Below are 144,179 nucleotides of genomic sequence, written 5' to 3'. Positions count from 1 at the left end.
AAGCCAAAATACCAACAAAAGTGCATGCAATTAATTATATAAATGATGGGAGTTTTACAAAACGAAAAAAAAAAAAAAAAAAAATCAAAATCGTTAGTATTATGATTTACAATGATAAGAAAAGCACTCCTGATTTGTTGGGAACCCAAATCAATATAAAAGTTTTCCTTGGCTCATAGTCCATTTTGGGATCCAGATTGCAACTGCTTGGTATTATGCCTAGAACAAGTCCAATGCCAAACAATTATTCCGTTTTATGACAATATAGATCTTTAAGGGCCTTCAGCTCCTCAATCAGAGTCTTGTTTTGGTTCTCAAGCACAGCCACACGATTTTCAAGACATTTCACATATTCTTTCTTCTTTTTCCGACATTCCCGAGCGGCTTCCCTGGAACCAACACAAGATATGTAACTAAGGAAACGGACACAACGCTGCAGACGGAGAGAACACAACAACCGCTACCTTCACATCAGCAGCAGGTCATAGATATTAGTTGTGCCATGTAAACACAGCAATGCAGCAAGGACACAGAAGCAACAATCACAATACACAGCATGATGGAGTATGACTGAATTCAACACATAGCGATGACAAATAGTAGCTCATTTCCTATAAGCAGGAACAAAACTCAGCAGCAATAATAACAGACATAATAATACAATATAGAGTGCCTATCCATAATCACAAATTTCTGCATAAATGATGATACTCAAGTCAGTACATATAGCAAATACACTGAAATAATGACGCAATACAACAGGAGTGACAATGCAACACACAAATTACATGCAGAATTCTAAAAAGCAACAAGCATGTATAAAAGTCACGTGTAACAAAACACATAAAAAAAACTACACAAAGCCAGTTTACGAAATAATAATAAATAAGCCTACAATTTTTGTTGTCTGGAAATATATTCATCCTGAGCTACACAATCAACACAGATATAAACTTTCATGACCAGACTAATTTCTTTTTAACAAGTCAGTAATATAACAACATATTAAGAAACAATGCATTTTCACAGCAGTCTTGTTAGGGGTCAGTCACATCACTGGACCCCAGTGAACCCAAGTATATATTTAATTCCATTAATCTACATACGGATGGTTTCTCTCATTTTCTGTTCCCTATTCTCCCAGTTGAAAACTGAACAGCAATCCTTCTAAAGCAGTTTAGTTTATAAAGGAAAGGAAGGAACAACAGAGGAGAAGCTGGATCTGGTGATTACTGAGTTAGATTACTTACATTGGCTTCTCTCTAAGATGCCCTTATTCACTACACAAACTTATTATTAGCACCTGTACTCATGTGAGCAAAGTACAAGTAAACTCATTTCGGGGTAAACGTCTCAAGCTGCGAGTTTCCAGTGGGTATGAAAAAGTGGAGATGTTGCCTATACCAACCAATCAGATTGTAGCTGTCATTTTGTAGAATGTACTAAAATAAATAACTAAAATCTGATTGGCTGCTATAGGCAACTTTTCAAACCGAAACTCACAGCTTGATACATTTAACCCCTGGAGATAATTGCCAGCACATTTCAAATTATCAATAACCCATAGCAACCAATCAGTAATTAGCTTTGACCAGACTAATGAAAGTTAGACCAATGAAAGACTGGTTCCCATGGGTTACACATTAGAAGTATTAGGCATCAATCTGTAAATTAATAATAGAAGTGTATAAATGTAGCTTGTCTAATCTTAGCAGACTCACTTTTACTCAGTTCAATTTCTATTTTTCTTTCTAAATGACACAAAAAGGAGAATAATAATTATCACTTCTTACATGCAATCATCATATTGGCCTTTGTAAAGACTGGTCAGATTGCTGACTAAGCAAATATTAGTAGGAGGATTGTTTCTTTCTGAAAACCATATTTCACAACTCAGACAGCGAGAACAATAAGAGGATTCCCAGTGTTTGTGGATCTGTCATTGAAATGTTATTACTTTGGAAGCCTTTGGAGAAGAGTTATACTTTACAGTGGATCTCTCAGGTCCACAACTGTAATATATATGTATTATTCATATTACTAAACAAACCCTAACTAACCATATCTGCTCTACAAAAAGGCAGCGTCTACACCACCTATCCAGCAATCCAGCCTCTGCTAGCCGGAGAGAAACACCATTATCTTGGTAATCATACAGAGCCAGCATGACATTTCAAACTGTAAGCAGCATAGGTCCCCATTCTGTAAGGAGTTGCTTTCTGTACAGAGACACGAGATACCATAGAAGAATGGTAGATGGGACTGTCACAATTGATTTTCTCCCTCTAAGGGGGAATTCAATTGGCAGCGTTACTGTAAAAAGTAACGCTTGCTGCGCACTATTACCATTATTACGGTAATAGTGCGCTTAAATACCATTATTATGGTAATTTCAACGCCGGCTTATTGCTCGGAAAGACGGGTTATATTTACCGTAATAACGGTAGTAGGATTAACGCTGTGCTAATCTGGGGGGAATTGAATTCCCCCCCTAAGAGTGCAGTTAGAACGCAGCATGATAGCTTTGAACAAACACAAAAAGCAATTTCTCCCTACATTCTTACACTACTCCATATGGACTTGTGATTGTTATTACAGTACTAGCTCTTTTATGCAAAGCAACTTGTAATTTAGGTTTGATGATGCTTTAACCACTTATTCCTGAATAAGGTTTGCACTGTCATTATAGACCCAAGCAAACAGAATCTATTAACTAGCCGGCTTGCACCTCACTTGTGGTTACAATACAGGTACAACATGAAATGTGTTTCTCTCTAATGTAAATACATGAAATATTTTAGAATGGTGCACACATCTGCTCTGGAGAGAGCGAATTAAAGTTTGGGGTAAAATTAATGGGGTTTGTCTACTTTTGTGAATCTTTAAAAATGTTTTTTCCCCTGTATTTGCATAGGATTTCCTGCAAATTACAAATTAATGGCAAAATATATTTATGCCAACATGTGAAAGCTCTATTGGTCTTCTAAGAACACATATTAATTCCAGTTATTCAGAGGGGGGAAAAAATCCCTGAAAGTTTAGAGAGAAGTGTTCGCAGTACTGACAGTCCAACATTTATAGAGACGCGTTTCGCATGCACCCGCTTCTTACCGATTTTTCATTAACCGCACCTCCCTTTTTCGTGTTGCTTCTTCTGCCATCTGCTGAGGACTGTGCAAGTTTACTGGTGACGCTGCCACGACTACTCCTTGTGGCATAGCAGAGCTTGGTGTACGTATCTGGTAAGCTGGCATCTCTCCAGAGGCAGCTGCAATGTAAACAGATGACAAAAATGGTACTGTTACAGGCTGATTAGAGATGCTTTGACTAATTGTATGTGTGTCAAAGAATACCTCTGTATATTGCAATAGCTAGAAATGATAAATGAACCCGTCGTTAATTCTTAGTTTATAAGGCATTGTGCTTTTTGCAGATACTACTGGAAACATGTGCATTTACACTACAGGAATAAGAACTGAAAGATGAGCAACACCCATTCCCCAATTATGACTTTCTGCAGGGCGTGTGTCCTACAGGTCATGCGATGAGCATGGTCTTACATTCTGGTACAAAAACAAACACACACAAACCAGCATGTCAAACCTGTAACACATGAGAATATATTCATATTTACATCCTGGTCATTATGAGAAACCTATAAACAATGCTGCACCACTACAACCTAACACATCCACTTAAACCCAGAGATTAAAAGAAAAACAACATTTAAAGAAAATAGGCCGAGTCTCCTTTAAAAGAAAAAACAGTCGTTATGTATGGTTAGAGAAACTGGAAGTGGTAAACGAAACGTGACTTTGCAACATCCGAAAATCACTGCCTATAGCCCTGGTGGGAAGGGGGCCTCCCCCGGATAGCATGTATTAGGATGACCCAATCCTTCAACCCCTTTACATAGCAGAGCTGTATTACAATCACTAGTTCCCCTACATAAAAAAAAAAAAACGTTTTTTTGGTAAATAATTAAAGGAGCTCTACTTTTTTTACGTCACGCGCTCAATATCACCATTGCAACATTTAAACCTTTGGAAAGCCAACAATGACACCGTTATAGAAACTGAGAGAAGGCTGCTCTAACATCCTGTGTGCCATCCAAATAAATACAGGCTTCACTTCTGTACAGATCCTGCTCTGTCCGTCAGCGTCATACTCCTGCCCATACATTATGTGACTGGGGTTCCCAATACACACTACCCCTTCATCAAATCCCCCCTTCAGCTCTATGCTGCCTTGTGGGCAGAGTAACACAGAACACATTTAGAAATGCAGTTGCATTACCAGTATATTGACAACTGCTAAGTTCCCCAGTATGGTTACCCACAATTATAATAGTTGGGGGAAGAGATGAAAACATAATGCATTTATAATAATACATTTTTAGCTGGAGTTCTTCTTTATGAAATATTATATAAGTATATATAAGTAATACTGCTACTGCTTTAAATTAATTGCACACAGTGGGCTTTATTCAACTTCGGACATAAGTGCTGTATCGTACGTGAAATTGCTCTGCACATGAAACGCAAGGGCACGTAATTCATCTCTGAACGCAAGCCTACAACATGAAGGCAGGGAAGGGGGCGTATGCAGGAAGACAATGTACAGTAAGGGCGTGCTGAGGTTCAGTGCACACGTGTCCGCAACAAGCTCTGGTCATCTCTGAGGTACATGATTGTTTAGCAGCATCACTTACACCTGCGCTGTAGCTGGTGCAAGTGCTGACTGATAGTGATGATGGACCTGTATGCATGCTAGAACATGTGTTTGAAAGGAAGACAAACTAAAAATGCATTTTATGTAGTGTAGGCATATAACATCCTGATATATGCATCTCATGTAAAAAAAAAAAAAGATACATAATTAATAATAATTATAGTAGTATGATTTACTGATGTATTTAATTTCTTTTCCCCATGCGTTCTTATGGGACTTTGTATTGCACATATATACATTTTCTGCAGTGTGTTCTGTCTGCATATGACAAGTACCCTATAGCCAGATCGTACTTATACACATGTTCAAATGGAAACGTTTCTTGAGTTCCGCTAGTGCTTGAATACAAGCGTGCATGTGTGCAATTTCCGTCCGATTTTAAAAAACTATAACTAGAACACTATGGGCTAGATTTACTAAGCTGCGGGTTTGAAAAAGTGGGGATGTTGCCTATAGCAACCAATCAGATTCTAGCTTTCATTTATTTAGTACCTTCTACAAAATGACAGCTAGAATCTGATTGGTTGCTATAGGCAACATCCCCACTTTTTCAAACAGGCAGCTTAGTAAATCTAGCCCTATGTGTTCCAAGATGAAGTTACTGTATCAGCTAGTTTACAACAATGTGAGGTTATCCAAAGATGTCAATAACTGACAGATTGCAGATATTTGTGAAAGAAGTACTGGTGCAGATAAGGTACACTAGACCACATAGAACTAATATGTGCTGCAGGTAGAAGGAGGTCTATTACCAACAAAGATTTTATACTCCATTATTTTAGTTCCCCATTCTAGTTATACAATCATAATCTGATTTTTCCTTTTTGACATGATGTAGCTCCACCTTTCATCTGTAGTTAGCAGAGTGACACTAATTGATGAAGAAAGGCTGTGACCAATTCACTAGACAGCGCTGCTATACAAATCCTCCCCCACACCAGCTGATGACGTCACTAATAACATGCAGCTTTCAAAGTGCTCGCTGACTAAAACCAACAGTAAATATGTGATGTAATCAGAAGCTAATGGGACACACATGAATGCTGAATGCACAACAGGAAGAAAGATGTATTTTACAGTAGAAGTGTTTTTCCCCCAGTGTAAAAGTCTATCCTGTAGCAATATGATGGGATATGTGTAAAACATAAATAAATAAATTATGTAACATTGGTTTGTTGACTTTCAGTAACCATGGGCCTGATTCATTAAGGATCTTAACTTGAGAAACTTCTTATTTCAGTCTCCTGGACAAAACCATGTTATAATGCAAGGGGTGCAAATTAGTATTCTGTTTTGCACATAAGTTAAATACTGACTGTTTTTTTCATGTAACACACAAATACTTGATAGCTTATTTGTACACTGAAATTTAAAGTTGATATTTGTGTGCTACATGAAAAAACAGGCAGTATTTAACTTATGTGCAAAACAGAATACTAATTTGCACCCCTTGCATTGTAACATGGTTTTGTCCAGGAGACTGAAATAAGAAGTTTCTCAAGTTAAGCTCCTTAATGAATAAGGCCCCATATCTTTAAATCAAAGCTGCTATTAAACTGGTGTGTGTGTGTGTGTGTGTGTGTGTGTTAGGGAATTTAGACTGTTAGCTCCAATGGGGCAGGGACTGATGTGAGTGAGTTCTCTGTGCAGCGCTGCGGAATTAGTGGCGCTATATAAATAGATGATGATAATGATGATGAAGAGCATGCATATTATAGAGTGCACATGAAAGATCTGTGGAATAATGGAAATTGTATGCGAATGAAGTTAAAGCCTTGCTAGATGATACAATCTAGTAAAGTCTATAAAAGTGGAACCGTCCCAAACTCACACTGGAGTCAGCCATTTTTTATTGAGAATTCATGAGAATGTAGCTATCAATTCACTAGTAGCTACAGTGTGGCTAAGACAGGACACAGTGTCTCATGACAACACTAGTTCCTTATGAAATGATAGGCTGAATATTGGTTTGGCCTGCTAAATGGCTACATATACAATGCGGATAGCCGCCCAGCCATCACTGACAGTGTCAAACAACCTGCCAGATCACTGAAATAAGGGCAAAGTGTTTACATTTATGTTTAACTTATTAAACTTAATTTTCAAAATTTTGGAAATAGCATTTAAAGCATGTCGGAATGTTTAGCTGGACAAATATTTTCTACTAAAACAAATGAAATCTTATAATTTGATGCTAGTGCTATTAATCCAGGAACATAGTTTAATGTTGTGACTTGTTATGGTCCAGCTGTAATCATATCTATGGTGCTAACTTTAGCAGCTGCGATTAGAGGTTTGTTATTATTGTCCATTGCCCACAAACAGGAAGTGTGTGTAGATTTCATGTGTAACTTTGCTTGAGTTCCACAAGCTGTAGTGTATGTTACAGGTGTATGCACTTCCTGTGTGAGGGACACAGCAAATTCTGGAAGGACTGACAATACAGTTCATGGGCTTTAATATTCACTGAGAATGATCACTGTTGTGACCATTTAAAAAAATATCTTGTAAAGAGCCTCAGTACTTGTTTACGATGGAACACAGAGGATTTCTAAAACAGATTTGTTAAACAGCATTCCTCAAAGGCATAAACACAGTACTTACACGTTACCTAAAAACATAGTTTAGATTACAAGTGAAAAAGATTATTTTGTACAATGGCAAATTATATATAAACAAATATATGCAAAACAAACAAAATGTCACACAATTCCACACTTTTCAATAACATTGTGCAAATATTCTGATTTCCTTTCATTTGCAATAAGGCATCTGGTAGAGTTTTTAAAACTTTATTAAAATAACCTAAGGATATAAAATTCTACCAAGTTAAATACTATTAAGTGTGTAAAACAGAACAGGCTGCAGAATCTGGACATAGTAAACAGAGCATGAAGTATATAGAAAGCCTAAGAACTGAGGCATTCAACAAAGTAGCAAAAAGTGCGGCTACAAAACCATATCTGTTAGAGATGGATTGCACTCACCCCACATTTTCCCCCAGCTCAGTGCAAGCTTGTGTCAGGCAGTGCACATGGAAAGTTCCCTGTGTGCTGGATGAATTGGACACACAGCCAGGCTACCAGCAGCATGATGAATCAGAAAGCAGCTCACTGAGTCACAGTGTGAGGCTGTGCTGACGTCAATCTGCATCTTGTTTAGAGTGTAACATTTCCATTTTCCCCGGCTGTAACCCGATTCCAGGAAATCACATGACGTCAGTCTTGTCAGCCCAATTAGGTGAAGAATCAACCATGTTCAGGCGAGGTGGAGGAGGGCACAACAAGTTGCTGACAGGGGCACTCCTCTCTGCTGACATTTACTATGCTAGTACACTTCATCTTCTCGCCCCAACTAATATGAGTACTTCTCATACTTTATCATACACAGGCTGACAATGTACTCTGCACAACTATATAAACTAGTAACATGGAACTCAATCATCTACAAAACATCAGACTGTATGCAGTGGCTATCAAGCTGTAGAACTACAACACCCAGCATTGCCATATGTTACAATGTACTCTGCACAACTATATAAACTAGTAACATGGAACTCAATCATCTACAAAACATCAGACTGTATGCAGTGGCTATCAAGCTGTAGAACTACAACACCCAGCATTGCCATATGTTACAACTTCACCAACAAGTGGGAAGCGACTGTCTACCTCTGACTTAGATCTCACATACACCTACCGTATTCATCTCCCGTTACAGCCATGGCCGGAGTGACAGTACAGCCGCACTCTGTGTTATGTCCTACTGAGCGCGTCTAGCGCAGACGCTGACATCATCGTGACGCCACTGTCCATGCACGGTCATAACAGAAGCAGCCGGACGGCTGGGCTGCTGCATCGTGCAACCACGTACATCAACGCAACAACTGCTATCCTAACCAACGCAAACATATAATAGAGTGTATACAGCCTGACAGTATCAGGAGGTGCCATGTTTGGATCTAAGTTATAGCTTTAATGACAGCTCGAAAAGTGCATAATCCAATTATTTTTCACACATTGATGAACTAACAGGACTGATTTTGCTGAATCATTATGAGACTTGTCACCGGACATTTTCTTAGACACAGCTATAATTAATATTATTATGCTGCAATAGCTTTCTCTTAACTATTTTTAAGCAAAAAAAAAAAAAAAGGTACATAAAAGTTTAAAATTGTCTAAAAATTAGGCCTATTAAGATAAAATGGCAAAACATGTCTTATTGCAGACACACAGGGGGGTATTCAATTGTTGCTCCGGGCGCCGCCGGAACGAGCGCGTTAAAACTATTACCGTTTATACGGTAATTACTCGCTCAATTTCAGCTCGCAGCTCCCTGAGCAGCGAGCTGAAATTGAGCAAATAATTTACCGTATGAACGGTAATTACGCGCAATATTACCGTATAAACGGTAATAGTTTTAACGTGCTCGTTCCGGCGGCGCCCGGAGCAACAATTGAATACCCCCCACAGAATGTCAGACATCTGTATCTTTGGGGGGTATTCAATTGTTGCTCCGGGCGCCGCCGGAACGAGCTCGTTAAAACTATTACCGTTTATACGGTAATATTGCGCGCAATTACCGTTCATATGGTAATTTACTCGCTCAATTTCAGCTCGCTGCTCAGGGAGCTGCGAGCTGAAATTGAGCGAGTAATTACCGTATAAACGGTAATAGTTTTAACGCGCTCGTTCCGGCGGCGCCCGGAGCAACAATTGAATACCCCCCTTTGTGTTTCTGCGCGTGTGTCTCCCACGCTCCAAAAAAACACTGGAATGTAAATTGACACCTGAGGAATCTACCCTACTGTGTGGGTGATAGGAAATATAGATAGTAAACTGCACTGGGGCTGGAAGTTATGTGAATGATTATTCTCTCCATAAAGCGCTGTGTATGCTTGAACTATAGAAATAAAAGTTAATAAATAATGCAACAATTACCTCCAAGTATTAGAAGCACATCCCTACAACATGGCCACAACATTTTTTTAAGGCTAAATATTTCTGTGTGCAGTGTGATGGTCACTACTATGCTCTTGCATGCCTATGATTTTACAATTTAAACACTTGTTGCAGGGGGCAGTTCAGGGATTACACTGGGACAGTGGTAAATATGGTGCAAAAATACAAAATAGAACATTTTCACTCTAAAAACCCTTTTTTTTCTAAATAAATGTACCTATATGGTTGCAATTTTCAGTATTCTAAAACAGAATATCACACGCAATAGATAGTCCATATTTCAACACTGTGCCATGACTGGGATACAGACATAGACCATTGCATACAGTCATGGCCAAAAGTTTTGAGAACGACACAAGTATTGGTTTTCACAAAGTTTGGTGCTTCAGTGTTTTTATACCTTTTTGTCAGATGTTGCTATGGTATAGTGAAAAATACAGAAGTGGAAGCTGCTCAAATCAATTTATAGGCCATAACAGGTGCTTTAAAGGGTGGGGTTATCCTGCAAGGAACATACACACAACATTTTTTCCCCCAGCACACTGCTATAGCCAGCAACAGATCTGCCATTTCTACTGTAGATAAAAATGCAAAAGTCTTTGTTGCACACATTTGCAATGGTATACTGAAGTAACATTACAAGTCATAAGTGTCAAAGGCTTTTATTGACAATTACATTAAGTTTATGCAAAGAGTCAATATTTGCAGTGTTGACCCTTCTGTTTGAAGACCTCTGCAATTCGCCCTGGCATGCTGTCAATGAACTCCTGGGCCACATACTGACTGATGGCCGCCCATTCTTGTCTAATCAATGCTTGGAGTTTGTCAGAATTTGTGGGTTTTTGTTTAGCCACCGGCCTCTTGAGGATTGACCACAAGTTCTCAATGAGATTAAGGTCTGGGGAGTTTCCTGGCCATGGACCCAAAATGTCGATGTTTTGATCCCCAAGCCACTTAGTTATCATTTTTGCCTTATGGTAAGGTGCTCCATCATGCTGGAAAATACATTATTTGTCACCAAACTGTTCTTGGATGGTTGGGAGAAGTTGCTCTTGGAGGATGTTTTAGCACCATTCTTTATTCATGGCTGTGATGTTAGGTAAAATTGTGAGTGAGCCCACTCACTTGGCTGAGAAGCAACCCCACACATGAATGGTCTCAGGATACTTTACTGCTGGCATGACACAGGACTGATGGTGGCGCTCACCTTTCCTTCTCCGGACAAGCGTTTTTCCAGATGCCCCAAACTGAAAGGGGATTCATCAGAGAAAATGACTTTACCCCAATCCTCAACAGTCCAATCCCTGTACCTTTTGCAGAATATCAGTCTGTCCCTGATGTTTTTCCTGGAGAGAAGTGGCTTCTTTGCTGGCTTACTTGACACCAGGCCATCCTCCAAAAGTCTTCGCCTCACTGTGCGTGCAGATGCACTCACACCTGCCCTGAAGCCTTCTTCACAATTATTTAACCTCTCCTTGAAGTTCTAGATGATCCAATAAATGGTTGATTTAGGTGCAATCTTACTAGCAGCAATATCCTTGCCTGTGAAGCCCTTTTTATGCAAAGCAAAGATGACTGCACTTGTTTCCTTGCAGATAACCATGGTTAACAGAGGAAGGACCATGATTTCAAGCACCACCTTCCTTTTCCAGTCTGATATTCTAACTCAATCAGCATGACAGAGTGATCTCCAGCCTTGTCCTCGTCAACACTCACCTCTGTATTAACGAGAGAATCACTGACCTGATGTCAGCTGGTGCTTTTGTGGCAGGGCTGAAATGCAGTGGAAATGTGGTTTTTGAGATAAAGTTCATTGTCCTCGCAAAGAGGGACTTTCAAATTAATTGCAATTCATCTGATCACTCTTCATGACATTCTGGAGTATATGCAAATTGCCATCATAAAGGCAGCAGACTTTGTGAAAAATAATATTTGTGTCATTCTCAAAACTTTTGGCCATGACTGTACACTATACATTTTTCACAGGTTTATAATACTGTTAACAATGGCTGTAGTCATCATTGTCTAAGAAGTTCTACCTTATAAGCTATAAAAAGAAACTAGTATTAGGCAAAAAAACGATACTACCTATGTAATATTCAAAACCTTTTATATACCAAGAACTTTATCCAGTGGTAGCCTTCAATGTACTGTCAAGAATCCCAAGGGTTCTGGAATACACTATGTTTATCCAATATTAAGGAGCTCCAGGAGTGCTGTGTCCTTTAGTCCTTTCCTGTATAATATATACCCATTCCCATGTGTCACGTTTACATCTTCGTCCTCCTTTAAACACCCCCTTCTTCATCACTCTGTGCCCCCCCCCTTTATTCATCATTCTGTGCCTTCCTCCCCCCCTTCTTCATAACTCTGTGCCCCCCCTTTCTTCATCATTCTGTACCTTCATGCCCCCCCTTCTTCATCACTATGTGCCCCCCCCTTTCTTCATCATTCTGTGCCTTCATGCCCCCCCTTCATCACTCTGTGGCCCTCTGCCCCCCCTTCTTCATCACTCTGTGCCTTTCTGCCCCCCCTTCTTCATCACTCTGTGCCTTCCTCCCCCCCTTCTTCATCACTCTGTGCCCCCCCTTTCTTTATCATTCTGTACCTTTCTGAACCCCCTTCTTCATCAGTCTGTGCCCCCCCTTCATCATTCTGTGTCCCCCCTTCTTCATCACTCTGTGCCTTTCTGCCCCCCCTTCTTCATCACACTCTGCCCGAGATTCAGTGCAAAAGGAACAGGGGGAGGAAGGAGAGGCACCGATGCCGCAATGAGGTATTTATTTTTAAAGTACCTGCTCCCCCACCAACAAAGAGGGCGGAGTTATCAGGCGTCAGGGCCTACCATGGAATACCCCGGCTCCCCGGAGGCCCAGTCCGACCCTGTATATAAGGGCTGACACCACAACATATTATAAGGGTCTGGCAGGTCCGCCAAGAGGAAACTTGGGCTTCAGCCAGCAGTTTCTTGGGTACCCAACTCCCGGGGCTGCGTGATGTAAATACGGTCACCCGGCATTTTTCCCCCCACCACCTACAATCCAGATGGGAACAAGGTAGATGGGGCTGGAAGCAGGGACCCAGGTGGTAACACAATCTGCCCCCACAATATAAGGCACCCAAGGAAAGCCCAGGCCCTGGCACTTTCTAAGTTGTACTTTATATACAGGACATATTTTTATTTTGAAGTCTAAACCAAAATGAAAGTGCTCACGGGAGCTGTGAGGATTATATAGGAAGGAGGAGTGAATGACATTTTGAAATGAAAATATTAGTTTATTGTCATTATACAAACAAATACGAAACTAATAACATACCAAGCGGACTAAGTGTAATCCCTTAGCTACCTGGGGTACTTTGTAGTTTCACGATCAGCATTATTGCTTGTGTGCAGATTAAATGTGAATAAATCTATTATTTGTTAGGGTATCAGAGTAAATTTTACACGTTTGTATTTTTCCATGACCAATAAAGCTTTCTTTTGATAGCACCCTATCTCTCTATAATATCAAACACTGCTTCACACAGGGTTTGGTGAGAGGAATTTTAAAAACAAAGAGGGTTCATTGACAGTAACGACTGGTTGTCAGTGCCACCAATATACAACCACTTTACAGAAAGTCTATTTTGTTAGGGCAAAATCAGAAAAATAATACACTCTTCATGACAGATTTCATACAGATATGTTGAACCCAAAAATATAGCCTTAAATGTGTTGATCTATTTCTCCTGATTATTTAAATACCTAATATATGCAGCTAAGAGAAAGTTATAAAAATAGTTGAAAAAATGGCCCCTCACATCTAAGACATATAAGGGGTAAATGTATTATGGTCCGATTTTTGCAACTCGCCGGAAATCGGCGAGCTTACAGCTAAGGTTTAAAGCGGCGCTGGCTTGTAAAGGCAAACTTGCCTTTCTTTTTATAGGCAAACTTGCCTTTACAAGCCAGCGCCGCTTTAAACCTTAGCTGTAAGCTCGCCGATTTCCGGGCGAGTTGCAAAAATCGGACCATAATACATTTACCCCATAAGTGTGACTGCAGGAAGAGCGCTAGAGACATGTGTAAGCATTAATGGGTTAAAGAAGATCTTCATGCAAATTAACCATTCTATCAATAAACCCTAATTCAGAGACACTCACATAATTTGAAAATATGAATTTTCTATGCAAATACATACCCTAAAAATACTACATACAGTATATAAAGTTAGCGCTGTATATATCCTGCTCTGGAAAATAAATAAATAAATCACACGGCCCTGCAACAAGGAGTCGGTGTAAGTGCATGTGCAATGATAGAAATGGCTGTATACTATGTATGACTGTTCTACTTCAAAGTTTAAACAGTAAGAGGTAAATTTATCAAATCTTCTAAAAAGGAAAAAAAGTGAAGGTGTTGCCCATATCAACCAATCAGATTCTAGCTATTACTGATCTAGTACATTCTAGAAAATGATAGCTAGAATCTGATTGGTTGCTATAGGCAGCCAATCTGCCTGGTCTAGGCAGGAATTCCCCATGACATTCTGATGTAAAGGAGTACTCTGGTTCAGTGACTACACACCCCACTGGAGCCGCTGACAGTTGCTAGCTCTATATTACACAGCATATGTTGACCAGTTGTCAAGGCAGATGATTAAACAGGTGTACAGCTTGTTCAATCAGATGCACTGACAACCTGTCAACACACACTGTGTACTTTACAACATCAAGTTTTCATGGCCGGATAAGCAAGTCTTACTGGAATCATGGGGTTTACAAGATGTCAAACATAGTACTAGTTAGAGAAGAAGGGGTTTTATTGATTTAATGTTTAATGGAATTCTCTATTATTCATGGAAGCAAAACATCAAGAGCCATCACACTTTTGAAACCACCATGGCTAGAAAGAAACAACAAAATAGCAGGCTGTGGCAGTCTTGGTGTTTTTACTTGTGCACGTTTTCACTTTCAGTTTGCACATATGTATAAGAACAAATAATTTTTTATGCAACCCTTAGGGGCAAATTTTGTGCTGCAGGGAAAGGGGGGCATGCACAATACAGATTTAGGGGTTTAAGGGTCATATGGCCAACTCTAAAATGCACTGTGGAAAGAGAGCTTGACCGTATGTGTGCAACAAGTAAGAGCATGCAGCATTTGCCCATCCCCAAAAAAATGCTGCAGCTGCACCCATGCACTGCAACATGCTTGGCTCACGCTGTAAATTGTGCAACAAGCTACATTTTCACATTATTCTAAATCAATAATCGTATAAAACAAAGCTCCCAACATATACAAAATAAACTCCTCCCTTAAATGGTTGATTTGTGGTAAACTCCACCAACGTTTGGTTAAGCACCACCCCCTTTATGAGCCGCGAATTGGCATGTCCCACAGTTGGGAGGTATGGTATAGAAGAGAAGTACGCAACCTGCAGTTCTCCAACTATTGAGTAATTACAAGTCCCAGCATACTGGAACAAAGTTATATAACTAATGGAAAGTCACAGTTTGATTACCTCCAGTATGAAACGTACATTGGCAGAATCGGGGTGGAGCAGGCCAGAAACATGAACCTGTAAGTAAATGTTAGTGGGTATAAAAACAAAATACCTTCATGCCACATTACCTTGAACAACAACCCGACTGCCTGGTACGAAGAACTGCTGTGTGCCATCTGCTGCCGAGGCTGCATACTGCAGGATTGTAGCTCCCTGCTGGGCGTTTCCTGAATTGGCCACAGATAAAGTCTGTAATCCCTGCACTCCATCCAATCCTGGACTAGCAAACTGAATGGCTCCTCCTTGTGATATGGCAACTTGAAACAAAATAGAAAAAATCATATTTAAAAAGGGAAGCCAGGTATGAATGGACGTGAGTGCTGGCACAAGTGCATCCTGGGTAGGCCTGAGCATCTGCTAGCTTCACTTCAATGATCTATTTGTAGGTTATAGAACTCCCAGCCGTCAGACTCAGTAACAGGACAGATTTTATTTAATTCCTTCAGCGCTGTTGAGTCCATTAATAGACCACTTATTTTGTCTGTCTACCAGAGCTGTCATAAGGGAAAATGTATTATTGGTCTCCAAGGCCTGTAATAGTGGTGTTTTGATTCATTTACCAGATACCGACTCTATCTTCTCTCTGCATACTCCACCAATGACAAATAAGACAATGTAACTCATAGTAACTGCAGCATTACCATTACAAATGATCAAGTCTTTAATGGGTAAGAACAGTAAAAGGTTATTACCGGTTTACAAATCCGAGAATTTTAATATAAAATAAAAGTGTACCCAATGCCTGAACACAACAGCATCTATTCTGCATGGAGGCAAGGGCTGCCTACTTTTGCATGTAACACACAAATCCCGGGCAGCTTTATTTTAACACTGCCATTTAGATCTGAGCTAGGACCCGTTCATCTCCCAACTCAAAATCAGTCTGCACATATTAATGAATCGCAACATGATTTTTCCAAGGTGCTAGACTGCACCTTCTACCTGGATTTACTACTTACTGCAAACAAGGCCCTATATATCTATTTGATCTATTAATGCTGTTAGCAATGCACTGTTATTTTAGCAGTGCAAATCACATACTGTTCACATATGCCTAGACTTCAAAACTGAATAGGTGTGGATGATATCAGGATCATTATTAGCACATGCATGTTGTTACTCATGGACAACTTTGTGGACTCATACAACCAACAGTCTTACCCCTGAACTGCTTTTCGTGGTGGGTAATATATGTGCAGGCCGCTAATTTTACAATCTGTCCATTATAGATACTATGAGCATTAGTAACTAGTGTTCTACCTCTAGGGGGCGAGAAGTTAAGAGAGCACATCTTTACTCCTGCGTTTCACTACACCTTAATGTACTATTTCTCCAATGGATCTTCACTGTCACACCGTGAGAAAGACACACAAGAAGCAAGTGTTATTTCACCTCCTCTCTCTACACTGCACCCGACGAGATTGTAACCATAAAGGACTGGATAAAGCCCCCTCTGGTTCAGTCTAAGGTAACGTTAGTGGCCAAAGTCACAGTCATCATCATCATCACCATTTATTTATATAGCGCCATTAATTCCACAGCGCTGTACATCAGTCCCTGCTCCATTAGAGCTTACAGTCTAAATTCACACACACGGGTCAATTTGATAGCAGCCAATTAACCTACTAGTATGTTTTTGGCGTGTGGGAGGAAACCGGAGCACCCAGAGGAAACCCACGCAAACACGGGGAGAACATACAAACTCCACACAGATAAGGCCATGGTCGGGAATTGAACTCATGACCTCAGTGCTGTGAGGCAGAAGTGCTAACCACTTAGCTACTGTGCTGCCCACAGTCTGTTATTACAGCCTTCCAACAAGTCCCCCAACTTGAAGTTATTTTACAAAAAGAGGCTTTTCAACCCTCACTATTAATACTCTGATGGGAAAATCTATCAAACTGTCTTTGCTTCCTGTGATCTTCAGGATAGTCCTTAACAGTACTATACTCTGAAACAATGGAGCACAAAACCCTAAACACCTTGCAGGTGTACATTTTTTTTCTTCCAGAATTAACAGACATTTAAGTGGTCAAACGATCCTGTAGGCCATAGATTTGTTAAAGTTGTGACTCATCTTAATCCAGAATATATCATTTACACCACCATGGGGTTTTCTTCTGGTCCTTTTGGCATTAATGAAAGAACTAATTCTCTCTCTAATAAACGGACATGTTACATGAACAGAAATATGGCTACTACGTACTGTATTGTCCTGTGCTCATTTGATATATTGGTCCGGAGCACGCTATTGTAGAGATGGTAGATTCAGTCTCGTCTTCTTCTACATTTTCTTCATCAATCTTTGAGACCGTAGAAACCTCAGAAGACAGCTCATTCAATATTCTTCTAAATGACGGACAAGATAAGATGGTATGTCAATAACAATGCACAGCATGTAAGCAAACAGTTTCTATTGGTCATTAACATTACTGGCATGTGCAATAATGATGCATTCAGGAATGACCGTGACCTACACTCAGAATACTCCATTCCACTAACGTCATTGGCTACTCATGAGTTCTAGAACACTATATGCATTCTGAATTCATTATTTGATTCCATGGACAGGTAATGACTGCAAGTTATATATACAGAGAAGTACCATACATTACTTCTACAGTCAACAGCATGCAAAACTCCCTACAGCTGTCCTTCAATGCCACTCCTTATGACTTTATATTTAATCAGCGGATACCTTCTGTCAAGGTAGTAATGATTATATGAAAAACAAACAAACATATGCACACCCCAAGACAGACGTTCATAAAAGGCAAGAATAATAAAAATCCACAACCCAAAAAAATAAGGGGACCTAACCCAACCCCTCCAAATAAAAAGGCTTTGTTTCTTTGGCTAATGGAATATGAAAAAGTAACTTGTTTCTGGAAGTTGCAGTCACAAAATTGACAGCATCACTAATGATTTCTGACATCTAAAAACATAACCACATTACACATCACCTAGGACATTATTCATTACATAACCAATCACCCTCATGAAATACTGGTCAGTGTAGGATACCACACGTACCATGATACATAATACAATATCGGTTTACTATAAAGAAAGTTGTCTGAAAGTTAAAGCAGTAAAACATATTCTCCCACAACCTGCTATAATCCTTAGCTCTTCCTATGTAGAATGCATCAACGGCTATATATTTCCTTACATTTCCTTCCTCTGATTGGTTGACACACATGCAACATACTGTATGATTTGACATAGCTTAGTATAAAATACATAAATTATTTGTGATCTATATTGTGATGTCATAATCTTTGTGAGTGCTGATCAAAATTGTTGATGTCATAGGGGATGGTGAAAATGCTGAGGAAAATCAATAGAAGTGTAACATTTCTTGTTGTAACTTTTTAATCAATTGATTTCCCTTTTTTCCTTATTTAAAACTATGTTCAAAATATAAACTGCAATATTTAAAATTAATCTTTTCAAATGATAAACAAGTTTAACAAGGTTCATCACTCTCTGCACCCTCTATAAAATATAAATAAATAACATATTGTGTTTTCACCTCTGTGTAGTGGTGGAACTACTGGTTACGGGGCCACCCTCAACCCCGGGCCACTGTACAGATGTGACATCGATGACACCCACGTAAAGAAAGAAAAGACCTCAGCCCATTACACAATGGCACAGAGGGTCAGTCTGGCCCTCTAGAAGCAGCACATTACAGTAGACAGCCTGGGATGGCTAACATGATTTTGGGGAGACCTGCAGCCATGGGCGAACAGGCTAGAGTCCTCAGAAATAATTTGGAAATATAACCAGTGGTGGAAGTGGGGGTATATAATGCCTTCATTGTAAAACTATTCAATTCCATTCACTTACATTCCCATTATATTTACTGCCACTTCTAAATTTCCACTTCGACCACTGAATATAACGAACATTGTCCTATTTTTATTTAATTATTTGATCATTTAAGTGTCAAGTGTATTTGCAGCACCAATGAAGTATAGGATGTGTATTATTTTGTGTATTTAAATATGTTCATTGTTTGTTGCACCAACTACGGTCAACGGAAGCCTGCTGGTTAGTCTTTATGATGTAAGTATGTATGTATTATGGGTTGGTGGGTGAGTCGGTGGTTTGAGGGAGAACACATAAAGCCAACACAACAATAGGCGTTTGGGAAAAGATAGTTATACAGAGAGGGGGCAGCATGCTCACGGTTTCCACTTTGTCCCACGCCTGCATGAGAAGTATTTTAATGTATCCAAACCATACACATAATACTGAACAATGGTAAGGGTTTCTAGCGTTCCTGGTCATTACATTTTTAAGGTGTAAACAAGAGGTCTAATTATATTACTATAAGATGAATACATCTTCTCCAATGAAACCAAATAAGCTGTAGGAATGGTGGCTAAGTGGTACAAGTACAGTATACTGCCTCAGAGTAAGGTCAGCACAATAATAAATTATATAAGGGGTTAGTTAAGAGGGATAAAGTGCACTTGCATACATGAGATAATGCCTGGGTCTAGTTGAATAAAGAATTCTTATTTCCATTACTCAAGTCCTGTGAGAGCTTCTATGACACCTTCAGTCTAGGTCTTACTTAGACATGCAAACAGAGTAGTTCACACAAAATATATATATATTTTGATAATAGTATTTCTGTTAATATTGAGAGAAATTTGAGTGGACCATAAATAAACAGACCGAAGAATGTTATGTAATTTGACCACAATGGCAGTCTAGCTTGAGCTGCAACCTTCTGTTACTCACACAGAGCAAGTTGTGTTCATATTTTTCCAGGCTGTCATGCCTTGAGAATTATCTGTTACCAGCAGGGGTCAATATCTCCTAAACAGCAGGGGTCCGGGACTTCTGCCTAGAATTCCACTAATGTAACCCAATGACACTAAGTATTTCAGGTAGCATAAATTACTATAAGTAGTATTAATACTAAAGATGTTTACTAACTTGCAACGGGATGCATTTCATTGTATGCTTACCCTTCAACATGTTCAAGAAAAAGCAATTATAATAGTTTTTCTTCCATTATTTTTTTTAAATGCATTAAGTAATCATAGCTGTACTTCCATGAAAGGTCCCAGTTTTTGAACCCCCTACTAGGCTGCAGTACGCTACTGAAAGCTATGAAAGAGACACATTTAAATAATATGTACTTCTTACTGACACTGTGAATGTTTTATATTTCTTACTTATATGATGGTCTCCGTACAAGAAGTTCCCTCTGTTTCTGACTGTGATCCACCACAGAGGATTCGGAATCGTCACTGGCCTCCATTTTTGTTACCTGTAACAAAGAGAAGACATTAAACTCCTAAAAAGTACAATATTCTATCCAAAGCTCCTCTTCCCACGTGCCCAGCAGTAACTTCAGCCTAGTGTAGCACAATTATAGGGCCTTTCATCTATGGGATGAATAACTTGTCTCTTTAAGGATCTGTTGAAAAGTGAATTTAAAATAGAACAAATTAGTTTCAGTGGTGTAGTTCAAACCATGTGTCCTGTAAATGTGCTTCTGGTTTCATCCTATTGTTCAACCACTAATGCACACTACCTGTACAAGAGTGTCAAATATGAAAACTGTAAGTTAATGAATAAATGCAAATGTAGCCTAAAACTCACATGCAGTAATGTACTGTAGTTAAACTGGATTACTTAAAATGAAGCACGTTTCTATACAGCTCTGCACAAACACATGATTCTGCTGTATTACACTTGTTATATCCTACAACATGCAATGTATCTTTTGCTTTTTAATTACAAACACAAATGGAAAGACATCTTGTTTTGGCACTCTTAAAAGGACTGAAAGGATTTTTTTTTTTAGGACCACAGATTCTGGTGCCCCAAGCATGGTGCCCATGTTCGTGGCTCTGATAGTTGGGGCAATAATGGTTTATTAGCAAATAAATTTTTTGCCCTTGATGTTAAAATCCTATTTTCAGTAAATGGCTCATGTATACACAAATAAAACATATTTCATAAATTATTTGGGTTGAAAGGTTATAAAATGCACTCCAGAATTGAATCACAATAGTTTTCTTATAGTTCAGTAGAATAATAAAAAAAGGAATTTTTCAAAGAGAATTCTCAAATGAAGAAAGACAAATAACAAAGTAACCTTAATCTGTTTGTCTGTCTGGTTATGCATTCGGACACTCCTGCACCAATTATGATGAAACCAACACGAGGTGGTTCCGTTGAATGCTGGCCAGGTTTAAGGGGTTTAGGGTCCCGATCGGACCTCCCGTTGGTGTACGCTGGGGAGAACTTTGACCCGGGGAGCCTGTTCTGAGCCTGCATTCGGACACCTCTGCACCGATTGGGTTGAAACTAACGCAAGGTGGTCCAGCTGGATCCTGGGCAGGTTTTAGGGGAGTTAGGGTCCTGGTCAGATCTCCCATTGGTGTACGCTGACCAGAACTTTGAACCAGGGAGCCTGTTTTGGGCCTTCCACTGGATGAATTTGTATGATATTTAATATAAAAACAAAAAAGAACCATGGACAGCCACTTCATGGGTGTGTTGGAAGAACTGCTAAACTGCTAATAATTTTTAAAAGGTTGACAGTTACATCCAACTCATTGATAATAACTTATTAATTTGAAGATTTAAACCCAGGCAATGCAGAGTAGTTCAGCTAGTATTTGATATACATGAAAATAATTATTTTTTTGAGAGCAAAACAAAACAAACTGACTATATTTATTTTACAATTGGAGGAAAACCAACCACAATGAAATTAACTTTGTTAGCTGTAAGGAAATAGTACAGACCATAACACATATATAGACTTTAGGTCAGCTCTAAGGCATGCATTTCCAATCAGTGGGCAAGCCATAATGTTTTAGCAGCGGTGAGAGCTCTAAAATAAGCAACATTCAATAAAGTTATTTATGGAGTCCCAGTTATTTATAATAGTCTTATTTTATCTATTTAATTTTTCCTGCTGGAAAGAATCATTATTCCATTTAACAGCCAATCAATCCAATTTGATATAATGAAACAGACCCCACCCACAGGTGTGGCTTATAGCTGCCACTAAATCTTAATCTTACTGGCCAGGAGGTAAGTCTAGTGTGACACTATTCATTTTACAAATACTCCCACCTTCTAGGTAGTCTTCTCTCAGCAAAATAAATAATCAGAATAAATAAATAAAATTATTAAAATAAATCAGGAGGGGGGCAGGAAAAGATGTTTCACAATGTCCTGGAATGAGATGTAAGCTGTCTTTTCAAATCTACAACAATGCTAGGTACAAGTCTAAGGGGCGTATTCAATTGTTGCTCCGGCCGCCGGAAGAACGAGCGCGTTAAAACTATTACCGTTTATACGGTAATTACTCGCTGAATTTCTCAGGGAGCTGCGAGATGAAATTCAGCGAGTAAACTACCGTATTAACGCTTTTTACTCATAAACGGTAATAGTTTTAACGCGCTCGTTTTTTTGCGGTCCGGAGCAACAATTGAATACAATTGAATACTCCCTATAGTTGTGTAAAGAGAAACTTAAATATACCATTACTTATTATTTCTGCTTTAGACTGTTTATAAATGTTCATTAAAATATAATATAGCAGTTAATCTACACAGAAAACGTCACCCAAATTTTAAATGGGTGCATACAGCACTCCTGCTTGACTAAAATAAAATTAAAGGCTTTATTTAGTTTAAAAGTTATTACCTAGATAGTCCAAGAATTATACCACAATAAGTTTGTCACCTTTGAAAGGGTAAGAACAGAATGAAATGCTGTCAATGAGAGCTTGAGATATTAGGAAACAGGGGACCCCAGGCTATCTGCTTATTGGTCATACTTTCCTGCACCCCCACTGTTACTCACTGACACCCATGCCCCTGCCAGGTAGGTCAGTGGGGCCCAGTATTCAGAGTCCCAGTATAGTGGTTCCTTCATTTCCACCCACAAACTCCACACGGCTTTTTGGAGGTTTAGGGCCCATTCAGGGATAAGAGTTCCTCTGATCCTACAGATGCTCCTAGCGTTATGAACGTCTTGGGCTGAAACAGAATGTACCGATGTGCTGTAGTATTAAGGTAATTGGGGGGGGGGGGTCTCTGTGTAATGAGTAAGTAATGGGGTATCACTGGTTATTAGGGTCTCTGTGACATGCAGAGTCCATTGCACAATATATATTACATCCTTAGGCTGAGGTTTCATTATACACAAGATAAAAAAGGAAGTGTAACTATTGCTTCCCTTGAAAAATTGGGTCAACATCCTTATTAATGCTTTCTTCTAATAAGACGCTGTATGTTTTATTGCATATGTATTCTTAAGATGTTTATAACACAGTGCTGTACAGAATGTTACTTTTGGTTGACCCTTGCAAAAAATAAAATCTTTAAAAAAAAAAAAGGGAGTGTAGCTTTGTTCAGGGGCCCGAGGCCTTGAGTTATCCTAAAAGGATGAATAGCAAAGTATTTGTGCTTGTGAGTCATGTTGGCTTTCATTCAATTATTTAACATTCTCTTTGCTATTCATTTCTTTTGTTTTTTCAACATCAATAATTTCTATTGAATTTTTAACAAACATGTGGGGTACAGAAAGCAAAAAAGGAGGAAGTGGGGGTGTAGTGGAAAAAAAGAGGAAGGGTGGAGAGGGCACAGAGTGGGATAAGAACACAACAATATATTCATAGTTGCAAACACGAAACATAAAAAGACAAACGATAATAGCAAGATACTAATGGTGTCACTGTACAATTATAGAGGTCGAAGCATGAGTGGGTTGGGGGGATTCTATGAGATGTAGAGATGACTGTATTATAGCAGGGCTATGTCGGACTTGAGGGGATCCATCACCTTCAGTAACAGAGACATGCCAGTTGAACGAGGACGATGTTGTTATAGAGTAGGGTACTCCAAGAGTTTCCATCTCAAAACTAAATTGAACCTTGGAGATAACCTTATGAATAGGGAGTGGTGTCGATTATTTCCAGAATTGAGCTATGATAGCCCTAGCGGGAATTAAAATATGTCCAATCGTGTATCTGGCGATGCGTGGGACTTTCGAGGGGTAATGGCGTAGGAGCACCAATTCATGTGAGGGCGGAAATATTTGATTAGTAACTTTGCTGGCGAGGTCAATGGCCTGCGTCCATGGAGTTTGGATAACAAGGCAGCTCCAGAAAATATCAATAATGTCTCCCACTGAATTACAATAACATCAACAAAATTTTGACTGGGAGGGCCATGTTTACTGGAGTCTAACAGGGATGAAGTATAACCTATTATTTTATTAACTAACATTTCTGTGTGATTAAAGCACTTGGACATGTGGTAAGAATCAGGGGTGGATCTAGACATTTGTCCTACCCAGGGCGATTTTAGGGGGGGGGGCGATTTAGGCCCACCCCCTTTCTGATGTCTAAGGCTGCCGGCGGCTGCACAGTATGTGTAGGTTCGTTCAGCAGTGGCAGTGTGCTGTCCCGCTGCTCTGATTGTGTTTAAAACACAATCAGAGCAGCCGGGCAGCATACTGTCACTGCTGAACGGACCTGCACAGTGTGCAGCTGTCGGCAGCAAGCCCCTGGATCCGCCACTGGTAAGAATAAAAACAAAATGGTTTCCCATTGCTCTGTAAGTCTAAGTGGAGATCTACTTCGCCATGTCGACTAGAAATAGACTTACACCAGAAGGTGGTACCTGCTTTAGTCATAATATGGCGGAGGGTTGATGTAAATAAAAACTCTGTTTATGTAGGGAGGAGATCCAGTGCTGCCATTTATTTCTTATTACTCAATTTCCCCTCCTTGAGTTGTTCAATTTGAGTATCTGTATGCAGTAATTTACTGTGATTCAAGACCTCATCAATTTAATTAACCCGGTTTTCAAAAGCATTCTAACGTGAACTGTATTCTGAAAACCACACAATAGGAATCGTGCTAGGTTTTCAAAAGACCCTGGAATTAGCTCTCCACTTTCATAGTCGCTCCTACTGTGCATATCCTATGAACACAGAGCCCCCTCCACAGCACTATTGGCTGATTGACAGGTCCAGCACTAAAAATGACAGTACTTACCTGGCTATAACTGTTTGCTAGTTACACCGAATATTGGCATATGTTTCTATTTTTAATTGGTTACTAGGCACAATCATAGGCAGTGCCCACTCCACTTGTATACATTCTATTTAGTATTCAGTTTTAACTTATCATGATAACTCATTTAGAATCAGGAATAAATGTAGGTAAAGGGTGCAATTTTGCTCCTGGACAAACCAAGATGTAACGCAAGAGGTGCAAACACAAGCATTTATATTGCACGCAGGGAAAATACAACCTGCTTGGCAAATAGTGGTAAACTTTATCTTTATATTGTGATTTAGAGATGAGCTCTTCCTTCCCCCTCCTAACTGCAAATGTGTGTTCACATTTTAAATTTGCTCCCCTCCCCACACAGCAGAACATGTTTTGTCACCATCTATCTGGATTCATTTCTAACTTGTGGATTAGGAATGCACCAACTTTAGGATTCATTCCTAAAATTTGGCTTTGCGTACTTCTCACCATTTAGGCTTGCAAAATTGGGGGGGGGGGGAAAAAAATCAGGCCCATATTATCCGCCCCAGCCACGCCGAACACCCACATTTGAATGAAACACTGCCCACTATTGTGTAAGCCGTGCCCCTTTTGCTGTACGCTAAACGGGACTGACCGGCTAAAATGGGCTCAGTTGGGAGGTATGGGTTTTGTCAACCTAATCCAAGTCAAAGCTATGCTTTTACTATTTAGGCCTTCCTGCTTAATTACAATATATAAACTAAGGGGTATTCTTTGGTTCAGCATACTTGTTAAAATGATTAAGTATTTGTCCAAATTCTAATATTTGGCGTTCTGTTTATCCCTAATATACACAATATATACACACCTTAAATGGCTGAAACATGTATTCTCAATCTCTGATATTGCTATCTGCTGGTCACGCTATGGCATTTCCTCGTGATGTTATATTGCACATACGCTTGTGTGTATACTGCACTCTAACGTTTAGGCAGCGCGTACTTACTCCCAGATTGAAATGAAAACATATATCAGATCGGATTGTAAGTAAAAACCATCATAACTGCTCTCAAGTTCCGTGGGTTTTTTTGCACGCAATATGCGTGCAGGTGGTGTCTGAAGATTAATCAGGCCCACTGTATGCATGGAATACGCTGTGAGCTCGGTGCTGTCTTTTAGCATGAGATTATGCTAAAAGCCGTAATGCCTCACATCCAAAGGTCACCCAACATGAATAGCAAGAGATACAGAATGGCTGTTAGCAAAAGGATTCAATGAACCCTAATTTTCTGTGTCAAAATCATCCTCAGCTCAACACTCCGCACACCCCTTGCCAGCACTTTAATGGCACCTGTGTGTATGAAGTCTTATAGTTATGACATTAGAACTCCTTTGAATTATACCTTGGCTTTGTGAAATTATTAAATGTGCAAAATCAGAAAATGTTTTTCAACTGAAACATTAGTTTTATACTTTTTCACCTGATACATTTGAAGTGCTCTTCTAAGCATTTAATAGTACTTGCGCTGCTACAAGGGTATCTCCTATGAAATAGTCAATAAATACGTATTATTCTTATTGTTGATCTTAGAGCTAATCCTGTGTAATAAAGCCAGAGACACTGGTGAAACGTGCTTAGGACATCTGAACACACGTGATTACCTTATTTCAGTCGCTAGCACATCTTTCCATTAATCTATGTTTCTGTTTTCACTTTTCCTGGAACTCAGTTTCTGGAGAACACTCACCAGCCAACACTGATAGGATCATCATGCAGGATTAGTGATCCAAGATCAAAAACCATAACACTAATTTTAAAGATGTTTTATAAATACATTATATGCAGAATTACCTGGGCCATGCTGGATATTTGAGTCTGACTAGCTACATTAATATAAGCACTTCCTGCCACAGTATCAACTACCCATCCATCTTGTGACTTCGAGGTTTCCATTGTCATTTGTCTGCTACAAAAGGAAATAATGCAATCAAAACAGGCAGCGGTGGATTAATATAACCCCCAACCACTCACGCCCATGACAAGAGACTATAGCTTCACTTTGCTGGAGCAGATTCCCTATTTGTCGAAAACAACATTAGCTTAATAAAATGCCACTTATACTAGTTCCAAGATGCCCATGCATTAAGCAACCTGCATGGACAATTTTGTCACTGTACACTAGATGGGCTCTAAATCACTGCATGTGGGGGTCCAAAACAATTACTTCACAGAAAGTGTAGTGGATAAGTGGAATAGCCTCCCATCAGAGGTGGTAGAGGCTAATACAGTAGAGCAATTTAAACATGTTTGGGATAGACATAAATATATCCTTACAAAGACCTAAGGATCACATAGGGTTGGAGGTTACCATAGGTCAAAAAATGGGCAGACTAGATGGGCCAAGTGGTTCATATCTGCCGTCAAGTTCTATGTTTTTATGTCAATTCCGACCAACATCTGATCATTATCAAGCAGATGTTGACCTGCACTGGCAGAAAATCTGTGAAGTTGTTCACTGTGATCAGCCACTGGTAGGTCTCTAACTGTAGGCGAGGGGCAACGTGTTACATTTAGGGTAAGGATTTAGGGTTAGGCCCATGAGTATGTACCCTTGACACTCCCATCATAAAATGGAAGAATGTTTTATTGGTACCCCATGCATATATATATAATATATATATATATATATATATATATATATATATATATATATATATATATATATATATATATATATATAAAATGGAGTATAATAAGTGTCATAAACACTAGAAAGGAAACAGGCATTAGGCCTATGCTGCTTTTAGCAAGGTTTATGCTGCCTGAATAGCTGTTATCACAGACATCACTGACCTTTACAGTATACACTTCAGTGCTAGATACACCAAAAATAGAACAAGTTGTGTTACATATCCATCTAGTGCCAGGCTCGGTGCCGAAGGCACGTCTACCAGAGAGATCAATAAATCCCTATAACAGCCGTTCCATGGCTTGTACACCGTGTTACAGATCCATCCAGTGCCAGGCTCGGTGCCGAGGGAACGTCTACCAGAGAGATCAATAAATCCCTATAACAGCCGTTCCATGGCCTGTACACCGTGCAATGCAGAAATCTACAACTAAAACAGGGAAACGGCTTGTTTTTCCCCCAATGTACATGGTTTACAACCATGATCCAGCATTCAATCTCCTGATAAACAGATTTACTATCACTTGGAAAGGAGATTATAAATGGAGAGATACACTCAACATTCAATGTGAACACTGGATGGACCATGACTGCCAAAAGATATGACAAGTAACCATCATGATCCATCCAGTGATTAACATGAATATCATGTTTAAATTTCGAAAAGGGAGACTTATGGGAAGTATAGAGGGGAGAAAAAGAAAATAATAGCCTAATTTTGTGCATTGGTGGAAATGTATTAAATAACAAGAAGCCAAAGCGGAAGTAGCACGGTGGCTAAGTGGTTAGCACTTCTGCCTCACAGCACTGGGGTTATGAGTTCAATTCCCAACCATGGCCTTATCTGTGTGGAGTTTGTATGTTCTTCCCGTGTTTGCGTGGGTTTCCTCCGGGTGCTCCGGTTTCCTCCCACACTCCAAAAACATAGTAGAAGGTTAATTGGCTGCCATTAAAATTTACCCTAGTCTCTCTCTCTGTGTCTGTGTGTGTGTGTGTGTGTGTGTTAGAGAATTTAGACTGTAAGCTCCAATGGGGTAGGGACTGATGTGAGTGAGTTCTCTGTACAGCGCTGCGGAATCAGTGGCGCTATATAAATAGATGATGATGATGAAGTAACTTTTAGTTTATGTAAAATTAGCAATGAAAAATGTTACCTATTTTATTAATCTGTACAATATTATGCAAACCTTTCCCAGTGACACAACCGTCGCCAGCAACACAACCTCCCCCAGAGACACAACCTCTCCCAGAGACACAACCTTTCCCAGAGACACAACCTCTCCCAGAGACACAACCTTTCCTAGAGACACAACCTTTCCCAGAGACACAACCTTTCCCAGAGACACAACCTCTCCCAGAGACACAACCTTTCTTAGAGACACAACCTCTCCCAGAGACACAACCTCTCCCAGAGACACAACCTCTCCCAGAGACACAACCTCTCCCAGAGACACAACCTTTCCCAGAGACACAACCTCTCCCAGAGACACAACCTCTCCCAGAGACACAACCTCTCCCAGAGACACAACCTTTCCCAGAGACACAACCTTTCCCAGAGACACAACCTTTGCCAGCGACGCAGACACAGCCGTTACGTTCAAACAGTAAGTTATTAACTTTAAAATGTAACAATTAAATGAAATAAATATATGAAAGTTTAACATTAAAAAGCTAAACTTAAACACATATGAACACATGACCACGTATATGTTGCAGCGTGAAGCTAGTGTACAGGAGGGAGGAGACCTCCAGCACATATTAACTTACAACACTGATATTTTATTTTGCAGCAATATTCATTCTTCCTTGGTAGCCCTAATGTGTTTTGTTTGTTTTTCCCATTTCCAGTTTACAAAGTTCCTCAAAGGAAGAAGTAGCTAAATTAAGCTGGGTACACACTACACAGTTTTCATCCAATAATCGGCTAAATCAGCCGACATACGACCGCTCGTTCAAAAGTCGGGTCAGTGTGTGCAGTGACACGGTGGTCGAAAGTCTTCCCAAATGGACGATTGTCGCCTCATTTGGTTGGTCGTACCGTTTAATATTTTCGTTCCAATCTCGTTTCCGCTGTGTAGTGTGTATAAACTTCCGACCGATCCACAACAGTGAGTACGAAATTACAGTCATTGCTCATGACAACATGGCTGTAAAAAGTCACTAAAGGGACGTCCGCTCTTCCCTTTATCGTCCTAAACAAGGCTAGTGTGTATGCAGTCCATGGACCGAGCGATCGGACCATCGATCGCATGTAAAATCGCTCGGCATAAAAAGTTGGTTGAAATTTCTGTAGTGTGTACCCAGCTTAAGATGGAACAAGCAACAAAAGCCATGACCAGAGTAATGGTTGAACAGCTCAAGGAAATGGATATGGCTATGCAGATCCAAGAAGACGCACGTCTCCAAAGCTTCATGGATAAGGAGCGTGAGCTGCAGGACTCTTTCATTACGCAAGTAATGGGTATGCAGGAGTGGATTCTTAGGGAAAATAGAGAATTTATGATGGCTTTCTCTGATCGCCTGGTGCCAAGATTGTAAGGGCCTGCACAATCTCAAACACACTCTCCGCACCACCTTGATGGGCCTTACTCCTTATATAACAGAGGGCAACAATTTTTTCCCCCAAACTCAGGCAGGTCACTAAAAACGCCACATCATCCTCCACGAATTCCTCCTCATAACTCTGAGTATCCGGCTACTCCACATAACCCTGTGTACCCACATTACAGTCAGTTATAGTTAATGGAAATATATATATTAGAAAGTTCTAATGTTACTTATATGTACAATGTTTGTATTATAAGTACTGGGAAAACGTTTAACCTTGCACTACTGTTATTGGCACATTTGTCAAAGCTGTAAGCTTTTGATCACCACCCACTTTGACCTTATCTTTGTGTAAAAAAAAAAAAAATATTCCGCTTTAAATGACCTCACCTTTGTCAGCCAATCATAGCTCCTCTTGTGATCACTTACACTTATTGCCAGGACAGACCCGGGTTCAGTATGAACGGGGTCGACCGGGAATTTCCCACATCCGAAGTGCAGTGTGAACGGGGTCTGATGAGCTGGGATGCTCGGGCAAAAACCTGGCTTTAAAAACCCGGGATATTGCAGGGGCGGCAATGTGAAAGTGGTATTTGAAGTATTTTTAAAGAAATTTAACAAAAAGTGCACTACAAAAATAAGCTATTGTGCAAACTGCAGCAACACAATTTTGAAACTAAAAGGGGAACATTGCACTTACAATATATTTAAAAGGTATAGGACAAACCTTAAAAAAAAAAAAAAAAAAAAAAAAGTTGTGTGTACATTTAACCATAATGCAGTTCTAGTTAATTTGCTAAATAATTTAAGAATTTTACAATATTGACAAAAATATTCATATTACTGAATAAAAAGAGAGCCATAATTAGCCATATAATGCTCTGTCTCTAACAGTAATGAATCAGCAGAACCCAATTGCATGTTTTAGCTAAGTCTTCCCAGAGCAGTCTTTCTTTCAAAGATCTTTAACTGGTAAAGCTTATTTCTTCATAAATCATAGTATGGTCCACAACAATGTCAGGATAAGAATTAATAGGTTTACAGTTTCCCTTATTTGGGACATAAAACTATCTTTATGATCAAACCAAACTTCATATCAAGTCCTGGTTTTCCAGTTCAGATTACTGGAATCCCAGCTGTAGCAGGGACATCATCTCATCCCATGTCACACCCAAGGTTATTAGTTCTTCTTTGCTTCTGGGATGTCTTTCTTTTTTTTTTTTTAACCCTACAGCAGTTCTGCACTGGTGACACAATGCACTATTCATAAAAGGAAACCCTGTCCAAAATGCAGTCATTATAGAAACCTGTCTCTGTTAGACAAATGTCTAAAGTTTGAATCTGATACATTAAACATTTGTGTTAAAAAGATCTAACTCTATTGTGGACATAAGGGTTATTTATTGGAATAAGGACATAGAACAAAAATATTACCATATAAATATCTCACTTGTGGCTTTGGGTGAATTTTGTCAACTATTAAACTACTTGCTATATACATTTTGCATCCATAACAAAATGTAAAAAAATAGAAGTTTAACTAGAATTAAACGTTTTCCTTTCCATGAGTTACAAGTGCTTATTCCAGCAGTTCCATCCTACTATAAATAGCTCTATACACAGCTCCCAGCTCCTAGCGATTCCTGGTTGGCTAGAAGATGACAGTTTGAAACTCACCTTGGCATTGGCTGCTAATCAATGAGCTAGATTTAAAGGGACTGGCAGGATATATAACACAAAAAGGACAAAGCAGGGCATATGATAAGCATTTTGGGGAAAAAAAACAATTGTAAAGCGCTACGGAATTTGCAGGTGCTATATAAATAAAAGTTAATGATGATGATGATGATGATGAAAATTGCAAAGACTTAATCTAAACCTGGTGACCTAATAAGACTGTCATTCTCACTGTTTACCATGATGTTACACCCTATTAAACACAAACACAGGATTATATCATTAGCTTGGGGTTCACTGTCAGTGACACAGTGCTGAGGATTCATTACCTGCAGCTGTTGAAGGACTACAACTCCCAGCCTACTCCTGCATTTTACATGGTTTGCAGATAAGCGTATTAATTCAGAGTAACATAGATTACCATTGCCACACATATGTAAAATAAGATATGCATGTACACAGGTGACTACCTATATGCATGATGCAGTGTGTATGTATCAGTGTGCATGTGAAGGAGTACAGGTATTACTGTGCACACAGTGTATAATACAGAAGGAGTGGAGGTATTACTGTGCACACAGTGTATAATACAGAAGGAGTGGAGGTATTACTGTGCACACAGTGTATAATACAGAAGGAGTGGATGTATTACTGTGCACACTGTGTATAACACAGAAGTGGAGGTATTACAGTGTATAATACAGAAGGAGTGGAGGTATTACTGTGCACAGTGTATAATACAGAAGTGGAGGTATTACTGTGCACACAGTGTATAATACAGAAGGAGTGAATGTATTACTGTGCACACTGTGTATAACACAGAAGTGGAGGTATTACAGTGTATAATACAGAAGGAGTGGAGGTATTACTGTGCACACTGTGTATAACACAGAAGTGGAGGTATTACAGTATATAACACAGAAGGAGTGGAGGTATTACTGTGCACATAATCAGTGTATAATACAGAAGTGGAGGTATTACTGTGCACACAGTGTATAATACAGAAGGAGTGGAGGTATTACTGTGCACACAGTGTATAATACAGAAGGAGTGGATGTATTACTGTGCACACTGTGTATAACACAGAAGTGGAGGTATTACAGTGTATAATACAGAAGGAGTGGAGGTATTACTGTGCACACTGTGTATAATACAGAAGTGGAGGTATTACTGTGCACACAGTGTATAATACAGAAGGAGTGAATGTATTACTTTGCACACTGTGTATAACACAGAAGTGGAGGTATTACTGTGTATAATCCAGAAGGAGTGGATGTATTACTGTGCACACTGTGTTATACACAGTAGTGAAGGTATTACTGTGCACATAATCAGTGTATCACACAGAAGTGGATGTATTACTGTGCACACAGTGTATAATACAGAAGGAGTGGAGGTATTACTGTGCACATAATCAGTGTATAACACAGAAGGATTGGAGGTATTACTGTGCACATAATCAGTGTATAACACATAAGTGGAGGTATTAATGTGCACACAGTGTATAATACAGAAGGAGTGGAGGTATTACCGTGCACATAATCAGTGTATCACACAGAAGGAGTGGAGGTATTACTGTGCACACAGTGTATAACACAGAAGTGGAGGTATTACTGTGTATAACACAGAAGTGGAGGTATTATTGTGCACATTATCACTGTACCACACAGAAGGACTGGAGGTATTATGGTGCACATTATCAGTGTACCACACAGAAGGACTGGAGGTATTACTATGTATAACACAGAAGTGGAGGCATTACTGTGCACACAGTGTATAATAGAAGGATTGGAGGTATTACTGTGCACACAATGAGTGAACCACACAGGAGGACTGGAGGTATTACTGTGTACCACACAGAAGTAGAGGTATTAATGTGTATAACACACAAGGACTGGAGGTATTACTGTGCACACAATCAGTGTACCACACAGGAGGACTGGAGGTATTACTGTGTATCACACAGAAGTGGAGGTATTACTGTGTGTCACACACAAGGACTGGAGGTATTACTGTGCACATAATCAGTGTATCACACAGAAGGAGTGGAGGTATTACTGTGTATAACACAGAAGTAGAGGTATTACTGTGCACACAATCACTCTACCACACAGGAGGCTGCTGGTAGATGGAGCAGCTCCCCCTGGCGGAGCAGGGGTTAAATGATGGCGGCCCTGGTCCGCCTCTTCTGCGTGTGTGAGGGACTTACCAAAGCTGTCAGAAGCGGTGCAGACGTAGCCGGCTCGTCACAGGCAACGGGCGGAGAAGACAGGCCTGGTCCCAGGCTGTGGAGTACACACGTAACCGGACGCGTCACCCGGAGGGAGGGAAGGAAGGCTCCGCCTGAGGTGACCTGTGCCCACACCCACTGACGGAGGAGGAGGAGGGGAGAGAGGGCGAGGCCGGGCTATAGACCCAGCCAGCAGTGGCCCCACTCACCTAGAGCCCGGAGAGGTGACTTGTTCTCCTTCGACTGCAGCTACCGGTTGTCTGTGCGGTGCCCGGTCTAGGCCGCGGCTGCACTGTCCGCCGGCTCCTAACGGCCCCTGCTCGGTCCTGGTTTGAATGACGCATCATGGCGTCATCTATAGGCTCGGTCCCCCTCACTAGCTGCATAGTGGTATGTGCACTACTACATGGTGGTATGTGCACTGTATGTGTGAGGTCATACATTATACTATGTGTGAGGTCATAGTACATTATACTATGTGTGAGGTCATACATTATGCTATGTGTGAGGTCATGCATTATGTATGCTATGTGTGAGGTCATACATTATACTATGTGTGATGTCATACATTATACTATGTGAGGTCATACATTATGCTATGTGTGAGGTCATACATTATGCTATGTGTGAGGTCATACATTATACTATGTGTGAGGTCATGCATTATGCTATGTGTGAGGTTATTCCTTATGTAGTATGGATGAGGCACACAGGTAGCTATGGAGCTTCTGTCAGCATATGGGTCCATGGACAGTTCTGGGTGCTGGACCCTCAGTGCACATTCAGCCCAATTACTGTGGCCAGACAGTGATCACATAGATACATCATGGTTTGTCAAATGTCCATAGATTCCATGGACTTTTCCATTGTTTCAAGGTTTTGTCCCAAAAAATATCTACTTAAAAAAGAATGGTGAACTACTGCCTAGTACAGTGTTGGCTAACCTGTGACACTCCAGGTGTTGTGAAACTACAAGTCCCAGCATGCTTTGCAAATATATAGCAGCTTATTGCTGGAAGGGTATGCTGAGATTTGTAGTTTCACAACACCTGGAGTGTCACAGGTAGTACAATGTCTGTTATTCAGTATAGCAGCTGCACTGCTCAGGAGTCCTGGAACTTTATGGGGCAGAATCAATTAGAACAACATGGACAGTGCACTATTACCTTTAGTGCGGTAATGGATGTGCATTATTACTGTTAGTACAGTAATTTCACGCTGAATTTTGCTTTAAGCACTGTGAGCTGTAAGCAAAAATCCACATTAAAATTACCGTAATAATGCGTGCCCCACATTGTTCTGAAGAACAGTGTGGGGAATTGATTTCCCCCCTATGGAAATATTTAAGATGTGCACTTAAAAGTACAAATTCTTAGATCTTGGTGTTATACCTTATCTGTGTGGAGTTTGTATGTTCTCCCCGTGTTTGTGTGGGTTTCCACCGGGTGCTCCATTTTCCTCCCACACTCCAAAAACATACTGGTAGGTTAATTGTCTGCTAGCAAATCGACCTTAGTTTCTCTCGGTCTGTGTGCGTATTTTAGGGAATTTAGACTGTAAGCTCCAATGGGGCAGGGACTGTTGGCACTATGTACTATGCTGTGGAATTAGTGGTTTTATATAAATAGATGATGATGATGATGATGGGTGCTTTAGTGCACACTATGTATGTTATGCTTTACATGCAACTACCCAGCTACAAAGTGTCCTTGGAAGTTATTTTGGTAGTGTGAAGTGATTAACCTCCTATGCCACCCTGTCCGTGCTGTTGGACTTGCCTTGCTGTTGCCCATTTCTTTAACCCAAATTGTGCCACTCTAAATGCAATATGAGGTGCTTGCTGCTGCCACCACTAGGCTCCTTCATTGGTACCTAGAACCGATTCCTTCTGCGTAACTCTCGCTGCTAGTGTACTCCCTTGCTGGGCACCTGGGTTGGCACACCTGACATTGGCTAGAGTTGCAGTCAAAGCATTGGTACTGGATGCAGGGTCCCAACCTCAGAACAGCCTGATAACTGATTAGATTGATCTAATCTGTAGGTCACAGGAATTTACAGCAGGTAAGTAGGCTTCAAAGCAGGATCTTGAAGCAGTGATGTTTTATCAGCCCATGTAGTCCTAATAAGGACAGTTACACCTCTGTTTGTGGTACCAACAACCTTTCCAGAAGTTACAAATGGAATAATACATTACATGGTAAAACATAGCTCTTTATATAGAGTTTTGCACGCATACCCTGGCAGGATGTAATCCAGCCTCCTGCCCCTGTTAATCCGGGATGCTTCATTCAGCCTGCACGTAAATCAGCCAGGAGGGGGTTAACACCTGTTTTACACTGAATGTTTATCATTCAGGATGTAATATATTCTCTAATCTTGCATTTAATACAATTTAACTTACAAAGTTCACAGCTATCTGTGAAATCCTAAATTACTTGTTTCCTGAGTCTACATTGTTCAGACAGATTCTAAGATACAGGAAGAAAACCTACACAGGACCGAGAGGTAACGACCACCTGCTGTGCCTTCAGACTGAAATGAGTGTTGGTCACTTCACATGAAAAGTATCAATTCATTTAGTATTTCCTCTTGAAGTTACAAAATGGATTTACTCCATCAAATGGCTACTGACAGAGAAATCAATACATTTCTAATACACAGTATCAAAAATTGGTATATTTGCAATGATCTAAATTGGCGCCTGTGCCACTAATTGAAATAAATTTCTACTATAAATTATTTCTACGTGATCCAGCCTAAGGTAGCTATGACATACAGACCGTGATCATCACCGTGGATTTTAGGGCATAGCTTATGGGAAAACTAGTTGATTTTAGTCCTGTTATTGTGACTTTTGATCGTTTTGTGCACACACAAACTGATATCATGGTCATTTGATCTAAAATGACCAAAGAGAATGATATTATCACTCCATGTCGGCGGTGACTGACACCAAGAGGCCATTGAAATCATATTCTTTTATAGGTTTGCCTCATTTTGCACAGGCAATCTGATGAGGATGTAAACCGTGAGATCCAATTGGTGTCATCGATTTACTGCTGTCAAACAGTTACAAAAGTTCAGACACTGTATAAATAATCACTTTTCTTTCTACTGTGTATCTCGCTGTACCTGTCTATGCTTTGTAAAATAAAAAGTTATGAAAAAAAATCTGGTGATATCTTAAGTATAATACTGTATATTTATTATTTTGAAGTCTGTAGTGCATGTTAAATTAGGATCCTTTGTCCTGGTTCTAGTTTAACCCTTGTGCAATTGCAGGCAAAGATCTAATTTAATTTCAGGACTCTGTCACTTTAAAGTTTTGTAAGTTCACTGAAAACTGGACAGGAAATCCCTGAATCCGATAGATGACAAACCTACTTCCATCTAGCAAATAAAAGATACAATTGATTAATTTCCTGCTTAAATGATAAAATTTGTTGTAATTTAACCACTTGCTTGATCGGCCACAGTAGATTCATTGCAGGCCAGAGGCTCTAATACTGTTACTTATTTGTAACTTTGCTTCTAAGAATAGCTGCACGGGTTTTTATTATTATTATTATTATTATTATTATTATTAAAAGCCAGGGACAGTGCTTTCTTCACATTAGTACCGAAAAGTGAAACCACAAAAAGTGCACAGTGGTGCTGCGAAATCGTGCTCTCTAAAGAGGAAGCTTCCCTCTATCTCTGGAACCATAGGATCCTTTATGGGGGCAAGACTAGTAGGGGTCCTTTCTGCACTGTGTCCTGCCAAAAACCTCCCTCAGAGCACAATAATTTTTCCAATCAGGAGATAAGAAGGGGGGGGGGGGGGTGGTCCTCATGGACCCTGCTCTTCTACTTTATCTTGGGGATCGGAGCCCATAAATAAGTGAAGTGGCAAAAATGGAGAAAAAGAAGTAGCTGCTGATGTGGCAGCCCCAGCCTTTCGGCTGGCAATATGAAAATTGTCCCCACTGGGGCATGGGAATGGTGTTCTCCGTGCTTTAATCTATCACAGTGTGGATGACCAGTCCTCGTGATCTGCAGGCACCTCGGATTTGCTACTCTGGGGTCACTTCAACCCAGGTTTCCTTGCTACCAGCCTTTTGGCCAGGGGACCAAGGTAGGCTGTCCATTATGGGAGGACTTCACTATACCCTCGTAAGACTTTTCTACACTTGATCTTTGCAAAAAGGCAGAGAAGCGATCACACTCTTTTAGTGTCTACTTCTGGTGCTTCCTTCCCTCCACTCTCTAGCTGGGGGGGTCCCTCAGTTGCTCTTAGTTCTTGACTTTCTGCTTTCTCATGGTACAATTTTTCTATTGTGGAACTAATTTTCTCATTCAACCTCCAGTACCACTTATACACTGGCGTAAATTGATCTACCCTCCCCTGACATCTGCCCTTCTGTTCTACCTTGACATAGACGTTCCAACGCTACCTAAACTGAACATGTCCAAAACAGAGCTCATCTGTCACGATCCGCCTGGCAGCTCCTACCTTTTGGACTTTATTATTTGTATTTGTTCTTTTTATGTGTTTGCAGCAGTACCTCTGATGTCCAGAGGTGCTGCTATTGTGCTTTAGGGGTTAACCTTTTTGTTCACTAATTATCCCATGCACCTGGGTGTGGTCTCATTTTCCTTATTTATACCTGTCACTTCCAGCACACATTGCTGGTTATTGATGTCATATCCTGTTGTTGCACCCTGTGGATTCTTCCTCCTGCCTTGCTCCTCTGGTTACATGCTGCTTGGAATCTGTTCATACCTCCTGCTTCCCTGCATTAGCTGTGTACCTGCTGGTTTCTGAACATTCATATTACTTCCTGCATCAGCTTGCACCTGGTATTAACTACTACTCTTGATTACCTGCTATTTATACTTTTCTGCAAATAAACAGTGTTTTCACCATATTCGTGGCTCCTAGCTGTACTCCTGTATGTAACCGTGACAGTATAACCAGCCCAAAAAACAGCTTAGGAGTCAGGTGAAAGTTTTTTATTCTGGGACCTTTTTGTTCTGCAATTCATTTTTCGTTTACTTTTGGAATATGTCTGCTTTACCAGCTTTTGAATTGCCACAGCTACAGGCTTTACAAATGGACATAATCCTGTTACGCTCCCAGCTGGCTAAATTTTCCACTTTGCTTATGGACCCAGGAGACTGTCAGATTCTGTCTCTCCTAATTCAGAAGCTGCTGATCTGTCTCAATCCACCTTCTCTGCTGATGAACCTGTGCAAATAGCACCTTTTAAAAGTGCTTCTACAAATTTGCTATTTTCTAAGAACTATGGGGTAACTAATTCCCAGTTCACAGGTGGTCCACGCCCCCATCTGACCGAAGAGGAGCGACAACGCAGAATAACAATGCACATTTCTTGCAGGACTTTCCTATCCGTAGACCACGTTAGCTTACTGAACCATCTCCTGTTGTTTCCTCTCTGCATTCCAAATCTGTTTATGCTCTACCATTCCTGTTCTTTGGGAAGAGACCCAATCTGCCAGCTCCAGCCACCTGTCCTGAGGCGCCAGCTCCAGCCGCCTGTCCTGAGGCGCCAGCTCCAGCCGCCTGTCCTGAGGCGCCAGCTCCAGCCGCCTGTCCTGAGGCGCCAACTCCCTCTTGTCTCCTGTTGCGAGGTGCCAGCCTCTGTCTCATGTTGCGAGGTGCCAGCCTCTGTCTCATGTTGCGAGGTGCCAGCCTCTGTCTCTCTGTCTCATGTTGCGAGGTGCCAGCCTCTGTCTCTCTGTCTCCTGTTGCGAGGTGCCAGCCTCTGTCTCCTGTTGCGAGGTGCCAGCCTCTGTCTCCTGTTGCGAGGTGCCAGCCTCTGTCTCCTGTTGCGAGGTGCCAGCCTCTGTCTCCTGTTGTGAGGTGCCAGCCTCTGTCTCCTGTTGCGAGGTGCCAGCCTCTGTCTCCTGTTGCGAGGTGCCAGCCTCTGTCTCCTGTTGCGAGGTGCCAGCCTCTGTCTCCTGTTGCGAGGTGCCAGCCTCTGTCTTCTGTGCTGAGGTGCCATCATCTGCCTCTTGCTCCAAGGTGCCATCATCTGCCTCTTGCTCCAAGGTGCCATCATCTGCCTCTTGCTCCAAGGTGCCATCATCTGCCTCTTGCTCAGAGTCTCCTGCCGCTGTGTCCGGCCCTGAGTCTCCTGCCGCTGTGTCCGGCCCTGAGTCTCCTGCCGCTGTGTCCGGCCCTGAGTCTCCTGCCGCTGTGTCCGGCCCTGAGTCTCCTGCCGCTGTGTCCGGCCCTGAGTCTCCTGCCGCTGTGTCCGGCCCTGAGCTACAGTCTTCTCCAGAGGGGGCGCTGCCCTTACAGTCTTCTCCAGAGGGGGCGCTGCCCTTACAGTCTTCTCCAGAGGGGGTCCTGTCCCTCCAGTCTTCTCCAGAAGAGTTGCCTGTCCATGCGGTTCAGCCCGAGTTGCCTGTCCATGCGGTTCAGCCCGAGTTGCCTGTCCATGCGGTTCAGCCCGAGTTGCCTGTCCATGCGGTTCAGCCCGAGTTGCCTGTCCATGCGGTTCAGCCCAAGTTACCACTTGGTGCTGTCTGCCCCGAGGCTTCTCGCAGCGCTGTCTGCCCCGAGGCTTCTCGCAGCGCTGTCCTTGCCAAGCCTGCCGCCCAGTCCGGGCCTGCTGCCAAGTCTGAGTCATCCTGTGCTGAGGGTACCAAGTCTGACCCGTTGCCTTTATTTGAGGGGCACATTTCCCAACTTAGTGCCCTTCTGAGATTTGCTGTTTCTTATGTTCCCTTTATACCAGAGCTTGTTAACAGCCCTAAGAGACAGGTACTGTTCCTTATTTCACATTTTAGAGGAGAAGCTTTGGAATGGGTAAACCCTTTGATTGAGTCTGATCACCCCATCCTGTCTGACTTACAACTATTTGTTGAGGCTGTGATCAACAAGTTTTCACCAACACCTCCCGCTATGCCATCTTGCGGGGCCTCTACATTATCAGCAGTACCACCCATCTCACCTGGCCAAGTGATACCTTTTGTGCTCCTCCCAGTTTGCGCAGATCCCAACTCCAAGGAAGTCCCGTAAGAGAGGAGGACGTAAGAAGAGAGGTGGTTCTGCAGTGCTTGAACTGGCAGCTGGCATGGTCCCCTTTGCCTTTCCGCGCATGGACGAGGACTTTTCTGCCAGGGCCCCTATTGTGGACTATGATTCTGATGAATTCAGACATTGGTGGTAATTTGGGCATCTGGAATCCGCCCTTAAGGGAGGGGGTACTGTCACGATCCGCCTGGCAGCTCCTACCTTTTGGACTTTATTATTTGTATTTGTTCTTTTTATGTGTTTGCAGCAGTACCTCGGATGTCCAGAGGTGCTGCTATTATGCATTTCTTGTGCTTTAGGGGTTAACCTTTCTGTTCACTAATTATCCCATGCACCTGGGTGTGGTCTCATTTTCCTTATTTATACCTGTCACTCCCAGCACACATTGCTGGTTATTGATGTCATATCCTGTTGTTGCACCCTGTGGATTCTTCCTCCTGCCTTGCTCCTCTGGTTACATGCTGCTTGGAATCTGTTCATACCTCCTGCTTCCCTGCATTAGCTGTGTACCTGCTGGTTTCTGAACATTCATATTACTTCCTGCATCAGCTTGCACCTGGTATTAACTACTACTCTTGATTACCTGCTATTTATACTTTTCTGCAAATAAACAGTGTTTTCACCATATTTGTGGCTCCTAGCTGTACTCCTGTATGTAACCGTGACATCATCATCTTCCCTCCTCACAGGGTCATCACCTCCCTTACTGTCAATAACTCCACAATTTTCTTCAACCTCCTAAGCCTGCTGCCTTGGTGTCACAGTTTACTCCACCCTATGGTTTATTCCTCATATGCAGTCTCTGGAAGTCATGTCACCTCCACCTTGGAAAGATTGCCAGAATATGCCCTTTTTTGCCCAATATGCTACAAAAACTCTTATCCACTCTCATCATCTCCTGCCTTGACTACTGCAATCACCATCTATCTGGCTTTTCCCTGACTCATCTATCCCAGCTTAAAGCACGGTGGCATTGTGGTTAGCACTTCTGCCTTAAAGCACTGGTGTCGTGAGTTCAATTCCCGACCATGGCCTTATCTGTGTGGAGTTTGCAAGTTCTCCCCATGTTTGCGTGGGTTTCCTCCGGGTGCTCCGGTTTCCTCCCACACTCCAAAAACATACTAGTAGGTTAATTGGCTGCTATTAAATTGACCCCAGTCTGTGTGTGTTAGGGAATTTAGACTGTAAGCCCCAATGAGGCAGGGACTGATGTGAATGAGTTCCCTGTACAGCGCTGCGGGATTAGTGGCGCTATATAAATAAATATGATGTTGATCTTAAGTGAAGACTGATTTTCCTCTCTTGCCCCTCCACATATGCTGCATAACTTTGCAAAGCCCTACACTGGCCTCCGTTTTCTATAGTATCCAATTCAAATTGCACTTTCATCTACCTTTGACAAGCAACTCTCATTGTCTCCAGTAACAGTCTCTCACTCCAATGTACAAGACATTTCATATGCTGTCACTCATTTATGGAATTTCCTATATTGCCCAATCAGACTCTCCCACTGCTTTCAAATCTTTTATACACTCTGAAAACCCTTCTCTTTATTAGAGCTTGCAAAACCCCCACCAATACTACCCACACCAAAGCACCCTCAAACTGTCCCAATCTCCACTCAAACACTCATTTCAGCTATGCCCTCTTCCAATCCAAATATAAGTTCTCTTATGATCAGGGCCCTTCTTATAATTTTTTTTGTTTTTTCTTCTTTATGTCTACTTTTTATTTTATCTACCTTTAATGTCCTTGTTTTCTGTATGTCCTGTTTTCCTCACTATCCACTGCTGCGGAGCACTGTGGTGCCTTACACTGATAATAAGAATTATCAAAGGACCACTGCCTTGATCTCCATTCCCATAGACTATGCTCAGTTTTTCTGATTTCTTTAAAACTCATTTCGCTCTCAGATCATCTGCTGCAAGCTGTTTTTTATTATTTTATCCTCCCTACTATCCAACTGGACCAAGCCTCCTCATAACCTCCAAGTTCTCGGCTCTATTAATTAACAATTTTCCCTCTCTGCAACCACTTCTCTAACCAATTTCTAAAATGTCCTTTCCTAATCCTACCACATCTTAACCAAACCATAGAATCAGCCCTTAATCAAGTGGCTCCAGGTGCACTTTACACTCCACATCTGGTTCAATCCCACTGAAGAGCTACTTTAGCAAAAAATGCTGAAAAAGTTAATGCTGGCTATGATAGAAAGGTGATGGAACACACAGTGGAGGCTGAGTAGCCACAGACCAAGTTGATGGAACACACAGTGGAGGCCGAGTAGCCGCAGACCAAGTTGATGAAACACACAGTGGAGGCTGAGTAGGCACAGACCAAGTTGATGGAACACACAGTGGAGGCTCAGTAGCCACAGACCAAGTTGATGGAACACACAGTGGAGGCTGAGTAGCCACAGATCAAGGTGATGGAACACACAGTGGAGGCTGAGTATCCCCAGACTGGTCAGAATACCCCTGATGACCCCTGTCCAGCACTGAAAGCTCCTACAATGGACACGTGAGTGCTACAACTGAACCATGGAGCAATTGAAGGAGACCTGCTCTGATTAATTACATTTTCTTTTACATCATGTGGACAGCCGGGTGCGTGTCCATAATTTACATGGGGAAGATATGGCACCAGGATGCACTATGGGAAGAAGGCAAAAAGGTCTGCGTAATGTTCTGCTGGAAATCCTTGGGTCCTGACATCCATGTGGATGTTACTTTGACACGTACCACCTACCTAAAAATTGTTGCAGACCATGTACACCCCTTTGCGGCATCAGTATACCATGAGGCTAGTGGCCTCTTTCAGCAGAATAATGTACCCTGCCAAACTGCAAACATTGCTCAGGAATGGTTTGAAAAACATAAACAGCTCAAGGTGTTGACTTGGCCTCCAAATCCCCCAGATCTCAGTTTGATCGAGCATCTGTGGGATTGTCACACACCTGCCCCGTGGATGGGTACCGGCATTATTACCTCTCTCCCATAAGTGGTGACCACGGTATCCTGAAACACAATTTTGCATTACAGTCTCCATTTGGTCTCCTGTTCGTTCTGCGCATGTGTCATCTATCACTCTCTCTTATGACCTCTTACCTGTTCCCATTGGTCCTGGCACTTTGGAGCGCTATTTAAACCTCTCATTTCCTGCTCTCGGATGCCTGTTCTTCGAGTTACTCGCTCTCATTAGGATTGGGCTTCCTCCGGTTGTCTTACCTGTTGTTGCTTTGCATCACCACTCCGTGTTCAGCTGTAGTTTCTCTCCGTTGCCTCTACTGGAACTTCCGTTGTACCTGTACTCAGCCGTGTCCTGTGTTCCATGTTCAGGTCTACCGCTCCGGCTTCGTTGCCTCATTATTGGAACTCCAGCCTCATTAGGAACTCTTTACACCTGTTGCTCTGAGTTACCATCTACGAATCAGCTAAGTTCCTCAACATTACTGTTTCTAACTGAACTGCCGCTGTACCAGTAATTCACCTGCTGTTGCTCTGAGTAACCATCTATGGATCAGCTAAGTTCCTCACCATTACTGTTTCTAACTGAACTGCCGCTGTACCAGAAATTCACCTGCTGTTGCTCTGAGTTACCATCTATGGATCAGCAAGTTCCACATCGCTATTACTCACGGATGACGTCCTGAGTTTCCATTGTTATCTTTGCCTATATCATCTCTGAGCAGCTCCGTTACTCGCCTTTGCTTGGACTTTGGGGTATTTTCCCTGTTACAATGTACATGCTGTATTTATTTTGCCTTGAGGTACGCTCCTAGAAGCAGACCAGCTCTGTGGATTTTTTAGACATTTCACTGTCATTTAAATAAATGGTATTATGCTATGATTTTATTTTTTTGCACATGTTTTATTGTTGGAGCATACGGTGAAGTCAGCGGCTAACATCCCTATCGAGCTTTGATTGATGTGCTGTATTCAAAGAAATTAGCTTGTAAGCACACAACTAAGGGGGGCCCCTTCACGTGGTTATCCTTTATTTGACTATCTGGAACACACCTGGAAGCGGGTCTATCTGCCTTAATATTGTGGATACCCCATTCAACTGTTGGGACTGTTCTGCCCTATGTCTATTTCATTTTATGTTACAGCTTTCTGTTTGATGCTGGCATTCCTGTATGTGTGATCCTTTCAGCGCTGTAAGTGATCATTTTGTTATGCTTGTCTATACTCGACTAACACACTTTCTTTCCTCACACAGCCTTTCATTCCCAATACTCCACTGTTATGAGTGTCAGGTGTAGACGCGCAATGCCACAATCCCCAGCTGCCTCTCATGCTGCTGATAGTTGCAGACACTCTGTGAGTACTTGAACCTGTGTTCCTGTCTTCTTTCATTCTCTGGTGTGACCTTGCCTGGATACTGAAGCTCCTGTTGCTAATTCCATGAACTCTGCTTGAATCCTAACCTAGTCTTCTAGTTGCCCGCTCTGACCTCTGTCTGAATACTGACCATAACTGTTAGCTGCAACGTCAGAACTAGCATAAGCCCCTATTACTATGTATTAGGTGGATCGGCATTGTTGAGCACATCTCACTTTATGGGAAACAGGGCTCCTAAAGTTTAAAGCCATGAATAGTACATTCTGGAGGGCTTATTCTAGTTTTTGGTATCATATCCACAGAGTCTGCACTGACTGTGGTATTCAATGATTTGATCACTATGAAAATCTAAAGGCGATTACTCTCTTCTATTTCTTCTGGACCTAGGTTTATAAGACGCAGTTCAATCATGTTTCTCATCCAACTTATCAAATCATTTCTGTGGATCCACCTCGTCTTTGCTTCCTCTATCAGTTTGAGTAGTCTTGGACCTAAGACCTCTGGTCTTCTCTTTACCACATCTCTGGGAAAACTAATGAGCTTGTTTGGATTTCAGTAATAACTTGTTAAGTACGTCTAGTTGCTATCCAACAACGATTGTTCACTTCCAGTGTTGTGGTACCAAATCACAATGCGATTTAATAGCAAAAAGTAGCAGAGTAACAAGTCAAAATAAAATAAGTACAGCCGTTACTTTTAGCAGGCGCTTTGGAGCCAGTGTACAGTCATTCAGGTCTGAAGGCTGTGTTCAATGTGACTGAATACTGGTCCCAGAGCCCCTGCTTATATACAGTCAGTGATACAGTGAAAACAATACAGATGATGTGGCTTGTTTCCATAGGTCCAGGCTTCAGGAAGGTCCAGTGTAATGCAGGTCATTGGCCAGTTCAAACGATGCCATCCAGGGGTGGGCTCGCCTTTCCAGAAGATGCATACTTAATTTTCCCGCCAAGAACTGGTTCAAACTGGTCTATTAACATTACACAGACAATACCATTATAATCATTTATTCCCTATTATCCATAACTTGCATATGCAATGTGCGATCCTTTCAGCGAATGAACCGGACTTCTGCGGATAACTAGGGATTAGAATGATACCAAACATGACATTTTTCCTGTGACCTGAACCTTTGATCTCACTAACGTGTATATAACATTATAATATTTCACCATAAACTCTACTACATTTCAGTACAAATAACTATGTGTTGGAACTATTTTTAAAATGAGCTAATTACAAGTGTGTGTGTTCGTGTAAATGTGTGTAGAAGTGTTTGCCACGTGTTGCGGTTGATTACGCTCCTCCACGCCGTAGCGTCCTATTCGCATAATTTCAGACAAAGACAATCAAGTTGTTAGATATTAATTGAGATGACCATATCCAATTATTTGACTTCGACAACTCCATATCTATCTTTTCCGCATTTCTCGCCATCTGTCTTGGCCTGTGTCTTTATGCCATTTCATCTGGAATTTCCTCTTGCCACCTCAAATTCGATCTTGTAAAAACAGAGCTAATAATATTCAACAGTCAACATTTATTTCACCGACTATTGAATTTCTCTCATTACTGGTCTTCTCCTAAAAAGCCTGTAACCTCTACACTCTATTGTTAATACAGCGTCTAGTCTTAACTTTCCCTGTAAAAGGTTTATCTGCTGCTCTGTTCTGTCGGTATCTACATTGGTCGCCTATATTTTACCAAATCCAAAATTAAATACTTGTATTATCATACAAGGCCATAAACAACACTGCACCAACATGCAACTCTTCACCTGTATTAAAATAATTCCCAGCTTGACCCCTCCGCTCTACAAAGATCTATGTCTTTCATCTACACTCATTACCTACTCCCACTCTTGGTTACAGGACCTTTTTTTTTGGCTGCATCCAATCTATGGAATGCCCTTTTTGCACAACAAGACTTTCCTTTAGCCTCCAAAACTTAAAATGTTCAGTGAAAACTCACATTTTCCCAAACTACCCTCCTTAACCTATAGGCTGCTGTACACTATTTACATTCCTCTTCATCAGGGTTTCCCAAATCCATCCTCAGGGAGCCCGAACAGTGCATGTTTTACATATCTCTTTGCTGAAGCACAGGTGGATCCATTACAAACTGACACATTTTAAAAGATCACAGGAGGTACTAATTATTACAGATGTGATCTAGAAAACATGCACTGTTGGGGCTTCCTGTGCAATGGTTTTGGGAAACCCTGATCTTCTCAGTTTCACACAAAGCTTACATGTGTTCTCGTTCTATGGTCATACAACCGTCTGACCCCTAGACTAGTATTGCTGTGTGAATGGATCACTAAGCCAAAATAATTTCCTGCCCAGCTTTAACGCCAGGGAAAAGATACACAAGTGTGCACAGGAAAGGTGCATAGTGTGAAGTATCCTACTAAGTGTATGTGTTGTCCTTCCTGCACCCATGCCCATGTTTCGGCATCTCTGGCTTAGGGGGCACGCTGAACCTCAGGCTTGTAGCAACAGGCCTTCTTGCCACAGAACTAAGTGACCATGCTGTACTTAGCATGGGTGCCTTTAAGCCACACAGCGTACATGAACATCTATACTTGATCTTGGTCAAAATGCTGAGTAGCACAAGAATGTGTAAATGTTACACTTGACAATCATGCCAATGCTTACCAAATTGACTCAAGTCCAAATGTTGCCTTAATTTGTCAGGTATAAATAAAACAAACATGGTCAACTCATGGAAACATAAAAATGTTCTAGTCATGGGGTGAAAACCATCTGGATCTGAAAGGGGTAACTATGACTAACATGATTAAATATAGGTGCTGAAAAAAAGATAAATTTTTTGCTGCTTATATTTAAAGCATGAATCAATGGTGTTTTACAATGGTAATGATACTGAAAATATATTTTTATATGATGTAGAGTAGTGTGAACTATATTGCCTTTCCTTGAAGGTGAGAACACATCTGTTTACACAGCTAATGATTCAGAAGTTGCTTGATTATTATTTAAAAGTCAATTCCACATCCCTAGTTACGGACTTTATTGCTATCAGTAGAAGAACCTGCTTACACCCATAACTCCTCATATATAAAATATATATAGTGTGTGGATGAAGGGTGTGTTAACATTTCTTACTTTCTGCAGCAGTCCATCTTTTCAGTTGTGAACTATAATAGACAAGTAAAACTTTTTGAAACCACTTCATGACTGGAATTAATTTGTACCCTAATAACTAGAACAATATATGTACACTCAGTAGCCACTTATACTGGGTAGGACCGCCTTTGCCCCCAGAACAGCCTGAATTTTTTGTGGCATGCATTCAACAATGTGCTGGACCTATTCCTTAGAGATTCTGGTCCACGTTAACATAATAGCATCATGTAGTTGCTGCAGATTTGTCAGCTGCCAATCTCCCATTCCACCACATCCCAATGGTGCTCTATTGGATTGAGATCTGGTTAATGTGGAGACCATTGCAGGACACTGAATTCATTGTCATGTTCGGTAAACCAGCTTGAGACGATATCAGCATTGTAGCATGTTACATTATCCTGCTGGAAGTGGCCATTAGACGATGGGTAGGCTGTGGCCATAATAGGATATAGATGGCCAGCAACAATACTTAGGTAGGCTGTGACACTGAAACAATGATCAATTGTTATTAAGGGGCCTTTTGTGTGCCAAGAAAACATTCCACTACACCACCACCACCAGCCTATACCCTGGACACAAGCAAGGATGGGTTCATGTTGACTATGCCATATTCTGACTCTATCACCGGCATTTTGCAGCAGAAATTGAGATTCGTCAGAACAGGCAACGTCTTTGCGGTCTTCAGCTATCCAGTTTGTGCCTGCTGTAGCCTCCGTTTCCTGTTGCTAGCTGACAGGAGTGGAACCCGTTGGGGTCTTCTGCTAATGTAGCCCATCCACTTCAAGGTCCGATGTGATGTTGTCAGAGCTGCCCTGAGAGACAACGAGCCACACCCCTGATGAATTCCAAATTATTAATTGTGTTGGTGCGTCACTCGTTACCTTCTTCCGACGTCCCGGCCGTCGCCATGACGACCGGGGCGTCACTTCCGGATCCTGGCCGCGTCGGAAGCTCTGTGCCCTGTGTCGCGTCCCGGCAACGGAGGAAGCCGGGCGCGCATGCGCAGTAGGTAAAATTTCCTGTGGCTTGATTTAACAAGCCTGTGGGCTGATTAATGCCTGATACATTAATCAGGCAGGGGGCTGTGTGTGATTCAGAGCTAGGCTCTGATTGGTGGCCACTAGTATTTAAGGCAGTGAGGTCTGCAGCCTCACTGCCGGTTATAGTTTCTGTTCCAGTCTTCTGACCTGCTCTGTGTCTTGTTCCTGTCTCTTGGAAATCCTATTTGACTACCCGTGTATGACCCCTTGCCTGGATTTGGACCCTGCCTGTGTTTCTCGTGACCTTGACCTCTGGCTTGTATACCGACCATCCTGTCTGCTCGTGACCCCTGACCCCGGCTTGTTTATCGGATCTGCTATCTGTTGCCGGCCCTTGACCTCTGCTTGGACTCCACTCCGCTTGCCTGGGTTCTCCCCAGCCGGTACACACTTCACGACCCTCTGTCAGTCTGCGGCCCAGTCTGTCCCCACCATCAGGGGCTCCAGTGAACACCTGATTGGCAGAGTAGATTCGGGGTTGTGTTGTGCCGGCTGGAGGGGTTCCTAACAGGTGTACATTTATTTTTACTATGCTAATAAAATTTACTTCCACTAAGACGTGCCCCCTCTCCTTTGTACTGTAGATTTGCTACAGAGTCTTGTTTTGTGCACAGTTTAAGTATTTTGTGAGTATTTGGCAAGGACACCATTATTTGGCTATAAATAGCTTGGGAGTGACTGCCGTAATGGGATATATTGTATGATGGTTTCACAAATCCTTTCCTCTGTAGTATCTACCCGCCATCCACTTTGAAGTTTAGAGACAACTCCGGGTGAATCCAGATGGATACATTGTATCGATATGTCCAGACCATCGGCTTGATCTGGTAGGCGACCACTACTTCTATTGTGGAGGCTTTATATTGTTGTTTTATATATGTATAAATATATCTTTTGTATAGTGTAATAAACCAGATTCTATTTTAATGGTAATACACTATGAGATGTCCTTTCTTCTCTCCCTTATGTTATGAATATGGAATTCTATACATCCTCCAAATGTGAATGAAATTGGACTATTTACTTGTGGAAGAATTTAACGTTCAAGGAGTATTATTTTGTCTACATCTGACTAATTATGAACTATTACTGATTTGTCACTGTGTCCAAATATTTGTGAATATTATTACAATAATTTACAGCACTATTGGTTAGTCTGTCAAATTGAAATGCTTCACATGTTATAATAGGACTGTTGGATGACAGTCCTGACACCTATCTTAGGCTGCAGTATATAGGAGCGCTCCGAAGCGACTCATTTCAAGTTTTCATCAGTTTTGGATATGTTGAGCTTGAGGTAGCATCCAGCCACCCAGATGGAGATGGCAGACAGGTAGAGGAACCTACCTGGCACCTGTTAATGTTGTGGCCCCTCTGGAGCACTGTCCTGTAGAGCTATGGCCTGCTCCCTGCAAAGATGCCTGTCCTCCGCTAACAGTGTGCAGTTCATCCACTAGATCATCCGGATCCCATCAAGGAAACTTGATTCCTCCGATCTCCATCTGCCTGCAACTACTGGTATGGAACCCTGGTCTCAGTGGCGGGCTACAATATGCACTTCTAGCTAATTTCTCACAGAACTCCGCTGCCCCCAAGTGGCTGTTCCTGATACTGCACCTGCCTTTTCAGCTCCTTTCTGAACATCATTATACCCTCCACTTGCTTGCTGACTGTTCTCATCCTGGTTTCTGTACCCCTGATATCTCCCCAGTGAACCCTTGGGACGCCCACAAAGCTGTCCTTCAGGGTCACTTCATTGCCCTAACATCTAAATCAAATCTAAATGGTTCCAACTGGCCAAAACCTTCCAACTAACTTATGGTTTGCGAGCATTAGAATTCTGACATAAATCTAACCCAGACCTTGGTTTCCTCCAAGAGATTAGCTCTGTTAGGGAAGAACTTAACCTTCTCCTCTCATACCATGCCACTAATAAGCTGGAGTGGCTGAAGCAGCGGTATTATGAAAATGTTGATAAAGCCAACAGACTCCTGGCTACTAAACTCGGTGCTAAAATAACTGCACAAAATCTGCTTGCTATCAGAGACTCGAGTGGAGTCCCCAAATGATCTGCTGTGTTTTCCATTCCTAATATTCAAAACTTTATAACTTCCCTCAACCTTCTGGTTCTTCGGCCAAGCAAAGGCACTCTCTGAAGATCGATGCAATTTTTGATTCCGCTAATCTCCCCAAACCCCTCGTGCTGGGACTCAACTGGATGCTGAGATCTCTCTGGAGGAAATTGAGCAGGTTATAAAGTCCCAGAAATAGGGGAAAGCCTGGAGTCTGACGGCTTTACAGCTGTTAATTACAAAAAAATTGCTAAAATCTTTGTTCCCGGCCTGCACATTCTTTTCAATTCCATTCTTGCTGAAAAGTCTTGGTTCAGGGAATCCATAGAGCAGGTTTGGCTAACCTGTGGCAATCCAGGTGTTGTGAAACTACAAGTCCCAGCATACCTTTCCAGCAAAAAGCTGCTATATATTGGCAAAGCATGCTGGGGCTTGTAGTTTCACAACACCTGGAGTGCCACTGGTTAGCAAAGCCTGCCATAGAGGCTCGGATTTTTGTGATTCAAAAAAAAGGCAAGGATATGTAAGATTGGGCTAGTTACCGACTCATTTCCCTGCTCAATAATAATGTCAAATTATACTCCAAAATTCTGGCAAATAGACTTAATTCGGTACTCTCATCCCTTGTTCATTATGATCAGGCATGATTTATCTCGGGCCACCAGGCGAAGGATAATACAAAAAGGACTATTGGTCTGATCCATATCCTTAATAATAGGAAAACCCCTGCCAATATTCCCTCTTTAGATGCGGAGATTTTTGGCCTCATCATAGAGCATCTAGCTGCAACCATTAGAGCCTGCCCAGACATAAGGGGTGTGCAGGCGAAAGAGAAAGAAAGGATGGATTGACAGAGCACTCCTATCCAAAACTGGATCAAGGTTAATATCAATACGTATCGGGCAAACTGCCTTTATTAATATTCATAGAAAAAACATATCTATCCAAATATTAATAAAGGCAGTTTGCCCGATACGTATTGATATTAACCTTGATCCAGTTTTGGATAGGAGTGCTCTGTCAATCCATCCTTTCTTTCTCTTTCGTCTGTTCCACATTTCAATATGGAATAGAGCACCCCCTCATTTATATAATAATAATTTATATACTTATGAGGTATATCCTGGCTCTGTGCAGACAATTCATATCTCTGTCTAGCCATAAGGGGTGTGCAGACAGGGGATATTGAAAGCAAGTTATCTCTTTTCACTGATGACATTCCCTTGACCCTCCAACAGCCGAGAACGTCTTTCCCCAACCTCATCCGAATTTTGCATCAGTACAGTGGTCTCTCAAGCAACAAAGATGACATACCATGTCGGAAACTATGCTATTTAATCTCACCAGGTGGGCTGGTCAAGCTCTCACCTCCCAATTTAACTTTCAATGGCAAAAAAAGAAAATTAAATATCTTGGTGTTCCTCTACCAGAAGAACTACCCGGGTCTTTTTGCAGATATCAAGACGGAGATCTTCTCTTGGCGCGCCTTAATTATCTGATGCCTGAGCAGGATCATTGCTGTTAAAATGAATGTACTCCCCAAGCTTCTCTACGACTTTCAGACTCTTCCTGTCAGGATTCCTCTATTTGAACTTACCTCCACTCAAAAATGTTTGTCTTAGTTTGCAGTAGGTCTCCCAGGCGAGGCTTAGCTCTTCTCAAGAAGCCCACTAGGTGTGGTTGCAGGGGTTTCCCAGATCTGAAGATTTACTACTGGGCTGCCCATTTGAGCCAGGTTGTAGCCGCCTTTACTCCTTCGGCATCTTTGTTGTGGGTAGGCATTGAGTCCACTAACCTCGAGCTTCTGTCCCTCTCTTGCCTTTGGGGTCTCTGTAAACATTTTAGACCTCCCCTCCTCAACAACCTGTGCCCTTCTCTCACCTTTTCGGCTAAGATCTGGTAGACCCTCCAGCCCCACCTAGACATACAGCCACCTTCCCCTTCCATTTTACCTCTCTAGGAAAACCCTGACTTTCCTCCAGGTCTTTCCACTGCTTGGCTTGCTTCTGAAATTCGATTTGTAAGTGACCTTCTACACCAAGGCTCTTTTTATGCCTTGGGGGGTTCTGAGATTTGAATTTCCTGACCTCCGAACTAAATTCTTTGAGTACTTCCAATTTAGACACTTTGTGGGGTCTCTCCAGGGGGCTGTCCCCCCTCCCCCTCTACCTCTTTTCCCATTTGAAATACAATGCCTCTCCTCACCTCTTTGAAAAGGCATGATCTCCTGCTTCTACAGTATAAGAGGACTACTGGGAAATTATTAGAGAACAAGTGACTATCTCCACACTGATCAAAGAGAACACCGATAAGGTGTACTTTAGATGGTACTTCACTTGTAATAAGCTCTCCAAGCCATGCCTCCTGCTGGCATGGCTGTGGTCAACAAGGTACATTTTTTTTAAATCTGGTGGTCTTGCCCAAAAATGTCCTCCTTTTGGGTCCGTGTTAGGGCCTTCCTCTCCTCCCTCCTTCAGTGTCCCGTCCAGAAGGACCCATGGTCCATCCTCCTCTGTGCACGAATAAGTGCTCAGTGAAATTGGCTTCCCATATACTTTCTGCAGCACACTGTTTAATTATCAAAGCATGGAAGCAGACTGACCCTCCTCGCATGTCTGCCTTGCACTCCTATATTTGGTTTATTGCCTGGATGGAAAAAATTACCCATCACTTGCATGATAAGGAAGAGAAGTTCCACCAAATCTGGGCTTCGTGGCTCTACCTATACCTATCTCTCTATACAGCTTTTTCCCCCACCTGCGACAACTAAACCCCACCCCCACCTTCCACTCCCATTTACATCCTAGAACTACTGTTTCAATGCATGAACAAACTTTACAATATTGTTGTTTTTGATATCTTTATACTTAGCTGTTTCTCGCACTGTACTCTAAGTGTGACTGTTTCTCTGATATCCCACTTTTTTGTTAATTGTCTATGTTTCTATTTCAATATTCCAAAAAAAATAAAAGTTAAAATAAAAATGAGCTGGGGCGGGGGAAAGGAGGGCGGAGGAGATTTCATGGCAAATGGAGACATTGTTATGTTAATAGGACAGTCACATTTAAAATGTTTTTGTTTCTTTTTATTGTATGTTCATCTCTCTCAGCAGTGAGCACTCACTCCTCCTCTGCAGGGGTAATATCACTCACATGGCTCTGGCACGGTGTCTGGTGCACTCTCAGCCACAAGTCACCACTCTTCTGCTGGGGGGACTTCTTCATTTACTTGTACTCTGACATTTCCTCCAGTTGTAGCTATCAGCCCCTACAATACACACAATGCTGCCTGTCCGTTCCCAGCAGCACTCCGTTTTCTATAGAGACTCTCACTTTTATATGGGCTGTTTGATTTGGGCTCTTCCCCGGGGTTACTTCACTGTGGACTCCAAATCTATCCTATTAGAGTCCTCTGTCACATTTATTTTACTTGACTCTAGCTGACTGCTGCTGTCTCTTCTCTCTCTCTCTCTCTCTCTCTGACAGCTCTTTATTCTATATCATCTATTAATTTCTTCTCAGAACATTTTACACATATCCTATCTGTCCTTCTCTCTACCATAATGTACTTTGTCCCTTGTGTCCACAGAGCTACTCCCCTAAAGCAGGGGATCCCGTGTCCTTCTACCCTCTGCCCCAGGCATCACTGCGCACCCTCTCCTGATTGCTGACCACTTAAATTGCCTCTTATCCCAACTGCCACTCTCAACTGCTTCTGTTCCTTGTGACTCTCCTCTGGGTCCTTGTGCTGGAGCCACGCATGCTGTAACTGAAACGCGTGAATAACCACGTCGGAGGGGGGCGTTACACCGATATTGTGGTTTAATTAAGGTGAGGTTTTAACAAATAAAAGTGAAGCATAATCTGTAGTCCTGTGGGTTCCAATTTCCGAAATAGAGGCAAAGGTCTGGACAATTACAAGAAACAAATAAATTTGTACAGAGGGAGGCTGTTATTTACAGGACTAACCCCTTTATAGAGGACTTTGAAATGACAATTTTTCCAAGGCTATAAGAATTTAAAGCTTTACAAAACACAAAGCAGAGCAGATTTTGTTCAGCCTTGGTGCACACCTCATTCTTAAAGAGAACAAACAACATCAGACTTTAGGACTATGGGGGTTATCACAGGAGAGTGTGTCAATGTAAGCAATGTTTTTTCTACACAATGACTTGATTTCAGGACAAAACCAGAGTAACTGAAGAATGGAATCTTCATCTAAGTCACCCTTGGGACAGAGCTTAGCTCTGTAACCAAACAGCGATAAAGCACATAATGTAAAGAATGTAGAAATGTGAAGTAAGGATTGCAACATCCCTCTGGTCTATATCCAGCTTGGAAATGTCTTATCCCCAAATTCAAAGCATCTACAGGCTGAAAAGCAGTCAATGAGCTCATTTATGATATGCCAGTATGTGAAATATAGGCAGTTCTCTCTTGTTGTTCTCGAACTTTTCAGAACTAGGGGCCTGATTCATTAAGGATCTTAAATGAAAGGATTCTTATTTCAGTCTCTTGGACAAAACCATGTTACATTGTAAGGGGTGCAAATGAGTGTTCTGTTTTGCACATAAGTTAAATACTGCCTGTTTTTTCATGTAGCACACACATATCAACTTTAAATGTCAGTGTACAAATAAGTATTTGTGTGCTACATGAAAAAACAGTCAGTATTTACCTTATGTGCAAAACAGAACACTTATTTGCACCCCTTGCAATGTAACATGGTTTTGTCCAGGAGACTGAAATAAGAATCCTCTTCATTTAAGATACTTAATGAATCAGGCCCTAGAACACAAACCACATCAGAAAAAGGAAATACAAGTAATGAATAATTAGCTGTGGTGTCCTCTCTGGTATCCTCTCTGTGTGTATAATTAGTCTTTCTTGAAACTCAGCATAGTGGATATACATTTCTGTGTATCTTGATTGGTGTTGTTTTGTTCCTTGAGCATTTTTCAAATCTTAAAAAAATATAATAAAGACTCACACAGAGAAAAAGTGGAAGTGCCCAAATCAACACTATGAAGATTCTAGCTATGCTGCACCAAACTATTGGCCAGATGGACACTATTAAGCAGAGAGTTTGTAGCGGAAAAGAGAAACTGCACCAATTTTGCCTGGAGTGACGTCAAAAGCAGCTGCGAGCTGGAACTGTTGAGAAAAAAGCATATGAGAAATGGCTCCTGGGGGTATAGTTACTAAACTGTGGGTTTGAAAAAGTGGATATGTTGCCTATAGCAATCAAACATATTCTAATTATCATTTGTTTAGTACATTCTACAAAATGACAGCTAGAATGTGATTAGTTGCTATAGGCAACATCTCCACTTTTTCAAACCTACAGTTTAGTAAATATACCATCTGGACTCTCAAGTGCTTATAATGACTGGTTTTCTGACCAAGCAATTGCAGACTATTTGATTTTCTCTGGTACTAAAAAGTTGATTACCAGCACCTGCTTCTTACAAATTTAATTACATATAAAGAAACATTTACACATTAAGTCTACCTAGCAGTAATCTAATAAATGTAATATTTAAAAAACATACATCAAAAAATATATGTAAAGAAACTTATTAAACATTCATAAAAATTGGCCAAACACTAACATGCCATGCAATTTTAATGCAATAAAAACTGATTAAATAATCCACATCCACTACTGACGTTATAAATCTAAGAGTAATTCATGCAAAAATATATCTATGGCTATATTATAGACTGGATATTATGCTTTCAGCTTCCAGATAATATATATATATATATATATATATATATATATTATACATTGTTACGGTATACTGGGACAGCTATGATAAAATGTCAAAATAGCTATGATACAATGTTTTATGTATACATTCCACACCTAACTTTATGTGTAGATACGCCCATATTTGGTGGAATTGTTGTTACTTTTTATTGATTTACTCTGATATCTATGTAAACTATATTTCCAGCTAACATCCAGGAGCATATAGAAAAACTATGACAAAATGATCAAGACATACCCCTTAATCTTAAATGGTGGAAATGTTATTGTTCTTAAAAATTGATACCTTCTACTTTTGGGTGCAGGGGTATTAGGGCCCATTAAGAAAATTGCACTGATATCTTGAACTGGCGATGTCTATAACAATATAATTATTACAATATAAATTGTAATTGTTTATCATTCTAACATTCTAAACTGTCAACAAAACTCTCTTATTGCAACCTGTATACTACTGAGCAAAATAACATACCTGAAATAAATGAATTATTTAAAATTTTACTAAGTGTGTTCAGCAAGCTGTTTGGTCTGTCATTTAGATTGACTTTTAAAAAAAGTTGGCATTTAAGAGAGAAAAAAAAACTTCCCATGAGGAGGAAATGAGTGCTTGTATGAATGCATTGCAGTCTCCTAGGTAACAGAGATTCACTGTAGACAGTGAATCTCTGTAGTTATGTTCAGGGGTATTACCAGTGATGTCACAGCAGGAATTTCTGACATGCTATTCTTTATCATTAAGCTTCATGTCCTGTATCAATCTCATGATTAGTAGGGGTGTCTATAGCTGTGGTTATGCGATGGAAGAGGGGGGAAGCTACTTTGCATTTTACGTTAATACATATTTGGGGGGGGGGTGGGATTAAGTATTATTTGCATCCTCAGAAGATTTTAAGAGATTAAATTTACTATATATTTCCATAATCTTATTACAGAGAAGCAAGAATCTCAGTTTTGCCATTTATTCAGCTACTTTGTTGATCCCCTCTATGTAGTTTAGTGTCATTACAGAGTAAAACACCCTGAGATATATATATATATATATATATATATATATATATATATATATATATATATATATATATATATAATTTATTTAGACAATTGTGTTATTTCACTGGGAAGAACTTTTCTCCTCGCTAACAGGAGTTGAGAGTCTTCCCCTTTCCTGCTTGTCATCAGGAGATGGAACTGAGGAAGTGTGAGCCTCGGGGGATCCCGTACTGTGGATCAGTCTATCGCAGAGACGAGGGGAGCCGAGTACGACCTCTACCGTCTGTCCGCGCTCGCCCGCCTCTCATCCCAGACCGCGGCTAATCATTCGCCCAGAAGAGTGATCCGGGAGCGGCCAGTGTGCTGGGCGGGGACGGAGCCGGTCCTCAGGAGCGGCGCACTGCGTGGGGGCCCAGTCTCCCCCCCGTGAGTAGAGCGGATGCTGGATTCCGGCATCACAGGTAATGGCAGCTGAGTGAGCGGTGTCGGTGACAGCTGATGATCTCCCACAGAGAGCTCCCAGCGACGCGTGTGACAGGTACCGGCCTCCCGTTCTCCCTCCACCCCCCGCCCGGGCCCTGGGAGCCGGGGCCTGCAGCGCTCTGTAGCCGGGGACCTGTGTACCCCCCGGGGGAGCCGGCACCTCCTCTCTCTACCCCCAGCACACATGTGTAGGCCTCTATCAGCCCGGCTGGAAGCCTGCACCCTCCCCGGACCTGGGCTTCAGCCCCTGGCACAATGCTGTGTGAGGGGCCCATGTATTGTGCACGCTGCAGCCACTGTCCTCTCCAACCTGGTGTCCTAGTCCTGGACTCCGCTGCCCAGTACACTTAGTTTCTGGCATGTCACCAGCAGGTACTACTGTACACAGGAGGCTACATGGCTGCTGTGAGTGCACGTATGTATTGTACTATGGGCCCATTGCCAGTGTCACCTGATCCTGAGATCAGGTAAAAGTTCTGTCAATGAATGGGGTAGTCTTCATGTGCAAAGAAATAGAAAAACAATTCTAATGTCATGTTGCTGTGAATGAGAATAGTGTTACTTGAAATATATTAATTACTGATGTTGATCAGTCGCCTCCAGAGTCCAAAATAATCTACGCCAATGGCACTCTGTCCGTGTGTTGGGGTGTGTGTGTGTATATATATATATATATATATATATATATATATACACACGCATATACACACAGGCAAAAAGCATATCATACTTCATGGAGTGGATTTACAGTAGAACTCTTGATTAGTCTTTCACAACATTTCTAAACATCCAGAGGCAAATTCTATACATGATTCATCATCACCATTTATTTATATAGCACCACTGATTTTGCAGCACTGTACAGAGAACTCGGTTACATCAGTCCCTGCCCCATTGGAGCTTATAGTCTAAATTCCCTAACATAGACAGACAGACAGAGAGGAGAGAGACTAGGGTAAATTTTGATAGCAGCCAATTAACCTACTAGTATGTTTTTGGAGTGTGGGAGGAAACCCACGTAAACACAGGGAGAATATACAAACTCCACACAGATAAGGCCATGATTGGGAATTGAACTCATGACCCCAGTGCTGTGAGGCAGAAGTGCTAACCACTTAGCCGCCGTGCTGCCCCTGATTCTGTTAACTTATGTCATGAAAGTGCAAGATAAGTCACCATTGCCGTTAATATAGCTAAAAGGATTGTTACTGTTATCTAAAAGTATTATTGAGCTTAATAATATACATATTATATTTTGAGGGTTTTCCTTTTTAATTTAAATTACTACATCTTCGATGCTCTCTGTCCTGCAGCAGGTTGCCCTGTTAGGTGGGAGATGCTTTGCTAACATCACAAAGACACAATGTGACTGACAGCCTGTCAAACTTGCTTTGCAGAAATGCACTGTGTGCTCCATGGCTAGTGATGTCATAGTAGCTCAAGTGGCTGTTGGCAGCTTTTTAAACTACATTTGATTCCATCAGGACACGTCATCTAAAAAATGGGAGTGGACTCTTCTCTCTGTAGTGTAATAGTGAGGTAGTACTGCAGGGCTCATGTTTGAAAACTTAAATTTTGCGGTATTGTTGTACTTTATGTAGTTAATGAGTATGATAGACTTGTATGTTTTTTGTTTTTTTTTTTACAAGTGCAGTCAACATTTTAAAAGTAATTAATGAGAAATGTAGTGACCTATGTGAGTTATTGTCTCAGCTGTAGCTGATTGGGGAGCCGTGTTGATCTTCGTCAAAATCTGTGCTTTTATGCTGTATATATTGAGAAACTTTGTGTAGGGGCATTCTATTAAGATCCTGGTCCTCACATCCACATCACACTACCAGCCACCTATCTGCCCACCCGTTAATTGTACACAGAATAATTTTCCTAGAGATTACAGCAGTTTTTAGTCATGGGTTTACACTTGTTAATTAAATGTGGATGGTGCAGAACCCACATGGAATGTGAAATATTTATTTATTGATCCAAGTAAGTGACAAGGAATGCAAAATGGACTTTAACAAAAACATGTCAACATGGCACCATCATAAAAATTCTGTAAACATTTTGTCGAATGTGAGATAACTGTTCACTTTGCTCTAAAATATATTGATATGTTTATTATACACCCATACCTAGTTTCAGGTTCCCACTTTGGGGTTTTATCACATTGGTTGCGTTGGCAGTATGTGGTCTGGTCTGTGATGGTTCTCTCGTTAGCCATTGTTACGGTTAATGGCAACGGAAACTTAGTATAATATCTTACTAGGTGGTAATGCCACTTTGAGGGGGAGATTCAATTGTTGGCGATGCACTGCACGGACATCACCGGAATGTCCGGCTGCACACATTGCCAGCCGTTACGGTAGGATTTTTCTGCGCACGTCTAAGGGGTGCGAGGGTAAAATGATTGCAGATTCCTGCCATAAAATCAGTGTGTCTCCGTGGACGCTCCAGAGACGCATAGCGCTGAGTTGAATCTCCCCCTAAGATGCCTCACCAGTATGTTGGTGTAAATAAGGTACAACCTTCTCCAGCCGCAGCATCCAAGAGCTTCCTGTTGTAGTTTATTTTATTTTTTTATATATTTTAACTTCACCCTGATTTGTTTTTGTTTGCATAATTTTGTGTTACAGAAGTAGGTGTGTTTTTAATATCTGACATTTCCTGCTTTTCTGCTTCTATAGATTTTCTGTAGACCTTGTTCTAGATTATCTGGGTGATGTTTAGATGCAATGAGATGTGTCCTAATTGCATCATTAAAGGTGTATGAAAGAGCATTAAAATATTTATCAGGATACTTTAATAAAACACTACAACATTAAGTAACTTTCTGGGGCTTTGATGAACTTTTAAAATGATGAGGCTTAAATAAAATTAAATGATGAAGTGACTTAGTGATCTCTATTTGACGATTCTTTGGACTTACATTGAGTGGAAGTACTAGCTTGCATGCCCTCCATGTAATGCAGGATGTTTGGTGAATGTTGCATGCTGGTTGATGTCCATTAGATCATGTCAGGTAACAGAAACCAGCCTCATTAGTGTGAATTGCTTTGGGAGCATTAACAAGAGACACTACTAGTCTGTATTTGAGCTGAGCAACATTTTAAAAATTATTGTGCAAAATATTGAGCACAAAATTAACCCCTCCTTTGCAGGCGGAATTTGACGACGTATTCTCAGATTTGCCCCAATCTCATGATATATGATGATATTGCATTTAATATATTATAAATACGGAAATGAACAGATATGGTAAGGAATTCTACAGAAAGGCAAAGCTAAAGCGTATCTTGACGAGTACATAGCAGTACATCACACCTTTGCGTGAATCAAAACAGTGATTTTGAAAACTTTTGCAGCAACCTCTGTCGTCTCTGGTCTGTGTTATGCACAGTCCAGGACATTGCGTGCAGTGCAAAAAGAGGTCATGTCCTCGTTTTGGTAAACGTTCACAACTAAAATGTAACCACAAATGCAGCAGTATTGGCAAATTTGTGTCCCAAAATTCAGCAAGTTGTTAGAAATCCGTCACATATTGTTGGTCAGTGCCCGTAAATCTTATATGCGGAAGACCTCTATCTGCCTGGTTTCATTTTTCTGATCGCTCTAATTGACACCTGGACCGGGTCACTTAAATGTCATATTTCTGGGTTCTGAATGACCAGTTTGGCTACCCACGAATGTGGCCATATTTTAAATTGGTTCTTTGAAGAACAACAGGGTCAGCGCTGTGGATAGCGTAAGGCAGATGATCAGTTTTATTTGAAGCAGAAATGTAGCACTGTATTTGTAAATATGGCTAAATATCTAGAAAAAATAATGTAATATTTCAGTTTCAGCAAAACTGAAAATATATTGATGTCCTAGCAACAAATTCAAGAGTGTATTCCTTCCTGCCAGCGGTCCCTCTATTTGAAGGCTTTTGTTTCTTTTGGGCCACAAAAGCCTTTAAGGTCAGATATATAGCATAGTTCAGTGTGGAAAACTTCGTCCCTTGGCGTAAGTAAGTGTTTGTCTCTGCACCAAGGCCTCTTGTTAAGTACAGGATTTGATTAGCCTGTTGGGGTGAGGGGACCTCTCCCCTGTTTACTTGGGAGAGAGAGACTCTAGGGCGCAGGCAGTTAACATGCTAATCAATCCGGAAAGCATGCTATATAGGCCAGCAAACTAAACGCAGCCAGTGCTATCACCCTGCTTCACATTGGCACTCCACACCAGTGAGGAGCGTGGGGTCGGAGGCTGGCGGGGAAGAATAGAGTGCTACTCACTATGCTATCTCTTCCAGGGCAGGATTGGGGCATTTTTTTTTTCTGCTACAAGCTTTAAATAGCATGTACTAAATAAAATAGTGACGGGTCCTCTTTTAAGTGTCCCTTTTTGGCCTAGTGGTTATTTATTTAGCCTGACCTTTGGTTCCTCTGGCAGCCACAGTCTAAATACCCAGTCCTTTCCCCTGGTTTATTTTCAGTTTGGATTAAATGTATCCAATTTATGAACCTACACTAGTGCAAAATCTGATGCCGGTACAAAGGAACTATGGAATGTAACTAAATAATACTTAATGCATTTTGGAATCTCATTGATACTGAAGTAGTTTTATTGTGTAGCCTGCTGTAAGTATTGGCAGGACATGGTGTTGGTAAGCTCACTCAGGAATATAAGTTTTCAATTAATTAATTTTGGCATTTAAAAAATAACATAACCAGGTTATTAAATTTTTGATTATACACAGTTTTTATGTAAATCTATATCAATGTTTTTAATTATAAGCCATTTTTTTTTCTATTACCATTGTAAAAAAAAACAAAAATAACAGTTATCTGCTTAAAAACAATTAATTCCGCAGCACTGTTCAGACTCGCTCACATCAGTCCCTGCCCCATTGGAGCTTACAGTCTAAATTCCCTAACACACACACACACACACACACACACACACGTCAATTTAATAGCAGCCAATTAACCTACTAGTATGTTTTTGGAGTGTGGGAGGAAACCGGAGCACTTGGAGGAAACCCACACAGATAAGGCCATGATTGGGAATCAAACTCATGACCTCGGTGCTGTGAGGCAGAAGTGCTAACCACTTAGTCACCGTACTTGGGAAAATACGGTCCATTATAGCTGTCAGTAATAAGAGACTTGAGCTTCATTGTTTCTAAATACTAGTAACTGGGTGTATTTCTGCATAAGTGTGTGGGCACCTCTGTGTATTGATACATGTATATTGTGTTCATGTAAATGCTTTAACCATTGTGTTTCTGTCTTTGTTTCTATGAGTGTTGCACTTTATATGTATATTGATAACTTTTAAAGTTAGCGCTGTCTGATGTGCATGAAGCACAAAGTTTGCTGCAATTGGCATTGGCTCTAGTTTAACAGAGGTTATAATAGGACGGTCCCTCCTCATTTCAAGAGATACCAATATTACTGTATCACAATGATATTATATCCATTGGGAATAAGAAGGACGAAGTCACTGTTCAGTAAGGATGTGCCCAGCTCGAGTGCACACAGCAACGTCCAATTCAAGTTCTTGGCATCTCTCAATGCATGTTTTTTAGTCATATCACTTGCACCAGCTACAGGTCTGGGGCAAGTGCTGATTACTAGTGATGATGGTCACGTATACCTGCTAGAACATGTGTTGCAGTCGAGCAACTGTAAAAATCCATTTTATGTACAATAGACATTAATAATCTCATGATACATGCATTTCACTGCAAAGAAGAATGTTTTCTTCAGTTATTATATTAAAAGGTGACAATAATTGAATACTTTTTTTTTTCCGGTGCGTTTTGCTGGGACTTTATATTCCACATATGTATTATACGTATCCTGCAGTGTATTGTCTGCCCCAGTATAGTAAGTGCCATATAAGCAGAGCCTACATAGCCCCAAAATGCAACTATGCTTTAGATCTAGATCCACTTGCAGATACCATGGGGTAGATGAAGTGCACCAGACTGCGGCCACTTGATGTCCCCCATATGTACAAACCCTTGTGATGTTCTTAAAATACCTGGTAATGTACAGAAACTTTAATAAGGGAGAAAGTTTAAATGGGATATCCACTAATGTGCCCTAAACTAATGCAGGGCCTGTCAGTCATATCGGATCAGCAGGTTGATGCCTGGCTCGGTGTAGGCAAAAAGAGGAAATAGAGTTTACCTGGCCATACAGTGCCTCAAGCAGTAGAGTATTGCTAGAACTCTTACACTTACATAAATATATTTTTGAAAAATAATCATTTGCCCATATTATGCTGATTTTAAATGAGATGAAATGCAGACATTTACTTTTTAAGGAAGAACTTGTGGAAAAACAATATTAACATCAGTAGAGTTGACTAAGTATTTAAAACATTATTCCCAGTGTAACACATTGTAATAACTTGGCAATCACAGATATAACAAGATGTCTAAACTTGGATGTGAAAGTGTTAACTGTACCTTGCACCAATCACATTAGATCGTTAGAAGGACCATTATGCAGCCATTTGAGCTTCTGTGACATCACTGGTCCTGCTATTCTGTGAATCCACAACAGCATTTCTGCATAGCAAGTCTGTCAATGTGTAACTCCCTGCAGACGAGTAAGAGAGACCATGGTGTATATATGTATTTATGTATAATCTCTACATTACTTCATGTACCTTTCTCTGCTCAATAATATGCCTCATTTGGTATATATTATTGTGAAATAGTGGTTTTACCTGCTCTGTAAGACCTAGAATGTGAGCTCACCTGGGCATATTTAAAATGCTGGAATTAGGCCATTGTGGAAATCTAGTATCTGAACACACACGTCTGATTTGTATGTCAGGATTGTATGGATACTCCCTCCTCTACATACTGGGGAAGGAAGTCAAGTAGTATTTAGTCTATTGCAGAAATGTACGGTGAATGTTTTGTGGTGAGCCTGAGATTACCATAAATTAACCCTTGATAGTGGCAGCATAAGGAAGTGTGTGGTCTACTTGGGGTGTATTTTCACTCCTGTAGCCTGGGTCAGGGGAATATTGAGTGCTGATTGGCCATTCCAACATTGGCATATTTGAATAGTCATTCAAATAGCAGAGAGAATCTTGCCTATTCACAGATAGCGTTGTTCACCTTAGTGCCCATTTTCATAATATACTCTGCCAAATGTACCCATGTCATAGGCAGAGAAGGATTGTGCCAAGTCAATGATAATATAATAAGCCTGGTGTACACACATAACATGACTGTGGCTTTTATGTATTGTCATGCATAAAAAGGGGCATAGATGCAAGGGAAGACAGTGTAATTTTGCCACTGTATAAATCGTTGGTAAGACCTCATCTTGAATATGCAGTACAGTTCTGGGCACCACTCTAAAAAAAAAAAGATAATTTGGAACTAGAAAGGGTTCAGAGAAGGGCGACAAAATTGACAAAGGGTATGGAGTCATTAAGTTATGAGGAAAGGTTAGCCAGTTTAGGCATGTTTACTTTAGAAAAGAGGCGTCTAAGGGGAGATATGATTACTATGTACAAATACATTAGGGGTCAATACAGAGAGCTTTCATGGGAACTTTTTACCCCAAGGACCATACACAGGACACGTGGTCATCCCCTAAGGTTAGAGGAGAGGAAATTTCACAACCAGCAAAGGAAGGGGTTCTTTACAGTAAGGGCAGTCAAGATATGGAATTCATTGCCAGGGAAGGTTGTGATGGCAGATTCAATAGATATGTTTAAGAAAGGGTTAGACAAATTTTTAGCGGAAAGGTGTATCCAGGGATACGACCGTTAATTTAAAATAAAGGATAGTAGTGGATATAGGGTAAAAATTGGATTGCAATATTGAGTCTGGGGGGATTTTCAAAATTGAAACAGATGGGCGGTTGCCTACTCTGGATTAATTTCAAATATAAGTGCAGGATCGCAGGAGATCCAAAATAGGTTGAACTTGATGGACTGGTGTCTTTTTTCAACCTCATCAACTATGTTACTATGTTACTATGTTATGTTTGCTGTGCTATTGTGATTGACAGTCCCTGCACTAGTTTAGGGCACATTAGTGGATATCTATTTAAAGCTTCTTTACTTTCCTTGGTGTTTTAGGAGTCCCATCACACCAAGGGTTTGTACACATGTGCACAGTAACCTTTTCTGTCTCAGTAAAATAGAATTGTAGTCGAAAATAGATTTATTTTTTTTTCCAAATAGATTAATTCCTCAATGGAAGATGATTTGGGGAACAGAATCTGGCCTGTTTTACATGATGACATTATTATTTTTTTCATTGTGAAAAACGTTATATTTCTTAGTCTACCATAGTGAATTCTACTTTGCTTTAAAGGACAGATTTTCTTGGTAGCGTAATGAGATGGATTGATTTTAAGTATGCATATTCCATAAGTAATGGCAGACTAACAGAGAACATATACCTGTTTCTATGATGCTTCCCATATTTTTCTTTTACAATTGGTGGAATCCCAGAACCTAACCCACATCTCTTGAACAAGTAAAATAAAATGTATTTTACTTAAAGTCTGGCAGATAAAGTTGTACTATTGTATTATTATTATTATTATTATTATTTGTTAATATATTTCTTTAGCAACTGTCAGTCATGCACGATCCAGGACACTTGCATCCCCCTTTCTTCCACTGACTTGTTGCAGTCTGGGGAATTCCCAGTGATGTCACCAGATTTAACCTTCTCTAATATAAAAATACACAAGTTCCCTTGGAAATGTTGGCTTCATTTCTGATCTTCCCCAAACCACTGTGAGAATAACAACATTCCAGAACGTCCGCTTCTTTGATGTTAATAAAGATCGGTCATATTTCAAAGGACCTCTGAACTTATTACCTAGTATTCCAAACAAAGGACATTACATGGATTACCAATTAATATATTTGTAAGTAAAAATCTCAGCAAGTATAAAAAAAACTGTGACTGTAACTGAAAAACATCTGGAGTATTAGTTACTGACCTCCTTTTGTTATATTTGTGCACAGATGTCTGTTGTGTGGAAAAAAATAAAATATACACAGTACTGTGCAGAAGTCTTAGGCAGGTGTGGAAAAATTCAAAAATAGAAGTATTAATAGTTTATTTTTATCAATTAACAAAATGCAAAGTGAATGAACAGAGAAGAAATCTAAATCAAATCAATATTTGGTGTGACCCCCCTTTGCCTTCAAAACAGCATCAATTCTTCTAGGTACACTTGCACACAATTTTTGAAGGAACTAGGCACAGAGGTTGTTCCAAACATCTTGGAGAACTAACCACAGATATTCAGTGGATGTAGACTTGCTCAAATCCTTTCTGTCTCTTCATGTAATCCCAGACAGACTTGATAATGTTGAGATCATGGCTCTGTGTGGGCCATATCATCACGTCCAGGACAGATTTAAAACAAACTCTCCAAAAAAGAAAATTGAGGGTTTTTCTTTTTCTTTATTAATTAAGATAATGTCTACCGTTATGCTTTTAGCATAATAATGCCAATTTAGTTTTTTACCTTTTGGGATGTTGGGCTTCTCATGTGGCTAACATTTCCTGCTTAAGAAAATCTGTGTAATCTTTCTTAAACTAGCAGGTTGCCTGTTCTTTGTACAGATGTTTCAAATATACTTTAATATGTGTATTACTACCTCATTTATATGGTGTTTGCTTGTATGATATCAATGCTATCTCCCATACAACGGGTTCTTCCAATGTGGGTCAGGATATGGAGGTTCTACTTGTTGTTGGATCTCGAGCAGGTTACATACAATTATCCATGTGAGAAACACAAATGTCTTTATTTAGTTCTGGCTACTTTGAAGACGGTGCCCTGAGTTTTGTTGATGGGATCTGCAGGAGTGTGATCACCTGAGTGGTGTGCATGGTATGAAGACACACTGCTCCTTGTCCCAACCTATTTGTATGAATGCCTCTATGACCCGAGTTACAAGCCACATGTTTGCAGACAGGTGCCATTGCAGAGTTGTTGAGCGTTGAGGTTCTTCAGCAATATATAGGGTTTGTGATTTCTGGAGGCTTGAGAGCATTGAGGAATCCCACGGGGTAGTTACCAAAGTTAACTTCTTAACTTATCTCCAGCCAGCAGAACATTTGTTGCATTAACTTCATTGGTCCTTGTCCCTGTTTTTTTTTAATTGGTAGCATAACCAGTGTAGCTCCTGCCATAAATTTGTCGTGTAGTGATGTATGCAGAGCTTCGAAGCCTCTTTTTTGTGACATGGCACATTGGTCCCGTATGATGTTGGTGCAGTCATATAGAACTGCTTCCAGGGGGTAAATGTATTAAGCTCCGGGTTCTTCAACACCCGCGAGTTCGGCGTCTTCGGCGTTTAAATTTAAAGCGGCGCTGCCTTGTAAAGGAACACTTCCTTTTACAAGGCAGCGCCGCTTTAAATTTAAACGACGAACTCGCGGGTGGCGGGTGTTGAAGAACCCGGAGCTTAATACATTTACACCCAGATCTGTATCTCTCTTTATGTTGAGAACTTGGGGTCTCGCTGTATCTTGGGTTCATTGTCAATTTGAAAGCCGAGTGAGCAGTTTGTCCTCCTTGAAGCAGTGGTGGTGAAAATCCTGAAGATGCCACCGAGATTATTGTTGCTTCTCTGGTCTTTATTTTTGTGACAAAAAGATTGAATAACAATGTTTTACCAGACACTCATGGAGCATCTCGGAGGCTGTCATTATTAATTACATTTTTTAAACTTGCCTGTATCCTTACATAGAAACAATTAATGCTCTGTAGAGTCGAACATAGGCACCAATCGAGGTGTTTGAGATTTGTCATGTCATTTGTGACCTAAAAACTACTGGTATGCTAAATTTCTACATACTAGGTCTTCCGGAAGTGAAATATTTTGGACTTTCATAGATATTTTATGTATCAAGGTTACGCAAGTTCTTTTGATGACAGTGAGTTTGTAAACTTATAATGCACAGGGGATGTTAATATATGTATAGACAGTTATGTTATCACTTCAGTGTTCATTAGAAAAACTTGTGTATTATTAAAAAAATAATGCTACTTCTAAATTATTATTGATTTCTGTGACCTTTTATAAAAGTAGTCCGCCTATATGGTCTGGTTTTATATGGTCACAGAAGTCCTCATTGACTTTTATTATCCCTATAGTTTATACTTGAAAGGGCATTGGCTTATGTATAACAAGCCACCTCTCACTTGCCCGGCCTAGCTGTAAGTTACAGGAACTTTTACAGCATCTGCTGCGATATTTCAAAGGCTGTGAGATTATTCATCCGCTTGCAGTGGTCACGAGAGGTAGACAGACATGGCATTGTTTCATGTGGCATATTTTCATAAGTATATAGTATCTATAGTAATTGCTGTTAAGCTTTTTAACTATCCATTAATCAGCAATCCCACATAGAAGATTTTTTTTTTTCTTTAAATGGCAAGTTAAGTACTTTTTTGTAAGTCCTTTTTCTTAGCTCTTCATCTCCTTTTCGAAATCCCTCTAGAAGTAACAAAATATGACTGTGCAGCATCAGCGGTCGTTAGGCTCCGCCCTCCAATGATGCGAGTGCCGCATCATTGGTTGGGGTCGTGGCCACGGACGCCGCACATTGGGTTGTGGCCACGGATGCTGCACGTCGGGAGAAGGACGTGGTCAGGTGGGAGCCAGGGTCTATAAAGACTCTGGATTCCCGCCATTCAGTGAGTCATCTGGCAGCTGGGACCCAGGAGGGAGGTAGTGGTTCCAAGTCCCCGAAAAATGAGGAGGGGGGCGCAGCAGGTGCTGCGAGCTGCCAAATAAAGAGAGTGCCTGGAGTGATGAAAAACATGTATGACAGTGGGCAAGAGGGGGAAAGTCCCCCCACTACAAAGGCCAGCAGAAAGGTAGAGCCTTTGGAGAAGAAGCTGCTAAAAAAGTGTGCCCGAGAGAGAGAGGCCTGGGTGGATGGCAGCCAGAGACCCTGGATAGTAAATGAGTGGCAGCTGCCACGGAAGTACCTCTGTACGACAGCAGGGGGGAAAGAGAGCCCCTGAATAGTCCCGATGAGTGTTAGCACTCTGGGAGAGTTCATGGTGAGATGCCCTGTTAGTCATATTTAAGTGACCAAACAGGAGGGAAAGTACCACGTGTAACAGTACGGTTGGACCCTGCAGCCAGGGGAGTCCTGTGAGTCGGCAAGACAGAATATGTCTAAAAGAAAGTGATGCAGAGATCTCTGACAACTGGGATGTGCAGCAGCTATAAAATGTTCTGAAAGTGTTTCCCCAAATAGTTACTGCAGCTTCAGCAGAGAGATGAGGGGAGGTCCCTGGATATGGGGAAACACTCTGTACAGCACTAGTAGGACCCCCTTGGAAAGAGCCCCCATACTTAAGAGGGGGTCACTGCATGAAGGCAGTGTGGCTACAAGTTGAGAAGGAGGGTCCCTGACGTAGGGGATGGTGCACACGAGCGTAGTGTGAGAACCTCTGGACCATGCCTACCATCTGCCTTTGTATATGATTGGATCTGCTGATGACAGTAATGACTGTTCCTACAATATTGAATGTGTGAACTGTCAGAAATACTTTACTGCTGCAAAGTGTGTGCTGGAGGAGAAGAGGAGTTTAATAAAGTGTTTTCCTGTTTTGAATTGAGATGGTCTGGCGCCCAATATTTCATTGCACTGCACCACACCACTGCACTAGAGTTTGTCTACAGGTGACTGTTAAACACCCGTGTATTCAGGAGGGTCCTCTGGTATGGGGTGCCCGTACCAACCAGCTAGCCGGGGTAAAACATACTGACTGATTATTGTATTATTGCCTGCAGAGCGACTCTTCACAACTGCCAGACACCGATAATCAGTCATACACAGACATAGGCACACACCTCTCATGTCATGTAATGGCAGACAGAGCTGTAGTGTTCCAAAGCCCCTCTGCATACTAAATCATGCGTCATGTGACTGTGGTCACCATTGAAGTCCATGACACTGTGCAGATTTTTGTTTGTTTTTTAAATGGCAGATACCAACACCTCATTTTTTTCATGTGATTTATGCTGCTTTACTTGATTTCTAACCATTATAATTATGAGGAGAGGGGTATCGTAACAAAAATAAATAGTACTTGTGCAACTGTGCCTATTTTGTTTCTGAACTTTGTAACTAGCAGATTACCAGCATTGTCCAGGGTGTTGGTAAATTTACACTGAGTGAGTCACCAGGGTTCTGCTCAGTGACAGGTCAGGTGGCAATGTGCCTCAAGGTGTACTTTAATTTTGTGTAATGTGACTTCTTTTCTTTTTCTGTGTTTTGGAAACTGGCAGCTGCAGTATATTTAACTTTTACCTAGGCCTTTGGGGTCTCATCTAGACAAATCCCTGGAGCCAGGTAGTCGGTGTGTCTGCTGGCACCTAACGACCTTTCTATTGATGTCCATGAACATACATCTTCCCTGGCTCCGAGCTTTGCCAGATTGGCTTCTGAATTCTTTGTTATTTTGCCCACCCTGCACATTTTCTCCTTTCAGCAGTGCCCGTAAATAACACTCACAGGGTCATATTTTATTTTTTCCTTATGAAAGCAGACATTGGGGTTATCCTTTCAATATGTACAGTGATAAATGTCTTTTTATTGAATCATTTACATTGAAGTGGTATATATAATGTTTTTATAGAAAGGGTGATACAGATCATATTTAATATATTTGTTGACATTTTACAATACTTCCTGAAAGTGCATATGTATTATTTTTCAAGTCTAGGCAAAGAGTAATTTATAGAAGATAATTACTTGCCTGACAGTAATTGTGATTTGGTGCATTCGGCTAGGTACTGTTTTTATGATCGTTCAATGTGTCCACCTATATAGTGATACAATTGTTTGTTAACCACCTGGGCATATTTCTGAAATATCTTTTAGTCTTCTCCTATTTTGCTTAATCTTTGTGCGCCGTACACATAGTAAACATAGTTAGATCACATTTAGTATGATTACATGGTGACAGAGAAATCAATGCTTGTAGACACTTTAGGAGATGTGACCATCGACCATGTCATGCAAGTCTTTATCTATAATATAAAAGCCTAGCGGCGTGTGTTGGTCTGTGTGTGGGAAAAGCTACCGGGTGACAGAGTGCTCAAGCTGCAGCGCCACCTGCTTGGCGAAGTTATATACTACACTGACCTACTAAATTCTTAGCATTATCTAATATATAAAAGTAAAAGCCTAGCGGCGTCTGTTTGTGTGTGTGTGGAAAAAACTATTTTCTCAGAAAGGGCTCATCCAATTGACATGAAATTTGGTATACTGACATTATTTGATAAAAAAATTAGAATAGTGAAGTCGGTTAACTTCCATCATCCCCCCTTCCCCCCGTGGGAGGGGTTGTAAAGGCTAAATTTACGAGTTGAGGGCTCAAACTCATTTTCGTGAGGTAATTTTACCTCATGAACACACATTAAAAAGGGCGCTTGCTTCGGGAAGTAACGCTCTTCCCCTGAGGAGGCCTGGGCTAGGCCCAAATGCATGACAAGAACCTTTTTAAGACCTTAAGTAGCTTGCTTTGACTAGAATGCATGAGTATCATGCACGGGTTAACTTGTAGAATATATTTATGGTAATATTTTCCCACCGTTTAGCCTGTAATTGTGGTTTCTTTTAAAAGCTAGATTGTGGTCCCTTGGCTTGAATCAATAACTTAACCGTTCTCTGTATACATTTATTTTCAATGTTATCTATATTTTTTTCATTGTGGCTTTGTGATCAAATGCTGTTGTGAAGATCTTGACCTTGAGTGCACCTTCTTCCTTATAGTATGCAAGTATATATAGCGTGATCTATATCCAACTACTGCTATTTTTCTGGTACACATAGAACAGAAGTCCTGCCAAGGTTAAGCATAGCTGTTTGGGTTAAGTGCATTTCTAACTTTTAATATGTCAGAATGTTTTATTTATCAGACTATAGTCTAATTGTTGATATCTTCTGATCATTGTTACAGGTTTTAACATTGAAACCCCACCATGTCATTGAAGCCACGAGTCGTGGATTTTGATGAAACATGGAACAAACTTTTAACGACAATCAACGCTGTTGTCAAGTTGGATTACGTTGAGAGAGCAACTTGGAATGACCGCTTCTCGTATCCTTTCTAAAACATTTATTATAAATTAGGATACATGAAATAATACAAAATGAATGATTTCAAAATTCCACAGGTAGCGTTGTCTGGAGAATACACATTTTATGTCCCCTGAAATGGTTTTGTTGCCAGAGGTTAAAGTCCTTTGTTCTGCTTTTCAAGGGGATTGAACATTCGGGTTAAACATATTGTTGTGTATGGACATCCTTGTATATGTAATAAGCTAATTTGACACCAAAGGTGGTTTTCGTTTTATTTCTTGTAAATAAATTTCCATGCACTTATAGAATGAGAAGACTAACCTTTCTGCAGTTCCTTAAGAAATCATTAATTTGTTATTTATTTGACTACTCTCTTTATCATCTTTTTATTTATTTATTAACAGTTATTTATATGGTGCCCTCAAATTCCCCAGTGCTGTATTCCCTGCACGTGTTTAAGGAAAACAATCATATAATCAATTACTTAAAATGTCAGGTAAATATGGATATAACTGTAGCATTGTATTTCATTATAACGTTTTACTTCATTTGAGTTCTATTTAATTTTATACCTGTTTGTTTTTAAATGTTTCATTCTTATTCCCATATTCTCTTGTTTCCAGTAAAAGACTTGCAGCATAAAGTCGACTCGTTAGTGGTAAAAATAAATGATCTTCTTTTCTGTCATTGTAAAATATTGAGGGTTCCCTGAGGCCGACCTTTACTAGAACAGTACTGTTTTCTTCCTGTGGAAGTCTTCCACTGAGGGTTCATTTTCCCAGACTTTAGACGTCAGATGCATTAAGATTAAAATAATTGTCAGAAATTGGTATATGTAGTAAGTACTGCATTTGGCATCCAAAGAGAGCAAATGGTGACATATGGGCATATGATATGAGTTAGATGTCACAGTTGTCTGTATTCTATATTACGCATGTGACTGCATTCCAGCTTCTCCATAGAAGGCAGTGTTATACCTTATTCCAGGCAAATCGCCAGCAGCTGCCAAGCAGCGTGAATGATATATCGACAAGCTTATTATTTTTGCAAATAAGAATAACAAAGTTCTTGTTATTTTAAATATAAAAAGTGTTTTGTTTTTTTTGTTTTGACCCCTTGCGTTTCTTTTAGCGTTACCATTAAATGATTTCCTGTAGTATTCTGATTAACAAGAGAGTTAATGCTCTCAGGGTGGCAACATTTTGCAGTTCAGAGTGGCAACAAGTGTTATATTTTGTGTTACTCTAATTCCTTCCCTTGTGGAGATAGCAGACTTTATAAATACTAAATGACCAGACACATATGTGTGCACATAACCAAGTACGTGATTGGATAGACATCCCAAAAACGTCCCTGGCTGTGCTCCAAGGTAAGACTTACACAGGCTTAGGCAGACTTTTCAATGTAACATTAGTCCCTATCACTGCACAGTCTTGCCTGCCTCTTGCTGGTCGGCTCACCTCCTAGGACTCGTCACAAATGTTACCACTGGTATTTCAGCTCTGATTGCTATTGCCAGTCTGTTGCCAGCACCTGTTACCAGTACGCTATCTCTTTGCCTGCAGTATTTTTACTCTGGTTTTAAGGCTTGTCTGAAGATTATAATGGTGTGTGATAAATGGATGTGTCTTCTCCAGTGGCAGTGCTGAGTTACCATGTGTCTTCAGTGTTTGAAATAGATGAACATAATTGTATGCGGGTATTAAGAATTGGGTACCAGTCTGACACTGAACTTGTTGGGGTACTCTGTGTATTAGTGTCAGGTGCAAAATGTTTTCTCCACACACAACAAGCTAGTGTATTTAGCCTTCAGTGGGAATGCCTGCAGGGAAACGTGCATTCATCATCGTATAAATGTAAACATTTCTTGGTTGCATTATCTAAAAAGCACTTTTGGAAATATAATCTCCGACTTAATTGAGGATAACTCCACCCAAACTAAACCATTACGTCAATAAAATAACAACATCTTACTTGCACTTTCCCCGATCCACCGAATCCCTTAAAGCCTGTCTCCTGATCTGGACAGGCTTTTCTCTAACTCCTGCTTCACTGATAAAGTCCTCGCAGATTCTACCACAGATGATCTCCTGATTGAACCGTCTTTGTGGGATGTACTGGTTTGGAGGATCAGGAGAGAGCGGGTAAGACCTTGTCGTTTTATTGATCTCTCCAAACTCAATCCAAGAATATATTTGTGAGCGTCCTATATAGCAAGTCAGCGGAGTGCAACTGTTAGCTGAATGTGATATTGATTTTTATTTTTCCTGGTTCCCTAAAGAAATGGTCAACGGTAACCCAGCCATTGTGAGTCCAATTCTGTTTAGATTGACAGCGCCATACTGCAGTGTCATTCTCTACTAACAGTACTGGAACTGTTAAATAGCAAGTGAAAGCAGAGTCTGCTCAGGATATATGCTTTACTTGGATGACTGGCAGTTAGTTAGTTGGTAATTTTCATAGAACGTCTCACTGTAAGGTTGAACTTTATCTCATTTATCCTGTGTGAGTTCTCCTCATTGTCAGGCACTCAGGCGTTTGAGGTTTCGTAACACTTGATGGTTTGCAAATCATTTCAGTATAAACCGTGCTTACAAAAGGGAAAGTATTCTGCTGCTCCATACAGAGGTAATTCAACATAATATGCATGTTAATATGCTTGTTCCAAGGTACAACTATGATGCTGCAATGTTGTGAATTGTTTTAAAAAAATGCAGGGAAAGGTACTTGTAGCAGAAAGAAAGTACTCATGTTTGCTAACCTTAATCTACATTAAAACAGCCTATTATAAAATTTCTTGTTGGCCAAAATCCTATTTCAAAATAATGTTGGGTATATTTCTTGCAATCATTTTAAATAATATGCACAAATATGGAAATGATGCATTTATTGAAGTGTAGTGCCGCCTTATAACCAACAGGTGTCGCTGCTCATCCTTTAGTCAGTTGGCTAAATATCTTGCTATATTTTAACAATGGCACATACTTCTTGTACTCTCCACTCAACATTTCTTCATTTGCCACATTTGTCTTTTCATTGCCGACAAGATTTTTTTTTATTTTTTTTTTAGTAAGCTGCAGTCACCCAACAACTTACAGCTTGCCTGTTTTGAAGGACCTATCTTATCCCACCCCTTGTACCACTATGTATAGTCTCTGCACAACAGTTCATTAAAACATACTAATTACATTATATGTTGCTGACTGTGTTCTATGCTGACAGTATATATAGGGAACACTACTAAATACTGATTTTAGAATAGTGTTTATTTAACATCCTATTGCTTTAGCTGTTTATGATGTCACTTTACACCACATGCAGCTGTATATTTTTTTAAATATGCTGTAAAATTGAGTTTTCTACTAACTTATTTGTTGTGTTAAACTGTCTAGGTAGATCGACATAAACAGAATATATACTGTATCCTATTTTGTACGTCTAGACATGCCTGTTTATCTTGCTAATCTTTTTAGTTAGTTTTCTTGATCACTTTCTTCCCTGCTGTTCCTCCACCATAATGATAGGGAAGTCGTAGTGTCAACAGGTCTGTCAGTAGGTAAAAACACTGCTATGGTGGCTTTGGGATGAGGAATACCACGGTTACTCAGAGGATCCTGTTATTTTTCAATTCATGTTCACTGATAAATCTTTATTTGATGTTTTACTTGAAATATCAGAACCTCTTCTCTGAATGCTTTCTTTAACACGCGTATCCAGAGATATTTATGCATTGTGTGTTGCCTATCCAGAACCACTTGGAGAGAGATTGTATACAGAAACAAAAACCTTTCTGGAAAATCATGTCCTGCAGTTGCATGCGGTAAGAAGTCTTTGTGTTCACCATATTTATCTCCATATCTTTCTATTCTCCCATATTAGCGGAGACCCTGCATTAGAGAGCTGCGTGATCACCGAATGATCCAACACACTGGTGGACATGACAGTCGGCTTCATATTAGATGGGCTCGGAGCTGGTTATCATTGCAGTCAGTTCTTCCTTTATGTAGGTCTTGTGTATATACGCTGGCATCTGTGCTCCATGTTCCCTCTCTAATACTGTGACTATGTTTGTTACATAATCTGAATGGATATGACCATTGAGATTCATTGATCTCTATAGTAAACTGTGTATGTGCAAGTGTTGCCTTGTTCTGTTTGTTGTGGTCATTTTTCGCACAAGTCTCAGCCTGTACCGACACTGTTTATTATAGACATCGATGAACCTCAATGGTTATATCCGTTCAAACAGCATCCACGGCACGGTGAATGCAGCTGCACTTGGACACATGGGAACCAGCACACAGATAGGCAGCGTGTATATACCATAACCGGGGTGCGGCAGCTCTTGAGTACAGATCCCCAGTACCAGCATGTATGGTCCCCTGTAATGTGTTAAAGGGGAGAGCGTTTGGGGGTTGTCTAAAACTTATCCTTACATGTAGAAGTATGGTTTCTTAGACTATGATCCATTTCTGGCTTTTCTTCATCAGCTGTTTATCAATGTTGTATTTCTCAGAAAGTTTTGGAATCAGCAGAACAAGTCCTAGTAGTGTATCACAGGTCCTGGGAGGAGTACAGCCGAGGAGCCGACTACATGGACTGTTTATATAGGTAAATAAACAATGCCCCTAGGATGAACTTGGTTGTCTATATTGTGTAGTTTATTGACCTATAATACGCAAGTGATGCTAATATGTGTTTTGTGTGTATATATATATATATTATAATTTTATTTTATTTTTATTTATTTTTTTCGTTTACCCACCCTGTCACAATAAATAAGCCCCTGCCCTTCCCACTGTGTTGGCCAAGGCTTCAGTGAGAAGCTCTACTGGGGTTAAGATTGTAACCACACAGTATTTGACGACCTATCTTCTGCTCTATAGCTCACATGCTGGGCTGTCCAGGTTAGAATACCCTTCTATCTTATGGTCTTTAGACCATAAGGGTGGCTGGGGCACTGTGATTGCTACCTTGCAGGATACCTCACTCAGACAGAAGGAGATTCTGCCCTCTTTACTGGCAGGTGTACATCAAACACTCTGTGAGAACAATGGCATAACATGATGGGTAGAAAACTGTTATCCATGCTTTGACGTAAACAAGTAAAAAAAAAAACAAGAAAAAAAAAACCTTACATACCTCTCGTGAAGTATGGAAGAGACTGATCACAAAGCATTTATCTTCTTTTAGTTAATTGGTTTTATCAAAGCCCCCATAATGCTGTGGAGGAGGGTAAGCAACATCTTGACATAGTAATTCTCAAACAGCAGTGGGATCCGGACATCTAGATATATAACTACGTTAATATACTACATATTGTTTATATGAGGAAACATTGTATAATCCGCAGTGAGATCTGTGTTTACCAGAAATGTATGTTTGTGCAATACTTTCCTTTTAAACTATGTATTATTCACTTGTGCCGGTTGAGCCATAATAATTAATATCATAATTTAGTAGACTCAAGAAAAATAACAATTGTGTTAACAGGGACGTGTATGAAAACATGCACACAGGAAGGAAATAGATTCTGTAACCCCTAGCAACCAATCTTATTGTCGTTTTTATATTTACAGCTTTGATTTGTTTTTATTATTTTTCGAGAATACAAATAGATATGTCTATCTTGTTGAAATTTAAGTGTAGGATTTTAGTTTGGGTTCTTTAGCCAGGAGCCACAAGGCTTTAGGAATATGGATATGTTTGTCCGATGCTGTCACGATGGACTCTATGGGGCATATTCAGTTAGCCGCAGAGTACCTTTGGAATGGTCATGAAGGCAGTCAATAGCAATGTAACATAATGGATTTCTCTCTGTCCCCCCTCTTAAAAAAAAAATAAAAAAAAAATAAAAAGGGGTGCAAGGAGAAATCTGCTATGTTGAGATACCGGAAAACGTGCGCAGCCACTAATTTTGGCTAATTGAATATACACCTATGTATTTGTTATGCCCCTATGTATTTGTCACATTGCTATGTTTACTGGTCAAGTCTATAAAGGTTGTAGGGGGCACACAAAGCCTTAGAGGCCCGCATGTATCCTGCAGGCCACCTGTTGTACATCTCTGCTCTACAACAGACCCCAGACAGCAGTGTGATCTAGCAGTGTTTATCTAGGTACCAAGATCACACTGCTATTGTAGCAGCTTCTTGTACACCTGTTCTATTCCCCCCAGCACTTATTATGTATTATTTGTATTAACATTTATTTCTAAATCGCCAGCATATTCTGCAGAGCTTTACAATTGGAAATAAGTACAGTAATAACACAGGACTAAATATTGTCAGACAGACAAAGCATTGAGAGGGCTCCCAATCTATTGGAAAATAGATGTTTCATACATGGGGTTAAGTGCCACAGATTGCAGTGTGATCAGCGCTTAGTGGGGCTATATGATCCTGTGTCACAGGAATGTCAGTTTGGGGTTCAGTTGTTTGATTATAGAAGGAGAATAAAACTAAGTTTTGAATGAACTGTGTAGAGGAGTGGTAATTGGGTAGAATTGCCTTGAAAGGTTAAGAAGGTGATTGGGGAACCTGATAAGCTTGCCTAACAAGCTGTGTTTTCAGAGAGCACTTGACTGTTTCGGGGAAAGTCTTGTACGAAAGACAAGGGAAGAAATCTATGTTGTTGCAGTTTTGTTAATGGTTTTGTTTTTGTGTAGAAGTATTTTGGATTGGATTTGGTAAAACTAGGGCAGCCGGTATACAATAGAATTGCTGCTTTCAAAATTGATAGCATGTACTGCTTATGTTTCTTAGATGTAGGTAACAGGATCTGGCTACAAATTGAATGTGGGGAACAAAGAGCAGTTCTGAGTCATGGATGACGCCTACGCAGCAAGTTTTGGGGAGGGGGTGTAAGGTTTATTGTTGTGTTGTCAACAGAAATAGAGATTAGCAACATTTTGTTGAAGGGTTGAGTTTGAGGTAGCAAAAGGGCATCAAAGATGAAATGGCAGAAAGACCATCAGTAACGTGGACCAACACAGATGGGGGGAAGATCCATAGAGGAAAAAGAACATTTCACTCTCCTCTCCATAAAGGTGATGCTGAAATCCAAAGGGGCTTATTATTTTTCCAAGCTAAGTATTGATAGAAAATAGCAAAAAGCTTAGGGCTAAGTTGTGTAGTATACCAACTGATCAAGAAGGCAGAATCAAAATCATTAAAGTAAACATTGATGGAGTGGTCTGAAAAGCCAGTTAGGACAGTGTCCGGATGACCTAGAGAATGCAGCAGAGAGGTCAAGAGGGTCCAACTAGTTGTGTGAGGTGATTGTGGAGAAGCCCCTAAATAAAAGCTCGGAGGGGCACAAGACTTGATAGACGGAATGGTAATCTTAGTCTGGGTCAGAATTTATCAGAATAGGAGTAATAACTACATGCTTGAATAGGGTGGTGGAAAAAATACCAGTGCAGAGAGAATCATTTCTAATGAATGTTGGTTAGACTGGGATGAGCACAGGATATTGTGATCGACTGACTTTAGAGGGATTAGGGTTGAGTGAACGGGTACTAGAGTGGGAGGAGATGAAAGTAGAGAATTATTCTTCGTTTGTAGGATCAAACGAGGAAAAGGTGGAAGGTTATAGGAAAGGAGTTGAGCAGAAGAAAAGGATAGAATTTAAAATCTGATCTTATCCATTTTGACCTTGAAGTAAGAACTTGGGAAGTGATGTTGGTTTGGTGGCTTTGTGTGGAGACTTTAGAAGAGATTTCAATGTATTAAAGAGGCATTTGAGGTCAAAACCTGAGTAGAGTTTATAAGTGTATTGGTTGGCAGTGTCCAGAGCATTCCGTAGGAGTGGTGGATAGCGGTATATTTGAGAAAGTCATGAGAAGTACAAGATTTCGCTACTGATGTTCTACTTTGCTTTGTCTATCAAGGCAGCACATTTCTTTGGTGTACCACAGCTGAGATTCTGATAGACAGAGAATAAAGACTTGCTGCAGCCACTTGATCAAGGGCTGTTGTAAAGGTGTGAATAAATAGCAGGACTGCCAGATCAGGATAGGTGAATGCAACACATTCTCTCCTAAATTTCAACAAAGAGATGTAAAGCACCTAAAAAATAATAGAACTGAAGTGTCGGAGAGTATAATAAGGTGGCTTGATTGAGTTTGAGTTAGAATGGAGGAGAGCTTACAATGGTGTGAGAGGGAAAAAGAGGTGTTAAAGAAATCAGAAACTGAATAAAGTTGGGAAAGAAACAGATCTTGGTAGTGTCCAACACAATGAGCAAATGAGTCGGTCCACTGAGAGCTGCTAAAAGTAGAGGTTAGAAAGAGTAGTTTGGAGCAGAAGGAGAATGTGAATAATTAATAAGGATGTTGAAATCACCCCAGATGACTGTGGGTATGTCAGAGAATAGGCTCTGTTGTAGTATTATCTATTATTATTAACAACATAATTTTTTGTATTGCTTCATACTCTACGGCATTGTGACCGTCTGTGATAATAATTAATAGTAGGTGCTCAGGGATTGCAGTGAGACTTAGCCTCAATGATGATTATAATTCTTCCTCCTCAGGTATCTCAACACACAGTTCATAAAAAAGAACAAGCTGACAGAAGCGGACCTGCAGTACGGTTACGGTGGTGTAGATATGAATGAGCCGCTGATGGAGATAGGAGAAGTGAGTATTGTAATAGATAATGAACGTTTCATACATAGTCTACTGTGTGCCGCTGTTCTAGAACCCCTTAAATAAATGGCTCCCAATAGAATAGATTGACCCACAAAGAAAGTTTCTAGTACCCCAGTTTTGTTCAAGACTCACACATTGTGTACTCTTGTTTAACATTTGATTTCAAGTTCGAACTGTCACAATAACGTGGTTGCCGGTGACTTTTTCCCATGCTACTCGGTGAGGAATGGTCTTGGACTACAGCGAGCACGGTCCCAACACCAAACCCGCACCGCTGGGCTTATTTTATCAGTTACCGTTCCCTGTACTAGTGGGTACAGATGATCACCTAGCCAAATGTCATTGAAAATAAGTCTGTGTTTATTATTACTCAATCATCGGAAATGGCTATAGCCCTATTAATGAAATGCATTAGATTGTTTACTCTACAAATGCCATATTACACAAAACAAGAGTAAAACAATACAACATACAGTGTCAACTTGATAAGCCAACCCTGGACCTATTCATCCAATCCGCTGACAGCCTGCTTTTGCTGACACTGCAATGGTCAAGCATGATATCTTGTTTTGGGCAGATTTACACCACTACGAGATCAGGTGGAGAGAGAGATTCTGTGCAGTTCCATAAAGGAGATTGGTTTGAATTATTTATATTCTTGAATTGACTGATGACTTTCTTAGATACAAATGTTAAATTGCCTCTGAAAACAAACACACTTTGGAGATGCAGGCTTAAAAGATTCAGAATCTTTTAAACCTGCAATTTGGCGTTTCCATCCGTTCATATTGTTCTACTGTAATGATCCATTTTATTGTTCTTTCCCAAGCTTCTTACCACTAGTAAAGGCTTGGTTTTGACTCTAATAACTAATGTTAATAATAATGAATATAATCACTGATTTTAATAAATGCCACCTCATTTTGATTAAAATAATTTTTTTTGCATGTTATTTAATGATTGCCTAGTGCTAAAATAAGGTAACTCTAAAACTGTATTTCTGCTACTGACTCCAGACCAGGTGAACTCCTAGTCCTCAGGAGAGAATTGCCGGACACTGAGACGTATTGTGTTAACCCTTTGTTTCTTACATTGCAGTTAGCACTTGATATGTGGCGGAAGCTGATGATTGAACCACTGCAGGGAACCCTCCTTAGAATGCTCCTCAGGGAGATTAAAAGGTAAGTGAATGTCTACAATATAGTTTATTTAATATGGGTAACCCAACAATCCAAAACCTATTTGAACTTGCAGCTAAATATAGTATATATTATCCGCTTGGACCGTTACAACCGACCAGCTCAATGATACTTGTGACCTACATAAATGTAAGTTTTGCATATTAACAGATTTCAGTAAAGACTGGTCATGTTACATAATATTTACTTGTTGGAACCTTTAGGTATGTAAAAGTTCACAGAGACTTAAGCTGGAGTATAAGTATCCATGTCTAAGGGAATCGGTTGTGATTTTAGTAAAAAGAAAAAAATTGTTGTTTTTATTTTGTTTTTCTCCAGTATTTTCCGCAAAATAATATAACAGACTATACAGTTTTTCTGGGTGATTCCATTGCAAGTCCCTAAGTGTGTTGCGTGCTTTTGTTTATTGGAGGGGTGTGTTACATCCTTCCAGCTGCTTGGTATAATCACATGCAAGTGTAGGGTAGCAGGACACCGTGTGAACACAGAGGATTAGCGCCACCCATAAGACACAGAAGCGGCCTGGCTGAACGGTCTGCAGGCTTGGGTGAAGGAGATAATCGGCATGAGCTTATATAAAATAATACAGTAGGATAATAGAAGGGAAATAAACTATGTTTTACGGTTTCTTTTCAATTACTCCTGGAATACTAGTTTATTAGTGTATTGTCTGATTTCTGTTGAACATCAATGACATCTAATTGTGTGATTCATTAGTTAAATCTGCAAAAGACCACACTGTTACTGCAGGGTTTTTGCATAATTCCTCAGCCTGTGTATTTTTTTTTTTATTATTATTTTTTTTTCATTTCCTTTTTAACGTGAGAAATCAATTTACAAAACTTAATGTCATTAATGAGCTGGGAACTGTTTTTGGCCTGTTATGCCGACATCTGTACTAGGCTATTTTTAAAGTAAACTTCTCTTGTCCCCAGAAAAAAAGGATGTAAGCAAAACTTGGAGGGAGCAAATGAATAGTGTCCGTAATCTCAGGGACTTTACAGAGTGTGATAAAATCTGATGTAAATGTGTTTCAGGACCCTTACCAAGATTGGTCTCTCTTATATACACTTTATATGCCATGTTTAACTGGGGAATGAGGGCAGTGTACACTGCATTGTAATGACCATTCAAGCGTTAGAACATTCAGAGCTAGACCAATCTACCAATCAGAGCATTAGAATATACTGAGGAGTATAACCAAACTGTAGCCAATCTGAATATCATTTACAGAGCTAGAACCAACCTGTAGGCATTTAAACCATTACATACGAGTTAACAGAACAAACTACAGTAGAAACTGTAGCAGAATGTGTTCACTATGGTATTCATAAGATAACCTGTTCATACAGCCAGCTTGTTTCCTGACCCCTCCAGACCTCTGTGTCTGGGACTTCTTTTGACAGAATTACATTTTTATTGGGGTATTTAAATGGTAAGGGAAGAGATACAGAAAAAAGGAAGGGAATGGGGACATAGTGGGGAGCAGACAAAACACAAGATACATACAATCAAAATGAGAAAAGGCATCGGTGTATACGAATTAATATACCAGGCAAACTTCCAGCAGATAAATATGCTAGGACCAGACTGTTGCATGCTGCAGGGGGGACTTGAGGAGGCTGTACACCAGGGTCATGAGTAGCAGTGGTATGTCTGTGGGATGTCTAACCATTCACTGTTCCTGTGTGACTGCTTACTTATCACACTCATTAATACACAGATAATGGGGGGAGGGGGGCCTTGTAACCTTCTTCGCCCCCCTTCCAGGGCCACATACTGGTGTACTGCATGTGCTAGTGCTGGCCCTGACTGAGACTGAATCTGTCGTCATAATTACACATTGTGTTCATCGTTGTCAAGAAAACCCGTACAGGACATGCAAAGGATCAGCCTTAACCTAATGCTGTATCTGTAAACATCCCAGTAACCTCTCATAGGGAGCCGGGTATGATACAAAAATAGTGTCTATGAAAACTGTATTTTTAACAAGCGGTTTAGCCGCAGTTTGGGGTATTTTTTGTGACTGACACAAAACATTAGGAAACACCATTATAAAGCAATAAGAAAAGAACATGGGTCCAGATGTATATCTGGATCCGTTGTATATCTTTTGTCACGTCTTCACAATGATATCATTGGCTGTCACGAGCGTGCCTCCTCCCTGTCCTGATCTCTGTACCCTTCTACACAACATTGTACAAGTTTCTCTGTGTAGATTCAGTCACCAACATTTGGCGCTACAGTTCGGTGGAGGTTTGCCAATTAGCGATTTTGTTCAGAAGTTAAAATCGCTCATTACTGCAATCTTCTCAATTTTTAAAATATATATAATGTGAAGAAGGAGGGGCAGGGGGGGGTATAAAGGTTTAGACAGGTAAAGAAAGTATGATGAGTAAAAAGTAAAACAAACAAGAAAACTAGTAATACTCTTAACAGCATCTATTGAGGAAAGGTTTGGTTCAACCGGGAATCCAAGAAAGATGTACAGGTCAAGCAAAAAGTTTTATTGTTTATTGAGTTAATGCCTTTGGAGATTTGAACTCAAATTAAGTCAATATTGGGTTTGATAGTTTGTTTTTTTTTTCTCCTGATGACTTGTTGCCAAACCACCAGTTTGTATGTCCATGCTGGGCAGCCTGAAGTATACATCAGAAAACCTTTGTCTTCGTGTCTATTTGGCAGCAAAGTAGGTTCTCTTCTAGTTGACGTGGAAAGTATAACATTCATGCTGCTTTATATCCATTCTTATCAGACCAATTAATTGTTAGTGAAAATAGCCTTCTAATTTCTTGCTTTCCGTTCGCTATAAGTTCCATTCTCCTGAGTTTTCTCTGTATGCTCCATCAGACTTCACTCACATTCCCTTGTTCATTCAACTCATGCTCCATGTGTGCTGTGATTGGAGCACTAGAAGCCAGTCCTTTCATCTGTAAATGGAGCTAAAGTGGCCCAGTTTGGTTTTACATTATAGATAAGCTAATAATGGAAGGGCAAAAATTCAACTAAATACCGCGGTACTAGGTACTATACAGCTTCATCTGATGTGCACCATCCGGTTCTATATATTATGAGAACTGTTTCAGCTATATACTTTTTTGTTATCATTTGAGCTTTTGAATTAATCAACTGCTTGATTCTCCATAAGAACCCCAGATTATGTTTTATACTTTTTAATTAAATGTTTTGAATTATTATTATTGTGTTTGTGGTATACATTTACTGAGGAGAATTTTTTTGCGCTTTCATTATTAGCTTTTCTGTTTTGTATCAAGAATTTGTTACACAACAATTCTTAAAGGGAGCAGCATATTTTCTTCCCCTTGGTAATAGAGTAGTGGCTATGAATCTATGTGATTATATAGAATAATACAAAATTGTTTTAGTAATAAAGAATTTCTGGAATGGGCACCCAGAAATATCCTGTTTTTGCATATAGTGTTGTTTTGGTTTTACATAAAGAGCTGGTCCCATCCTACTAATAAGATTATAGTGAGTTGAAGTGTTGTGTTGCGCTCCCCAAATAGTCTTTGGGCATCCTCAAGTGTTTAAAGAGCGCCCCTAAAAGATTAGCTCTCTCCACCCCTTTATCATATGTCTATAATCCTTAAAACTAGATTTGGGTTGCAAGATGCAGAGCTTTCAGTATGCCCACTCACCATCATCCTCCTTGCTGTGTGCTCTCCACAAATATTGTCATTTAACTCTATAAAACTATATGCCTTAGAGAAGATCTAAGCGCACATGCGGGACCAAAGCCGGTTTTGCAGTGCACAGCAGACATTGTTAGTAAATTACCTCCTGTTTGTCCACACATCTAATTATATGGTTCTGCCCCAAACAGGTTATTTATTAGCTATTGTAAAAGTGGCGGGTATTGTAAAGATGCTAGTGAGAAAAAAAATCCCTTTTTATGTTTTTCACTTTTTCCTTGCAAATACGTGACTTAGCAATAAAGAATAGTGTTCATTTTTTTGCTTATTTTAACTGTGTCCTATATGTTTGTCCAGTTTTATGTTCATTGAGTACAGTCGCTAACTTGCACAGTCACTTGGGGATCAGTCATTTCTAGATGTTGTGTGTAGACTCGATATAGAACTCAGGAAGTGCTGACCATTCAAATGTATTTATTTATAACTATTTTCATTTACTGTAAACCTGCATGAAGCAGAATGAATTTTCCCCCATTATACTTTATACATTTGTGCGCTCACTGTGTTTTTTACTTTTCAGTGATCGATGTGGGGAAGACCCAAATCAAAAAGTAATCCACGGGGTTATGGACTCCTTTGTTCATGTTGAACAGTATAAGAAGAAATTTCCCTTAAAGGTAGGTAATCCCTGGCTCAGGTTTGGTTACATATTCTATTTACTGTTTTTTGTACTTAGTACTAACACTACATTATCTGCCTTTCAGTTTTATCAAGAAATATTTGAGTGGCCTTTTCTGGCTGAAACAGGGGAGTATTACAAGCAAGAGGCTTCAAATTTATTACAAGAGTCTAACTGCTCACAATATATGGAAAAAGTAAGTAGTGTATTAATAGTAAACTCCTAAAAAAGCATTGCTAATACTTGTATGTTTATTCTTATTTCTATTATAGTTTTATTTGCTTGCTTTGTACCAATATAATTTGTTGTTTGGATATTCTCATTGTACATATATATTCACACCAGTGGCACATTTCCCACCTTCAGTCAGGTTTATTTATGCCATTCTGCATTCTTTTACTAACTGGATTGCTTTAGCTCTCTTTTATATTTTCTCCACCAAGGTCTTTATATCTGTCTTGTGTCATTTCTTTGCTCCTTACATACAAGAAAAAACTGCTTTGTATGTATTGTATCAAGCAGTGTTGTATCCAAAGTTAACAAAGGTTCGCAACTGTGCCTGATAGATGGAGGGGCCTTGGTGGAAGAGTCAATTAAAAGCCATGAAGAAGAAACAAACACTGTGGGGCATATTCAATTGTCGGCGGAAACGCCAAAAATTTTGCGCTCCGCGCACTATTACCGTTATTACGGTAACAGTGCGCATAAATACCGCTATTGCGGTAGTTTTCTCGCTGGATTTCAGCTCGCAGCTCCCTGAGCCGCGAGCTGCAATCCAGCTTACTATTACCATAATAACGGTAATAGTTTTAACGCCGCGGGGATTCGGAACAATTGAATATGCCCCTGTGTATTTAATAAAAGTTGCAGAGAGGCATGTGAAAGCTGGAAAACCCTCCGGTAAGAGGTTGATTTCTTTTCTTTTTTTCGGTTAAATGTTTGTGTCTCAGGTGTATATTTATAGACGTGTTCATACAGTGGCTAAAGCCAATGGTCCATTTTACATTTCCAGTTTACATAATAAAGACATTGGTTGTAGTGTGAATTGTATTGTTAAAGTAGCTGCGACACCATCCACTGATTGTGTTGTATTAAGGCTTCCATGTGTTCCAGTTTTAGGTCTTTAAATCAGAATGTTGTTTTTCCCAGAATTCAGACTATTCATCAAGTGTCAGATGTTATATTGTACCAAATGAAGCAAGTTTAAGCAGCGGTAGACTGAAACAACAAGATACAGGGCGTCCTAGTTCTTTGTTTCAAAATGAAGTCCTGAATTATGAAGTATTGCTATAAACTAGTTTGTTTGCTTTTTGTTTTCCTTTTTATAGTTTGATGTAATAAATTGACGTCTACTTCATAGTGGCATATTGTGACAGCCTTTTTGTGATGCCTAATTGACCTGCTTCTATAATTCTCCAATTCATTTGTTTTCAATATTTCTGTCTAGATTTTAGGTAGATTAAAAGATGAAGAGATTCGATGTAGGAAGTATTTAAACCCCAGTTCATATAGTAAAGTGATTCATGAATGCCAACAGAGAATGGTCGCCGACCACTTGCAGTTCCTACACGCAGAATGTCACAATATCATTAGGCAAGAAAGGAGAAGTGGTAAGTGGAGCACAGTGGAGATTCTTCTTGCACTATTAAACAACAAGCTGTTAATGTGGACTGCAGGTTTTCCCTCTCCTGACTTACGGAATTGTGTGGAACATAGGACACAGATCCAGGAACGCTCGCTGTCCCTGACCCCGGGAACTTGGCAATTTCCATGCACTGCGCTGTTGAGTATTATATTCTCTAAACAGAATTCTTTAAGATGCTATAGGAATCACTTAGATATACTCTGACTTTTTGACAGTCGTACGTATTTGATTTGAGATGGAGGAGACACATTATCCGAGATGTTGATGTATTCAGCACTGAGCAGTATCATTCACACTGAGCGGTATCATGCTCCGTAATGTAGGAATTCCCAGTTCTGTTGATTGATGGGGACGTTCTCTGCAGATAGAGGAACTGTTACGCTCTGTAAAGCTGTACTATTGCAGTGCCCATAAAGCAATGGGGGATATCTTTACTTTTACCTCCTTAGATGAACAAAAATGGTGCTGACCGGTCTTTCTTTGTAATTTCAGACATGGCCAATATGTACACCCTTCTTCGTGCTGTATCCAATGGTTTACCTCATATGATTCAGGAATTACAAAACCATATTCACGATGAGGGCCTTAGAGCTATCAGTAATCTTTCTCAGGAAAATGTGAGTATTCCCTGACTGCTTCTTGGTAATAATTTTGACATTTTTTTCCCAATGTTTTATGTTAATCACTTACATGACTGCACCTACTATTTCTTGTGTCCGGTGTTCACGTATCCTCGGGGAGCGTTTACTCTCTGCCTAAATAGTGGCAACATCAACTTTATGAGCTTAACCGATATTCATTAAACTACACTCTAATGAATATCTTCTCACTAGAAAGTAGGGATGCCGTAGAAGCGCAAAGTGAGTTGATAGGCTGCTTTCTGGCCAATAGTGGTTCAGACTGCAAGATGGCTACCTCCAGTGTGCGAAAGTGACATTTACACTTCCAACTTCTAGAGGTCTTAGCTGCATAATCAAGGACCTTTTTAGATTAAGCAAAAGGTACAAATGTATAACACATTAAAACAATAACAATATTTTATCATAAATATACTAGACTGACAAAGAAACCTAAAAAATATCAGCTGACCGAATTATTTAAAATGCAATAAATCAAAATTGGACCCCTTGTCAGTCAGCCAGTGAAGTGTAACTCAGCCTTTTCCCTGGTGCCGTTTAATAAACCGCACCAGAGGGTAGCAGTGCATCGCTGCTGCAGAGGGTAGCAGTGCATCGCTGCTGCAGAGGGTAGCAGTGCATCGCTGCTGCAGAGGGTAGCAGTGCATCGCTGCTTGTAAGCCCAGTGGTAGCCATGTTTACCAGTGGTCGGTCCATGAGCTGTACTGTTTGGTCCCTGGCCCCCAATCATTATCTATAGTAAATAAAGTGCTATGGATTTACGTATTTCTAAGGGAATGATCCCGGTCATGTCACAGGGATTTCTTTGTAGGATAGAAATGTGCTGTTCATTTTTAGGTTGATATGGGAATTCTGTATGAGTCATAGTTGGCTTTTTTTTTTTTTTTATATATATTTAAAAATAAGTATTAAAAACATTGGGAGTTTAAATTGAAAGATAAATATTTATTTTAAAGCTATAACTACCTTAAATCTTGAGAATAGTACATTTATTTGGTGTCTGCAAAATGTACAAAATATATCCTATATTAAAAGTTCAAGGATTTTAAATGTCCAGGTGCTCCTATCCTTAAACTTTTAATGTAGGATATATTTAGTCCTTATGTGATTGCATTTCAGTGTATCTTATTGTCTTTTATGTGTGTTTTATAAATTGAGATCGTTATTTTATGTATAGGTTATAATAAATTAGTCCTTTGAACGTTTATACTATTGAAACCAATATCCTCATTTATATATTTTTATTTTGTTGTTATAATAAGTGTTGCTCCACTATTTTTTGCTGCTGTTCTTTAGAATTATTATACAGTAGTTTACAGAGTCCCTAGATGTCCTTTCTACCAGTTTTTTAGTTATTTTATCATTCTGATATTGGCACCCCATATATATTTTTGTTTCACAATTTAGTGATGCATAGATATATCGTTGGCTTTTAATATTTTATGGAAGCTTTTACGATACATCAGATAAACCCGTTACGTTACACAAAATAATACTTTGTTCGGGAAGACCCATTATTTGGATTAGATCCTACAGCAAGCAATCCGATTCTGGCTCACAATGTCCTTGTGCAGTTTGGAAAATGAAAGCTCACATCTGATTGCTATGGGAGACAGGACATGGCCTCATTATATTAAACAAACCACACTGAGGTTGATACTTGGAATAGAATATTGACCACCTATTTAAATGTCAAAATTTGAATGTTACATTTTATATTGTTTGTTGCTGTAAGAATTATTGCAGTTTACAAACTGGCAAGTGTTGCGTACAAGGTGTAAAATTTTGAGGTTTAAATAAAATCATACTTCTCAACTCTCCGGGAAGAGCAGACCCCGCGGGGGCAGGGCTTAATGTCATCAATCGCATCATCGGGTGCCCCCCGCTGCGCGATGCGGTGAATTGCACATCAGAGGGTAGAGCCATGGTGACCTATTCATGTTACCATGCCTCCTCTCTCACTTCCCACCTGATACTAAAAGTCGGCAAGTATAAATAAAATAAATATATATACATAATTTGTGTGAGTGTCTCAGAGATGCAACGGTTACAGTGATAGATGCATGTGGTGTTTTGCTATGGAACTTGATTCATTCGCTTCTTATAAAGCAATTAAGTGGCTTTTAATTTCTCTTGTCCTGTTGTTTTACTTGCAGATGCCAACACAATTTGTGGAGTCTGTCTTAGAAGTCCACAGTAAATTTGTTCAGCTTGTCAACACTGTTTTAAATGGAGATCAGCATTTTATGAGCGCCCTAGATAAGGTATGGTAACTACACATGTGAGAGACAAAAGATACCATCACATCCGTTCTGACTTTCATTCATGGTCCATATAGTTACATAGGTGGTGACAACGCTCATACAATAGAATACGAAATATAACAAAATTAATAGAATTTGAATCGGTGGCCGAAGTGGAAATTTAGAACTGGCGGTGTGGAAAATGTAATGGGAATGTAAGTGAATGAATTTGATAGTGCTACAATGAAGGCAGTAGGCAGGGGCGCACGCAGGGGGGGTTTCTGGTTCTCCCTCCGCGTACGAACGGGCACTAAACATTGCCCCTATACAGCAGCACTGTACAGTACAGCAGCCGCGGCGATGCTGTATTGTACTACAATACAGCACTGCCACGGACGCTTCTTTGAAACCCCCCCCTTAAAAATCCTGCGTTTCCCCCTGGTAGGAATAGCTGGGGTATGGCGTACCACCGTATACACCCCCCCGCTTCAAAAACTCATTTGAATTGTTTAGAAAAGAAAATTGTTGCTATTTTTACCAAAGTGGGCTCTCAACTCCCAGCCTCTTTCTACTGTCCTGCCTCACTGAGCTGGGTATTCAGAAAAGCTGATATAGGAGACGTAAATGGCATCTATCGGTCATCCAATTAAATCCTATTGAACGTCTACTACTCTACATCTGCGTTGGGACAGCCGCTATAGGTTCGGTTTTCCATGATGGAGTTTTAAAATCTAATTGTGCAAATGCTTCAGGAAGTACAAATACATTTTATTCTCCGTGTTGGGATACTCTTACTTTGAGTAGTAGTTGGTGCTTGAAGCAAAATGTTTTTATAGTTAATAGAAACCTGCTAAATAATTTAAAAGCAACATCTTTGTTAGGCAGAAAATTATGTGGAATTAAACAGAAATGTAAAAGACTCTGCAGAGCAGCTATGAATAATGTAACTGCAGTGTGTACGGGCTGCTTAAATTGTCTGCATAAAACTACATGTATGAGTGGATTTAACAAATGTAATTTGTCATCTAGAAATAAACTAAGAAGGATAATGGTAAGAAAGACAACACTGTACAGATATTTACATGACACACACATGTCCTATAAATATATGTGTAATGTAATAACTTCCTGCCTTATCTATACAGGCTCTTACTTGTGTTGTCAACTACAGAGAGCCCAAATCAGTCTGCAAAGCACCTGAACTGGTGAGTCGTTGTACTTCTGTGATACTGTTCAATACTTAAATATATATAGGCGTAAAAAAAAAGTTTTGCAACAGCTGTAAGTTATTATAAAATAGTGACATATGCGACATTCATATTGAACGTCTGCTTTCCACAATAGTCAGCTGCTGTAGCCTCATTGAATAGTAGATGTATAATTCTGTAATGCAGAGCTTGACCTGTGCACCTTCTATGGTTTAATAATCCACACAGCTGGCCAAGTACTGTGATAACATGCTGAAGAAATCAGCCAAGGGGATGACGGAGAATGAGGTGGAGGACAAGTTAACAAGTTTTATTACAGTTTTCAAGTACATCGATGACAAAGACGTTTTCCAGAAGGTATGTTTTCTATCAGACTGATTACATGATGTCCTTTCAGTGACACTTAATCAGCAAATACGGTTTATGTAAATATGTGTTCAGTGCCTACACAAAGAGGAGCGCTAGATGCCTTTAATATGAGAGGAGTTTTATACATATTTGATATAACATTTTCCCTTCATGAAATCAAGCTTAGAGATCTCATATCCACTATTATCTTACATTAGGGTGACTATAGTGTGGTGTGCAGGTTATAACACATCACAAGATTAGTCCTCAGCACACAGTGATTGTGTGAGTTTGAATTGTACCAAATCTGATCTATATACATCTTATTCCTGAACTGTATGCACACTGCATCATCGGACTATGACCTGTTTAGGAGTGGAAGATACACACGAATGTCTCCCTGCTATGTCTTACCTGCTAGCAGGTTACAGGGATGGGGGTTTTAATCCGCTGTCAGGAAAGATAAATAACAAAAGTAAAGAAATATAAATGATTTTTGCTGCTCAGTGATTTTTGTTTTATTTTCTTCATACACGCAGACATGATCACCAAGTGCTGTTTTCTTAACATTACTATGAGGAACACTGCTATACATTTTAATGAGGAGAGGGTTTGCCAGATGTGGTGTTCGGTTGGGAAGGATCTTTTAAATGTATCTTAGTAGATTTGGGACATTGGGCTCCACATTTTGCATATTGGTCCAACCAGATTGCAAAAAGAAATCTTTTTTAGTGGGGCTATGTGATCCAGTCACACACCAATGTTTGTTTGGAGGTCAGAGGGTTGTTTGAAAATAAAAAAAGAATAAATACAAAGATTTGGGTGAATTGCTTAGCGGAATGGTAATTTGTTAGAACAGCCTTAGAATGTTAAGAAGGTGATTTGGCAATGTCCTTTCCTTAAGAGGTGACTTCTTAAGGATTGCTTGAAGGTTAGGAACTTGGGGAAAGTAGTGTTGTACGAGGGAGGGAATTCCACAGAACAGGTGCAGCCCTACAAAAGTCCTGTAGCCAGAAATGGGAGCAAGTAATGAGTGTGGATGAGAGGTTCAGATCTTGGGTTGTGCTGGGAAATAATTAGAGACCCGGGAAGCGATGTATATCATTGTAGTTTTGTTAATTGATTTGTATGTTTGTGGAAGCGATTTATATTGGATTTGGTAAAGGACAGGCAACTAATGTAGGGACTGGTAAAGTGGAGCAACAGTAGCACAAAGTTTAGTAAGGGAAATTAGTCTACCAGGTGCATTCAGAATCGATTTGTAGGGAGAAATCTCTGGTTAAGAGGAGACCACATAGAAGGTAATAACAGTAGTCCATGCGGGAGATAATGAAAGCATGAATTAGTTGAATGAATAAGTTTTTGCGGTGTGTTGAGAGACATATGTTGGGTGTTCTGAAGTTATATCTTAGATGGTTTGGATGCCAGGGATGATTCTAGGCAGCGAGTTGAGGGTTTGGGTTTGCCGTCATGTTTACACAAAAATAAAGATGACAAATAAGTAGTTTCTGTTGACTGCTAGAAACATTATTAGCTCAGGTTTGAGAAGATTTAGTTTGAGGTGGTGAAAGGACATCCACAATGAATGGCTGAAGGACATTGGGTGATACAGGGCAACACAGACGGTGAAAAATTTGGAGACGATGCTTAAATGTACTCATCATTCAATACCGGTGATACTGAAACCCAAAGGAGCATATGAGTTTTCTAAGACAAGGGATTAAAATAGAGGAGAGGACCTAGGACCGAGCCTTGTTGGTGCTCCAACTGATACCGGAAGCAGACAGAAATTCGATCCAAAGAAACAAACACTGAAAGTGCAGTTTGATGAGTAGAATGAAAGACGGGATAGAAAAGTGTCCTGAAGACCAAGGAATATGCAGCATTTAATTAGGAAGAGAATCTTCCAGGGGTCTATCTATATTTATGTTCTCCCCATGCTCTAATTTCTTCCTGCAGTTCAAAAATGTGTTTGTGTTGTAGAGAATTTACATTGTAAGCTGTGCTGGGGCAGGGACTGATGTGAATGATTAAATATTCTATGATGTGCTGGGTAATATGTTAGCACTATATAAATGTAGGTGAATAATATCATCTAGTCTGTCTACCTGTTGATGTCCTTACTGTACTTTGCACTCTGCTAACCTATTTTTTTTTTTTTTTTTTGCTGTGTTATGCTTTTTAGTTCTATGCTAGAATGTTGGCAAAACGATTAATTCATGGTTTGTCAATGTCGATGGACTCTGAAGAAACGATGATCAATAAATTAAAGGTAATGTCTGATTAGTTTGTTCTTACGTTTGAGACACAGCACTGTGTATGTATGTGTGTCTATATGTAGTGTGTGTGTGTACACATACAGTGCTCAAACTGAAAATTTGAAAGTGGTGGTAGGAAAATGTAAGTGAATGGAATTTGATAGTTTTACAATGGTGGCAGTAGAAGCAGTGGCGCTATGGCACACCACTGTGTACAAGCACACTTCGGAATATATATATATAAGCAGAGCATTCTGGGAATTAGTTACAGAGCAGCTGGAGGGCCAGAATTGTATAAAGTTTGCCGGATAGACTGTGTAACTGAGCTTTTGCACACAAAAAGAGCCAATGCTCTGTGAATGAAGCAGCGCTGCCAACCATAGTATGTCAAACAATACAATTCAAATATATTTAAATAAAGACTGTTTAGAAGCAAAAGGTTTATAAATGCACACAAAATGTGTCAAACACAGACGTTCTATTTGCTTTTTAGGCAGGTGCCTGTTTCATTGTGAAGATACCTGGTTTTCTGGCCCAATTCTACCCACTTCACTCTGGCTGGCCCCCACAGGAGTCTTCCTAGACCAGGGAAGTCTACCCAGTACTTTCTAGGGTTCTTATTAGTCACTGAGGCAAATGCAGTTAGAAAAGTACAACAGTACATTTATTGTAATAAAAACAACACTGGAATATTATGTACACAATAAATAAATGCCAGACAGGTTTACCGCATCATGTGTCACTTACCACACTCACTTAAGGAGTTATAGTCACCAGGCTGTCCTGAATTACAGAATCCAAAGCCCATGGATCTCTCTCAGCTGCATATGTAGTCTCTGTTAGAGAACGACAACTCAACACCCAGACCTTGCACCTTCCAGGAATCAAATCCACAGCATGACTATCACCTCCCCCACTGTAGAGGCTCCTTTATATCTAGGGTCTAATTTCCACAGTGTTTTCCCCCTCCCTCGGCAAACCCCCGGGTCTCTCCTCCTTACCCATTGGTGAGTGCTGGTAAGGGGTTGAAGAGGGGAGTGGAGATGAGCTGTACTTCCACAGAAACTCCCCTACTAGATTGTAGACAAATGTCTCGACTAGTCTTGAGAGAACAATGGATACTAATTAGCCTTCCCCCTCACCAGTATCTTGCAACCTGATCCCTACCCATAACCCACCTGGCTTCACTTTAAGGACAATGACTAACAGCTTCCATGCAATAACAACAAGATACAATAAACAATATACATATTTACAATGAGCTACAATGTCCCCTTATCCACTGGTACTTAGACACTGCAGTTGTACTTTGTTGAGCTGTGAAACAAAAGCAAGGGCTATAAAAAGTACATGCAATAATCCACATTTTGTGAGAAACGAGGGACAGACTGGTTAAGGTGTTATCAAACTTGTTTCATCACAGTCATATTGTAAATGGCCTTTATGTTTACCCTCTGAGAAATTATGTCTATAAATTGGGTGCTGGGGAAATAGAATAAGGGGTCCTTTACATGCTTGGAATTAGATTACCGGCATTCCACTGTTTTGAATAAATAGTGTCTTGTTTTCAACCCATTTCATTTAACCTCCATCCTGCAGTATGGCATGTCTTTGTTTCAGCCAAGTCTGATAAACCAGTAGTGGATGGACAGTACAATGAATGTGAGCAGGTCAGCTTGTGGGGTAATATTTAGCATCTTGTTACAGCAAGCATGTGGGTATGAGTTTACCAGCAAGCTGCATCGAATGTATACAGACATGAGCGTCAGCACTGATCTCAACAACAAGTTTAATAACTTCATCAAGAATCAAGACACTGTTATAGACCTGGGTATCAGCTTTCAGATCTACGTATTACAGGTGGGTGTTCATGGCTTTCCATTCCTGTCTTACATGTGTTTTTATTTAAGGAAACCTAACAAAAAATCATATGTCCTTATTTGTCAAATGTATTTTAATACGTACTAAGGATGCACGTGCATTGAAATGTGTTTATATAACGACGCTCATTGGTATTCATTGTTTAGAAAAGCACGGAAAAGTAGCATTGGTGTTAACGAGCACTTAATGTTACACAGACAAAGCTAATTAATGAGCCATATAGATACCTCTGTCTTTCCTTTTACACATGTTTCCTAGTTCATTTTATAATTTCATCTCTGTTTATACTGTGTCCGAGCACATATTACCAAGGACACGCACAAGATAAATAATTACTTTCATGCTTGGTTTCCTATAATGCTGTTACTGCCCATTCTGTTATGATACATCTGGCTGTTTGTAGAATAAACTTCGCTCGTGCGTGTGGGACCAGAAGAATCGGACTACCTGACGCTAAACATAACTCTTACTCAGAATCCTAGTAGAGAGGGGGAACTAATAAACATACAAAGAAAAGATACTTGCAGAGCTATGGCTAGCTGGTAAATATTGGACACACAGATGGATGTTCACCTAAGCCAAACGTTATTTGTGGCCTAAAGGAATATAAATTACCTTTACACCAACTGGAAACGAAGGTCTCCTTTTGAATTCCATTCCAGCTTGCCTTTCCCACCTTGCTTCTGCCTTTGGACTCCTATAAATGCCATTCATTGGTCAATGGCTCTCGTTCACGTTATAATTCTATAAGGACAAAATACATTGGTGTTGGGCAACAACACACATGTAACATGGGTCACTGGGTAAATAGACTGTAGGACTGGTTTGTTGGCTCAGATGAAATGCAGTGAGTACAGCATGGTATGAAGGTGCTAGTCGCAGTCACGTGTATCCGACAGATGGACAAGTAGATCTGTCAGCATCTCTATACTAGTAGAGCCTGCCCTCCATTGCTGTGCATGCAGTGTGCTTGTTAGAATATGTATGCACTCTCTTTTCAACACTTTGCCTATTCCTAGAAACTAAGCATACATGCTGCCTGCTACAGATCGCTGTATGAAAGATTTATTGTTGAGGTCAGCATCAGCCAGAACAGTACAACACACGGACTTTCTACCATCGTATCGATTTTCTCCGCAATGACAGGATAGTTGCAAAGTAAAACTAACATTTATCCTGGCTGTTATATTATACGTTGTATTTGTTCCAGAGAAACTCCCTTCTAGTTACTGAATTATTTTTGAAAGCTTTAGTTTAATTTTCTGGCTTTACACATATAATGTTATCTGGCTGTGTCATGTATTTGTTATCTGCCTATTTGTGGGATATATTAGAAACCTATAGGCTTGTGTTTCACGGTTCTCCCCACAGAGCAGGCTGTGTGGCTTATGAACTATCCATAGGTATGCGGAGACCTCAGCAGTAGGGGGAATAGCTTGGTCTATTTATATATGTATATATTTCCTAGTTGTCCTAAGCTAGCTATATACTAAATCAGTAAAAGAAATAAGGGCATTTACTCTGAAAGGCCTGATAACATTTATATATGCTGGGGCTGATGTGGAATTAGTAGCAAATGATTTCTAGAGCTTCCAGCACAGAGGGAGGACATTAGGTGAGGAGGGTTTGGTGCAGTATTACTGAGCCGGCTGCACAGATCATTGTTGGAATGAGGAAGTTATGTTCGTATACGAGTATAGAGCATACTCTCTTTGTATTGGGGATTTTCTGAAAGCGTCTGTGGAATCTGGTCCTTTAGCTAAAGATATATTTATGTCCGTTTCATGCATCATTCAGTTGTTTTATTCCTAATATTCCAGGAGGTTGCTCCATGTGTCCATTTGTGGTCATTCTTCTGTTACCCCTGGCCCTTTAACCTTCAGATCTCTTAACAATATATTATCTTTTATTGCTAAGGTGGCGCAAGTGTTGAGCGCCGTATATAGGGGCTTAGAACAAAATAACTTAAGTACAAACAATAATTTTACATAATGAAATAATTATATAAGGAAAACACTAGGAGAGATGGCCCTGCTTGTGAGAGCTTACATTCTACCCTAAAAGTCTTCAAGTATATGTTCCCCTATTAGTACATTAATTAAATAAAATGTTTAAATTGTTGGCTGATTTGTGTCATTCACACAGTACCATATTAGTAGTCTGGGATGGTACATGGTGCTCTGGATAAAGTCTCTCCCTTGTTGTCTAGCACAGGTCAGTGTGACCCTCTTTATAAATCTGCATTTGTATCTTTCAGGCTGGTGCCTGGCCACTGACTCAGGCCCCATCCTCCACGTTTGCCATCCCTCAGGAACTGGAAAAGAGTGTTCAAATGGTGGGTACTTCATGCAATTAACAAATATCTATATTGCCTATCTGTAATATAAGTGAGTTATTTTGATCACCAGCATATGGGAATGTGAATGCCAGCTTTGTGTATGTATTACGACTTAGCATTGTAAAGTAATTTGATGCTGATGGTATTAATCTCATCTGTTCTTGCGCACTTCATTCATCCTGTAACCCCACCATCCCCCAAATGGTAATTTATCAGCATTATTTCAAAATCTTCCAAGTCATTACATTATACATTCTGGATGCCATATGCCAACCAACCAAATGCTATTCCTGTAATGATATACCCAATATTGTTACAGACCTATCAGACTTTCCTCCAGTTTCCCGCAATACCATTGTGTGTATCTGAGATAAACAACATCATTGAAATTTCATTTGACGTTTTTATTAAACTAATACTATGCCAAGGATCTGAAATGATGTGTGTTTTTGCTGCGTATTAAAACTTCAGTAATGAGGGTTCACTAGTAATTCTATCACACAACCGACCAGTAATACTTCTGAAAACCTTTCTATTATTGAACTAATCTATTTGTAATAAGTAACCAAAGCTGTCCCATCAGTCGCAATATGTAAAAATCTGCTTGAGGGTGCTCTCTATTGCAACATTTGGAGGCTGTGCCAGTCTTACAGGTTAGGAATATACTACTGTTCATTAGTGCTCGCTCGCTCCCATACTTGCAGGTTGAACACAGGATCTAATGGTTGAACACAGGACCAATTGTAAAGCGCTACGGAATTTGCTGGCGCTATATAAATAAATGTTGATGATGAATGATCTCTGTGTGTAATCACGTGTGTGTGTGATGGCGGAGGAGTATCCCCCTTCATGCTGGGAAAGCACTAATGTTCAAAGATCTCATCTGACAACAGCCCTAAATGGAATATTAGTAATGAGCCCAATTGTTTACGAGATGTAGGATGTAGATTTTGCTGTTTGTGGATGAGAGAAAAAGGAAATTGTCCTCCACATATCTCCTTCCTTAGAAAGGTCTAGTAAGACAATTATACCACCATGTCTGTCTGACAGCTTAACCATGGGAGCTTGCAGTCAGGGGGAGCTCTGGGGTCTGGGCTGAGACTGCTCTGGTTGTCTGTGCTCCTATCACTAATCGCTGGCAGTCCCTGCACTCTGTCTGCCTCACTAATAGGAAATCTCCTATTAGCTGTTATCTGAGCTCTCAGCCTGCTTCCCCAGGCACTACTGACAGTAAGCCCAGGCCACATGAGCAGGATGTCATTGGAGGCATTGGGAGGTGAGCTGACAGAATGATAGTGCAGAGGGAAGCAGCCAGTGGGCTCTGAGAGACTGGTGTGCTCTATAACTGCTGCTCCCTCTCTCAGCCATCTAAGGGCCTCCCCAGCCTCATCACTGTTACTGAACAGCAGTGAGCTTTAAAGTGTGTGGGGTCTGTTGTGCTTTTTAAAAAATTACATGGTTTGTGTTTCCTTGTCTAATTAATGCTGCTCCCCCCCACCATCATCTTCCCGTAGCTCTTGTTGTCTTCTCACACTGTGATGACACCTTCTGTGGTCCCAATATAAGAGTGATGCTTGAGAGTAATCCCATCAGAGTCAGTCAAATCATTATCAGGCAGTTTCTGTAATGACCCGTAAGGGCCCCACTCTGCCAGGCACCCATGTGGTCCCCCAAGTTATACAACCCAAGAATCTAACTGCCGGATATCCTCCACTTTTCCCACCCACTTGAGCTGCACATTTGGAAAGTGATTCTGTTGTTTGACTCTTTTATGGAAGATCAGAACCTGTAGAACTTAATATATAGCTAAGATCAAAGCGCTGACACTATGCTTACCGAATAACGCTATGGCAAAAGTAAAATAAAAAACGGTTTCACAGTCTGCTGGTCTGTGCAATATACAAGTAAAGGATTAACGTGCCTTTTTATGTAACGTTTATTCACTCTGTATATTGTCAGTACCTCTGGTAAGGCAGTGGTTCCATGAATTACCTTTTATATGAGACCAGAATAATGATATGCTTATATGGGGACAGACACTGAGTATCACAGTTACATGTTACATTTGACTCATGTTACATTTGACTCTACGTCAGGAATGGAAAGACGTTCTATAACATACACATTTGTGTTTATATTTAATTTTACTTTGTTTTCCAGTTTGAATTATTTTACAACCAGCATTTCAGTGGCAGAAAGCTGACTTGGTTGCACTATCTGTGTACAGGTAAGGGAGAGTTACATTACGATTTGTACAGCAGTTATTGTGCAGTATGTGTCATGTCGTTCAGCAACCTATTCACATTAGACTACAGCAGAACATAATAGTGAACTGAAATTAAGAAATGTTCTCATCAGCATGAATGTAATATATAAAAACAACTTCACAATATAACAACATTTAGGCATTTCATACTCTTGGTGATGGGTTTTTCACATACTCCCTTCCCAAAGTCTGCAGAGTCTTATCTATGTAATGGACATGAAACCGATAAGTGGCATTGTGAAACGAGGTGGTTTTTTTTTACCTCTCCTTTGAAACTTTGATACTATAATTCTGTGGAATTCTTAGTCACATTAGTTTTGCTTTCCTCGTTCTCATCCTTCAAGTGATTACATAAATTTGTTTTCAAACAAGCCATTCTTCAGTAATAGATGTATCACAACTGATATGTGTTTTAATGTTCTCAAAACTGATCATGTACTTGGCTGTCTGCATAGCATAGTTTCAGGCACTGAGAGATTGCAATCTAATTGTATATGCCTTAGGCACGTGAGATCTATTTTCCCACGCTCCCTAGGATCTGGAATAGAGGAAATGAGTCTCTCGCAGTCAGATCCGCTATTTTAAGCACTGCACAAAAATAAGGGATTTAGGAGATTTATTTTGGCGTTGAAGCTGTTAAATGACAGACTACCCCAGATTAGATGGTACTTACCCCCAGTGCTATCCATTCAGACTCTAAATCAGAAAGTGTGACTTCACAGAGTCGCAGAGAGACGGTCACATGCCATTGCTAGACAGGCACCTTCAGTGTGACACTATCCCTCACTCCTGTTGGCAAACTACACAAACACACACAGGCTGTCTCTTGTTACCGCATACTGAGAAGTCTTCCTCCTAATTACTGGGATGTTTATATGTCCCTGAATGTGGTAAGGAATTCCTGATCTGTGTGTGTAATAAGATATCCATGTGTATGCGTAGATTTACTTACACATCGTTCTCAAGAGGTATTGAGATGTACGTATGTATTCCTGTTCTGTACTCTTACAGGTGAAGTGAAAATGAATTACCTGTCCAAACCCTACGTAGCCATGGTCACTACATACCAGATGGCTGTTCTGCTTGCCTTCAACAACAGCGAATCCGTCACCTACAAGGAGCTACAAGACAGCACTCAGATGAATGAGAAGGAGCTCACCAAAACCATCAAGTCCCTACTCGATGTCAAGATGATAAACCATGATTGTGACAAGGTTAGCTCTGCCGGGGGTTGACGTTCATGTTTTCTAGCATTGTGCAGTAGAAGTGGGGCATGCACACCAATATAAAGTCATTTTAAAGGATAACTATAGAAGTGTTATTGTATAAAACATTTGTAGCATCCACCAGGTTCTGTGGTCACTCCCCGAATATAAGGACACCGCAGGTGCGGCAAACAGAACGTAACCGATTAATGCATAGTGTACATGAGCTGCATCTGACTTTATTTTCTCCAATACAGGAAGATGTGGACGGTGAATCAATGTTTTCATTAAACATGACATTCAGCAGTAAAAGGACAAAATTTAAAATCACTACACCAATGCAAAAGGACACACCGCAAGTAAGTGTATTTATCCCTGGTGAATATGCAGTAACTATCTATTTAGGGACGTAGCTAACAGGACAACTGAGAGAGATCTTCAGATTGTTGCCTATTTTTCAGGCCTTTTCAGAAATGTGAAAAAATGTCAAAAAATAAGGTTCCAGCGTTCAGAAGAAGCGTCTTATACCTTTCACAGTACAGCGATACTTAGGCCTGTTCTCTTCGTTATATCTGATAGTTATGTTTCATTACTGGTTATCCCCCAATTCTAAATAAATAGATTTACCTGTGCTAATTGCGTGATGATGGAGTTACCTTAATTGGATCTTTTTTTTTTTTTTTGGGGCCACGTTTAATTGCAATTTTATTTTGAACACATTAGTATTGTCCAGCATGTATTAGATGGATCTCTACCACAATGGCAATTTGAATCCATGTTTTATCACAAACGTATTGAGTAGTAGTTCTAACGGGAGGAAAAGTGTCTTCATTTTTATTATTATAGCCCAGTATTTATTACATTTTGCGTAGCTCTGTACAACTTTAAGGGGTAAGACTATACGTAGTAAAACAGACCCATAGAAAAGGATGTGAGAGTCCTGCTTGTGAGAGCTTTGTGTAAGTTAGAGCTGGAAGGAAAGACAGCGTATGCATGAGTGTGTGCGGTTATTGTGTATGGTGTTTATATTATACAGTTCCTACTACAATCGGCAAAATTACATAAGTCTTCCAATACCGCAGCATAATACATTCTTCCTTTGTCTGACCTTAAAAGTAATAATTGTAGCCCAATTTAAAAGGGAAGCTTAGTCAAAAAGTATTAATAGAATACGTCCTTAAGGATAGACATGTCACTCTCTCACTGAGAAGAGAGAGCTACACTATGAGAAAGAGGCAAGTAAGACAGCAGTGTTGTCTGCTACCAATACCCCATAGGAACACTTTGTCTCTCTTCAGACTTTGACTGGCCGTTCACCAGTGTCCGTATTAATCCACAGCCACAGACACCCGTTAGTGCAGTGTGAAGGCTGGATGGGCGCCCCTGAGCCAAGCCCTGATATTATAGGTGGAGGCAGTCTGGAAGACACACCACTCCCCTGTGGTCGCTGTCCCCACCACTGTCTTACCTGGCAGTAATTGGACCCTGTGCCTGAAGCTGTAATCTCAGGGATCAGATGAGGGCCACCTACCAAGACTTCACCCTTCACTGCGGGTGTCCTGACTCAATTCAGTCCCCAGTCTGCCTCCTCCCTGCTTGTCTTTAGGATCTGCTCCTCGAGCCCCATGTCGAGGGATCTCTGCTGGCCTGGTTGACCTGTCTCTGGTCTTGGGCCACAACTACTTCTCCAGGTTGCAAGGGCTCCAGCAGAAGAAGAAAAATAGGAACCGAACCCCATGCCCCCTGTACCTCACATCAAACAAGGAGTTCCCCCATCCCCCCCACCCCCCTCCAAGCCCCTTTATCAAAGGGCTACCCCCCAAGGTTGCTTCAGTTTGCACTGTTTTATTCAGGTTTGTTTTTTTTCTACTGTAACTTTCTTCTCTGTAAATATTTACTTTATAACTGTTAAGTTTATATCTGCAGTTTTATTTAAGGTTTCTTTCTCAAAATCATAGAATAACAACTACGACGTATTTGGTTGCCTGCTCTTTCTGATGGAACAAATTATATTTTGATATGTACCACAGTAAGCCCTGCATGTTGTTGAAAATTCATGTGGGTGCAAAGAGTTGCCTGTGATATTACTATGTAAATTGGGGTGGTTGCTGGCTTGGTGGGCACTGTGGGGGTGAGGGGTATGAGGAGTGATGGGGTCCTGCTCTTACCATCTGTGCTGGGTCGCATCATTTCAGAAGACAACCTCAAAGGTAGTCTTTCCTGGAATACTCTGAAGGACAGCAGGAACTTGGGGAGAACAGTAGGTGGCCGAGTAGTTGGGGTAGGAAGGAGGGTTTGGGGTGTTTGGAAAATGGAGATGATTTCTCTTGTCTACAGGCTCCACAGTAAGGATGTGCAGCACCGCAGTGCAGCTTTAGTGGTGGAGGAGATGATGATTAGAAGGCTGGAGGATATAGAGGTTAAAGGGTCAATAAACCTATCAAATATCCAAACAAAATAGGTGAGCTAGAATTAATGATGTTGGCAGAGAATTAAAATATAATGGGTATAAGGAGACGTGGCTGGAGAAAAGCCATGACTGGGCAGTGGGATAACAAAGATTCAGAGAGATAAAGGTTTGTACGTCTAGAACAGACGTTCTATCTAATGTACAGTGCAGTGCGTACATGTATTGCCTTCCTTAGTCTTGGCGCATAAACAGCAGGATCCCCTACTCCTTAGGTGTATGGGCACCATTATAATTATTCTTCCCTACCCAATGCATCGCTTTCTGTTTCATTTACAGAATGTGAAGTAGTTTCATAATATCCTTTTTTTTTCTCCAGTGATTAAGCCGACTCTGGCACACATTCATATTCTTTAACTCAGGACACACCATCTCTTTGAAATCTCTGACCTATGACCCCTTCTTGGGTGACCTGTTCTCCTGGAATCTGTTATATGAACTCTCTCATTGCATAGAAGTGCCAAACACTTGGAGTCGGTTACAAAAATAAACTAGCAGTCACTGATAAAACACTTTCAAATTAAGGTGTGATTGTTTTTTGTTTTTTTTTTGGGGGGGGGGGGGTTTGTTTTGGGATTATGATCCTACATTGCCAAATAATTAAATAGTTTCACTTGACTGCACTTGAAAGAGTGGAAGCCAGGATAGCAATGTAACTGCTTGTAAGTCATTTCATATTAACACAGTCGCTTCTGTTTCCTTGTGAGTGGCGTCTTCTCTCCCAGTCTAACTAGGTGGCGCTTGCCGCTGTACCTCTGATTTGAATGGTTTATGTTTGTGGCATCAAGGACAAATGAGGTGGTAGCAGGGTTTTCAAGGCAGGGAATAAAATAATGCCCAATATAGATTACTTAACACTACATCTTATTTGGATTTTAGTTTGCGACCGACTTTAACAAAGAAATATTGCCCCAGTTTAGGTAGTGTAAGAAGAGAGGTATTGGTATTCCTGACCAGTCAGGAGCTGCCCTCTATTATTCAGCACACAATCCACTATAATGTGCCCTGAAGGATCTATAACAAACATCTGGAAATAGAGATGGCGCTTCCAAATGTAAAACACTCTTGGATCTAAATGGAATGTAAGCACATTATACAAATCCAAATGAAAGAGACCACATATATAGTACAAAACCTGAATGATCATGTCCAAAATGATTCTACAGAAACAGCAAAACTCCAGACTCTACTTCCATATTTTTGTTATAAACTCTTTGGCTGTGTATGCTGGGACTTGTAGTTCCACAACAGCTGAACAGAGAGATGCTGCCTAATCTGACAACTAGTGACATATTTTTGTGTGCATGACAGTGTAGTTGTATAAACTGGAGCTAAACGGAAATCATAAAAACTTATTGTAACAAGACATGTAAGTATTTGTATATGAATGTGTAAATGGGTGACTGGTACTGATTTAAATAGTTAAGAGGGATATAAGTACAGATTCCTCTGTGTGGGCGCTAGAACAATCCTCTGGTTGCCGATTTTTGTATGACTTTTAAGCAGAAAAACAAAATACATAAACTGTTTTGACCTTAAAGAAAAGATGGTATAGTTTACCCTCTGTTATCTTTTACTTCTGTAACCCTGTTAATTGCCCCAGCCTGTAAGGTCAGGTACCTGTCGTTCTCTAGGCCTGTCCAGTGGTAACTGGGTGTCAGGGGGTCATGGGTCAGAGTTGTTCCTTCTCAATTTTTTTCGTCTCATCAAGGGGGCACAAACCACGTGTGCTGACGAGTCTGTGCTTTGGAGAGGAGAATGGAGCCTCTCTCTGGTAGGTCACTTTGTATTCTTTATATTGAAATAAGACTTTGTTTACCATACTGAAGGGTGGCTGATAACCAATAGGGAACAGAACAGGTTGCAGAGAATCTTACACTGTCTCAGATCAGCAGAAATCTGCTAAATGTTTCTGGGCAGGTACGTAATGTATAGGCAGGGCTATGATTGTTTAGCCCTTGGAGAGACTTGTGAGTGTGTAGTACCAGGTGGGGCACTGGCAGTGTTGGGGGGCATCTTTATCCCTGCCTAGCCTCTGGCACAAGGATCACTCTTCAGTCATGTGATAATAACTCATTGTCACCAGGCTTTGTGTAGCATATTCATTCTGAATCCTCTTTATGGATGCACACCACACCAATCCGCAAGGTGAATGCAGACCTGTTGTGGGTGTATTGAACAAATGCATGTACAACTAGGAAACCTGAATGGATGCGGAACTGACGCATGTCCCTGTATCTAAGAGGTGTCTCGCATTAATCTGTACTTTGTCATTGGTTTGGGTTGTAGGCCCTGTCTGAGTGTATTAGTAATGACTGAGCTGGTGTGTTAGACGTGTGTATTGTTTGTAACTAGGCAAGCGTTTCCAGTAAAGCCATTGTCCACTTAATGTCATGTTTTTTTTACATCCATATAAGATTAAAATAAATCTTTGGAGCAATCTGTTAAAATAGAACTTTTTTTTTTTTGTTTTGTTTTTGTTTCTGTCCCCAGGAAGTGGAACAGACAAGAAGTGCTGTAGATGAAGACAGAAAAATGTACCTGCAAGCTGCTATAGTGCGCATCATGAAAGCACGCAAAGTGCTGCGGCATAATGCATTGATACAGGAGGTAAGCGTTCTCTTCTACACACTTCCATATGATAAAGTGCACCCGTCACCACTAATAAAAATGAAGACTAAGGCACAAAGAGCCTTTTATAATAGCATGGTGTATCCATAGCATCAGCTGGTATAACTGTTATTGTTTAGAATGATGAATTACTTCACATGTTTTCTGCATTAAAAACTTAAGTCTGCATCTACGTAGTGCCTCAGTGATGTCACAAGTTCCTACTGAATTCTTAGACTTGCATTCCCAATAATACCGGTTAAATCCGCAAAATGTTTGGTGGGGGACATTAGCCGTGAAGTGTTCATGAGACGCTTCGCAGCAGAGATTTCTGTATAATCTCCGCTCATTTTTCGCCAGGAAAAATGAGCAGAGATTTTTACCGTATTTGCCGGGGATGTCCACACAGGACGTTGTCGGCAAAAAAATTCCCCCTCTAGGAATGAACCTTTAAAAACCATAAAGTGAATTATATAATCTTGTGCGTAATGTTCTGGTTTCATTATTGCTCATCAGCATAGGTCTTGCAGTCCTTCATCTAATTATATTGGATCACTCGCTGACCCGGTATATGTGTGTTAATGATAATGACAAACCAGCTACATCTAAGAGGACATGAAGGAGAAAGGATCAGTATTCCTGAAGTCCAATGATCAGTTGTGTAAGTGTCTGTGTAACAGACATGTATGTAAAACAGCAGCTGTGTCATATTGTAAACATTGCACTTTTATCCCTTGTACCATTATACAACGTTTGTTATAACTTCTCTCCTAGTATCCCTTCTTTGGGCCAGACCATTATAAAGCAGAGGGAGAGTTCTGGTTAAAGTGCTGCAGGACTCTAGAAACAGAGAAGCTATTAATGGGGCTGGAGGAGTGGGAGCAATAACCCACCCCTCTATTCTATTACAGTGATGGCAGGGCCGGATTGACCTGCTCCATCTATACATAACCTGGGGATCTCCAGTATTCCAGCGCTGGAGCAGGAGATCCTTGCCTTGGTTACAGACCATTGGTTTCAGTCAGTTGGCAGTAGAGGTCCTGAAAGAGGAACCCCTCCAAAGTGCGTTTGAACAGAGAAGAGCTGGGGGAAGGGGGCTGCTCCCAAATTAGATGACTGTTTTAAGTTGAATCCAGTCTCGCATGTAAAATTGTTGCAGATAAAACTGGTCATTGCCTGTAAACAGTATAGGAATGAACATAACCCTGTTTTCTACTTGATGACATAACTTGCTCATTATAAGACAAGCCCTGCACTGTTCCTGCTTCTATGTGATAGAAGAGGAGGCTGTCTTTAATCAGATGTATAATTAAATGTCATACTTGGTTGTCCTATTAGGTGTAAGTCGTCAGACTCCTGTCCTGTGACACTACTTAGGACATATTACTGCTACATCAAACAGAACACACAAATCTAGGAATAAGTTTGGCTTGTGTTATCCCTTCACATGAAATACTTTATAGTTCATCTTCTAACTGCACCTATCAACATGTCTAATCATTTCTATCAATTTAGGACAGTCTGATAGCAGTGTGGTTGTTGTAGTACCACCCGCAGTGATATCAGGCTTGGGGCAGCGTGTGGGCAGCATTATATGTAGAGCGATAGATGTGACGCACATCTAGCTGGTGGAGGTATTGATAAGAGTGAGAGAAGCCAGGCTTCTAGGTTTAGGATAGTCTGATAGCAGTGTGGTTGTTGTAGTACCACCCGCAGTGATATCAGGCTTGGGGCAGCGTGTGGGCAGCATTATGTGTAGAGCGATAGATGTGACGCACATCTAGCTGGTGGAGGTATTGATAAGAGCAAGAGAAGCCAGGCTTCTAGGTTTAGGATAGTCTGATAGCAGTGTGGTTGTTGTAGTACCACCCGCAGTGATATCAGGCTTGGGGCAGCGTGTGGGCAGAATTATATGTAGAGCGATAGATGTGATGCACATCTAGCTGGTGGAGGTATTGATAAGAGCAAGAGAAGCCAGGCTTCTAGGTTTAGGATAGTCTGATAGCAGTGTGGTTGTTGTAGTACCACCCGCAGTGATATCAGGCTTGGGGCAGCGTGTGGGCAGCATTATATGTAGAGCGATCGATGTGACGCACATCTAGCTGGTGGAGGTATTGATAAGAGCAATAGATGCCAGGCTTCTAGGTTTAGGATAGTCTGATAGCAGTGTGGTTGTTGTAGTACCACCCGCAGTGATATCAGGCTGTGGGCAGCATTATGCGGAGAGCGATAGATGTGACGCACATCTAGCTGGTGGAGGTATTGATAAGAGCGAGAGAAGCCAGGCTTCTAGGTTTAGGATAGTCTGATAGCAGTGTGGTTGTTGTAGTACCACCCGCAGTGATATCAGGCTGTGGGCAGCATTATATGTAGAGCGATAGATGTGATGCACATCTAGCTGGTGGAGGTATTGATAAGAGCGAGAGAAGCCAGGCTTCTAGGTTTAGGATAGTCTGATAGCAGTGTGGTTGTTGTAGTACCACCCGCAGTGATATCAGGCTTGGGGCAGCGTGTGGGCAGCATTAATGCGGAGAGCGATAGATGTGACGCACATCTAGCTGGTGGAGGTATTGATAAGAGCGAGAGAAGCCAGACTTTTAGGTTTAGGATTGAGTGTGAAAATGAGGCACTGTAGCTAAAGAATAACCTATTAAAAGGCAAAGTTGTGAACATATCCTGAGTATAATGATACTTTTTGGTAAATACGCTAACGCCTAATACGGTATAAAATAGACCTGTGTGAATTATCTGGAAATGTCTTTATCTCATGTTTTTAGAGGTTTTTTCCACTGGGCAAAAATTTCTTTGATGTTGGTGAAAACTGAACCGCTGTGATAGCGTAACACACACAGCATAAAGGATTGTGAAAGAGGGTAATGACCTGATGTGCATACACAGACCATTTATTAGCTTGTCCACATCATGTTCTCATGGCTGTTTTATTCTCATTATTACATTAACTTTTCACCTGTCAGCTGCTTCAAAGTCCATTGATTCAAGTGATCAATACTATGACTGGTCAGCAAAACCGATTCTCATAGACCTCATAATATCACCTGTCATTTTATTTGTAGATCTTTATTGATGTAAACAGTTTTCATGTTGCGGCTGGCATGTGATTAGTTTTGAATGAAATATCTCTTTAATTAGACTCAGTATTAGGGCTCATACACAAAGGCTGAGTTAGTTAGAGAGCTGCACGTGACAGAGGCCGTGTTATATGTAAGGAGGGGAGCGCAGACACCTGGGGAGTCACAGGCTGAGGGTTAGTTAGAGAGCTGCATGTGACAGAGGCAGTGTTATATGTAAGGAGGGGAGCGCAGACACCTGGGGAGTCACAGGCTGAGGGTTAGTTAGAGAGCTGCATGTGACAGAGGCAGTGTTATATGTAAGGAGGGGAGCGCAGACACCTGGGGAGTCACAGGCTGAGGGTTAGTTAGAGAGCTGCATGTGACAGAGGCAGTGTTATATGTAAGGAGCGGAGCGCAGACACCCCGGGAGTCACAGGCTGAGAGAGAGCTGCATGTGACAGAGGCCGTGTTATATGTAAGGAGGGGAACGCAGACACCCCGGGAGTCACAGGCTGAGGGTTAGTTAGAGAGCTGCATGTGACAGAGGCAGTGTTATATGTAAGGAGGGGAACGCAGACACCCCGGGAGTCACAGGCTGAGCGTTAGTTAGAGAGCTGCTGGACCATGGACGATGGCACACAGTAATGTTGTCAGGCTCCTGTCACTGATACAGGAAGATTGTGGGGTCACACACACTTCATCTGCATCAAACTTGTTTATCTGACTCTCTTTCGAAAATGTTCCCTCCCCCAATGATTGTTTGTGACAGTTTTCTACTGCAAAATCTGATACTAGAAGACACTGTTACCAGAAGCAGTATTTTAACTTGGCCATTACTCAGTATGACCTTTATTCTGTGCTGCGTACTCATCATTGTCATCATCAGCTATTTATATAGCACCACTAATTCCGTAGCGCTGTACAGAGAACTCACACATATCGGTCCCTGTCCCAATAGAGCTTACAGTCTACATTCCCTAACATACATACACACACACACACACACACACACACACACACACACACACACACAAGCTAGGGTCAATTTGATAGCAGCCAATTAACCCAATAGCCTAGAGCAGCAACAAAGAGCACCCTGGTAGGAGGCAGCCATTTTGTGGTTCTTAGGGAATTATTACACTGCATTCTCATGATTATTGGTTCCGCCCACAATATGGCTGCCCCCTCGTATCTGTGTGGGCTGCAGTCACACTATATTTAAGCAGTGCATGATTTCCAGCACTCCTGGCAGAGTAACAGGTGAAACAAGAAGTACCTACTGCATGTGGATGTCTTACACTGAGTCTGGCACTATTTACAGCCGGCCGTACAAGGGGCGATTCTGCCGCATGACCTGAGCACTGAGCAACAGGGATACTGTCCAAGTGGGGAAATTGTTGTATGCGACCTCTCTCCTTTCAGATCTCTTACTTGCTGCTGGGGCTTGATAGTGTGATTGGAAGATGACCACACACAGGCTGATAGTGGTCACTAATAATCACTTAGCCTCTTGCGTCAGGTTATTGTTTGGTCATCGCATTCAGTTTTGGAATTTTATCATCACCATTTATTTATATAGCGCCACTATTTCCGCAGCGCTGTACAGAGAACCCATTCACATCAGTCCCTGCCCCATTGGGGCTTACAGTCTAAATTCCCTAACATACATACACACACACACACACAGAGAGACTAGGGGTCAATTTTGATAGCAGTCAGTTAACCTACCAGTATGTTTTTATGTTTTTAGAGTGTGGGAGGAAACCGGAGCACCCGGAGGAAACCCACGCAAACACGGGGAGAACATACAAACTCCACACAGATAAGGTCATGGTCGGGAATTGAACTTATGACCCCAGCGCTGTGAGGCAGAAGTGCTAACCATTTAGCCACCGTGTTGCCCCAATTTGCGCTGCAATATCTGTCCAATATTGATGCCGGTATCTCATTGTGTTTGTGTGTGGCCTAATATGCCTGTATTTATGAGGGTTAAAGAGGCGTTGGTATAGGAAAGTAGTAAATATGATGTCCCCTTGTCTCCTAATTGTACCGCCATGCCTCAGTGCATTGGATGACAATGGTGTCATTTCTGTACCAATGACCGTGAAAGCCTCATGCATTCTATTAGTTGTGTGCACAATAAATTGAAATGTGATCTGAATATAATGGAGGCAGGTGTTGATTTCATAGCTGCCCATTCTGTGTGTGCTGCAGCATTGTGATTACATGAAAACACTCAGAGCTGGATGTATTCATGTGCAATGTAAACATGGAGGAAACAGGTGCTGAACAAGTGTCGTCAAATTGAGGTCTTTTCCCTCTAGGCTGCATTTACAGAGGGAACATACCTGTGGGGCCAGGAATTGCAGATTTGTGGATGTCAACAACATATTCAGCACTTATGCTTATATGACCCTTTCAACAAAAACAAACACTGTAAATATCAGGAAATACCATCTTTGCTTACCTATACTAACATCAGTTATCAAATAGGAGACCACTTAGACTGGGTACACACTGCGGAAAATTTCTCTCAATGAGATATCATTAACAATTTTACCAATGACTGAAAGTCCCGATCAGTCTGCCGATTCTTGTGTATACACTTACACGATTTTACACTATTTACCTTCATCTGTTGTAACCATCAGCTGAATAGACCATGACTCTGTAAACCCTATGAAGGTCCTGAACGTGAGTGCATACACACTGCAGAGTTGTAACAACATTGATCCATCGTTGAACAAGATTTTTAGTCCGTTTTTATAAAATCAAATGCAACGATACAATGAGCTTTGGAACGATAATCATCATTGGAGCGCACACATCGGGACAAACGGTTGTTTATCGTGTAGTGTGCACTCAGTCTTATTTTCCAGTTGATGGTACTGCCAGGCAGCACTAGATTATTTTGTATTCAGAGAAGTGGACTCTATGGTACTACATTACCTGATAACACAGACGCTTCAAACATCTCTTTGTAATAAGTTGTATATGTGTGTGTGTAGTGTAAGTATTTTCACATTTCCTACAGTTATTTTATAGCCCTGCAAGTCTGTACGTTTAATCAATAAACCTGCAATTATGTTCCATTTATTTCTGATGATAGAACCTCTGTAAGCACCTAGGACTGAACTATGTAGTAAGTATTCTGACAATACTTCTCCATTTAGTGAGACTAGTTCTTACTTATTTTGTCATGCTGCTGGAATATTATTATATTAGAGAGGAGGCGAGGTCAGAGCTAGGTTTACGAGGGGCAAGGGGGAAGAGTATGTTAAAGATGAGGGTTGTGATAAGGGCTGGTAGTGTTCAGGGCTTTGTAGGGGAGGGTGAGTAGTTTGAATTGGATTCTGTAGGATATGGAGAACTGGTTTAGAGATTTGCAGAGTGGTGTAGCGGATGTGGAGAGATGAGAAAACAAGACCAGTCTTTATGGTATTTAGGAAGGATTGAAATGGGGATAGATGTGTGATGGGAAAGTTAAATAGGAGGAGTTTGCAGTAGCAGAGGCGGGAGATGGTGAGGGTTTGGATAAGAGTTTTGTTTGCATCTTGTGGATATCAATATTTAAAAGTTGTGGATGGCTTTCAAGGGTTTACTAGTATTCTACACAGTTTCTGAACCTTCCTATATCTCTGTATAATTGAGACTATGATGCAAAATTGACCATAATGTAAGACCATCTTTATAATTTGTACATAAATGGTGGTAAACGCATGCAATAGACTACATCAGACATGGAGGTAAAGGTTATTGTAAAGATAAGTATAAATGCAAAAGCAAGTAGAATCTATTTAAAGACTTTAGTACATTAAACCCTAGAATAGTTGGCCAAGTAAGTGTTTTTATATACCCTGAAGTCCAGATAACATTTTAGCTGTGTGAGCACAGTGTTTACTGTAGTGCTTAGTGTTACATTGCATTTACAGTGTTCTAGGAAAGTTGTTCACAAAGGGTGGATGTGATATTTATACAGCCGAAAACCTGTGACACCCATTTGAGTTTGTTTTGTGCTCCAAGTAAGACCGTTCTTGGGAACCTATTCCAACATATTTAGGATACAGGGAAGCCTTCGTTACGTACGTGCAATTGTGTTTTATATATCCTGGGCTGCTACACCTGGATGCAGCACGACTCCTTATTGGCTGAGAGATAACACTGTTTCCATAAGTAATCGCCCATATATCTGTCACACTGCATGTCGTTCTGATCTGTTCCAATCCAATACCCTTAAACAAAGCATCGCCCTCATCAAATATTCACTGTATTTCCATAGCCCATATTCATAGACAATCCATCCAGCCCCATCTGCCATATGTTGTCATTGGGCTTTACTGTTATTTATGCATAAAATGTTTTTCTAGAAGAATACATTGGCATTGGTAGATTCATATGTGCCCTAGATACTCAGATGTTCTGTTTGCATAAAATATTTAGAGATGCACATAGTATGGCCGGTCATTGTGTATGTACATGTAGTGCACAGTGATGGAGCTTCGCTGTATGTAGCTTTGTACCCCAGCTGCAGACATTAACCCTCCTGGACAGTGAGCATTTGTGGTGCTTGTCCTATATACTGTACACGGTGCTGCATTACACGGTACCACAACCCTGTGAGGCTGACTGTACGGAAGAGGAGCTAGGAAATGTGTGTACATAGGTTGGTACTGGGCTTCTAACGTAACTTGTATATTGCAAACCTATTCATCGGGACAATTGTTTGGGGAGGGTATCGCCCCCATTAATAAGTTTGCCTTAGTAAATAAGGCCTTTCTGCAGAACAACATTATTTTGTTCTATTGCGATTTACGAATTTGTTAATGTTCAGCAGATAACTTCTGAGACACAGGCGAGTGGTAACTTTGCTCCCAGAAATTATGTAAAACATTTGCCCGATTCTTTGGAGAATCAACACTGTAGACGTTATCCAGATAATAATGCCCATATAATGACCATCTTGTCTGTTAAACCATAGTCACACTAACTAGGATACTTGCCCTGTTCCCCTATGCTGTGGCTATGTACATACAGGTGTCACAATGCATTTGATGAAAGCATAGTAAGTGCAGAAATAATTGCTGCATGTATTTTGCGTGGTTATGTATATTCATTGTGCGTTTCGGCGGCATGTTAACACAAGTGGAGCGTATGAAATGTGTTTAGTTATGTGGTGTTAAGCTTTTGCCTTAGGTCAGAGCACCATTTCGTTACTATATATGTCTTTTGCTCGTCCATGTCTCATTAGTTCTAAAGTGGACAGGATAGAACAAGTGGTAGCCAATCGGAATACTCACAGCAGCACAGTGCTTGTCAGGAGATGCTGATTCTCCACTTGTGTTAATGTATGAGGACTGTGTATGGCAGCGAGGACAGTGAGGGTTATTTCCCAACAGGCACAAATCTGAGGCCAACTTTTATCTGTGTAGAGTAAATTATGCAGCCCACACATGCTGCCATAATGCAGCTGACATTAGGCACGTTTGATTCCATATTATTGCAGCATGTGATAACAGACACATTATACAGATAATTATGTGGTATGTTGGTAAACGAGATCAGAAGATTACAACTATCGTCCAAATGTATGCAGACATCTTCCATCTGCATTAACGGACCTAAGTGATGTCAGAAGTAGCCCAACACGATTGGCTGAATGGCCGGTCTCGTCCAAGTTGGCCGCCAACATGTGTAGACATACACATACAATTTGTTGGACTTTCAAGATTGTTTTTCCCATAATGCTGCTCTTTTACTTTCTACAGACCGTTAAGGAAAATTTCAATTGGAAAGAGACGTACCGTATATACTCGTGTATAAGCCGAGTTTTTCAGCACATTTTTGTATGCTGAAAAAGGCCACTCGGCTTATACACGAGTGAACTTACCTGGTCTCCTGTCCCTGAGCTGTTAACTTCCGCAGTGGAACGCATGTGCGTTCCACTGACAGGAAGTTGTGTATTTGGAATGCAAAATGCCGAACTTCCTGTCAGCATGCGTTCTACTGCGGGGGTAAGTAAAAGACTGAATCTTCTACGTTTGTGTGCCTGATAAAAGCGGTTTGACATTGGATTTAATCACAACGCTGGCAGAGAAGTGAAGGACCCAAGGACTGCATCAGTAGACAGCACTCCGGGACTGGTGACTATAAGTTCGCCCTGTGATAAGGTTGTGATTATTTGGTACTTGTTAATTTAAAGCTTTGTAATCCTATCAGTGCCGAGTGTGTTTCACAATAGAGCACAGTTGCTTTTGTCAAGATATTTTCCTAGGTGATTTTGTCAGGCTGATAGATAAGGCTGCCTCTGGGCAGTAAAAGAGTTAAGCATAAACCCGTTATGTTCATGTCACTTTGTGAAGCCCAACCCATCTCATTGTCTCTCATCTTGCCTCTGGCATCTATGTGAGCTAGGAAAAGTAGGCAATTATACACAAATGTTATTACACTAAACAAATATATATTCATAGATTTAACCTATCAGTTTTATTTAGGTTTTTGTGGTTAAATTAGCGCTGTTTTGCCCTCTTTTTTTCTTTGCCTAGTTGGAGTTGCCAGGTCATTTCCAAATGATCTTATCTTGTTTTTTGTGTTTCCATGTGCATAGAATCCCTATAGAAATGTTTGAGTTATCAAATCGTTTGTTAAGACTGTGAATATCCTGATTGTTTAGAACTCTGACTGAAATGACAGTAATTAAACAGAAGTGAGCTTTTAAAAAAAAAAAAAAAAAAATTACCAGTAGCTACTGCATTTCCCACCCTAGGCTTATACTCGAGTCAATAAGTTTTCCCAGTTTTTTCTGGTAAAATTAGGTGCCTCGGCTTATATTCGGGTCGACTTATACTCGAGTATATACGGTATTTTTCTATAAAGTACATAAGAAAGCGCATCAATACCACTTATGTGGTATGTGTGCATTGTGCTGTTGGGATTATTCATCTATATTTCCTGTATTTTGAAAGGCGCAGAACACATTAAGTGGTCTTGTGCATGAACGCTATGACTCAATTCACTTATATGAATCTGGCCGCTGTGAATAGGCATGTTACATGTACATGTTAAATTCCAACACCATGAAATACAAATGTTACTTTTATGCACAAGTCATTGTGGAAAGAGAAGCATGACACAGCCTACAAAGATCCCTGTCTGATTTACATGCTTTGCCCGCTGTGAACACACCATGGGTACATACATGTGTGAACAGACCCATGTCAGTGCTAAATCTCTGCCTAAAAAAAATGCCCATAGGATGTTAACAAAATTGTTTTTTTCTTCAGTGTCCATGTAAGCCCTGACAACAAGATTGTCTAGATGTTGTATACGTTCTACAAATGTCTAACACAACCTGTTACACACCAACGTTCTCCTCTCTGAAGTTGTCCTTTCTTCTCCCTGTGATGTTACATTGAATGTGACCATATGTGTTTGCTCCCCCCCTGCAGGTGATCAGCCAGTCCAGAGCTCGATTTAACCCGAGCATCAGCATGATCAAGAAGTGCATTGAGGTTCTCATAGACAAGCAGTACATCGAGCGCAGCCAGGCCTCAGCAGATGAATACAGTTACGTAGCATGATGCTGTCCTACCATGGACGTGTGTAAGAGGAAGTCATCGCCGGCACTGTTTGGTGTGTTCCTGTTGGAAGAAGCAGGTCTTTGCCTCCATATTCGGTCACACGGCAGTCCCTGTTTTTCTGCTGTTTACAACATCACCAGTGCCACGTCATAAGCGTCAAGAGAAAATGCCTATAAATATTTCAAGCTCATGCCATTGTAACATTTCTTACAACTCTACTAAAAGGAATGAGTGAAGTATTTCTGGAATGTGGACATTATTTTTTTTCGTTTTTTTTATTTTATTTTATTTTTTGGTTGGGTAACTTCTTCTTTTTTTTTTTTTCCTCCCCTTCCTCATCACGTTTGCAGTTGATGTGGTTTTTTTTTTTTTTGTTTTTTTTTTTAATATATCTTAAAGGACCTAAAGTCAAAACTAAATATTGTAATATTAAAAAAAAAAAAAAAACACCTAATAATTGTATCTACTTTAAAATGTACAAAATGACAAACATGATATTGCTGCTTGTCAGATTAAAAAATAAAGAAATGTACGAAGAACGTATGAAGATAATTCTCGGAGGGCACCAGAGATGATCTTGGAGTCACAGGAGAGTAAACACCTTGGCCTCCGTTTCAGAGTTTCTAGTTTTAATGGTGAAAAAACACAAATGCTTATTTTTTGCGCATGTGATTCATTTTATTCCACCTACAGCCAATGCAGCGTGAAGGGCTGGTTTAAAGAAAAAAAAGAATTGTTAGCAAACACTGAACTTCCTAAACATTTGATGGGCCATGAACGTTGCTTGTTGCGTTCATGGTTCCTCAAGCTGTTGGGAAATTGTCAGTGTGTGCTGATAATCCCATCGTCATAGAGATCAATGATCTTTGTTTTTCCAGCCGTTCCAGCTGCAGTAACTACGGATTAAATTTAATGCACCTTGTGCCTGTGGGTTTTACCCATCCTGAAGGTTTAGTCCACCTTGTGGAACAGCTGATTTCAAGCAGATGACTTTGGTTGGGGCTCTATGTATAAAAATATGTATGTATAATGAATATATTATATATGTCCTTCCCCTCTGAAGATCAGTCATTTAGTTGCTGGTGACTTTAGATACACTCTGCTAGAAAGTGAGGCTAACACACTGCGGGGCATATTCAATTCGGATCCGATCCGCGGAAAATGCGCAGTACTGCCGGTAATACGGTACCGCAATAACGGGGATTTTCGTACGCAGCCCTATGGGCTGCGAACGAAAATCCACGTTATTGCGGTACCGCGGATTAGGTTCGTGGCCGTTCCGGCGCGATCCCGCGGATCGGAATGGAATATGCCCCTGCAACCATTACTGGAGATTTGTATTTACAAAGATTATGACCTTGTTGGCCTAGTAAGTGTATTTATGGTTCTACCTTGGAGAGAGTGAGTCACAAGGAAAGTATTTTCTAAAAATAGTTTCCAAATAATTATTGGACATGTTAACACACCTGATCATGTTAAAGCGGACATTGGTTTTTGTGGTTTAGATCAGTGTTTCTAAATCCCAGTCCTCAGGACCACCAACAGTGCAGGTTTTCCAGGTGACCAGGGATATAATTATACCACCTGTGGATCTGTTACATTGTATCAGTCAGTAATGAATACACCTGTGCACAGTTAGGAGTCCTAAGGACCAGGTCTAGGTGATGGATGGACAACCTGTCCGCTGTTGTGGACCTGAAAGTCACAACATGACCTTACAGCCATGTGGACTAATAACTTCTGTGGAGTACAAAGGTCTGTCCTAGGCCACCTCCTTTTTGTTTGTGATTCTGTAATGGGAAATGGAAGCAGCGTTTCATTGTTTGCTGATTGCACACTCAACTCTTTGTTCCCTTTCTGCAAATAAAACTGTGTAAATAATGTTTAGGCGGCTTTGTGGCAGGTGAAGTTAATTGCAGGCAAATCAAGGTATGCATTGGGAGTGCAGAGCTTAAAGGTTTGTTAAATGATGCCGTACACAGTAAATCTAAGGAGAAGGCCCTAGGAATAATAATAGACCTTAATTTGTCAAATAAGCTTTGGTAAGCAACTTCAGCCAAAGCCAGCAATATTAGGTCATGTATTTCGCGGTATAGAACTACATGGTGAGTATTACAACGTCTCTAGAGGTGGTTGTTGGTACAGTTTCATTCTCTACTTTACAAACACAACTGGAAAAATTTCAGTGACCAGAAACCAAATCGGTTAATGGTTTGTAAAGCTCCTGAGAGTTGTCATAACACCAGATGACATCAGTGGTGATTTGAAAACAAATGCGTCAAACTTGAGATATCTAAAGGGTTCTTGACGGTGAAAGTAGTGACTTTTTTTTTTTTACCAAACAACAACTGACGAACAATGAGAATTACAGCAGTTTTCTGACCAGCTACAGTATGGGAAAGTTACCGTTTTAGGAGGGGATTTAGCAAATATCCATGTGATGAGTTTATTATTACACTTGCTCAGGGCTGCAGGAGTCAGAACTTTGTGTTTTCAAATAATATCCAGGTGTTTTATGTCCGACTTGGTGCTACTTGCAGAGCTACTGACTTCATGTGTGTTCTAATGAAGTACTTGTTATCCTGATGAGCCTGATCCCTGGCTGTGTGTGTTATTCTTCAAGTACTGCGGGAGATGGATCTCTTCACAGCTGGGCAGATGCAGAGAGCAAGGCCTTTTCTATTTTTAAAGGACCGCCAAACGTAAAGTGCAAGGTGGCTTTATAAAGTGCTATTTCTAATATTCACAGAGAACCTGTATATCTGTAAAAGTTTCATGTATTGAGAACTAGAAGGTATTTGAGATTCACTTTTTTTTTTTTTTTTTTATATCTGTGATTGATGTAGGGGCTTCCTCTTAGTAATTCCATTAAAGAACATTGCCTCTCTCCAGCCTAAAACAGCTGATCACAGAGAACAATAGCACATACTTGTCTGCATAAAAAATGTGAGTACAATGTGAAATAGTGCCCTCTTTCTGAAGACAATTTAAGTTAGGATTAGCGGTCTTTTAAAATAAATACAAATTTATACACACTAGTACACAGATATATTTTTCTTATTTGAGAATAAGATTTCTCTCAGTGATTCCATTGGTTACAGTGATTGGCCACTGCCAGTTTGTTGGTCAAATGTAAAACAAAAGTCCAATTGCAGTGTGGCCACATAGTCATGTAAAACTGCACCTATAATAACTGCATGGATACAGCAATAACTTTTATTGAAACAAAACACTCAAACACGGGGTGGCTTGGTGAGCAAGTTCACCTCTACAAAACCTGATTCTTAAAATAAATGTATAAGATTATGGATTACAATGGATTGTTTTAGGGGGGTTTTTTATTCTCCGGAAAGGCAAACGATGTGTAGTTCTTTAAGTATGGGATTACTGTCTAAGAAGCAACGATACAGATAAAGGAATTCACAATACAAATTGCACTTACACAGAGGTCATCTCATACCAAACAAAAAGGATGTGTCTGATGTTATGGACTGTGCCCCTTGCTGCAACCTCCCTTCAGGTGATTGACTTCACTCACACAGGATAGCCTCGGCATGGATCGGAGTTGAAGAACTTTGCTATGAAGTGATGCAGAAAACACAGTGGTCATGATGGATTCCTGTAACCTGCGTCTCAGGAGCAGCCTGTGTTTTGTTAAGTTGCATCTGTGGTCTTTTTCATAGAAATCTGAGCACACGCCCTTCCCGCAGGAGCACAGAGTCCTGGCCTTTTGGGTTTCTAACTCTGATGTAATTGCTGGCAGGCTCACTCAGCAAGCATGTATCTCTCAGAAACAGCACAGACCTGTGAGACCAGGGGAGATGAGGGCTCGTACACTTCCAGTATTCTACCCCAGCTAAACTTATCCTTACAAGTCTCTTCTAATCTCTCTAAGCTGTTTGCACGCCCCCTGTGCATTGTGGCCAGTGCTCCATTACATTACTTATTTTTAGGATAATGTTTGGCAAATTTCTTTCTGTATTCTTTCATCCAAGGCTGGTGTTCTAAGAGAGCTTTACGATGCAGTGTGAGGTCAGTATTGTTTTAATCACAATAGCATTAATTGTGACCTACGTGCACCCTTCAATGGAGTGTTAACTGGGACCGTCTCTTGCACCAAGTCTGAGCTTTTGGGACCCACTTTAGGCTTCACCCATCCCAAGCGTAGCGGTTCTGGGTGAACATTAAACATGCAGGCACACTATCTGAATAAGAGAATATTTTGGTTTATTTAAGAACCATTCAGCAGCAGGGCTTTAACTCTTAAGAACATTTTAGTATTTACATAAAACATTTGCAATTTGACAAGAATTGGGAAATCATAGCGTAGTAACGATATATTATGAGCCAATCCCAAGAGATCTAGGGCCTGATTCATTAAGGATCTTAACTTGAGAAACTTCTTTTTTTTTAGTCTCCTGGACAAAACCATGTTACAAAGCAAGGGGTGCAAATTAGTGTTTTGTTTTGCACATAAGTTAAATATTGACTGTTTTTTCATGTAGCACACAAATACTTGATAGCTTATTTGTACACTGAAATTTAAAGTTGATATTTGTGTGCTACATGAAAAAACAGTCAGTATTTAACCTATGTGCAAAACAGAATACTAATTTGCACCCCTTGCTTTGTAACATGGTTTTGTCCAGGAGACTAAAAAAAAAGAAGTTTCTCAAGTTAAGATCCTTAATGAATCAGGCCCCTGGTTCCTGGGCAGGCTGTGGTAGATGATGGGCTGCTTGGCTCGGACTGCTGGCATCTTACCCACACTGAAGCACCTTACACTGTCCCAATCTCCACTGAGTCACACACTTTCATGATGTTTCAGCTGCGCCCTCGTCCAATTAGACTCATCAACATCGTTTACTTATATGAAGTCACAGATTCGGTAGCGTCTGATGTTATCATACTGTATACATAATTACAGAAATGAGGGTACAGTTAAGTAGAATAAGTGACTGAGTACAAATAACAATAAATAGCAAAGCATAAAAAAAAAAATAATAATCGGCATAAGATGTGATTGGGAAAATAAGGATAATGGAGAGTGGACAGACATGATCCATAGGCTCCTGACCGTGAGAGCTTACATTCTAGAGGGAGGGGGTAGTGGGAGGCAACAGGACCAACGGGAACAATAAGCTTAGCAGAGGAGGTGGAGACTAAACAATAAATATAAGCTTTAACATGAGCAGGGCCCACACTACCCTTTGTTTTCATGTCTGCATTTATTTTGTTTTCTTTGCATGTCCCTGTTTTATGTATGTATAGTTTTCCCAACTGTCCAGTGCTGCAAAGCAGCAATAATAATCCTTTCAGTGGGCACCCACTATATCCACTTCTTATGATCCTCTCTTTGTAGCCTTTGACAATCCAGCTGAGCCGTTAAAACCTATCCAGTTGTGTCGTCCAGTACTGCACACACCCTCTCAGTCGTAAGACTCCTCCTCTTATACTTCTTATAACTAGAGATGCTCACTGACCCCCGTGTTTTGGTTTTGGATCTGGATTACCGTCGTGTCTTGGTTTTGGTTTTGCCAAACCGCCATTGCGTGTTTTGGTTTTGGTTTTGTTTTGCTATTTTGTTTAAAAATCAATGTTTTTGGGCATAAAATAACCAAATTTAGTGCTCCACCTGTTTCTAGGATAAGTAATGAAATTGTAAAGCTAATAAATTATCAAAAAAACAGTTCAATTCCTGGTAGGCCTTCATTAATTCTACACACAAACCAGATTGTCTTCCTTTCCATCTATGCATATTGGCAATGCAGCCATCGTCTTTGGATGTATATTACACCCTACACTTATAGTTAAATATGCAAAGAAATGGACAAAGGCAGTTTGATTTCTGTCTCTGTAGGCCCCCCTCCAATTGTAGAAAATACTCAAAAATATAGCCGTTATAGACTGTACAATATAAATTGAAATGGACAAAGGCAGTTTGGTTTCTTTCTCTATAGGCCCCCCTCCACTTGTAGAAAATACTCAAAAATCCAGCCGTTATAGACTGTACAATATTAATAGAAATGGACAAAGCCAGTTTGGGGTCAGTCTGTGTATGACACCCTACCCTTAATGAGAAATTGTCCAAACAGCAGCCTTTCAAGACGGTACGTGATATAGAAATGCCCCAAGTCCCTTTTCTCTTTAGGGGTAGATTGCACCCTACACTTAAATAGAAAGTTTTAAAAAGATGTTATCTTTAGCTTCATCCTCACCCTCATCAGTGTGTACGTCATCATCACAGACTATCAATTCATCGCCGCTTGAATCCGCCATTAGAGAACAGTCAGTGCTTGGATGTCTTGGATGGTGAAGGCCTTCCTCGTGGAAGATGTAGTTCATTTTTATTAACATCATTTTCTCCACATTTTTGGGAAGTAACCTTCTACGGCGATCACTGACTAAGTTCCCAGCTGTGCTGAACACTCGTTCAGAGTACACACTGGAGGGTGGGCAGCTTAAATATTGCAAAGCAAGTTTGTGCATGGGGTTTCATTTGGCCTGCTTTTCTTCCCAGTAAGGAAAGGGACTGTCTGACATTTCCATATCAATTACCTCTTGAAAATAATCATCCACCATCCTTTGCATGTTAATACTTATATTGGAGGGAGTTATGGGCAAGGTCACACATTTTTTTAAAAAATCCTTCAAACCCGCCCAGATGTTAAATTGTTCTGGTCTTCCCTCTGCATCTTCCCTCCTTCTATTTTGAAAATTTAATTTTTTACGAGCAGCAGCTGCTTGAGAAACTGAAGGAATACACGTCGTCAAGCCAAGGCCCAGTTCAGCTGACAACTTGCTGAGCAACTCCTTGCAAAAGTTCACATCTCGTTCATTTTGAAGCAAAGACTCAATGTAGGTCTTAAACCTTGGATCAAGCACAGTGGCCAAAACTTACTGATCCGAGTTCAAGATTTTAATAACTCGAGGATCATTGTGAAGCGAATTAAGTACTTGATCGACAAGGCCAACATACTTTGCGGAATTGCTTGCTTTCATCTCCTCCTTCAGTTTCTCAAGCTGCTTTTCCAATAGTCTAATTAAAGGAATGACTTGGCTCAAACTTGCAGAGTCTGCACTGACCTCACATGTCACAACTTCAAATGGTTTCAGCACCTTGCACAGCACTGAAAGGATTCCCCACTGTGCAAGAGTGAAGTACATCCCCCCTCCTTTCCCAATGTCATGGCTTGTGCAATACGCTTGGATGGCTTTGCGCTGTTCCTCCATCCTCTGCAGCATGTACAGGGTGGAATTCCACCTAGTTACCAGCTCTTGCTTAAGTTGGTGGCAGGGCAAGTTAAACTGCTCTTGGAGCTGCTGTAATCTCCTACATGCTGTGGCAGAATGCCTGAAATGGCCTGAAATTTTACGTGCCACCGAAAGCATCTCCTGCACCTCACGGTTATTTCGTAGGAAGCTCTGCACCACCAAGTTGAAGGTGTGAGGAAAACAGGGAATGTGGTGGAATTCACCCAGCTGTAATGTACTATTATTGTTGGCGTTATCAGAAATGACATATCCTGGGGAGAGTCCACGTAGTATAAGCCATGTATCAATCACATCTCTGTTTATCAATCACAGCTGTATGCCTGTTAGTGAAGCCGGTGATACAAAGAGTGGCCTGCCTGTGACAAATGTTACGTAGTGGTGTACATGCTGCTGCTGTTCCTGCTGGTGAAGGTGAATGACCAAACCAGTGGGCTGTCACAGTCATATAGTCTTTGGTTTGACCACTTCCACTTGTCCACATATCTGTGGTTCAGTGGGCAGAATGGCATTTTTCAGCGCAATCTCTACATTTGTACACACTTTTTGGTATAGTTGTGGAATAGCTTTACGGGAAAAATGGCATCGCGATGGAATTCTGTAACGCGGACACAAAACCTCAACTGTGAAAAACCAGCTGCGTTTATTGTGGATAGTGGACGCAGATCTAACACTAACATGACAGCCATGGCATCTGGGATTCGCTTGTCAACTGAGTGACTTCTGTCATATTTGCTTCCCCTAGCAAATGATTGTTTCACAGTTAATTGTTGAAATGTAGGACTGCTCATTTTCTTGACCTGCCTTTGGGCTGACGATTCACCCCCAGCAGCAGCAACAGCAGCAGCAGTGGGACTAACGCTTTCTTCAGAGGAATCAATAATAGTGCAGGAGTCATCCAGCCTTAATAAGTGGGATGCAGGGCTAACTCCGATCGCTACTGAGGATATTGATGAGGATGGTGTTGTGGGTGTATTTTGTAGCCGTTGGGATGTCGGTGACCAGAGGGTCCTAGCTGATGATGGAGTGCTTGTAATTTTTTTGGAAGAACTTTCAGCTTTTCCCAACACTTTGCCATGAACTCTCGTTAAATGGCGTAACATGGACGAGGTTCCAAGATGGTTTAGGTCCCTACCTCGACTGACTGTGGCTTGACATACACTACAAATGGCTATACAATTGTTGTCTGGATTTGGGTAGGAGTAATTCCACACATAAGTGGATTTTTTTATTTTATGGCCACGCATGACAATGGCCTTTTTCTTGTCACGTGCCAGAACTGCTGCCACTGGTGCAGGACTTACACAAACAACCTCATCCTCATCAACATCCTCATTAGCGCCCTTGTCGCCTATACAAATCTCCCCCTCATCCTCTTCTAATTCCAAAGTGGCAAAGTCATTTGTGTATCACCAGCTACACTCGGGCTGTTCAGGCACACATCAGCAGACCTGCTGAAAGGGCCCTTCTTTATGGGTACACTAACAGAATGCTCACAATTAGACATACCACTGGTGGATGGACTCTCCACAGGGATTTTTGTCATTTCTGAATCAGAGCATACCTTATCCTCTAATGCAGAGTTTCCCAAACCCAGTCCTCAGGTCTCCCCAACAGTGCAGGTTTTCCATATCTCCTTGCTGGAGCACAGGTGTATTCATTACTGACTGACACATTGTAACAGATGCACAGGTGGTCCTAATTATGTCACATGTGATCTGGAAAGCCTGCACTGTTAGGGAGCCCTGAGGACTGGGTTCGGGAAACCCTGCTCTAATGCCTTACTGTTTTCTTGCAGCTAGGCTTTGACGCATAACAGTAGTTGTGCACCACTTTTAGACTCCAAATTACTTGGTCTTGCTTGGTCACAAGTGACCGTACAAGATGAAGGCTTGGTAACATTTTTTGATCTGCCACTAATAGAGAAAGGCGAAGGCCTCATTCTTTCTTAAGAATGGCATGTTGGCAATCTTTTTTTATCGGCAGTTAACTTTTCCTCAGTTACACTTCTTTTTCGCTTCAAAACTGTAAATTTTTTTGGGGGGTGTATTTTTTTTTCCCTGATTTAAAAAGACTATGTACTTTTACATCGCCTTTCCCAGATGACGCACTGGGAACACTACCATCAGGACTGGTGACAGAACCTGGTTGCTGATTCTGCTCATATGTGGACTGCTTTGAATCCATTTTAATGAGCCCAAAGCACTTGTAGTGCAAACAAATTTTAGAAATACTGCTGACAAATATCACTTTTCACAGCCAGAAAAATTAGTGTAAAACACTGGGGATTATTGGACACCCCCAAATCACTTGGAATGCAAAATATTGTATTATATAGATACTGCTGACAAATATGACTTTTTTGACAGCCAGAAAAATTAGTGTAAAACACTGGGGATTATTGGACACCCCAAATCACTTGAAGTGCAAAATATTGTATTATATAGATACTACTGTCAAATATGACTTTTGACAACCAGAAAAATTAGTGTAAAACACTGGGGAATATGGGAGACCCCGAAACACTTGCAGTGCAAACAAATTGAAAAATAAGCCTCCTCTATCCTCCTGTCTTGCTGCTCTAACAATTGCAAGTATAATTTGATTTAATAATAGAATTGAATAGATTCGAAATGAAAGAATAATAGAAAGAATAAGGTGTACAATTATTGCTCTGTCCCTGCGCTAATACAGCCTGTGAATGGGAGGGAGAGTACCGAGCCTGGTACTCGGATAGGCGAAATTCGGATGGATTCGGATCGCGGGGAACCGAGCCCGCCCATCTCTACTTATAACCATGGTAGGGATTGCTGGGTTCCAGGGAGAACCATCCACTCTATGTATTCCAGGTGGTAAACCTTATCACTCAGGGGCCAGGTATGGGCCTCTTCACTGGGACATTTGTTGGATGTGTCTTTGTACAATCTGCACATCAGGGCTCCCATAATGCATAATATTTGTATGATTTGCAACTTCTGACTCTGCCACATTGAGAGTGTCTTTGAAACATTCACAGTCTCCCCAGTTCCACAAGGAGGGCAGGGGAAATAGGTGGTCTCAGCCAGTCCCAGCAAGTATGTCTGCTTACACAACAGCATCAGGGACACCAGCTACCAATCTCCTCCTCAGTGTGGCATCTGTGAGGGAGGAGGGCTGGGAAATTAAATACAGAAAAGGGTGTGTGTGTGTGTATGTGTGTGTATATATATATATATATATATATATATATATATATATATATAAATATTCATTCATTTCTCTCTCTCTCTCTCCCCCCTTCTCTCTCTCTCTCTCTCCCCCCCCTTCTCTCTCTCTCTCTCTCTCTCTCTCTCCCCCCCTTCTCTCTCTCTCTCTCTCTCTCTCTCTCTCTCTCTCTCTCTCTCTCTCTCTCTCTCTCTCTCTCTCTCTCTCTCTCTCTCTCTCTCTCTCTCTCTCTCTCTCTCTCTCTCTCTCTCTCTCTCTCTCTCTCTCTCTCTCTCTCTCTCTCCCACATTTAACAAAAACCCAACATTACGTTGATACCCCCCACAAGCCCCCAAATAATATTAATAGCCCCCCATACAGCATCAATTGCGCCACCAGACCCACATAACCTTAATGGCCCCGTAAAACAATCTGCATGAAACTTCTATTAGTATGGGAGGTAAAGAAGTGAGAGGGAAAAGAAAGAGAGGGGAGGAACAGATCTCCGATCTGCAGCACATACAATAAGGTGTCTGGTCCCAGGGTACGGGACAGCCACCAGGGGCACAACAGGGTTAAAATGAAGGGGAAAAACAACTCAAGAGGCCGCCGGTTGGTGCCCCCTGCATTGTGATGCCTGGATAATGATCTGACTTACATCTGATCTGGAGCCCCCATCAGACCTGTGCCCTCTGAGGTAGCACATGCCACGCCATCCTAGTTATGGCCCCATGCTCACCATAAAAGTCCATTTATAGTGATTATTATGAGGAGTGCTTGTTATTACAAGCAGAGCTGTTGGAGGCCCAGGGAAGGTGATACACATAAGCAAGCTGTATTGTGACTTAGAAATTAACACCAACTAAATAATCACACATTTTGCTTGAAAAGATCATGTGCTGCACTGTTTATGCTCTAAAGTCTACTCCATCTGTAGCAGACTGGAAGAACATGTAATCATGCATGTTATATATATGGTTGTATTCAGTGTTTCGCTGCTTTGCTGAAATAATAAATTGAATGGCGTAAACTGGAAAGAAAAGATCTTGGTAAGTCTCCAGGAACAGCCCCAGTCTCAGGAGACCTGTACACCTGCACTAACCAGGGCTTTTAAAGCCGAGTCCTGGCTCTTTTCCACATAGGTCTGGTTATGTTTTTACAATATATATTTAGTGCGTTCACAAGCAGCTGAGAGGCACAAAGAGGTTTCCTTGAATCCTGTCCAGCATATTTATGCTATTATATTATGTGTTTTTTTTATTATTTATAGGATTTATAGTGGTTTTTGCTATTATTCGTCCCTATGCAGAATATTTACAGGGACGTCTGGATAGACAAATATCTTTAAAAATAAAATAGCAACTTCAGAAAGTAGAATGAGTGTATGAGTTGGGGAGGTTGTTGGGGAGGAACAATGTGTTTAGTCTATTGGAGGCTGTGATGGGGAAGTGCATTGATTTAAGAGGGGGAGATTTCTAATGTATAAGGTCAGGGGCTGGCTGACATGGGGGGCATCTGCCGCCCGTGGGCCGGTCCCGTAGTGGGCTACCTTGGGCTGGAGCACAGGGCTACCTGCATTAATTTTCCTTTAAAATGTTCCTAATAGGCTGCTAAGCAGAGTTTCGTTGCCCAGGCTAAAATGTGCAGCCCTCCTCTGTATAGGGTATAGTAAAATAAGAAATATCACAGGAGCAAACAAAGGGACACCAATTTTATTTTTACTGCCACATGACATTCGTGAGATATAAGTAACTTCCACACATTGTATGTACAAGTACAATACATAGGAATCCTGCTCTACAAACTACATTATGCCATAAATATATGGTTTGAATAGAAGAGACATTGCGGGTTTTTCTTAGCTTTCTCAGCATCTTCTGTATAATATGTATTGGTTTGGATGGTTTCCAGCTCCTTGTATTCTCCCACTAAACCTGCCAGTGTGACCCAGCAGACGTGGGAAACAGTGTTTTCTGAGAAGTTTGTATAGTGAATACAGCTCTGCGTGTTATGTGAGAGAACTCGGGGAAACTAGCTCAGTGTTCTATTCCCATGAGTTGTAGAACAATAACAATTACTAATAACAATGCAGAGGTAAGTGTTCCTGTGTCCTGACAGAACAAAGGAGATGGATATTGCCTTTACCTTACGTATGAGTAGAAAGCTATATGGGCGGCCCAAACAGCGTTTAGACTGAGCGGCCCCCCTGCCCCCTGCCCAGCCCACCCCTGGAAGGCGCCCTCTGTCCCCGGGCCGGTCCCATAGTGGGCTACATTCGCTGGGTCACCGGGCCACCTGCATTTTTTATCCTTCAAAATGTCCCTAATAGGCTGCTGAGTCTGTTCTTGCCCCCCGGGCAAAAATTTGCCTGCCCTCTCCTGCCCCTTGCCCAGCTACAGGCCCAGTAGCGCCCTCTGCTAGTTAAGTCTTTGGTTCCAGAAGAGTTTGAAATTCTTACAGGGCTTATGGGAGAAATATCTTATTTTTATAATGGAACAATATTCCCATCTAGCTGATGTAAGCCCACTGAATCTCCAGGTACCTCATGAAGACGCCATTTGAAGTCACAGCAAAAAGAAGAAAAGCGTTTCATTATACAATGCTCTCGAGTTGATGACATAAATGTGAATTTCCATAGTGTATGCAGTAACCGTGCCAGGTCAAAATAGCAAATGTTCCGTTCCAGCTGTTTTTATGCCCAAGGGTCCACGCTCTTGACACAAAGATAATGTATTTTAGACTGTAGATTCAGTGTGTGACAGGTTTAATCTCCCGTGTCTGGCTAAGCATTGTCTCGCTAACAGGATACACGGAATATAACAAGTAAATCACTACTAGCTACAATACAGGAGTAATACCGTTTATCCCCCTTGATGGACTGGTTTGTTACCGATTGAGAAAATGTAGGATAATCTCAGAGGACATCACACTATGGACCTGTCACATTTCATGTGAGAATGTGTATTACCACCAATTTCTGTTCTCATGTATTAAAGGGGTGTGAAATAATAATGTATTATGAGGTAAAAACTGCAAGTGTCATACACTTATCACAACCCTGGAGGGATGAAACATCAGACGTGTCCTAATTTGTATGTCAGGTAACTGTCAGGGTTGAGACAGGAAGATTTAGCAACCAAAAAAAGAGAAACCAATTTCTACTCCCATATGACACTGCCGTTCACATTGAAATAGATTTTACATTTGAAGGACCAATAAACCTGTACCTACCAAAACTGTGAGTGGAATAAAAATACAAAAGTGGTCACACCCCTTTCCAGTTTAAAAAATAAAAAGTCACTTCTGGTCACATGGTGGCAATGCAGAGACCTCGCATTCATAGTACTGCGTATAACTGTAAAATGTAATGTGTACATTATACTGGATAGGAATTATTATTATTATTAACAACTAGTGTTGCTTAGACACTTGAGGGCCCCATAGCAAAGCTTTGTAAGGGTAACCATGTACCATCCAAGGGTGGAAAACACACACATATATGCACATGGAGCTCTGACTGGAGAGCAGCCTTCCCCTCTAGACTGCTAGTCCTGCTACAATGGGAGTTACGCCTTTGTTATTAACATTTATTTATATAGCTCCAGCATACGCCACTGTGCTTTACCATTGTGAAGAAACACAGTAATGAAACAAAACTAGGTATAAGGAAGCAAAAAGATAGAAGTGCCCTGCTCCTAATTTTACTATCTACAGGAATCATATAGTGATGATACTGTTATATTATATGTCTACTATAATATAGAGGTTCAAACTTGGATGCAGCGTTTCATAGGATAAGAGTAAGGAATGGAATGCTCGTGAATAGTCAGTGTTTGAATCTGTGATAGTTCCTCTTCTACTATGTCTTTTGCATAATGGAATCCATACTCTCTGAAATGCTGCGCTGGCCCCAAATCTAAACATATATAAATATTGGGGGAAGATTCAACTGCCGGTGATGAGGCACGCGGACATCGTGCTGTGCACATTGACGGCAAGTATGGGAGGAATCTCTGCTCATTTTTCCTCTAGTCTCTATGGGGTCCGGGAATACCTGAGCGGAGATTACAGCCAGGACATTGCCGCGAGGTGACTCTGCAGACATTCCGGAGACATCTTGCAGCAAATTGAATCTCCCCCATAATAAATAAAGTTGTTAAGTCTCTGGTAAAGAAATACAATCTGGTGAAAAATGATAAAAGAGCAAGGAGCAGATTTAAATAGCTGCCATGTTCTGAGGAACATCACGACTGCGCATTTTTACCGTTACTACGATGAAAATATCCGCTTATTTTGCCTCGCACCTCGATGGGGCGTGAGGAAAAATGAGTGGATAGTTCTGCAAAAATATCTGCCACAAAGTATCTCCAGAATGCCTGTGAAAATCTTTGCATCTAATTGAGTCTCCCCCTAAATGTCACACGCGAATGCAGTGGTACACATCAGCATAATTGCCACCCTTTGCATAGTTTATTCCGGGAGATCCCGGGCAGGGGTCATAGTTGGAGGGTGGGAGGGGGTGGGGCTTCGCCCCTGCGACAAAAAATTTCATTTTGTCGTGGGGGTGGGGACAAAATGATGTGATTCACCGCGAATCGCGTCATTATGGCAAATAAATTCCAGCATGCGGTATACTTGCCTGCTATCCCGGGAGTCCGGGAGACCTACCCGGATTTTGGGAGTCTCCCGGACATTCCGGGAGAGTTGGCAAGTATGTATCAAGTTTAAATTATTAGTAGAGCAAAACAAAACAAGAAATCCTGTTATGCACTCAAAAGATCAATAAAGTTATTAATAAAATGTAATCTTAAGAAATGTAAGAAAGACACAGCACCCATTAATAACAGTACACAACTATAGGTACAAATGAATGCATAATGCATACATTCCTTTAGGCAAAAGAAAGCACTGTCAAGGTCCAGTTGGCAGAAAGAGGAAGAAAGTGCATAAAAGATACACATGAATGAAATGAGTCAACACACAATCAACTATAATTATCAGGTGCAAGAATACATTTCAGTGATGTGACGCCTGGATCATAATAAGAATATATCAGTTGATAAATCATCTAAAAGACTATGGGCCTGAGTCATTAAAGGAGAGCAAAGCATAAAAAAGTAGTAACTTTGGGCAAAACCATGTTGCATTGTGCATTGGAGGGGAGATAAATTTCAAATGTGGGGCCAGATTTATAGTTAGGGTAGGGCATGTCCTAGATCAACTTTTAATGTCAGTGTAAAAATAAAGCTAGCAAGTATTTGTATGTTAGATTAAAAAACAACAACCAGTATTTTACTTATCTGCAAAATAACAAACTAATTTTCACCCATTGCATTGTAACACGGTTTGTCCCAGAGAACATTTACTCCTTTTTTTGCCTTACTTTCCTTATTGACTCATGCCCTATTAGTCTGATCTGATTGTGACCCAGGAGGATCTCTGCATGCAGGTTGTATGTTCTCCCTGTTGTATGGATTTACAAAGGATACTTTGCTTCTGACTATATTGGCTCCGGTGTATGTGTGCCTGTGGAAGTGTTATCAGATTAAAGGAAAGATTTCTGAGTTCGTTTCTGCTGTGTAATATATTGACACTATATAAATAAACAATTATAAACATAATATTTTATATTAGTAACAGTGAATAATGACTGGAAAGGAAGTTAATAAAAATAGCTGATTATGCATTATGTTTGCATATATTTTTGGCATTATGATTTGCATGAAAATGTACAGTACTGCCAATAGTATAATCACTGGGGATCCCTTGGATTGCACATTATGGGGTATATTTACTAAACTGCCTATAGCAACCAATCAGATTCTAGCTGTCATTTATTTAGTACTTTCTACAAAATGACAGCTAGAATCTGATTGGTTGCTATAGGCAACATCCCCACTTTATCAAACCCGCAGCTTAGTAAATCTAGCCCTATGACTTTTTTCCTCATCCAAACCTCCCAATGGTCCTGATTTAGGTGGGACAGATTTGATTTGAGGGCTCTGTCCGCCATCTTGAACCACAGCTTTGTCCTACGGGTAAGGGGCGGACCTAGACTTTATGTTTAGAGAGGGTGATTTAGCATAGCCACACCCCTCCTTCATTCTTATTGGCTGGTCCATGTAGACCCTGCCCCCTGGACAAAGTTGACCCTGACCCTCCTTCATTTTGATTGAAGTCTGGGCCGCAATTTAAAGGTATACTTGTGCTGCGGGTGGTAAATTTGGGAGGTATGTCTCATTCACTGCTGCTCTGCAGAAAGCACTAGACACGCCCCCCCCCCTGGGGTATCCACGTCCCCACTGTGATGTGACCACGCCCCCTGTCCCGATGCCAGTTATCCAAGTGTTGGGAGATATGCTCTCCTGAAGTTATAAGCGGAAGAGGACTGAGAATTTGAGGTGGAGAAGGAACGGTTCACTAGTATAGTTTCATCAGGGTGTATAATCATCCCTTCTCCTTAGTATAATTGCCATACGGGATCAGACATTTTTATTCTGTCCTCTAGAAGTTATAGCAGATCAAGCAGCCTCAAATTATTGAGGAAGGTCTGGTGTGAAAACAATACAGGGAGATGATAACATATTCCAAATTTGTAATACTGATGACATCACAACACATAACTAACACAGACCCTGCCATCAGAGAGACAAATGTTTGAGGTTAGAGAGATGACCTCTCTGCTCTCACAAGGACAGAATCTCCCTCAGGGAATTCTACAGTATAACTGCCTAGCAGATTGCTATCCCTACTATTTATCTTCCCTTTGTTATTTGTTTCATGTGAATATTAGGAGACATATGTTTAATAATATGCCTTTTGCAGTAATGTACTCCCTCATATGCCTATATCTCTTGTCTTCTGCCTACGGTTAGTCGGCACTCACCGGCTTAGCACTGGTCTATGGGCTTGTACTGAAATTATCATTAATGCAAACATTCTTCATTTCAGAATTGGAACATTTTATATCATGCCCCATATTTGCCCAAACCATGCCCTAATTCACCCAAACCGTGATTATCTGTGGTGAGGCCATACCCACTTTCTAGTAAGCCCATTTCACTCACAGTAGTGAGGGTCTGTTTCGCAGACATTGCCACTGTTGATACTGATGATAGCAGGTAGGAGTAGTGATATGAATATAATTACCATTCCTCTGGTGTGGTCTCATTCTTCGTGACATGAGCACACATGGTCTGATCTGTATATTGGTGGCCAAATCAGGCAAGATCCAGCTATTTGGTACTTGGCCCAAGCGGTTTGATCTGGAGCCTTTTAGTGCTATGGGGAGATTACTGCACACAGGACAATAGTAATCATCTTCTGATCATATTATCCAATTGTTCCAGTTTGGGGTACCTCTTGGTAAGTTAGCTCTCAATTTAAAAACACATATGTATGGCCCAAAAATAGGGATTCTCATTGTTAGGACCACCCTATCAGCAGAAGCGCCGTGAAGTAGTGAATGGCTTTCCATACATTTGCAAATGTGTGCAACTGAGAATTCTGCATTTTTATGTACAAATATAAATGGCAGTTCATTTGCTGGTTATAGCAGTGAGCTGGGGCATTTTTCTCTGTATTTGTTCCCCCACCACAACTACAAAAAATACCTGCATTGCTGCACGCACCTGCCCCTGCACAGTCCTGGCAGTCAGATCAACAGTCCCCTAAAAGTCGGGTCTGTCCACCTACATTGGGATTGCTGCGACGTGTCCGTTGGTTCTGGAATGGTTCCATGTTTTACTTTATCCGCTTCTGGTGCTGGTATTGGACCTGACAAACACATGAGAATTATATGAAAAGCACAAATGCCTTTTCTATGCAGTTTTCATGCATTTGTTAAGCTCTCCACAGAACCATTCAATTCTAACTAGAGTGACTGTAGCCAAGCATTCAAGCTGGTCATTTTGTGCACTGAGCTAATATTTATTAGCATGTAGCCTATCAATTCTGAGGAACCTGTACCATATGCATATTAGTAATACCTCATGAATATTATGCAGGCTGCATTTTGGTGATACCACTGATAGTCTGCATATTGGTTCAGCCTAGAAAACAAGCACCGCAAGCACCGCAAGTAGGTGTAGATAACACGTCACATTTAAGTGCACATATGTGAATGTAGCTTGAGCATTATACATTATACTTCTGTCTACCACTCCTATCGAAATGCTCTGGACACTGCAAAACAAACATACTTTCAATCTCTTATCTATGCTCAGGCTTCTAACCCCAAACGCCTTTTCAATACATTTAATCATCTTCTCAATCCTCCCACCCTGAACCCTCCATCTACTATCAGTGCTCAGGATCTTGCTTCCTACTTCAAGGACAAGATTGACAAGATCAGACTAGAAATGGTATCCTCCTCCTCAACAAGCCATCAGCTCATTTCCTTCCCACTACCCTCTGACACCCTTTCTTCATTTGACCCCACAAATGAAGAGGAAATTTCTACGCTCTTCTTATCTTCCTACTCTACCTCCTGTCCTCTTGATCCTATTCCCTCGCAAATTGGTAGATCCCTGTCTTCTGTGCTCATTTCACCTCTAACTCAAATCTGTAATCTCTCACTCTCTACTGGCATCTTTCCATCACTATACAAGCATGCAGTGATTACTCCTATTCTAAAAAAACAAAACTCCGACCCAAACTCTCTCTCAAATTACCGTCCCATCTCTCAGCTCCCTCGCCCCTCCAAGCTTCTAGAGAGACTTGCCTACACTCGCCTCACACGCTTTCTTTCCGCAAACAACCTGTTGGATCCTCTTCAGTCTGGCTTTCGTTCTCAACACTCCACAGAGACTGCGCTGACCAAGGTTGTTAATGATCTGATCACTGCTAAGACTGAACGCCATTACTCTCTCCTAATTCTCCTTGATCTCTCGGCTGCATTTGACACCGTTGACCACTCTCTTCTCATACAAACGCTGCAATCCCTAGGTCTTCAAGACACAGTTCTATCCTGGTTCTCATCTTACCTCTCTAATCGCTCTTTCACTGTTAATTTCTCTGGAGCCACATCTGCTCCGCTTCCCCTATCAGTTGGAGTACCACAAGGCTCGGTGCTAGGTCCTCTGCTGTTCTCTATCTATACCGCTTCTCTTGGAAATCTAATAAGTTCCTTTGGCTTTCAGTATCATCTCTATGCGGATGATACCCAAATCTATCTATCCTCTCCTGATATCTCGACATCTGTGTTGTCCCGTGTAACTGACTGTCTTTCTGCCATTTCATCTTGGATGTCCTCTCGTCAACTCAAACTTAATCTTTCTAAAACAGAGTTAATAATATTCCCACCCGCCAACAAGAGCATACCTGACATTTCTATCTCTGTTGATAACATGACCATAAATCCCACCCCACAAGCTCGCTGCCTAGGTGTAATCCTTGATTCACGCCTATCCTTTGTTCCCCACATTGACTCTATATCTAAATCATGTTACATACATCTAAAGAACATTTCCAGAATCCGCACATATCTCACACAAGACACTGCTAAAACCTTAATTCATGCACTAATCATCTCCCGCATTGACTATTGCAATTCCCTCCTTACTGGTCTTCCCAAAAACAGACTCAAACCCCTAAAATCTATTTTGCATGCTTCGGCAAGACTGATTTTCCTTGCAAATAGCTATTCCTCTGTTGAATCACTCTGTATGTCTCTACACTGGCTGCCTGTCTTCTACCGAATCCAATATAAAATACTTTTACTAACCTACAAGGCCATCAACAAAGCTGCACCAACATACATCTCCTCTCTTGTCTCAAAATATCTCCCAACTCGGCAACTCCGTTCTGCAAAAGATCTGCGTCTCTCATCCACCCTCATTACATCCTCCCATTCCCGGTTACAGGACTTTTTTCGGGCTGCACCCACTCTATGGAACTCTCTCCCTCGCACAATAAGACTCTCCTCTGTTCTACAAACTTTCAAGCGTTCTCTGAAAACCTACCTATTCAGACAAGCTTATAATATTCCTCAACCACCATCTTAACCTCACTACCTTTAGCCTGTTACACAATTTCACACAAGACAACTACCCCCGGACCAACATTGTTGTGTGACGGGATCATTTAGCTTATGAGTCACTTTTACCTTTGCAGTCTGGCTGGGCCAAGATGCAAAATGTATACTTAACCTCATGTGTCAATCTCCCATTGTCCCATAGATTGTAAGCTTGCGAGCAGGGCCTTCTCACCTCTTTGTCTGTTTTACCCAGTTTGTTTATTAGTTTATTACGTTTGTCCCCAATTGTAAAGCGCTACGGAATATGTTGGCGCTATATAAATAAATGATGATGATGATGATGATGAAATGCCAACTTTTTTTTTAGGGTTTTGAACCAAATCCACATGTTTCTCTATTCTTCCAAACGTCCCTCTTCATGAACTCTCAGGTAAGTCCATCTGTTTATTAATTTCAAATAATTACATTTTGCTTATAAACTACTGGTAGATTTTCGGGCTGATGCCGACTTTGGAGCAAAACAGGAGTAACATACTCTTACAAAAAGAGCACGAAAACTGGCATAATTCCGCTCCACATGCAAAGCCGCACGTATCAGGAAATGCGTCCACCAGTGCATCAGCAGCATAACAATGTGTGAATGCAACAGAGTAATATAACGTGGAATCAAGCAAGAGTGGGTAGATTTAAATTGGTATTCACTAAACTCTATGTCCTAACATTAGTGCGATATAAATGAGTCTTCAGAAGCTGTAAAATTAATAATGAATGTACACCAGCTGCTATGGCATATATGATTGTTACTCGCCAAGTTACATAAATGGTATGAATGGCCACTCTCTATTGAAATTTGAATATCTATATCAGCAAACTTAGCACCTAAACAAGATTGTGTGTTTGCAAATATGAAATAATTTTGTGAAAGTGTAAAATAGAGAGTAATCACTAGAACTCATTTTTGGTCACAATAAAACTAATTTTGTGTTATATGAATTGATGAGATAATGAGAGAACCAGACAAATTTTGGAAGGCCGTACACATATGCGGACTGCGTTTAATACAGCCTCAGTGAACTGTATGAATATGGACATATCAATCCAGTTGTATACCTACTTATTACACCTGGTGAACCTCTATGTAAACCCTAAAAATACAATCCTGAGTTAATAATAATTATCGGTTAATAAAGAAATTAAAAACAGACATATTGTTTACTTGATCATCTAACTGTACATCAAATAGATATTGAAGATATTCTTATTAAGGATATAACAATTTCTGAATAATTTCAGTGTGACAAAATATATTTTGGTCCAGCCGCAGAAAGAATCATCCTACTATACAATCAGCATTGTATTGGTCATTATAAGAATGATAACCCTCCATCTGCCTAATTGTGTTTAATACTTTTTTAATATTTCACTTTTTAATGTAAGGTGCTATGGGTCCAAAATAAAGGTTAATTTTTATTTTCTATCATTTTTGCTGATTACTAAGTCTGATAATAGATTTGGGCTGGGTACACACTACAGTGTTTTTAGCAAATTATCAGGCCATTCAAATGATAAACGACCATTCGGCCCGATATCGCTTTAGTATGTACGCAGCAACAATGAACGATTATCTTTCCAAAGCACATCGTATCATTTCATTTGATTGTTAAACTGAACTAAAAATCTCGTTCAGCGATGGAACGATGTTGTTCCAATCCTGCAGTATGTAAGCACTCACGACTAACAGTGTCCATAGATCTCTATGTGCAAGATCTTTTCAGCAGATGGTTATGACAGATGAAGAGCATATATCTGAAGGTAAATCGTGTAAAATGTGTTTAATTTGTACACATACATGAATAGGCATGGTAAAATCGTTTAGGATATCGCACCTGGAGAAATTTTGTATAGTGTGTACCCAGCATATACATCTCTATCAGACTCAAAGTAGCTCTTTATCTTTGTTCTTGGTATTAGATTATACTACTTTGAGAGCATAAAATAACTTGTACTTATGTAGTTTAGTGTACATGCAGCGTAAATACCTGTCATGATATTGATATATTTGTGCGTTACAGAATATCCTGTGTTTTTTTAACAAGCTAAAATTACTTTTGGCTTCTTCTTACCTGGGACCGGCTGGGTTGGAGGCTGGATCTACAGTATGACTCATGAGGGCCTGAACAGGCCTCTTGCCTTCTACAAACAGTAAATAATACCTTTGAATTTTATCTTCCCTCTTCCTATGATGTCTACATCTGACACTAAAACCTTATTCAAACTAATTGTGCAATTGTTTCTGTGTAAAAGTGAAAAAGCCTGTTAGTGCATGCCCAATAATATAAATGTCAACAACACAAAAAGTTATGTATATACGAGTAAACAAACTCCATCACATACTGCAATTGTGCTGCCATTAAATTATGTTTTTATTCTTTTTATACAGTAACTCATAATAAAGACCATTCAGGACAGCCCGGTGCTGTGCGGTGTGTGCCTTCTTTAGTGCTATGCTGTATCATGCTTATTCACATGCAACAATGCCCAATGTTTACTGGCAAGTTAACCTGCCACCCCTTTGTCTGCTCTACTAGTGTGCACTCCGGGTGCAATTGTACAAACATATTATTTTAAATGTAATGATAAATTAAAGCTTTTTCCCTTATAATACAAAACACAAAATACAGAAACTGTAGAAGGGATGACAGGTAGGACAAGGACCGGGAACCCATTAGAGTATCATATGGGAATATTTAGTTTACATTTCAAGTTATTAGACCTTCCCCATCTCTGTGCTGTCCTTATGGCTTTAACAAGAGCACATGATCTTGGTGAGAGGGAGACTATTTATTTGAGTGAATGTTGGTAGATGTTGCTGCTTATAGTAACATTTTCTTAGTATGAGCATATGTATACAAGTACTTTTGAGAATAATGGATTGCAGTGTGTCCTGAAAAGTTGCCTGGGAAGCATGTTTAACAATTATAAGTGTTTTGGTGGGTGAACAAGCATGGAAGAAGAAAGTGGGACCTTTTCTCAGCCTTCTATATAACTCTTCCCACAGAAAAAGAGCATATTAATGATATGTAAAATGGCATTTCACCATTATATTTCACATCTCTTTCTAGCTCACTTAATTTAGTTGTTTAAATTGAGCTACACTGAAAACGGAATGCAACTGGAATAAACTGCCTGTCGATTAGCGCTGCACAAAGATCCATTGATCTCTGCCGTACCTTCACTGCCGTCCACACCAAAAACATATAAGTAGGTTGTCTGCTATTAAATTGCCCTTAGTCTCTCTCTGTCTGTGTGTGTGTGTGTGTGTGTGTGTGTGTGTGTGTGTGTGTGTTAGGGAATTTAGACTGTAAGCTCCAATAGGGCAGGGGCTGATGTGAGCGAGTTCTCTGTACAATCTGCGG

The 144,179-nt window shown here is 40.6% G+C and overlaps 2 protein-coding genes across 8 annotated transcripts in view; one reads left to right on the top strand and one right to left on the bottom strand.

Annotated features, from left to right (window-relative positions):
* Positions 1-34,721, bottom strand: part of CREM (cAMP responsive element modulator) — a 35,587-nt gene extending 866 nt beyond the window's left edge. Inside the window, exons 1-7 of one of the 5 annotated variants that reach the window (XM_075212064.1) lie at positions 34,391-34,469; positions 20,436-20,530; positions 17,447-17,589; positions 15,309-15,497; positions 3,112-3,268; positions 1,722-1,751; positions 302-389 (exon numbers count right to left, since the gene is read on the bottom strand). In XM_075212064.1, the coding sequence (XP_075068165.1) occupies positions 1,733-1,751; positions 3,112-3,268; positions 15,309-15,497; positions 17,447-17,589; positions 20,436-20,521 (594 nt within the window). In that variant the 5' untranslated portion in view covers positions 20,522-20,530; positions 34,391-34,469 and the 3' untranslated portion in view covers positions 302-389; positions 1,722-1,732. Of the gene's footprint in view, positions 390-1,721; positions 1,752-3,111; positions 3,269-7,718; positions 7,899-8,430; positions 8,534-15,308; positions 15,498-17,446; positions 17,590-20,435; positions 20,531-34,390; positions 34,470-34,620 lie in introns of those variants that run through there. The other 4 variants (XM_075212063.1, XM_075212062.1, XM_075212065.1 and 1 more) reach the window with 4 other exon arrangements.
* A 24,341-nt stretch (positions 34,722-59,062) lies between these two features.
* Positions 59,063-120,871, top strand: CUL2 (cullin 2). Of its 3 annotated transcripts, none has more exons than XM_075212060.1 (22): positions 59,063-59,280; positions 74,272-74,412; positions 78,111-78,213; positions 78,910-79,004; positions 82,929-83,034; positions 84,145-84,227; positions 88,479-88,575; positions 88,663-88,773; positions 90,025-90,187; positions 90,715-90,839; positions 93,017-93,124; positions 94,249-94,308; positions 94,540-94,668; positions 96,845-96,931; positions 98,625-98,777; positions 101,056-101,133; positions 103,297-103,363; positions 104,414-104,616; positions 104,865-104,966; positions 108,786-108,848; positions 109,568-109,684; positions 120,201-120,871. In XM_075212060.1, exons 2-22 carry the CDS (start codon positions 74,294-74,296, stop codon positions 120,330-120,332), a joined length of 2,301 nt encoding a protein of 766 aa, XP_075068161.1. In that variant the 5' UTR covers positions 59,063-59,280; positions 74,272-74,293; the 3' UTR covers positions 120,333-120,871. The 3 variants fall into 3 exon arrangements, with proteins under 3 accessions (XP_075068161.1, XP_075068160.1, XP_075068162.1); XM_075212059.1 differs by having other exon boundaries at positions 59,063-59,357; XM_075212061.1 differs by lacking the exon at positions 108,786-108,848 and having other exon boundaries at positions 59,065-59,357.
* The last annotated feature ends 23,308 nt before the right edge of the window (positions 120,872-144,179 follow it).

The sequence above is a fragment of the Mixophyes fleayi genome, chromosome 5 (assembly GCF_038048845.1).
Source record: "Mixophyes fleayi isolate aMixFle1 chromosome 5, aMixFle1.hap1, whole genome shotgun sequence".
NCBI lineage: Eukaryota > Metazoa > Chordata > Amphibia > Anura > Limnodynastidae > Mixophyes > Mixophyes fleayi.
Note: the sequence above shows the minus strand (reverse complement) of the source record. Positions and strands in the feature narration are given on the sequence as shown.

Coding starts and splice junctions, on each gene's coding strand:
- CUL2 (XM_075212060.1), top strand. CDS start 74,294: ATGTCATTGAAGCCACGAGTCGTGGATTTTGATGAAACATGGAACAAA. Junction 90,188..90,714: donor TAGGCAAGAAAGGAGAAGTG/GTAAGTGGAGCA, acceptor TTGTAATTTCAG/ACATGGCCAATATGTACACC. Junction 108,849..109,567: donor GAGAATGGAGCCTCTCTCTG/GTAGGTCACTTT, acceptor TTCTGTCCCCAG/GAAGTGGAACAGACAAGAAG.